The 133,435-nt window shown below is 46.4% G+C and overlaps 7 protein-coding genes, 1 long non-coding RNA gene and 1 pseudogene across 17 annotated transcripts; 7 read left to right on the top strand and 2 right to left on the bottom strand.

Annotated features, from left to right (window-relative positions):
* Positions 1 to 17,811: 17,811 nt before the first annotated feature.
* Positions 17,812 to 20,613, bottom strand: LOC120653621 (annotated as a pseudogene).
* Positions 20,614 to 21,966: 1,353 nt separating this feature from the next.
* Positions 21,967 to 35,054, top strand: LOC120656434 (F-box/LRR-repeat protein 14-like). Of its 5 annotated transcripts, none has more exons than XM_039934512.1 (16): positions 21,967 to 22,257; positions 22,870 to 23,229; positions 23,304 to 23,432; positions 23,678 to 23,885; positions 24,141 to 24,287; positions 24,374 to 24,448; positions 24,608 to 24,679; positions 24,920 to 24,991; positions 31,009 to 31,080; positions 31,541 to 31,612; positions 32,202 to 32,273; positions 32,498 to 32,569; positions 33,118 to 33,261; positions 33,628 to 33,699; positions 34,213 to 34,359; positions 34,470 to 35,054. In XM_039934512.1, the coding sequence occupies exons 2-16, from the start codon at positions 23,020 to 23,022 to the stop codon at positions 34,652 to 34,654; spliced, it is 1,749 nt and encodes a 582-aa protein (XP_039790446.1). In that variant the 5' UTR covers positions 21,967 to 22,257; positions 22,870 to 23,019; the 3' UTR covers positions 34,655 to 35,054. The 5 variants fall into 5 exon arrangements, 4 of the variants coding, with proteins under 4 accessions (XP_039790446.1, XP_039790447.1, XP_039790449.1 ...); XM_039934513.1 differs by having other exon boundaries at positions 21,997 to 22,261; positions 34,470 to 35,043; XM_039934515.1 differs by lacking the exon at positions 21,967 to 22,257 and adding an exon at positions 22,341 to 22,388 and having other exon boundaries at positions 34,470 to 35,043.
* Positions 35,055 to 36,558: 1,504 nt separating this feature from the next.
* On the top strand, positions 36,559 to 37,677 carry LOC120654149 (probable glycosyltransferase At5g20260). The gene is made up of 2 exons (XM_039931704.1): positions 36,559 to 36,913; positions 37,009 to 37,677. The coding sequence occupies exons 1-2, from the start codon at positions 36,572 to 36,574 to the stop codon at positions 37,675 to 37,677; spliced, it is 1,011 nt and encodes a 336-aa protein (XP_039787638.1). The 5' UTR covers positions 36,559 to 36,571.
* A 2,185-nt stretch (positions 37,678 to 39,862) lies between these two features.
* On the bottom strand, positions 39,863 to 44,609 carry LOC120656433 (calcium uptake protein, mitochondrial-like). Of its 2 annotated transcripts, none has more exons than XM_039934511.1 (9): positions 44,157 to 44,609; positions 43,799 to 43,866; positions 43,486 to 43,709; positions 43,067 to 43,150; positions 42,196 to 42,409; positions 41,197 to 41,373; positions 40,983 to 41,102; positions 40,478 to 40,754; positions 39,863 to 40,270 (listed from the first exon to the last, which is right to left on the bottom strand). In XM_039934511.1, the coding sequence occupies exons 1-8, from the start codon at positions 44,494 to 44,496 to the stop codon at positions 40,539 to 40,541; spliced, it is 1,443 nt and encodes a 480-aa protein (XP_039790445.1). In that variant the 5' UTR covers positions 44,497 to 44,609; the 3' UTR covers positions 39,863 to 40,270; positions 40,478 to 40,538. The 2 variants fall into 2 exon arrangements, with proteins under 2 accessions (XP_039790445.1, XP_039790444.1); XM_039934510.1 differs by having other exon boundaries at positions 39,863 to 40,252; positions 44,157 to 44,601.
* Positions 44,610 to 45,763: 1,154 nt separating this feature from the next.
* On the top strand, positions 45,764 to 48,159 carry LOC120656432 (40S ribosomal protein S11-like). Its single transcript, XM_039934509.1, has 6 exons — positions 45,764 to 45,914; positions 46,387 to 46,427; positions 46,513 to 46,613; positions 47,429 to 47,573; positions 47,648 to 47,737; positions 47,854 to 48,159. The coding sequence occupies exons 1-6, from the start codon at positions 45,903 to 45,905 to the stop codon at positions 47,945 to 47,947; spliced, it is 483 nt and encodes a 160-aa protein (XP_039790443.1). The 5' UTR covers positions 45,764 to 45,902; the 3' UTR covers positions 47,948 to 48,159.
* A 3,133-nt stretch (positions 48,160 to 51,292) lies between these two features.
* Positions 51,293 to 52,566, top strand: LOC120656431 (temperature-induced lipocalin-1-like). Its single transcript, XM_039934508.1, has 2 exons — positions 51,293 to 51,949; positions 52,078 to 52,566. Exons 1-2 carry the CDS (start codon positions 51,542 to 51,544, stop codon positions 52,261 to 52,263), a joined length of 594 nt encoding a protein of 197 aa, XP_039790442.1. The 5' UTR covers positions 51,293 to 51,541; the 3' UTR covers positions 52,264 to 52,566.
* Positions 52,567 to 78,004: 25,438 nt separating this feature from the next.
* Positions 78,005 to 85,306, top strand: LOC120656430 (protein IWS1 homolog). Of its 4 annotated transcripts, none has more exons than XM_039934506.1 (15): positions 78,005 to 78,462; positions 79,276 to 79,479; positions 79,552 to 79,733; positions 80,239 to 80,365; positions 80,461 to 80,652; positions 80,853 to 80,903; positions 80,974 to 81,082; positions 81,194 to 81,663; positions 82,117 to 82,221; positions 82,801 to 82,883; positions 83,242 to 83,293; positions 83,422 to 83,490; positions 83,566 to 83,594; positions 84,281 to 84,343; positions 84,424 to 85,306. In XM_039934506.1, the coding sequence occupies exons 1-15, from the start codon at positions 78,337 to 78,339 to the stop codon at positions 84,899 to 84,901; spliced, it is 2,340 nt and encodes a 779-aa protein (XP_039790440.1). In that variant the 5' UTR covers positions 78,005 to 78,336; the 3' UTR covers positions 84,902 to 85,306. The 4 variants fall into 4 exon arrangements, with proteins under 4 accessions (XP_039790440.1, XP_039790439.1, XP_039790438.1 ...); XM_039934505.1 differs by having other exon boundaries at positions 81,188 to 81,663; XM_039934507.1 differs by having other exon boundaries at positions 78,117 to 78,462; positions 79,100 to 79,479.
* A 3,538-nt stretch (positions 85,307 to 88,844) lies between these two features.
* Positions 88,845 to 90,710, top strand: LOC120656429 (BTB/POZ domain-containing protein At2g24240-like). The gene has a single exon (XM_039934503.1). The coding sequence runs from the start codon at positions 88,976 to 88,978 to the stop codon at positions 90,335 to 90,337; it is 1,362 nt and encodes a 453-aa protein (XP_039790437.1). The 5' UTR covers positions 88,845 to 88,975; the 3' UTR covers positions 90,338 to 90,710.
* A 33,734-nt stretch (positions 90,711 to 124,444) lies between these two features.
* LOC120656428 lies at positions 124,445 to 127,148 on the top strand. 2 transcript variants are annotated; one of them, XR_005667908.1, is made up of 5 exons: positions 124,445 to 125,039; positions 125,158 to 125,334; positions 125,489 to 125,676; positions 125,765 to 125,829; positions 126,732 to 127,148. It is a non-coding gene; the product is annotated as an uncharacterized LOC120656428 (long non-coding RNA). The 2 variants fall into 2 exon arrangements; XR_005667907.1 differs by having other exon boundaries at positions 124,445 to 125,334.
* Positions 127,149 to 133,435: the final 6,287 nt, after the last annotated feature.

Here is a 133,435-nt window from a genome sequence, read left to right as displayed (position 1 = left end):
GGAGCGTCAGAGCGAAAGAGGATTTGGGAGGATGCGTCTTCAGACTTGCTGTTGGTTTCAGTTCAGTTTATCAGGTTCAAGTGTTTAGAAATTCAGAAAGGGGAGTTTGAAATTCTGAATCATTTGCTCTTGGCAGTAATCTACACTTTCTGTCTGTGTTAAAATTCAATTGAAGGCGCGTATATGGCACAATAAGACAGTGCAAAAGCAGTGTTAGCCTAAACAGTAAACGGTAAACAGTAGGCAAAAGCTCGAGTAGTGTGTAGATCATGTACCCCGTGTGTACACGACATTACACGGACTGCACATTTTGGTACTATTTTAATATAGTAATAGCAAGTTGCACAGTTCATTTTCAAGAGAGAATGATAATAACATGACTACAAAGACCTATAATAAACTGAATTAGAATATTTTGCTCTCTCACTTCCAAACTTTGAATATGTACCTACCTACAAAAAATTTGCATCCCCTATACATATTGCTATTCCCTAAACGGTGAATAAGATTGCTATAAATAGTTTATAATCTGTGTAATACCCAATCGTGTGCACGGTAAAAACAGAGATTGCACGATTTAAACGGTGTACATGGTTTAAATCGTGTAATCTCCGTTTACCCCCTAAATTGCACTGTAGGTCGCGGAGTAGTGGGTTCACGGCTTGCACACGGCCGTTTAGGCGAACACTGCAAAAAGTAGGCGTAGGTTTTCTAAATTATTAAGATGGCAGCATTTTTTTTCCCCGTCGGCGCTGTATACTGATGTACTTGAAACAAACGTTTGTTCGTGTTAAAAATTAAAATACTAAAGTTGCACGGGCATATAGAAACGTGGGAGTATGTTTTGCTCTACTGACTTGGCTTTGGATTTCACTTTGCATTTTCACACTAAACAGTAAAGCATAGTTACATTGGCCTTTTAATACAGCAAGTGCGGCATTCAACGAGTATGTACAAGCTTGATTGAAATGTCAAGAAAAACTCAAGCTCCTAATAAACAGAATAGCAAGATCGAAAAAGTAACAAACCTCGAACAATAAAGCACTAAAGATACAAAATCAAGCTTTCCTATTCAGTGACCACTACGACATAAGGTAGTTCTACTGATCCCATATGGAGCTTGCCACCTTCCCTCTCCATCATCTCGGTAGTCGGTAGGCCTCACACTCTTGGGCCCTCTCATCACTTGATCACCTGTGCATCTGCACTGATCCTTACTGCGAGCACTCGCAGATGGCTATCCGGACCAAATGGCAGTTCCATCTTCTCCAGATGCAGCTAGCGCCACCCAGAACCCTTCTTTGCCGTCTGCCCTTACGTTGTCTGGATAGCTGGCAGATCAGCGAGCGGCTCCGACGTGCCTGCCTTTGGACCCTTGATCCAGTACCTGAGCAGCTTGCACGGTCTAGTTAGAGCAACAACGAGGTGTGTCCGATCGACGCTGATGGCGAGGCCGTTGGGTAGGTGATGCCGGACTGCCACACGGTTCGTTACAGGGTCGTACTTCATGACGCGGCCCGTCGAGTCCCCAGTGGCCGTGACCCTCTCGTGCTGCTATCGCGGGTAATTCATGCTGCTGTCCGTGGAGAAAACTTCTCCGGTTACCTGGTAGACATCGACTCCGTTGGTGAAGCGGAGCGGCACACACGCTGTCGGCCTTCGCGGCTAGCACCGTCGTCTCGCCGCCGCCGGGCCCGATCGACCCGCATGAGCCCCTTGTACGCGTCCGCAATGTCGAGGTTGCCGGAGCTGTGGTGGAACCGCAGGCCCAGCGGACGGCCGCACCTACTCTCGGTGCGTTTTGCCGGCCGGGCGAACCCTGGACGCGCGGTGCACACCCTGGCGCTGTACCCCGGGCCGTATGCGTAGGTCGACCAGCCGCGCGCCTGCCCGTTCCACTTGAGGACGCGCCGACACGGCCGTCGAAGGACCGGCGCCGGCGCTGCTAGCTCCAGCTGCCGTCGATGATGCTGGGCGTCTCGGGAACAGCTCCGGCTGCCGTCGATGATGCTGGGCGTCTCGGGAACTGGGGTGCGCGGCAGGTCTTCTAGGGCCTGCAGATCACCCTGAAAACAAGATAATGAATAGTCAAGAAACACTGCCACCCAGTGGCATCGGTTGTCCGACTCGGTGATGCAGTCTCCAGCCGTGTCGGAGCCGGCCGGTGGTGTCGTTTTCTCGTAATATAAAGGCAACCAACCCAAAGCTCGAGCTCGCATACCGCGTACGCCTCCTTCGATTCCCTACGCGGCTACGCTGTCCTCCAGATTCCGCCGGCCCGTCGCTGCCATGGCGCTGCGCTCTCTGTTCGTCAAGTTGAAGGACCTCCCGCGTCGGATCTCGATCTCGGGCTTTGGCGCCTTCGTCCACAAGGTTAGTTCCCCATCTCCATCTCGATCCCTTCCCCTCGGAAGTGATCACCCCGCCTGAATAGATTTATCGTTGCCTGCGTACGCGATCCATCGTACCTGATACATGTCCAATTGATTCGTGTTCATGATGATCAAGTTTGAGTCTTTTTTTCTGATCAATTTTTTCCTGGAACTATTGAGCTGCATGATAACCCAAAAATTCTAGATCCTTACAAATAGGTAACTCTATATCGCCGAAACCAAACCGTGGCCTCCGGAGGCCTAAGCGTTGTTTCTGCCAATTCCATGGCTCCATGTCTCTGTTGTCTGCCTTCAATTGTTTTGTGTCTTCTGTGTGCTTGACGTGTGTCGCCGGCTTCTGGCTGTGTTTGTGTCTCCTGCTTTTGCCTGGGCCACTTTTTGGTGTGCCGCCTCTTACATCGTCCGTGTCTGCCCATTATTTTGGGCTTCTTTCGTTCTCGTGGTTGGATCGTGGCCTGCTTTAGGACTACGTACTCCGGACGCCACATCGCCGCACCCTTCGTCGGTGGCGTCGCTTCCATCTCCCACCTTTGCGTCATTTTTTTTATTGCACCGCCGAGCGGAGGTCGTCCTCCGTGCCGCCGATTAGATGCATTCTCTTCTTTTCTTCTCCTCTTTGGTCACCTCTGAGATTTGCCAGCCTTTTCCCAGCTGCTCGCCTGGCATTTTCTTTACACTGCTCCACCAGATAGGCCTCATGGGTTCGGTCGCCGACTAGGCGTCCCTGCTCTTTTCCCTCTTCGTAAGTTCCTGTTCCTTTTTTCTTCAATTTATCTTTGCTGAGCACTAAAATTTCCTAGCCATTTCCTGCCTGCTCGCCTTGCTTTCTTCTTACACCTTTTCTATTGTTGTTTATTGTCGGTTTTCTTTTACTTATTTCCCCCTCTTCGGCTTCTTAGATTTGCCTTTTTTTACTATTATTTCCCGTGCTGCTATCAGTGTTGTCGCATTTCTTTTTTTTACTTGTGTTTTTCTCTATACGAATAATATGATGGAATATTTTTCTTTCTTTGTGCCAAGATCCATTCGCCACCTCTGTGCTCTGGCCATTGTGGTTCCGGGGCCTGTGCCACTTCTGTTGGTGTCTATCAATTTCAAAGTATAATGATCTTTCTTCTGTGTTTATATTATTTTGTTGTGCCTGTTCTCAGCTATAATATTTTCTTTTACTCCTCTGGCTGCTGCGACTATTTTCCCCTTCTGGCGATAGGCTCTGCAACGAATTTTATTGTTATTTTAATCGTGTTGTATGCATGCGAATCTTATTTGCATCATATCATTGCCAGTCGTGTGCCCATTCTATGTAGATTTTTTTCTTTCATTTTGTGATTGCTTTGGCTGATGCTCTTATCCTAATAGTACGAGGTGCTCTTTGTGAGTGTCTATATTTTGTTCCATTGCATGCGTTCAGTTGTAAGGCCTTCGTTTTGTCATTTTATTACTATAGTGCTTAGTTTCAGCCTGCAATAGCTGTCGTGTTGGTAAATTATTGGCATGTGCTTCGCTCTTGCTGTTACTAGGTTCACAATTTAGTTTAACAATTTAGCCCCATGGCCTTCCTGCCTAGTAGAGTGCACATAGGTGGCAACAACATTGCACTGCGCGCTCAGGCAGCCCATCAACCAAAGCACTATACAGTATACGACTGCACAAAATAGTATTGCCATACTACCATGGAGCAAGACCTGATTACCTTCTGTCACACTCACACAACAAACACATGGGCCCGTACTATTCCACACTTACCTTTCACAATTGATAAAATATGGACCCAATCTACCTCAGCTACACACAGCTCACCAAGGCCTCAAGCCCTCAACACATCGCCCTTAACTACACATAAATTTTCCCCAAACTTGCTCCAACACTGATGCTGAGGTAGAATCATCTTTGTCGTATTAGGCACCTCCTGCATGCACTACAGCAAACGAGCACATGCCACATGACCATATACACTCATCACCTGCAGGCGCGGCGTTAGCGTGCCAATTTTCCTAGTAGGGTACAGCCTGGGAGGGATCAGGCCAGATTGGAAGAAGACCCGTGAGTTTTAAAGTTTGGTTTGCATTTTTCTCTCCTTGCACTTGTCAATTAATTCTTCATCTACTATTTAGATTAGTTAGTTAGTGCTGCACCCTCTAATAGTGATTAATGTGATGCATGGCTAGTATGGTTCTATCGAAGAGATGATTCAAGCCCTGGAAAAGAAGTACAAGTCCTACTTTCATATGACACTCTGAATTTATTACTCGTTCAATCTCAAAACTGTGCTAATATGCATCCATGCCTTATCCGCTCTTTTTTTTTTATTCTGAAGGCTCGATCCGAAGGAGCATAAGAGGCGCATTTGGGTCTATCGCAGGAATATAGTACTGATCAGTGCCGTTGGCTATGGTTGCTTGGGGCACTACATCGCAACACATTTTTGATTTTCTTGCTAAGGACTAGAATCAAGGACGAGGAGTGTCTGACCAACATCTACATCAGTCCATTCTGTGATGCAAATCGCAATCGCAATTTTGTAAACGTACACCTGTCCTCTTGGTCGCCAAGAGGACAATTTAAATGAAATGATGCAACATATAGCTTTCTTTTGATCTTGGACCGCTGACTTTGGTTTCTCATATGTTTGGGGATTAGCTTAATGGATCAACAGAAAACTTGAGCAATAGATTTTGGTTGTGACTAAGTGCTTTATTTATATTGGGGGATTTGGCTAAGGCATAGTAACATGGTCTTTAACGAGATAAAGCTCCAACTGAAGCTCCTGTGGATGCCATTTTTAGGAGCACCAGTTGTATTCGTTTCTGGTCGTCGTTACAAAAAGAGGGAGAGGGAGACCACATGAATGTGATCGTCAGCATGTTAATGTTTTGAGGTCATATTGACGAATCGGATATCTTAAGGGTTTGGTAATAAAATATACATGTCTAGGGTTTGATCATATTTTGTGCCAACAAGATGATTTCTTTTTTTATGGAGAGTTTTTGTTTCCATTGAATTTTAATATGAAAACGCAACATCTGAAACAATGTGTTGACGCAGAATTAGCCAACACACAAACGCTAGAAAGCGCAGGATCGCAACCGACCGAAACACTCCGGCAACAGGTCAGACCGGTCGCGCCAACAGGTCAGACCGGTCGGGCGCAGAGAACTACGCAAAGACCTAGAACCTCAAGCTCGGGAGGGACCCCGTTGGAGCTCAAAGATCTAGGGTTGTCTTGAGGTCGGCAGGCCACTCAAGATGTCCTTGAACGCCGTCGAGACGAGCAAAGAACAGCACGAGATTGGAAAAGCTAGGGTTTGAAGAAAAATAGAAAAATTGTAAATCGATTGATTCGATTGGGTAGAAGGACCTCAATCGGCCGTGGCCTTTATATTTATTGGCCGGAGAGGACATACACCTTCCAAATCGGGTTACAAACGGACTCTACAACTCAGATCTAACCTGATTCGGATTACACAGAACCAGACCGGTCGGCCCGAACGGTCAGACCGGTCGGCCTTGGGCAATGCCAATTTTGGCTGCCAACATATGCCCCCCTGCTTTTTAGTGAGCTTTGCAAACTAAAAAGCAAGTACCAGAAGCTACCCTAGTTACTTAGATTTACATAGAATATACAAGGCTAAAAATAATGCTAAGGGCAATACACTATACCGGCCATCTTCGTTCTTCAAGCGTCTTGCCACATGCTGGGATTATATTTCTTCAAGTATCTTCCATTAAGAGCCCTTAGAAGACACTCTTCTTGCATCGTCTCCACCATATAAGAATTCCCGAAGATAACTTTGACAATCTTGAACAATCCTTCCCAACTTGGCGACTACTTGTCGAACTTGTTACTCTTTGTCCCAAGAGGCAATATAGTCTTCCAAATCAGCTCACCAACTTGAAAAGATTTTGCTTTTACCTTCTTATTGTAAGCTCTAGCCACCCGAAGCTTGTCCTTCTCAATTTCCTTCAAAGCTTGCATCCGCTTGTCGCTTACTTCATCAATATTGTCTATCATCAAGTCATAATAATCAACAGTGGAAAGGTCATTTTATTTAGCCAATCTATAAGCATCCAGATTCACCTCAACAGGCAAAACGGCCTCTTGACCATAAACAAGCTCAAAAGAAATAACCTTAGTAGCACCATGTCTAGATATACGATGAACCCACAATGCTTCAGATAATACCTCATGCCACATCCTGGGGTTTTCTTCTATCTCCTTCTTGATGAGTTTTATCAAAATCTTATTACTAGACTCAGCCTGACCATTGGCCTGAGCATAATATGGAGATGAATTGAGTATCTTAATCTTATAAGATTCGGCAAAATCATGTACCTCCTTTGAAATAAAAGATAATCCTTGATCCGTCGTCAAAGTTTGAGGAATACCGAATCTATGAATAATATGCTCTGTAATCAACTTAATTACCTCCCGGTGCGTCATATTCTTCAAAGGAACCGCTTCAGTCCACTTAGTAAAGTAATCCGTAGCAACCATTACGAAGCGATGTCCCTTTGAAGAAGGGGGATTAATCTAACCAATGAAATCCAACCCCCAACCCCTGAACGGCCATGTCTTGATAATAGGATGTAATAACGCAACAGGCACTAACTGAACATTACCAAATCGCTGGCATTCTTCACACCCTTTATAATATCTGAAACAATCTGCCATCATAGTTGGGCAATAAAAACTAGCTCTCTTAAGTAACCACTTCATTTTAGGAACCGATTGATGTGTACCACAGATGCCTTCATGAACTTCTCTCATAGCAACACGGGCTTGATCAGAATCTAAACACTTGTGAAGTACATCTTCGACGGTTCGACGACAAAGCTCATCGTCGATCAAAACATATTTAAATGCCAAACACCGAATATTCCTCTCCGCGCCATGACCAGGGTCATTTAAATATGTCACAATAAGCACCCTCCAGTCAGCAACCTCGGCCTTCCCTTTGGAATTGGAAGTGGCGGCCGACTCGCTGTTTTCAGCAGGGCGACCGGTCAGACCGGTCGGGCATCCGGTCAGACCGGTTCGTCCAGAACCAATAACTCGGATGTGGCTCGCATCGGCTTTCTCATGTTAAAATATTTTTTAGTAACATCATAGCCAGATGCTTGCTGAGTCAGAGCATTTGCCTTCTTATTACTATCTCTTGAAATATGTCGGATTACAAATTCATCAAAACAAGAGATAATATCAAGGCATCTATCAAGATATACATTTAAAGAACCATTATAGCATTGGCATACCTTAGACACTTGCTACACCACCAGAAACGAATCACCATAAGCTTTCACATGTTTAACGCCCATTGATTCCAAGAACTCCAAGCCAAATAGAAGTGCTTCATACTCAACTTGGTTATTCGTGCGCTCTTCTGCCAATCGATTTGAGAACTCAAAAATAGTACTATTCGGAGAAATTAGAACGGCACCAATCTCTTGTCCATCATCACAAACCTATCCATCAAAGAACAACTTCCATGGTGTGCAAGTAACATAACCGACTTCCAAATCATGCTCATCAATGTTCAACAATGAAATTCGCTACGATTTGGCCTCTAACAGCTCTCAAAAACTCATAGGCCAAATCATATTCAACAAGCGCATAAACCCATTTCCCGATTCTACCACTTAAAATCGGCTTTTGTAGCATATTCTTAATAACATCGACTTGACAAGTAACTATACAAGTACTTGATAAAAAATAATGCCTCAACTTGGTACAAGCATAATATAATGATAAGCACAATTTCTCAATAAATGTATACCTTGTTTCCGTATCAATAAGTCGTCGGCCAATATACATGATAACATACTCCTTTCCTTCAGTTTTTTGTGTCAAAATAGCACCAATAACCTTGTCTTCCGCAGCCACATAAAACCTAAAAAGAATACCTCTCTTAGCGCCTTGAGAACCGGTGGGGAAGACAAATACTTCTTGATCTTCTCAAAAGCCTCTTGCTGCTCTGCCCCCAAGTAAATTCAGTTTCATTTTTCAACCGAAGAATAGGAGTAAAAGCATCTATCTTTCCGGACAAATTAGATATAAATCTTCTCAAGTAATTCACTTTGCCCAGAAATTTTTGCAAGTCTTTCTTGCAAGCAGGAGCCTCTACTTTCTACATGGCTTCAATTCTTTTTGGATCGATCTCTATGCCCTTCTCATGAATAATGAAGCCCAAAAACTTCCCTGCCGATACCCCAAAAGCACACTTGAGCGGGTTCATCTTCAATCCATACTGACCAATGTTCAAAAAAGCGCTAGGCGGTATCTAAGCGGTGACCCACCGCCTAGAGCCTAAGCGGAATTAAGCGGGATTAGGCGTTTCAAGGCGATTTGCTAAGCGGTGCCATATGCACACGTATACCTTGTCATATACATCATATACCTCTAAAAGAAAAGAAAAATAGAGGCCCACTAAGCCTTGAGTTGAAAAATAGGCCCATCAAAGCGGCCCAACAGCCCAACAACCACCTTATCTCCTCCCTCCTCTCCTCTGTTCCCCTTCCCGACGCCCCTGCCGACTGCCTCTCCTCTCCTTCCCGACGCCGCCACCCCTGCCTCGCTTCCGCCCTTCCTCCTCCTCCTCCTCCTCCTCCGCGCCTACACCTGCCTCCGCCGCCGACGCTGCCGCCGCCCGTCCCCTGCTTTCTCCTCCACCGCCTGTGCTCGTCCCTGCCTCCTTGTCCGCCGCCACCGCCGGCGGCGCTCTCTGCTCTACCTCCTCCCTCGCCAGCGCCGCCTAGGGGTCCTCCTACCCCCATAGGCCAGGCGGGAACCCCTCGCCTAGAGCCTAGTCGCGCCTAGGCGCCCGCCTACTTCCGCCTTTTTGAACCGTGATACTGACGCATCCTCTCAAGAGCAAGTCTTAAATCAGCCAAATGATGACTCAAGCTGGCCGATTTAATCACAATTTCATCAATATAGACCTCCAATATAATACTAAGTAAATCATGAAAGACCAAATTCATAGCTATTTGATAAGTAGCACCAGTATTTTTCAAACCAAAAGTCATGACAACCCACTCAAACAAACTAATGAAACCAGAACATCTAAAAATAGTTTTAGACGTATATTCTTCGGCCATAAAGATTTGATTATAGCCCGCATTATCATCAAGAAAACTGATAACACGATGTCCATAAGTCTCATTAATCAACATATCGGCTATAGGCATAGGATATTCATATTTAGAAGTAGCTTTATTAAGATCTCTAAAATCAATGCATACTCTAATCTTACCCGAATCTTTCTTCTCAACGGGCACAATATTAGAGATCCACTACGCACAACGATAAGACCGAATAATCCAGCATCTAACAAATGATTAATTTATTCTTTTATTCGGTCATACATAACAGGATTAAAACGCTTAGAAGGTTGTTTATAAGGTCTAAAACCGGCCTTAATCGGCAGCCGATGTTCAAATCACGACTCAAACCAGGCATCTCAGAGTATTCCCATGCAAAACAATCGACATATTCTTTTAAGAACTTTATTAAATCGGCTTTACAATTATCCGATAAGTTTGAATTTACAAAAGTCGGCCTAGGAATAGAACCATCTCCAATATCTACCTTTTCTAAAGGATCAGCCGACATAAAACCTTGGCCGAACTTATCTAAGTCATCCAAGTCTTCAATAGCTTCGCACATATCGTTTGTCTTATCCCGATAGTGCTCGATACGCTGCTGCTGCCACTCTGCGCTGGACCGGTCTGATGCACCGGTCTGACCGGTCGGCCTTGGCCGGTCTGACCGGTCGGCCTTGGCCGGTCTGACCGGTCAGAGGAAGAGGTCTGACTAGCCGGCTCTGTCCTGACACCATGCTGCATCATAGAAGTAAGTGTAGCTGATTCTCCATCGGTTTAGGACTGTAGACACAAAACCCTCCTTGGTGCAACTGATCAAGTCGTAATCGGTCAAGTCCAGGCCCGATAAGCACTTGATGTTGTCATGTGCACCAACGAACTCGGAATCGGCGGTACCAATGAAAGAAGAGGCATCGCCGTGCACAACCTCAACATCATTGCTGATCCACTGAATAAGAAACTGGTGCAAGGAAGATGGTACATATTGATTGGCATGAATCCAATCACGTCCAAGTATGAGGTTAAAGTTACCTTGCACCTCGGAGACGAAGAATGCCATAGCAACTGCCTTGCTCCCAACGGTCAACTCCATCGAAGCAACCCCCTTGGCACCAATGGGATCACCTCCTCCAACGCCGCTGGCCGTCATGTTCGTTTTGATGAGCTCTTCGTCCGTCCCGCCAAGCTTCTTATAGAGTGAATAGGGCATCAAGTTCAAAATTGCCCCACTATCCACAAGCATACGAGAAACTGGCTTCCCGTTGATGTGCCCCCTCACATAGAGAGCTTTCAAGTGGTTGTCTGAATCCTTGGGCTTCTGAAATATAGTTTCACGGGGCCCAAAGTCCAGATGTGCCGTCTCTTCCTCCGGAATCGCCCAATAGTCATCAGAAAAGCGCACAACATTGATATCTATGTTTGTGGGTTCCGGAGAAGCCTCATATTCCACCAACTCCTCGTCCTCTGCTGCTGAAGGACCTGCTGGAACCTCTGATGCGCTAGGAGCTAAAGTGGAAATGATCTATTCGGCCTTCTACTCAGGCTCAGGGACGACCGGTCTGACCGGTTGCTCTGAACGGTCAGACCGATCCGGGACACCGGTCAGACCGGTCGGCTGGAGCGGTCCTGTGGGCTGGTCAACTATCTTGACCTGCCACACCTTGCCTTGAGGGATCCTTGGTCTGTACTTGTCGAACTGTCCATCCCTCAACTTCTCCGCCTCCTTTTCCTTTTGTTCTTGGTGGCGAAGACGCTGCAACCTCCTCTTCTGAGTATGTGTCAACTCAAGTGGGCACCACCTAGGCTGGAAGTACTTCTCTTTGTCCTGGTCCTTGAGGTTGCTGCTGCTGGCCTCATGATCATTGGCCAACACAAGCTTCTGAGAAATATTGACCGGTTTCTCAACGATCACCGGTCCCTTTTTTGCATCTTGAGCTTTGCCTTTTCCGTCTTCAACTTGCACAACCTTAGTAGTTGGAGCCTTCTCAGAGTCAACTTGCATTGGCACTGGTTCGTCCTTCTTTTCCTTGACGCGCTACTCTTGGCGCATAGGACGAAATTGGGCCGGCCTCTGCTGAGACCGGCCGGACTGGTCGGGGTAGACCGGTCTGAACGGTCCGGGTTTCTGCCCCTGACAAGAATGGTGCTGACCCAATCGGTCCTGAACCGGCTGCTTCAACCTGTCAAATACAGGTCCTCTGGAGCCTCCCTCCCCCTGGAAGTGTGGTGGATACGGCATCGGATAACATTGCATCCAAAATCCCCCGTTCTCCCATGCGGGAAACTGAGAATCCGACGCCGGTGGAGCCCATGGCATTGTAGCATACATCGGCTGCATCTGCTGAGGAGGGAACAAGGTAACCACATCACCCCTGCGCTTGCTTGATTTCCCCCAGGAGATGAAGGTGCGCCTTGACGCGAGGTGGCCTCGGTCTCTTTTTTAGACGCCGATCGCTTCGAACGGCCTTTGAGTACTTGTTCAATAGTTGGCCAAAGGTAGGCTTCTGGTTTGCAAGCTTGCCCTACATCTTTGGCTGTTTAGTCTTCCATATACCCACTTCCGGATGCTTCGACTTGAATATCCGGGACTGACCACCGGGGCGGTCTGACCGGCCACCAAGACCGGTCTGACCGGTCTCGGCTGAGCAGCAGACCGGTCACCTGAAGAAGAACCCTCTTGCCCCCCGAGCGTGCGAGGCTTAAGTATGATCTTCAGATTCTTCTACCCATCAGGAGTCTTCTCCTGAATCACTTCCCTGGCCAGAATCTTGTTATCAACAGTCAACGGCCTTTCTTCACCAATGATCGCATTCTTGCCTTTTGCCCCTTCGGCTTGATCCGGCCGAATCAGCACATTTGCATTATTGAGATCAATGGTATGAACTGGAAATGGAGGTTTATCTATTTTCATCTCCGGAAAGGCCAATCGTCCTTCATTTATGGTCGATTGTAGCTATCGATGAAACACATTGCAATTATTAGTTGCATGAGATGAAGAATTATGAAATTTACAATAAGCACGCCGCTTTAGCTCCTCAAGCGGCGGTATAACATGAGTAATCTTTAAATGTCCAAGTCGTAATAATTCATCAAAAATGCGATCGCACTTGGACAAATCGAAAGTAAACTTCATCTCCTCTTGCCGATTCTTTTGAGTCGGCTTAAGAGATGTACAAGTAGATGGTTTGCCCGAGGCGGGCCAAACAAACTTAGCAGCATATACCTCTTTGTCCTCATCGTCCGATGAATCGGAATCATATTCAACAACATGAGTGTTTGAACGATGGGACTTGTAGGTATCTTTCTCTTTTTTTAAATTTAGTTTCTTGACTCAAAGCTTTAGCCTGAAGCTGATTTATAGAATAAAAACTCGAACCATCAAGCTTCTCTCTATAGCTAGACCGTAAACCCGCAAGAGCCAAATCAACCAAATCCTTTTGAGAAAGTGACAAATTAAAGCATCGGTTCTTAATGTCTTTAAACTTTTTAAAGTACTCATGGATAGACTCGTCTCTACCCTGTCTAACCGATGTCAAATCCGTCAACTTAGTTTCGCTATCTCCACTATAAAAGTGATCATGAAACTTTTGCTCTAACTCATCCCAAGAACGAATCGAGTTGCGAGCTAACGACAAAAACCAAGAGAAAGTCGTTCCAGTCAAAGACAACAAAAATATGCGAACGCGCAAAGACTTGCTAGAACCGACTTCTCCAAGTTGAGTAATATATTGGCTAATATGCTCCCAAATGGGTCGGTTATCATCACCGCTAAACTTGACAAAATCGGGAACACGCCAACCAGTGGGGTAAAGAATCAAATCAAAAGCATCAACATACGACCTACGATATAGCCGACTCCTACTCGCAACAAAACTAAGTTTTTCTTTAAACATGTCTGCCAGATCTTCTCTCATCCTAGCAAGATCAACCTCATAGTTACCGGTAGATGTTTGACCAAAATGATGTGTCGTAGGATCAGTAGTGGACATCGTTTGTGCGGCATATTGCGGATTGGCCCTAAGCCAATCATCCCAAACATCTTTGGGCAACGGTGGAGGAAAAAGGGGTTCACCGTATGACTTCATTGTATACGGCAGCACAAAATCCGCCAATTCTCGCTCCATGTTATAATCAGATGAAGCAGGAGGAGACGCGACTTGTGGTTGTGACGCAGAACCGAGCACCATGGCACCGGTCTGACCGGTCCACCCGCCGGGGCACCGGTCTGACCGGTTGGGGCGACCGATCTGACTGGTTCGGCCCTGGACGGCCAAACTGAGTCCGGCGGGGGTGTCTGTCCCGCGAAGAAATTCGGCAGCATACCATACTGATAATTCTCTATTGGTGCGGCTGAAAGACTAGGGTTAAGGGAAAAATTAGAATAATCGTTGATAGCTCTCTTACCCTTATTTTGCATACTCAAGTCCATAAGTATATCTTGGGTAAACTTTTGGGACTGTTCGAATCTACTCAAAAAGGCGTCGGCAAACTGCTTAATAGAATCGAAGGTAAAACTTACCTCGCTTGGAGTGGAAGCAGATGAAGCAGTAGCTGTAGCCGTAGTAGATGGGTTCGGCGGTGGCGGTGCGAATATGGGTATGTTGAATTCCTCCTTCTTGAACACGCCTTGCCGAGTCTTCCCGAAGCATGCAAGCAATCTCTTCTTGGCATCCTCCTGTTCCTTCTGGAACGCAGCCTCGAATTGCTTACGCGTCTCCTCAGATATAACTTCGTACTTGATGTCGATGGGAGTTGCATCTACCTTGGGATCAATCTTCTCACCGGCCATTGCGCTCGATGAACTCAGATCTGTCCCCAGCGGAGTCGCCAAAAAGTATGTTGACGCAAAATTGGCCAACACACAAACGCTAGAATGCGCAGGAACGCAATGATCGCAACCGACCGAAACACTCCGGCGACCGGTCAGACCGGTCGCGCAACCGGTCAGACCGGTCGGGCGCAGAGAACTTCGCGAAGACCTAGAACCTCAAGCTCGGGAGGGACCCCGTCGGAGCTCGAAGATCTATGATTGTCTTGAGGTCGGCAGGCCACTCAAGACGTCCTTAAAGGCCGTCGAGACAAGCAAAGAACAGCACGAGATTGGAAAAGCTAGGGTTTGGAGAAAAATAGGAAAATTGTAAATTGATTGACTCGATTGGGTAGAAGGACCTCAATCGGTCGTGGCCTTTATATTTATAGGCTGGGGAGGACATACTCCTTCTAAATCAGGTTACAAACGGACTCTACAACTCAAATCTAATCTGATTCGGATTACACAGGACCAGACCGGTCGGCCCGACCGGTCAGACCGATCGGCATTCGGCAATGATAATTTTGGCTGCCAACACAATGTTATTTATTTATTTGTTTAAAAATGTGTATGATCAGGAAGCTTGTTATGAGAAAGAAGCAGGACTGGCACTAGCTTTTCTTTTTCTTTTTTGCGAAACTTTTGCGGCAGTTTCTGGTAGATCATGAACATGTCCCTCTATCAACTTTTTGAGAAGTGCTGCGCCAGCGTCCGAGAATGAGGAATTGCGATTTCTTGAAAAGATCTGTCGACTCAGGTAACAATGGAGAAGGTTTTCATCCCTGTGATTTCTTGAAAAGATCTGTCGGCCCAGGTAACAATGGAGAGGTTTTCGTCCCTGCGATTTCTTGAAATGCGGTGCCAAATTCGGTCCAGAGCATGCATGCGGCCCGCAAGCCACACTCTTCCAGCCCATTATTTCTCATTTTTTAAGCATGTATAAAAAAAACTTGATCAGATGGGTATTGCGGCTCCATCCGTTTTTCATTAAGACAAAGCAACCAACTTCTCTGTTGAGAAAACCTCTTGAAACCAGTTTGTGTCAGCGAAGAGAATTTTTTTACCCACAAGTGGAAATTCACCCCAGTGATGTTCGAACCCCAAACCTGTTGGGTGCCGTCGGAGTGCTTTGACCAACTGGTCCAATATCCTTTGGTATATTTTTTTAAGCATACATGCAGCACAAGATGGCTAGGGCAAGCCCAATGCTCATGTTCATTTTGATCATAAGGTGGGCCAGTGTGTCAGAGGGCCATAGTGCTTGTTGGTCGTCCTAGCCACCACCACATCTGCTCCTGCACCCATGCTAGTGTGTCAGTGAGAGACGACTGGAAGGAGAGAAGGGAGGGACGGAGGAAGTAAAAGAATCTTTGATTATTTTATTTGCTTATGGTCGACCGTAAGACTAAGGTTGATTTTTGTTGTGGTCGGCCTTACGGTTCTCTCCACAATGGCTATGGTCAACTTTTCAAAGCTTAAGGTTACTTTTCTACCACATTGTGGCTGCCTAATGGTTCTTCCGGTGATCAAGATTCAAACATGTACGTGGATGGTGTTCTATCAACTCATGATCCTGCTAGACATGCTTGTTGTACAGTTAGTACCCCTTCCGTCTCAAAATAATTGCAATTCTAGAGTGCAGAATTTGTTCCAAAAAACTTGTTTACTTTGACCTATCTATCAACAAAGACAAGGTAATTCCGAAAGATTTCTACAAAAGACAACTAACAACTCACGCCCCGTTCGGATGAGCTGCATCGGCTGGGCTGGCTGGGCTGATCAGCCAGCCGCACTCCAGCCGTTCGGCAGCATGATCGACTACCGCACTACAATTGTTGGCAATCTAGCCATTTTTTTCAGCCGAAACAACGGCTTCCAGCAGACCCAATCATCAACCCAGCCAATTACAAGCAATCGAACATGCTGTCATCCATTCATCACAAAAAATTAAAAAATATTTTTGTAATTTTACATTCAGCATTGATTTATATGTTTGATTTTAGAATTATATTTAATTTGGGACGGAGGGAATTCTCTCAAGGTTGAGTTAGGAGCAGACGCCATGCTTGGGTGCCAGCCCCAGGAGTCACTGATGTTGACTTGGCAACTGGCACGAATACATGTGCAGGAGGGGAGGGTTCTCTGGGCTCTAGGTAGGGGGGGCGGGCACGGAGGAAATATAAGATCCGGGACCGGGAGGCGGAGGCACCAGTGCACCACCAGCAGCAGGGCCAGAGATGGCGACTCAGCGACCCGTCCCCGAGACGTGTCGGGAAGCAGGCTACTCCAAACGTCCGAGTACGTGTCCCTGAGTTGATTTACGGAGTGGGTCAGCTCGGAGACGTGCCGGGGACAGCAACGAGCGATGGCTGCAGCCTTGGAGATGGACCAATTGGGGCATCTGACGAAAGGCGAGACTGGTGACGCCGTTTTGGAGCAAAAAGATCGACGGGCTTTTCTTTGGCTGGACGGCGAGCGCCATCCATCAGGATTCAGGGAGCTAACCCGCCGCCGGCACTCGATGGAGTGGAACGGAGCGGGAGCGGGGAAATCGGTTGCGTGTCTCACCGAGAATGCGATGCGATCGGTGCAGGATCCCGCCGTCCCTTTCGGGGCAAGCATGGGTGCGGGAGATGGCCCGCCGCCACTTGCTCCGCCGGCCAAAGCGCTCCCGTGCTGTCCTGCTGGGCGGGCCTCGACTTGGCCGGATCGAAGCTTCTGAAATGCTCCGACGACTCGCGGTCGCGGGGCACCTGGCCTGGCCGGCGATCTGGAGGCCTGAACGGCGATCTAGATGCTTCCTTCGACAAGCGTCCGTGACTTGTGTGACGTGTTTGATTGTTAGGATCTGTTTAGATGAAACGTAAAAACTTTTTGCATTGGAATCTTATTAATTTGAACTATTAAATGAAGTCTATTTACAAAACTTTTTATATATATGAGTTGTAAATCGCGAGACAAATCTAATGATGCTAATTAATCTATGATTAATCAATAATTAGTGGATGGTTACTGTAGTATTATTGTTGCAAAATATGGATTAAGTAGGCTCGTTAAATTCATCTCGCGATTTACAACCCATCTATACAAAAAGTTTTGTAAATAGACTTTATTTAGTACTCCATGTATGTGTCGAAATATTCGATGTGACAGCTTTTTTTTTTGTTTACGGGGTTTATGAGGTGGGAACTAGACAGGGCCTTAGTTGCCGTCCGTACAGGGCCGCGTACTGGCTCCGCCGGGAGATGGATCTTCTGCGACCGCCTGGGCGCGGCTCCACTAGTGTCATTGGACGCATTACCCTCACACTGTTCGTCCCGCGGCGCCAGTTGCAGGAGTGCATGCAGTGGCGGAGCTAGCCAAAAATTTTAGGTGGGGCGCACTAGCGCGAGAAACATGACACATACTATCCAAGATTGCACTTTATCTCACACTTTCATAGGAAAATCACACGTATACGATACAAAAGGTTAATAAACGGTACATTTTAAGATCAAAGATGGTACTTTTCAAATAAAATGTCGTAGAATATTGAACACCACAATATAATTCCTTAATTCAATATACACCAACATGGCAAGATCTAGGAACTAAGATAACCAACCTGCCAATTTGAAAAAGAGCAAATATGTGATATGACATATAAGCAATAATATATGTAAAAAGTAGTGAGAACACATACCACTAGCAGTCTAGCATCTTAAGAAACCACTAATCATGTCTAGGTCTTCTCGGTGGTCTAGGCAAGTCAATTCTCCTATTTTTTGTGGCTTGAAATGTATTCTTGATTTTTTTTGCATCAATGCTTCTAAAGATTTCCTTCTCAATGTAGCACAATAACAAATCATTAAGCCATTCATCAGCCATCTTATTGTGTAGATCTGTCTTGATTATATTCATAGCTGAGAAGGCTCTTTCAACAGATGTTGTTGCCACTGGTAGAAGCAATGCTAGCTCAATAAGGCAATAGACCAATGGAAAAGCAATATGTCTTTCATGTTCAACCATCTTCATAGCCAAACTTGAAAAATCTTGACAGTCCTTGAAAAGGTCTACTCTTCGCATATGCAATATGAATATCTCAAGTTGATCCCTTATATTAGAACGGTCAATAGTAGAAAAATCTTGATCATATATTTCTGTTAATCTAGCAATCTTCTCAACATCGAACTTAGAAAAAGAATCTTTTGGATCAAGACAAGAGAAGCAAACAAGTATCTCCGATGATATCTCATTGAAGCGATGATCCATCTCTGTAATAATAGCATCTAGAGCAGCCAAAAAAATATCAACACGGTAATGATGCTCTTGAGTGATTAAGTTTCCATCTAGCCTTGATCGACCCCATCTAGGTATTGACTCATCCATATTTGGCACAGGAATCTTCTTTGCAATGCAAAATGATTTGACTTCATCAAATAATGGTTGCCAACCTTCATTTCTCAAAGTGATCAAACAGGTCTTCACATCAACAAGTAATGACATGGCCTGCACAATATTTTGATCCTTTTTTTGCAATAGCTGGGATAACTCATTAGTAATGCGAAGCACTTTCAACATCAACTTCATATTCAAAACAAAGGAGAAGCTCTCCATCTTGCGGACCAAACCACCAGCTCGACTAGTGTTACGTTCATCCTCACGAATCATGGACAATACCTTGACCACAGAATTCCACATTGACTCGATACGAGCTAATGTGGTTAAATGAGAACCCCATCTTGTTCCTCCAGCTCTAACTAAATTTGTACTTTGATGCTTTCCCTTACCAGAAAAAATCTCACCACTATCTAACATTTCTAAAATATCTTCACGATGCTTTGCAAGTAGCTTATCCTTCCTTTTACATGATGAACTAGCACTAGTCACAATCAAACTGACATAGTTGAAGAAATCATCAAAGGACGAACAGTTAGATGTCACAGAAACGATGACTAATTGCAATTGATGTGCAAAACAGTGATCATAAAAAGCATGAGGGTTCTCATCACGAATCTGTTTTTTCAGCCCATTAAATTCACCTCTCATATTTGAAGCTCCATCATATCCTTGTCCTCGTAATTTACCAACAGATAACCCATACTTTGCAAGCATTTGTAGCAAAGATTTCTTTAGAGAATTTGATGTTGTGTCCTCCACATGCTTGAGACCCAAAAACCTTTCCACAACCATTACTTTTTTATTTACAAACCTACATAAGACATGATACAATTAGATGAGGAATACAATAAATGAGAAATAACAGCACATGAAAGAATCGAGATACGAGAACTAACCTCACAATGACAGCCATTTGTTCTGTAATTGATATATCTCGATATTCATCAATAAGAATAGAGAACAGATTACCTCCAATCTCCTCCTTTGTCACTTTGTTGATCTCTAGTGCACAACTTTGTGTAAGGTCCTTTTGAATTTCGGGAGAAGTCATGCGGGCATTTTTTGGACACAATTCATCAAATGCAACCCTCACCTCATTATTCTTTTTCTTGTACCAATCAAGCATCTCTAAGAAATTTCCTTTGTTTAAGGAAGAAGAAGATTCATCGTGTCCACAGAATGCATGACCTTGGGCAATGAGAAATCTAGCAATATTTAATGCAGCATTCACACGAATCTCATATTGCTGCTCAGAAGTTATAGAATTAACCTCAAACTTCCGTGAGATACTTTTCCTTTGATTACTGAAGTCAACATCACATTGCCTTGCTTTATTGTGGCAACCATTAACAGCACGGCAATGATCTGGGAATCCTATACTTACTGCTTGCTTCCAATTTGTATACCCTATCTTAGTAAAAATATCATGACCAATTTTTTCATGATCAACCTCTTTCCTAAAAAGAAAGCAATAGAAGCAATAGGCTGCTTTTTTGTCACACTATATTCTAACCAATCATAATCAGCAAACCATGCTGCTCGAAAGGCCCTATATTTTTCACGAACAAATGTATGATCTTTGAGTTGGGTCGGACCCTTCAACAAATAAGACCTCTTAACTTCATCAATAATATTTGGATGAAATTGCTCAAATGGTATTCGAAGTGCCGGATCACTAATAACATGAACATTTGGGTCAAATTCACGTATAATATTAATACCTCCATCTCCATCTCCATTATGCCCTTCACCAACCGGTTGCTGCTCAACTTCAGGTTGTTGTTCTACCGCTGCCCCACCATCAATTTCAGCAACCACAGACTGTATTTGAGCTGATTCTTCATCTTGAACCACTTCTTGAGATTCCACAGCAGCTGCATTTTGACTTTCGCGGGTACTAGGGTGGGAGGTGGAGCTCGAGCCGACACTCATACTTGAAAAAAAAGGTCTTCAAATCTACATAATCCATGATACAAGCAAAATCTTAATGTCAATTGAACAAATGTAGTAGAATCATTGCATATCTGCAGGTAGTTTCTTGTTTTTACCTCTTGTTACCATTTTTTTCTTGCCAACTATAAGTGTTTTAGTAGAATTTTGGGGATAACCAGCACCTCGCCCTCGTCCTCGCCCGATCCCAACCGATTGCTGCTCAACCTCAGCTACTGAACCCTGTCCCCATCCGCGTCCCCGTCCACGGCCGCGCCCAATACCGGTGCATCCCTGCTCCTGCTCTCCATTCCCCTCCTGGGCTTGGTCCTCTTCCTCTCCCACCATCTGAAATTCTCAATTGGATCGACTATGAGGTGCGCCCGCAGGCTGGTGCCTGGCGCCTGGCCGGTTGGGGCAGGCCGGCAGAGGGCCTCCGGCGGGGCGCGGCAGGCGGGTGCGGTGCGGCCTTGCCGCCTGCGGGCTGCGGGGTGCCGGCGGGCGGGGGCAGGAAGGCTGCGGCACTGCAGTGGCGCGGCGGTCTGTGCCGGCGGGCGGAGTCCGACAGGGAGCTGTGGTGCGCAGTGGTGGGTGCCGGCGGGCGGGGGCCGGCAGGGGGCGGCGGCACGCGGCGATGGCGACTGGGCGCCTCTGGCCTGGCGGCTGGGCGAGCGAGCGGCGCCCAGGCCTCTGCCCTGTGACCTAGCGCAGCCGTAATGGGCCGATCGGTACAATACAAGCCCAACTGCCCAAGCAAGCCCAATAACGGTTCGTTCTTCTTCCTTCCGTCTCGACGCCTTGCCACAAAAACAGAGCAGCAGCACCTCCGGTCCGCCGCCGGGGATTGGGGGCCGGGCCACGGACTCGCCGGAGGAGGAGGGGGTGGGGGTCGGAGTTCCCAGCGGCTAGCTGGGGCATATGCCCACCCTGCGTGATGGGTGCCTCCGCCTCTGAGTGTATGCGCGGGGTGGGCCTGCGGCCGAATAAGATCAAATTTAATATTATTTTTCAGTGTACGGTGTAAACTCAAACAGATAAGTTTAATTCCACGTTGAAAACTTATTTTTATATGTCCGTAGAAAACATTGACAACAAAAAGAATTACTGTGGAACATGTCCTCTGAGGCCCGGCCAATAGTAAAAGAGCCACGATTCGGCCGCACAATCAGCCGGCTAGCGTGCGGCTGCGGCTGCGGCTGCGGCCCATCGCTTGCGTGCCCCATTCGCCTTATCCCCTCCGCTCAGCGGGCCCACCCCTGCAGCCCCTTCCCCGACCCCTGCCCACAAGCCGCTCTGGGCCTCCCGCACTGGGCCCACTCATCAGCGGAACTGATCCGCCGGCCCGCGGGACACGTGGAGCTCACCCGCGGCGCCGGCTCTTGCTGTAGCAGTTCTCCCCCGCTGGCATTTCCTCCCTTCCTTCTTCCTTTCGCCTCCCCTTCCCCCCTCCGCTCCCCCGCGAGAACCGGTCAGATATTTATGAGCGCAGCCGCGAGTGAACCTTCCCTCCCCGCTCTCGTGTTCGTGCTTGCAGTCGCAGTCGCAAGCGCCAAGCGGTGGAGCTGAGCCGCGAGGGGGATAAGCGCAAGCCCGGGGGCGTGGCTGGGTTGGCGGCTTCGGCGGCGGCGGCGGCCCGCTGGTCTCCGGGTGGGTGAGAATTCCGCGACCGGTTTGTGTGACTGCGACTCTATGTTTATGTGGGACTTGCTGGGTGCGGGGGTGGTTGGGCGCTGTTCCTTTCCCCTCGATTTGGTTGAACCTTTTGCGCTTTTGGTGCGGTAACCTATCTATCCTCTGGATTGTTCGGGATTTTTTTTTTGCCACCGATGAAGGACTGGTCGTGATCGTTGAGGTTTCGGGGAGGTTCCTTTGATCCGCTCTCTGTCCCTGGGATTTGGGCTGGTATTCGATCGCTGCAGTGTTTTGTTTGTCTTGAAGTCTTTTTTGGTCGTGCTACTTGGCCGGGGGTTCTGTATATGGGGATGTGCAGGACTGTTGCTCGATCCGTAGATGAATAGATGATGGTTCCTGATACGATCTTACGGAAGAAATTGTGATGGTTCTGGTGGTAGTTTTTCCTCTGTTTCGAATTTGTCTTTGGTTGTGTATTGTGATGAATAGATAAGGTTTCATGCTTGATTGGCAAGTTTTTTGTCTACTTAAAAAGCTAAAAACAGCACGATACTGTATTGTATGTTAATGGTTCGTCTGGTGGGTTCTGAGCCACCGTTAATTCCTCTAAAAACGCTCATGTTGCAGAATGGCGTGGGAGGTGACGAAGGCTTTGGGCTTTAAATACACCTTAATTGGGTGATAAGATAGTCGCAGTGCAGCTACCAGTTTCTTACAAGCAAAATCCTTGATACCAAGGGAAGTGACTGGATTTTGTTCAACCTTGTACAAAAAATCATGGGTGGCGTCTGCTCCAGGAAGAGGAGCCAATTGGTGGATGAGGGAGACTCTCTCCAGGCATCCCCAAGGTTCTCAAAAACCAGCAGCTTGAAATGGTTGCTGCTATCACTGCCCCGCACCAATTCTAATGTCTCCCGCAGGGGACAAGGGGAGGGGCCAGGGCGGTGCCCGTCCCTTATGGAGCTTTGTGTGGCTAGAGTCTGCAAGGTAGTACTGTGGCAACATGTGTTTTGATTCTGATATGAAACGTGTTCCTTTTTTGAACCCAGCAATATTTGCAGGATATCGACAAATATTCTAGTTTCATGATGCTGCCGAGGGATCTCAGCCAGCAGATTTTCAATAAGCTAGTAGAATCAAACTGTCTTACAGAGGCATCGCTTCAAACATTTAGGGATTGTGCTCTGCAGGTAATGTTTCTGTTTTAATATGTAGAGCATTCAAGTAGGAACATGCTAGAACTGTTTACCACAAAAATGCATCGTGTTTAGCCAGCTAGCAAGTATATAGCACATAGCTTGGTCCCGTACCTGTAAGATACATGCCAAAATTTAAAGTTGGGGTTTCTGTTGACAGTGTATATTTCTAGAACGATCTTGTAGTACATGGAAATATGAGGCTCTGTGCTAACTGTTCTTTTATGTCTCACTGTTAGGACATTTGCTTAGGGGAGTACCCTGGAGTGAAGGATGCTTGGATGGAAGTAGTGGCATCTCAAAGAAAATCATTGTTATTGGTTGATATTTCTTGCTCTGAAGTAACTGATAGTGGGATAGATCTTCTTAGAGATTGCTCAAGCATACAAAGTTTGGCATGTAATTACTGTGATCAAATTTCCGAACATGGCCTGGGAATGTTGTCAGGTCAGTCACGTTTCTTACTGGGTTTTCATTTATTTAAATGACTCTAGGCCGCTTCGGATGATTCTAAGTATGAACTTAAAACTGTTGTTTATTCTGCAAGATTAGTGCATTACTGTCAAGTTTGTTCTTTGAATGGCCTGTTATCCCTGTCCCCCCTTGAATTAAGTTTGTGTCATAACGTATTAGTCAATTAACCTGCTATCTGTCAGAATTTGTATTTTGTTATGCTACATATTAATGCTTCTATGTCTGCAGGACTTTCAAACCTGAGTTCTTTAAGTTTCAAGAGAAGTAATGGTGTTACTGCTGAAGGAATGAGAGCCTTCGCAAATTTAATTAACTTAGTAAATCTCGACCTTGAAGGTTGCCTAAAGATTCATGGTGGCCTTATTCATTTAAAAGGTTTCCTCTTGACCTCATGAACTTTCACTACTTTCAGAATTGTTGACTTGAAATATCAGTTGCAATTGACTTTTTTTTTCTTTCAGATCTGACAAAGCTGGAATCACTGAATCTGAGATATTGCAATCATATTGCAGATTCAGATATCAAATATTTAACAGGTAGAAGCATATTCATTTGTTCGTGTGTTTTCTTCAGATATAGCATATAGTATCAGGGGATGTCAAAAAGGGAATCCTATTACTATCAACTAGTTTGTTGTAAGATGTCCGATCCAGTTCCCTATCTTTGCAAAGCTGACAATCATCTTTCTTTTGTAGATCTTACCAATTTGAAGGACCTTCAATTGTCATGTTGTAGGGTCACAGATCTGGGTATATCCTATCTTAGAGGTAAACATGATATCAGGTTTCTTTATTAGTTTGGAGCTAGATCATTTTAGCTGTTGAGTGAATGTACTGTTGTATGTTCCAAGCCTTATTTACCTTTCTACCGTGTAGTGATGACCTGTGTTTAACTGTTTCTGTAAGTGGATCTATTTAAGTGTTTATTTGTAAATCGGTCAATTTAACTGTTTATCTTTAACCGATCAAACTTCGCAAGTTTTATGTTCTACCATTTCTCTCCTGTAGGCTTGTCGAAGCTCACTCACTTGAACCTAGAGGGCTGCCCAGTGACTGCTGCTTGTTTGGAAGCTATTACAGGTATTGCAACTTTCCCGATTGTTATGTGTTGTTCCACCGAGTCTTCATTGTGTTTGACCTTAAAGTTCCATATTTTTTCTGTTATTTGCTTGGTTCATCTACGCTTAGAAGTATGCCTCATCTCATCTGCACTTTGTGGAATGATAATGTATAGATTTCCTATGAATACCTTTCTCCTTTTCCCATTATGTGCCATAAAGTGTCCTGAAGATTTAGTGTAAAAAAAGTGCTCGATCATTGGATAAATGTTGCTAAAAAATGACAAGTTCTCGGAACAATGGTAGATTAGGCATTTCTCGTGGAGGTAGCAGTTAGCTTGCCATTTAAGTTGTTAGATGTATATGTGTAACTTGTAGTTTCCCCATTGTATAAGGGGTTTTGTGCATATTTTCTAATGCCTGTACATGTATATATTCGGGCCTAAAGCCCTCATGATGAATACAAGTGTATTCATAACATGGTATACAGAGCTAAAATTTAGGGTTAGGGTTCGTTTTTCCCTCTCTCCGATCTTCCTCTGCACGTTGCACTTGCGTGCATCCCACCTCCACATCAATCGATTTGAGCTCTTCCTTTTTGAGCGCATAATCGATTTTTCCTCCTTCGGGCGCTCGTCGATCTCGCCGTCCAGGAGTCACGCCGCCGTCCTCGATTCGCGCAGCCGTCCAGGAGTTGCGCTGTCGTCCTCGGTTCTCGCCGCCGCTTCTCCAGGGCTGCGCCGCCGGTTGCGCCGCCGCCCCTTCTTCCGCCGCCGCCGGGACGGGCAGATCCGCCGCCCGCCGCCGCCGCGACGGGCAGTTCCGCCGCCCGTCGCCGCCGGGACGGGCCGCCGCCGCCGGGACGGGAGCTCTGACCGCCGGAACGGGCGGCCGCCGAGGTCCTCTGTTTTCTCGTGTTCGGCCCGCCGGCTCCTCTGTTTTCCAGTGCTCGATTGATTCCAATCGAGCCCTCTATACTCAGGGTTACATCCCCTGTGTAAAAAAAAAGAAAGAAAAAAAAGAGGACTACTGTTTTTTTTTCGTGGCTTCTTGTGACTATTCGTCGCTTTATTTCGCCCCGGATTTAACAGTAGGGTACTAAAAAAAACTGCTGCTGCCGCCGCTTTCATTTGCGCTCTCGCCGTCGACCGCCGCTTTTCCTTTGCGCTCTCGCCGTCGCCCGTTGCTGTTTGGGATGTCGTCCTCTTCCGTTCCGTCGTCTGGTGGTGTGCAGATTATGCGATGTCCGGTGCTGTTCAATGGCACCAACTATCGCGACTAGGTTCCTCGTCTGCGCTGGCACATGCGTGGTCTTCGTCTTTGGGAGTTTATTACTGGTGATATACCCTGCCCGTCTCCTCCTGTTGCTCCTGTCAAGCCTACTATTCCTGATAAGGCTACTGATGATGTGAAGACAAAGATGCTTGATGATTATGATGCTAGTATGGATTCCTATGCGTCTCAGTTTGCTGCATACAGGACATGGTTGGATGAGGATGCTCGTGCTGGTGCTGTTCTTGCTGCTAGTATGGAGGAGCAGATTTCTGCAGATATTGTTGGTTTTGAGCATGCACATCAGATGTGGGCTTTTCTTCGTGAGCGTTATGAGCCTACTGGTCAGTCTACCTATATTGCTGCTCTACGTCAGGAGCAGCTCTTGCGCCAGGGTGATTCTACAGTTGATGATTTCTATGCTCTGATGTCTGCAGTGTGGCGTCAGCTTGATTCTATTGGTCCTTCACTGTCACCCAGCACTTGTGACTCGTGTAAGGCTCAGAAGGTTGCTCTGGAGACTAGGCGCACTTATGACTTTTTGAGTCGTCTTCGTGATGAGTTTGAGCAGCTTCGGGCTCGGTCTCTCGTGTGCCTTGTGTTTCTCTGATGGAGGCTCTTGCTGCTGTTCGTAATGAGGAGCTTCGTCTTCGTAGTGCTGGTCTATTGCAGTCTTCGTCTTCTTCAGTATTGGCTGCTCGGTCTTCTTCGTCTACAGCTGACACCCCTCCACCTAAGGTGCCTCTTTCAGCAGCGTCTTCTTCTGAGGGAGGAGGGGGTGGTCGTCTTCACTGTGGCTATTGTGGTAAGAAAACTCATATGGAGGCATTTTGCTTCAAGAAGAAGAAAGATCAGTCTCGCCGAGGTGGTAGTGGTCGTACTTCACAGGGTACAGGTAGTGCTGGTGGTTCTGATACTGGAGGCACTCAGCGGAGTTCTGCTGGTTCTGAGACACAGGAGATGCTCATGTTGCTTCGTCGCCTTGCTGCCTTTGCGCCATCGGGAGCTGCTGGTTTTGTTACTCAGTCCTCTGCACAATCAGATGCTGCTACTGCTTCTTAGTCTTCTTCAGGTAATTTTCCTTGGATTCTAGATTCTGGTGCTTCTTTTCATATGACTCCTGATCGCACCAGTCTTCCATTAGTACACCATCTATTCCTATCACTGTTCATACTGCAGATGGATCGTCTCTCTCTGTTGCAGGACAGGGATCTCTTTTGTCTCCCTCTTTTCATGTTCCTGTTGTCTCTTATGTTCCCAAACTAACCATGCAACTTATCTCAGCTGGCCAGCTCACTGATCATGGTTGTCGTGTGATCCTTGATTCTGACACTTGTTGTATCCAGGATCGCATCATGGGTCTCCTGGTTGGTACTGGCCCTCGTCGATGTGACTCTCAGCGTCTTTGGGAGCTTGACTGGCTTCGTCTTCCTTCCGCTGCTTCTGCAAGTCTCGTGGGTTCTGCTGCGTCTATGTCGTCTGCATCTTTTGCTCAGTGACATCATCGTTTGGGACATCTCTGTGGCTCTCGTCTGTCTACGCTCGTTCGTCATGGTCTTTTAGGGTCAGTTTCTGGTCATGTATCCCTAGAACAGTGTCAGGGTTGTCTAGGAAAACAGCTCCAGCTTCCTTACTATTCTAGTGAGTCGATGTCGAAATATCCTTTTGATCTTGTTCATTCTGATGTATGGGGTCCGGCTCCCTTCATTTCGAAAGGAGGCCATAGATATTATATCATTTTTATAGATGATTTTTCTCGCCACACATGGATTTACTTTATGAAAAATCGTAGTGAGGTTTTGTCTATCTATAAAAACTTTGCCACCATGATCCGTACTCAGTTTGATACTTCTATTAGGGTCTTTCGTGCTGATTCTGCTGGGGAGTATTTATCTGGAGCTCTTCGTCAGTTTCTTTCTGAGCAAGGCACTCTTGCTCAATTTTCTTGTCCTGGTGCTCATGCTCAGAATGGTGTTGCTGAGCGTAAACATCGTCATTTGCTTGAGACTGCTCGTGCTCTTATGATCGCTTCTTCTATTCCACCACATTTTTGGGCTGAAGCTGTTTCTACTGCCACTTATCTTATTAATATTCAGCCCTCATCCTCTCTTCGTGGTGGGATCCTGTATGAGCGTCTTTGTGGTAAGCTGCCTGACTATTCTTGTCTTCGCCTTTTTGGGTGTGTGCTATGTGCTTCTTGCACCTCGTGAGCGCACTAAGCTGACTGCTCAATCTGTTGAGTGTGTTTTCCTAGGATATAGTGCTGAGCATAAGGGGTATCGTTGTTGGGATCCTGTTGGCCGTCGGATAAGGGGTATCGTTGTTGAGTCTCGTCCTTTTTATCCTCGTCCTTCTCCTGATGCTTCTCATGCATCTGTCATTGAGCCACTCTCTTTCCTACTGTTTCCTGATACTCCTATTGCCCCTCCACACCTAGTGCCTTCCTCTGAGGTTTCCGTTGAGTCTCCTATAGTTCCTTCACTTGTGGAGCCTTCTTCTATGGCTCCTTCATCTGTGGTCCCTTCTTTTTCGGAGGATATTCCACCGGTTCCTGTGGGCACTGCTTATGACAGTAAACCGCCTGTCACACGTGTTTACACACGTACTCGGCGGGTTGCGAAACCATCATCTGATGAGCCATCTACCTCTGTTGCACCTTCTCCTCTTGATGACTCATCTTCTTCTGATGTCTCGTCTCTTCCTGATGAGACAGCTTCTGCTGTGGGTTCTACACGATATGCTCTTCGTGATCGGCAGTTGATTCGGCCTCCAGATAGGCTTGCCTTTGCTGGTACTGTTCTTTCTGAGCCTACTTCTTATCATGATGACATTCATCATCAGGAATGGCAGCATGCTATGGCAGAGGAGATTGCTGCTCTTGAGCGCACTGGCACATGGGATCTTGTTCCTATTCCCGCACATGTTCGTCCTATCACTTGTAAGTGGGTTTACAAGGTTAAGACCCGCTCTGATGGTTCACTTGAGCGCTACAAAGCTAGTCTTGTAGCGCGTGGTTTTCAGCAAGAGCATGGTCGGGACTATGATGAGATTTTTGCACCTGTGGCTTATGTGACCACGGTTCGCACTCTTCTTGCTGTGGCTTCTGTTCGTGAGTGGTCTATATCTCAGCTTGATATGAAGAATGCTTTTCTTAACGGTGAACTCCGTGAGGAAGTGTATATGCAGCCACCACCTGGGTATTCGGTCCCTGAGGGTATGGTTTGTCGTCTTCGCCGCTCGCTTTATGGCCTCAAGCAAGCCCCTCGTGCTTGGTTTCAGCGTTTTGCCTCTGTGGTCACTGCTGCTGGCTTTTCTGCCAGTACTCATGATCCTGCGCTCTTCGTTCACACTTCCTCTCGTGGTCGGACTCTTCTCCTTCTTTATGTTGATGACATGATCATCACAGGAGATGACCCTCAGTTTATTGCCTTTGTGAAGGCACGTCTCAGTGAGCAGTTTCTTATGTCTGATCTAGGTCCTCTCCGTTACTTTCTTGGGATCGAGGTTTCTTCCACACCTCAGGGTTTTTATCTGTCTCAAGAAAAGTACATTCAGGATCTTCTTGATCGTGCTTCTCTCACTGACCATCGTACTGTAGAGACTCCCCATGGAACTTAATGTTCATCTTTGTGCCACTGATGGAGTGCTTCTTGCAGATTCCACTCGTTATCGTCATATTGTTGGGAGTCTTGTCTATCTTGGTGTTACTCGTCCTGACATCTCATATGCTGTACATATCCTGAGTCAGTTTGTGTCTGCTCCCACTCAGCTTCACTATAGTCACCACCTTCGTGTTCTACGTTATCTTCGTGGGACCATATCTCGTCGCTTGTTCTTTCCGCGCTCCAGCTCTTTACAGCTTCAAGCATATTCTGATGCTACTTGGGCTAGTGATTCCTCTGATCGTCGATCTCTTTCTGCTTACTGTGTTTTTCTTGGTGGTTCTCTCATTGCTTGGAAGACTAAGAAGCAAGTAGCAGTTTCTCGTTCGAGTGCAGAGGCTGAGTTGCGAGCTTTGGCTCTTGTGACAGCAGAGGTTACTTGGCTGCGGTGGTTGCTTGAGGATTTTGGTGTTTCTGTTTCTGGGCCGACTCCTCTTTTGTCTGACAGTACAGGTGCCATCAGCATTGCTCGTGATCCGGTGAAGCATGAGCTTACTAAACACATTGGTGTTGATGCTTCATATACACGAGTACAGGATGATGTTATTACTCTTCAGTATGTGCCTTCAGAGCTTCAGTTGGCAAATTTCTTTACGAAGGCACAGACCAGAGTTCAGCATAGGTTCTCTCTCTCCAAATTCAGTGTCGTTGATCCACCTTGAGTTTGAGGGGGGGTGTTAGATGTATATGTGTAACTTGTAGTTTCCCCATTGTATAAGGGGTTTGTGCATATTTCCTAATGCCTGTACATGTATATATTCGGGCCTAGAGCCCTCATGATGAATACAAGTGCTATTCATAACATAAGTATGTTTGCTTTCTTATGTTTATTTTAAATGAGCTCTCATGATAATGCAGAGTTAAATAGGTTTCCTTTGAGAGTTAGGACTCTGCTCTTTCAAATGAGGCCTGACTTCTTGATAATATACTATTTTGCACTGATTGCTGATTTACACGCATCATGTGTTCGGTGTTCTTGTACATTTTTCAATCTTGGGTTTTATTTCTTGGACGGTAGTTGTATGTGTTAAATGCATCTTCTAAGCAATGGCTGATTTCTTTGTTCTGGAGGATTTCTTAACTTAATGGTCATTCTCTTTTGTAGGATTGGCTTCATTGATATTGTTGAATTTGAATCGTTGTGGTATATACGATGATGGCTGTGAACACTTTGAAGGTAAATGTAATTCTTCTTGCTGACCATTTCTCGATTCGGTACTAATGCAGTTTTCTTTGTCTGCAAACATTAATATTTAGACAGCATTAGATGGAGCAAAGCTTCATCGAAGCTGGAAGAATGTTTACGATCCTGCTCCCCACTTATCCTTGTTCTCCTACTATGTGATGCCAGTGTAGTAAATAATATGGAGTTGGCATGAACTCAGTTTCAAAACGCTTTTGTTTCCGGCTCAAAAAATATTTTAGAAGTTTTTACCTGCTTTTATGCACAGTAGAAGATATATGCCTTGCTGTGTTGAATCAGGCTTGCTTAGCTATCCACTAAGCATGTGTTGCCATGATAGCTGGTCTAAACAATTCTTCTGCATGTTTATGTCCTGCTTAGAAATCTAATTCATTCTTCTGCATGTTTATGTCCTGCTTAGAAATATAATTCATTGCCTATTACTTCTTTCCAGGTCTTAAAAAACTGAAGGTTCTAAACTTGGGGTTTAACTATATTACAGATGCTTGTTTGGTGCATCTCAAAGGTAGGACTACCTTATTGCATTTGGTGGAAAACTCATGTCTTAATTTTGTACATTTTGAGTTATAAATGATATTCACAAACAATGCATGTATCAAATTCATGTTTTCTTGATTATTTCAATAGTGGTTATTTGTTTCAAGATCTTGATTTTGCATATGGTATCACCTCATTAGATTATCCAACAGTATTTTTTCCAAGAATTAAAATGAACAGGTTCTTTCAAGGGATTGGCTGGATACTGTTCACTGATAAAATGGCGTGGTGATTTTTAAATTTCCTTTCCTCGGTGATCTGATGGATAAGCAAGAATCATGAATCGTGGCACTAAATATAGTTGATTGTAAAATAGTGCAGATAACAAAATACATACATCACAGACATAAAACAATATGCAAAACCAAAATTTTGAAACTAAGGGATGTGATTTCCTCTGGGTGATATTTTTATATGCCATGCACATGCTTATTTCTGCCAGATGATCCCCCTCTTATGCTTTATTGCTTTTGAAGATATTTGAAAACAAAAAATAAATGTAGAGTAGACCTTCAATATAGTAAAGTTAAATTCTTGTGCTCCTTTGTTGCTTCTAGAATTAATCAATTTGGAGTCCTTGAACATGGATTCATGCAAGGTTGGAGATGATGGCCTACAGCATCTTAAAGGTGAGTTGTATATTTACCAGTCTTATGTATCATCTCTGTAATTTGTTTATCTATTCCATTCCATGCCTATATTCTTGCAGGTTTAGCACCAATGATGTGTTCTTAGTAAAAACACTAGTTATTTGACTAGGATTTTGTAGTTTGTATGTGTGAATAACTGTTCCTTCTTTACAAAGCTTAAAGAATATTTGTATCTGTGACAGTATGAGTCTATGTTAATGCAGGCCTTGTGCTACTACAAAGCTTGGAGCTTTCTGATACTGAAGTTGGAAACAACGGAATACAGCATCTATCTGGTTTGTCTTGACTTCTGTTAAAACCTTTTTAGTTCTCATCTTTTTTTTAGCAGCTGAATTGAACGTACCCTACACATAAAACTCTTGATAAAAGTTGTACTCCCTCTACTCCAAATTATAGGTCGTTTTGGCTTTTCTAGATACATCGGTTTTACAATGTATCTAGACATAGCGCATATCTAGGTGCATAGCAAAATCTATGTATCTAGAAAAGCCACAATGACATATAATTTGGGACGGATGGAGTATCTAATATCTGATTGTATAGGACTGGGAGTTCCTGCTTTGACACGAATATACCAATGTATGTGCTTTTGCCAAAAAATAAAACAGAGAAGGTTCTAGTGTGTGATGCAAAATTGATATACAGGAACTAAGCATGATTTATGTAAATATTGGAGTTATAAGTGCATCTTCCTTTCTTCTTTATTCGTGTTATCTCAATTGGCATGTTTATGAAGACAATGGTATTTGCAGTGAAATCTTTTAATTAAGTTAAAACCTGAGAAACATGTTCATTAAGGGTTTCCGTTTTTCTGTTTCTACAGGCCTTCGTAATCTGCAAAGTATCAATCTCTCATTTACTTTGGTCACGGACATTGGTATGAAGAAGATCTCCATGCTGAATGCGCTGAAGTCGGTTAATCTTGACAACCGCCAAATTACTGATGTTGGCTTGGCAGCACTTACAAGTATGTACCATGCTGGGACGGATTGTGCCTGATCTTTATTTATTCAATTTGTGGTATACTGCTATTTGCTAGCTTCTGAAACTACAGCGTGGGTATAAGCGTACCACTTTCTGAGTTTCGGATTGCATTTTCTTATTATTTATCAATTTTGTGAAATATTGCTGTATGTTCTCTTTGGGGCTCAAATTTGGATCATTGGTTTGTTGCCTTGGCTAGGACTTACGATACGGCACTGTTTTGTAATATGAGGAATATTTGGCTTGATCAATTTGCATGGTTCGAATAGCAGTCACAAATCTAGATTTCATACTTTCAATACCATGTGATATTTAACCGAAATTTGATCCATGTGGTTGGATAATGTAGGTCTCACCGGGCTGACTCATCTTGACCTTTTTGGAGCTCACATAACTGACTATGGTGCAAACTGCTTCAGATGTAAGAGCATACTTGAAAATAAGTTTCAGTTGTGAAATTGGGATGTTAAGCTATAAATTTTTCATGTGTTCTATCTGGAGACTGCCAATCATAGCTAATCTTAACTATTCATCTTGTTCGGAATCTTGCACATGTACGGTAATTTTAACTACCAGCCGTATTTGTTAAGACAGTTCCATGAAATGATACACTATCGTTCATCACACTCTGAAACAAATCGGATAATTTTGTCAGTTAATGCAACACAGGCTCTTTTAACAATCTTGGCACATTTGTCTTCTATAACTTGGTTGAGGTCATATATATGGAACGACTGAACTATTGCACCATACAGAAAATAGTTTTTTTCTGGGCCCTGTTGTGTAGGCCAACTTGTTGGGCGGTGTTATTTAAGTATCCCTGTTTCCAATTTAAAGATCATATTAGGGTGGGGGGAGCATTGTTTGATACTAGTTGCCTCTTCTGTGGTGAGACAGGCCACATCATCACTTGACATGATTTATGCTACTGCAGGTTTTAAGAATCTTAAGTCTCTTGAGGTCTGTGGTGGGTTCATCACCGATGCTGGAGTGAAGAGCATCAAGGATCTGAAAGCTCTGACGCTTCTGAACCTATCTCAAAATGTTAACCTTACGGACAAAACCTTGGAGCTGATTTCTGGTACTGTTCTAGCACATGGAAATAAATTCTTTACTTATTTCTATATGCACACTCACCTGCACATATGCTCCTTTAATACGACTAAAATCTCACGGTCACCCGTGTTACAGGCTTGACCGCTTTGGTCAACTTGAACGTCTCAAACTCCCGGGTGTCCAACGCCGGTCTCAAACACCTGAAGGACCTGCAGAACCTGCGCTCGCTGTCCCTGGACTCCACCAGGGTCACGGCATATGAGATGAAGAAGCTCCAGGCGACGACTCTGCCTAATCTGATCAGCATGCGGCCTGAGTAGCTTGCCAGTCGCCATCCGGCGCCTGCTGTAAATAATCGTCAGGCTGTTCTGGATAGGTCTAGCCCTGGCCCCTGGAAGAGCCTGAGGTGAAGGCGGACATATAAGTTAATGATACCGTTAGTGTGTGGCGGGTCTAGTGCTGGGTGTCAACGTGCCCGTCGTTCGGGTCGTTTCGGGATGCCGTAGAACTGGGCTGTTGCTTTGCGCCGTGCGTGCACCCTCCAAGGCGCGACGGGAAGAAACAGAATTGTAAATAGCGCGCTTCCTCGCCATCTGGGATGCTTTATGCTGTATGTTGTCGTGTGTCAAACATGCTATTTCCGTGTTAAATTGGAGCTGGGTGTCTTGCGTTCTGGTTCGACGTTTTCTGAATGCTCAATTTTTCCCAAGTCTTGTTTTCCATGGTTGTCCTCCCTGCCTGTTGCTTCTCCTCCAGTATAAAATATATATGACGTTCTGTTGTTTTCAAAAATGATGTTTAGAACTAGAATATACACAAGACTGGAGCTAGTATCGGCGAGCAGATTTCAATGTGGACACACAACAGTTTAGTCCTCACTCCTGATTTGCCAATGTTAACAAGATCAACCACGTGATCTGGCACGATGCTACACCAAACTTCTCTCATGCCAGCGGTGTCCTACGTGGAGCTTTCCGTTGGCCGTTTAGTGGCTCTCGGTCTGCCAGTGTTAACGTGATCAATCCACCTGACCTGGCATGACCGCATGACACGATGCTGAGCACGCCGGCCAACCGGAGCTCTGCACGTATGCCTCGACCCAACATCAACCAAACTTGCCAAACGAAACCTCACCTGCCGTGTACTCCGGTGTCGCGCGTGCACGTACACGCCACACATGCATGCCCTTGTCGTGGGGGGCGCTGCCGGCCCGAGTGCGAGAGATACCAGGCCGGCTGGGCCGCCGGGGAAGCGCCGCCTCTCTCGCTCCAAGGCGGCACGGTGCGGCGCACGCTAGCTGGAGATCTCGAGCTGCCGGCCCCGATCGCCCCGCGCCCAACGAACTGGCCGCCGCCGATGCAACGGACTCGCCGACCTTCCCTTTCGGATCGCAACAGAAGCCGCGGGCGTCAGATTTGGACTGACACAGTCAGTTCGTTGGTTGGGAGTCAAACTGTCAAAGAGAGGGCGCAGCATGCGCGGGCGGTCGTTGGAGTAGCGCGACTCCATCGGCGAGCGTCCGTCCCGGGATCGCCGACCGGGGGAGCAGCTCATCACAGGGGGCGCGCACAGCTAGCTGCGTCGATCTCAGGCCATGGAGAACGGCGGCGGCCGCGTGGCCGCGACCGCCGTGCCGCTCGTCGCCTTCGCGCTCCTCGCCGCCGCCTTCTTCGTGCTGCCGGGGCCTGCCGCCTTCCTGGGCGGCGAGTCGCCCGCCAGCCGCGAGCGCCGCAGCGAGCACTTCCTGCGGCACGTCCCGCATGAGCCCCAGCCCCAGAAGGCGGCGGCGCGGGTGCCGGCGAGCACGCCACCCGCGGCCGGGGAGGTACGTACGCGACGCGCGCGCCGCGCATGTACCAGCCCACCGCGTTTGATCGTCTGCGTACGCGCGCGCGTGTGTGTAGGTGAGCGTCAGGCCGATCGAGGAAGGCCTGGCCCGGTCTCGCGCGGCCATACGCCGCGCGGCGCGCGAGGCCCCGGCGGCGGCGGCCGAGAGCGCCCGGCGGAGCTTCAAGGACGTCGGCGACGCCTTCGTGCCGCGCGGCGCCATCTACCGGAACCCCCGGGCTTTCCACAGGTACTGATGGAAACGTAGTGCGTCGACGACGATGCATCGATCGAAGCGCAGGCATCGAGGAAACTTTTTTTTTATGCAAAGCATCATGTCATCGTGCACAAGAAATAGAGTAACTCGATCGATCTTGAAATGTGGATGATCGATCAGGAGCTACCTGGAAATGGAGAGGAAGTTCAAGATCTGGGCGTACAGGGAGGGCGAGCCGCCGCTGGTGCACCTCGGCCCGGGCGCCGACATCTACTCCATCGAGGGGCAGTTCCTGGAGGAGATGGAGGACCCCCGGAACCCCTTCGCCGCCCGCGACCCCGGCGAGGCCCACGCCTTCCTCCTCCCCATCAGCGTCTGCAACCTCGTGCACTACGTCTACAGGCTCAACACCACGGCCCGGGTCGAGCCCATGCGCCGCATGCTCTCCGACTACATCGACGTCGTCGCCGGCAAGTACCCCTACTGGAACAGGTCCCGCGGCGCCGACCACGTCATCGTGTCGTGCCACGACTGGGTACTCTCGCCGTCGACCGGCCGGCCGGCTCTATCCTTCGTCGCCGTCGTTGAGCTAGCTGATATTTTCTGACGATGGCCGGCATGCGCGTGCAGGGACCGCTGGTCTCCGAAGGCAACCGGGAGCTGTACGCCAACGCGATCCGGGTGCTGTGCAACGCCAACACCTCGGAGGGCTTCCGCCCGCGCAAGGACGCGACGCTGCCGGAGGTGAACCTCGCCGACGGCATCCTCCGCCGCCCCACGTTCGGGCTGCCGCCCGAGAACCGCACGACGCTGGCCTTCTTCGCCGGCGGCATGCACGGGCACATCCGCAAGGCGCTGCTGGGGTACTGGCTCGGCAGGCAGGACCCGGCGGGCATGGACGTCCACGAGTACCTCCCCGCGGGGCAGGACTACCACGCGCTCATGGCCAGGGCACGCTTCTGCCTCTGCCCCAGCGGCTTCGAGGTGGCCAGCCCGAGGGTGGTGGAGTCCGTGTTCGCCGGCTGCGTGCCCGTGATCATCTCCGACGGGTACCCGCCGCCGTTCAGCGACGTGCTGGACTGGGGCAAGATGTCGGTGGCCGTGCCGCCGGCGAGGATACCGGAGCTCAAGGCCATTCTCGAGGGGGTCCCCGAGCGGAGGTACCGGGTGCTGCGCGCCAGGGTGCTGCAGGCGCAGCGGCACTTCGTCATGCACCGCCCGGCGCAAAGGTTCGACGTGATCAACATGGTGCTGCACTCCATCTGGCTCAGAAGGCTCAACGTTAGGCTCCCGTACTGATCGATGAAGGTTTCAAAGGTCAGGTCCATCTGTTCCGATCCTCTTAAACTGTACATGTATGTGTTCAGCTTAATTTAGGACAGGTACTTCGGTATTTGATAGTAGAGCAGCAAGTAGATTTTTTTTCGTAATGCTATCAACAGGGGAATGTGTTTACATGCATAGAGCTGGGACTTGGGCCGTGCCGTGCCGACCCGGCCCGGCCCTCTCGTGCCTCGTGCCGTGTCGGGTTTAGATTTTTAGACACGATCGACACATCTTGCCGTGCCGTGCTGGCACGATAAATCTATTATCAAGTCCAACCACGGCCCATGGCACGCCGGCACGCATTCATGCCGTGCCGGCCCAAGCACGGCCCTCCGGATACTTGCAATTGAATTTATATGCATCGATATAGAAATATTATTATTGCAATTAGAAAGCACATAAACTATCAATGGTATGAAAATTACATGATTTTCTTGAGTGAATAATATTTTCTTTCATGATTATTGTTAATTAGAAAGGAAGATTAACTGTCATAATAGAACAATGGGCTACGTAATGGCCGATGGGCTGTTTTCGTGCCGTGCTGACCCAAGCACGGCCCAAAATACGGGTCGTGCCATATAGCCCGTCGTGCTGAAATTATGGCACGGCACGGCCCTCGTGTTCGTATCGTGCCGGCATGGCCCAAAATATTTCGTGTCGTGCCGTGTTTTGGGTCGTGCCAAATGATCGTGCCGTGGCCCGCCCAAAAATGGCACGGCCCAAGTCCCAGCTCTATACATGCACATTGCGACTGTTTTTTGGGGCATTCCATTTTTACAATCTTAAATTTACTATACGCTGATCACTAGCATCGATCTGTGTTGATGTCGACACGACAAGTCTCTAGTGTTTTTTCCTTTTCCGATCTTCCAGCGTTTTCTTGTCTATAATCATATTGGTTTTCTTGTCTATAATCATATTGGACCAGCGAAAAGTTGCTGCTCCCATGCCCAAACAACAAACTTAGGCTGTGTTTAGTTCGTGAAAGTTTTTGTGTTAGGTACTGTAGCACTTTCGTTGTTATTTGGTAATTAATGTCTAATTATAAACTAATTAGATTTAAAAAATTCATCTCATCATTTACAGTTGAACTGTATAATCTTTCAACTGCATTTAATGCTCCATGTATGTGTCCGAAGATTCGATGTGACGGGTACTGTAAGAAATTTTTGGCAACTAAACAGGGCCTTACAGATAATCAAAAAGTACATTCATGAAACGAGTGTAGTTTTTTTTTAAAAAAAATATGAGCCATCTATTGAAAGTAAATCGGTACTCCAGAACTGAAAGAGCAAGCACAAGCACCGGTTTTTCTCTGGTTCCTTGCTGAGTGCCGTAGCGCTGTCCCAGCAAACGGCGGACAAGGCACCGGCCGGGTTCGAGGGCGCTGCAGCGCGGAGCAAACCGTAGACCGGTAGACGCCACGCCGCCGGCCCCCGCCGGAAATCGGCAACCCCAACCGGCCAGCCCCATCCGCCGTAACCAACTTGCAGCCGCCTACGGAGCTCCCCCGTGCCGTGCGCGACATTTCCTCGTGCTCCCCTGCGCGGCTGCACGCCGAGTCGGGTCGCGCGCAGTCGGCGTCGGGGCGGGACGCGCGCGGCGCCGGCCTGGATCGGGTTTGCCTGCCCTGGCCCTGGGCGCCGAGGCGCGCCGTCCGAGTCGGGCGGTGTTTGGTTTCAAATTTTTACGCGCACGTTTTCCGAGAAAAAAATCTTATGAAGTTTATTTATAAAATCTTTTCAGGAATGAATGTAACTTTTCGAGACGAATTTAATGACGGTAATTAATTAATTATTTGCTACAATAATACTACAGTAACCATTCTCTGATCACGCAACCAAAAGCCTTATTAGATTTGTCTCGCGATTTACACGAGGTTGTGAAGATGGTTTTGTAATTAGACTTTATTTAATACTCTAAATTAGTAGTCAAAAGAACCAAAAAGTTTTCGCGAAAACTTTTACACCCCAAACCAAACAGACCTCGGGGTTTCTGGCCGCCTCGTGCGGTCGGAATCACTGGCGCTTAGACGGCTGCTAATCAGTGGCGCTCAGGCAAAGTCGCCAACCCTCAGCATGGCCGTGGGCACTGGTTGCAGGGCTGTTTGTGCTTGGGTACTTCAGGCATTGTACATTTGTACATAGAGCTGTAATATTACTACAAACTACAACTACTTCCTTCCAACGGATCATCATTATCATTCACTTATTCAAGAAAAACATCGACTAGTTATGGGATTACGACAAGTGTGGTTGTCCAGCCACAGAATATTAGCATTTGAGGGTAGAAGTGTAGAACTAACAAGAAGACAGGTAGCAAAGGTTCCGGTGAAGTCGACGGTCGTTTTTGACGTCAGTGGAGAAGAGAGCTGTCATGTGAGCCTTGGGCGAGAACGTAAGGTATATATTCCTTACATCTGTTACGTAGTATGTGCATGACCAGCTCTGATCAGCATCGAGCAGGATAATATGTACACCAAAATCGTGTCCTCGCAGGCTCACACTTCAGAACCCTACCGGTTGTGGATCAGCTTCTCCAGTTCCTGCACAACCAAAAACATCTACAAGGTGATAATATATTGAGATGATCCGAGTAGTTCAGGTGAAATTTTATGATAGCTGGATGATGCAACTAAAGTGACCCTAACGGGTAGTTTAGGTGAAATTTTATGATAGCTGGTCGATGCAACTAAAGTGACAGTAACGAGTAACAATAGCTGGATGATGCAACTAAAGCGATTAACTTCACACAATGTGAGTTTGGGTACCTAGATTAAGCAGAGAGCAGCCAAGGGCAACGGAAGACTGTATCGCAAGCATCAAAATATTCTACTGGGGCAGCATCTGTTGAAGAGAGCACTTTGTACAGTTCAGCCAGCAGGCGACCACCCCTAGGAAGCCTGAAGTTGTTGGCTGGCGAATGTCACTTTCTCGTCTTTGTAATGACCTCAGGAACTCCTGTGAGCTTAGGTTACCATCACGGTCAGCATCAAATACATGGAAAATTATCTCCACTACTTTGTCAGTCAAGTCCACTCCACAAACCTATAAAGCAAAGATTAGAAAATCAATCAGAAAACAGATCTAATATTTGTAGATAACTTTAGCTTGATCGCTATAAACAAACTGTGTAGCTAGCGCCCTAGGGCAGAGCACTGCATAACAAGAGAAATGTGAGGCCGGGCGCTTCTTATGAGGCAACCTGGAAGAATATCCCTCCATTGGTAACAGATGAATCAAACAACTACACAGGGCATGTGTAGAAGACCTTACATGTGATGCAGCACGTTTCAGATCTTGCTTCGTCAACAAACCGTTTACTTTACCATAGCTGAAAATAGCCATTGCAAATGGTTCCAACCTTCGCCGAAGATCAGCAAATGCTTTAAATTCCTGAAATTCCAGATAATAATTTGAAAAGGATTAAATGGTGAACCCTAGAATTTTGATGACTTGATGAAGGTTTCTGGATAGCTAACAGTCCAACCTCAAAGGTAATGCACAGATCCTTGAGATCAGGATTGTCGTCCAAATCATCAACTCTGTCCAGTAGCTTGTTTATGTGACTCATGTCAGCAGAAGCAACCATGGATAATGCAAAGTCCTTCACAGGAATTGTTTTGGATGATTTCACATCATAGTGACTGAACTCCAAGCGAACAATCTGGAGATGATTCAGCAAAATTAAATGAATTAAAAAGTTCTTTCAGAATGGATTGGAGATAGTAAGAGGGGAAAAGGTATTGGTTTAGGCTTGTGGAACTAAGAATTTTTCAATCCTTTCAATGAATCCATTAATGTTGATTCTATGATGGAGAAGCATATTTTAGTACCTAAAGATGCCAGATGCTGCATAAGATCTAGTATATAATTGAAATAATCACTAGACTAATACAAATGAGACTGGTGCACTTTTACAGCAAAAAAATTGGAACTTGGCCTTATCAGAGTTTAATGTTTCGAAGAAAAACACACAATACAGTCTGAAAACAAGGAAATTCAGGATAAATTGTGTGTGCTCATAATCTGGAAGGATTTGGAATTTATTAATGACAGGCTGACAGCTTCTCCTTTTTCTTCGTTCCGGAACTCACAGCCTTTCCCATGTACAAAATAATTTGTTCCTAGTCTCCACAATTTGCTTGATTATAGAACTTCATAAACCAATAAACTCTACATGAATTAATCAGCAAACCTATATATATACATATACATACATAGCATAGTCATGTTCATCAATAGTTTCTTGAAAATCAAACTTGTTCTTGTGACATGCATAATATTCATTTCATGAAACAATGAATTGTTTGGAGCTCTACAGAAACTCCACAAGCAAACACTCAGAAAACAGAGTTGATTGATACACAACACAGACTTATTTGGCTTTTCGTTAAGTCACTCAAGTATTACATCAAGTTATCAACAGAAACATTACCTATAATCATACTTAAATTAATGAACGAAAGAATGAAAACAAATAAATCACCTCATCATGCAACTGCTTCAAAAAGCTAGAGAATTTGTCATAGTGTAGGCGTTCGTTCCCATCCTTGCCGAAGAAGTACTCAACCAGTCCACCATCTTCCACCAGCTGACCAACCTTACGTCCAAAGCGCAAACCATCCCTGTGGGAAGCTCCTTGCCTATTATAGGACCGCATCAGTGTCATCACTTTCTTAAACTCATCTTTATCAATTTCCCTGTGGAGACATAGTAGCAAATGATAATGAGGAAAAAATAGATAAAGAGCTTGCCGAATCTATTCATACCCTTACTAACAACTGAGGAGATTGGACATGTTCATAAAGTAAGTCTTTTCTGGATGACAAATTTAACAGTACATGAATTGCAGGATATAAACAACAATGTAGCACAAATAGTAGTGTTGGAAGGCATCATTCTGTAAAACCCATACGAAATTGTACAACACATAACTTTAATAGGTTCAGAAAAGAGTCAAGTTTAAACGGGGTACAATAATGCAGAAGTCAGACAAATTGAGATCTAGTCCCTTGCTTTAAGTCCCACCTTAAAACATAAAACATGGATGCAGCAATTTAACAGTGTAGCATATTGGAAAATCGATAGAACAAATGTGATCAAGTGCCATAAAAAGAAGAAAACATGGTGTTTACATTCTCTCCAGGTATCAATAGCTATCAATTATCATCAGACACCAGTGTTTCCAAACAAGATATAATTAATCAATTATATTTCAAAATAAAATCTGTAAGTAAGCATGTTTGCAATAACTGAAACAATTAAGAGCTCATTGATATAACAGAGAGACCAGATACATGATGAAGTCTAAGAGAATAGAGTATGAATTAATCAGGCCCAGTAGCTGGAATACATACCCATTGTGATCAAGGTCAAACATCTTGAAAGCCACATTGAAGCTTGATTCAGGGATGCTGAGTAATGTTACAAAGAAGATATACCTGCATGAGGCAACACCGCAACATTAGAAATTATATATGGCATACGGCCTACAGAAATACATAAGTACAGAAAGGCATGCAACACTAATACCATAGTGAGACCTACTTAGCTAAATGCCTCAATGTGTCATCTCTAAGCATGCATAGTTGATTGGATGTTATAACTGCGCATATATGTGATAATGTACCCTACAGTAACTTCTCTTAACTATCTCATTGAATAAAAATAAAAATAAAAATAACTAGAAAAACACAAACAATTGCCAATATTATCGTGAATACTATACCAGAGCAAACCGCAAACAAATATTTTGCCTGAAATCAGAACCACTTACTCGGAAAAGGAGATGACTCCATCACCATTTGTATCGAATAGCATGAAAAACTCAGACGGGGCACAATGTAGCTCGCCAGGGTGGCGTTCCCCCTTCAATCTCCCTTCCCTGACAATATTTGACTGGGATGGAGGGAAAACAGGAACGACCGCCCTCATCAAGTCGGTCGGTAACATGTACATTTCACCCTCTGGGTTGTGGACAGACGCAAAGTACTCAAAGATCTAGCAGTAGAAATGAGAGAATTAGAACGACAATAAATAATCGGCCCATATGCAGAGTGGTTATTCTGAATGTGGCATGTCACGGTTACCTTCTCTGGAGGGCTGCGCGTCCTAATCCTCTTCTCGTAGTTGAAGAACACCCTTCTGCGATACGAGTCTACACGAGGGCCATAACCAGATCATCATGTCGTTTCTACCAACCATGACCAAATCAACTTGAATAGAATAGACGACTACAAACGTCGGTGAAATCATAAGAACGCTAATGGCGAAAATACAATTAAAATCGGCCGTGCAATGATAATCACGAGTCTCAAATCAAACAGAAAAGTCTCAAATCGGTCGTGAAATCATTACATTTCATCAATGCCCGTGCCCCTAGCCAAAATAACGCATAGTGTATGAGCTAATGAGCATAGCGCCACGTGTCGAACCAGGGGTGCTCACCTCCGAACAGGAACCTGCGCTCCTGCTCCTGCTCCCGCTCCCGCTCCTCGGCGGCTCCGCCGACACCGCCGACAAAGGCGGAGAAGGCCCCCTTGCCTCCGCCGGCTACGGCGGAGGCAGCGTCCGCCACCTGTACGGAGTCCGCGAGCGGCTGCGGGTTCGAGGGCAGCAGCCAGATCCCCAGCCCCGACCCGGCGGCCACCGCGGCCGCGGCGAAAGCCCTGGAGTCGCGGCGCGGGCCCGCGGCCTCGGCCTCCGCGGCTGCTTCGGAGAAGGCGCGCGCGCCGGAGGGCCCGAGGCGCCCGACGGCGGATCGCAGGCGGGTCAGCGCGGCGGCCATGGCTGGCGGGTCGGGGGCTAGCGGCTTCGATTCGCCGAGGACGGAAGGGAGGAAGCGGCGACGCGGGGGCGGGCGTTGGGCGCTGGCGGAATGCGAGGGAAGGAATAGGCGATTAGCTGGCCGGCTTTGGTTGGGCTGCCTTTTTTTTTGTGGCCGCGAGACATGGCAACCGCACAAGGCCATGCCCGGCTTCGTAGGCTACGCCATGCGATATACTCTAAATGGTGTGCTTCAATTTTTCTTTCTTAACAAAGGGAACCGTGTGCAAAACATGCTTGATTTATGGTTCATATAAGGCAGATGCTTGATTTATGGTTCATATAAGTCAGTGGTATAGATAGTTCACTGGGTCACGTGATCTTGTTAACCTTTGGGTGGAAGCCTTTGTAACTCTTCCTTGTTTACCATGGAGTGATGGAGATGATTACCATGGCTCCATTTTTTTATTCACATCCGATAATAAGCGAAAGGTATGTCTTAAGAGAAAGTCTAACTTAGTTCTTTGAAATGGGTAGCTAAGGTTCCCGTGCTCCATGTAACCGTAGAATTTTCCTTAACAAAATGATAATGGATAGATTATCGTTTATGGTATATAATTTTGCTATGCACACTGTTTGATGTGATAAGTATAATTGACAATAAGAAAAAAATATTTATTCCTGTAGACAATAAGATTAGAGCATGGTTGGATGGGCTAGAGCATGGTTGGATGGGCTAAAGCTGAGTGCTAAATTGTAGCACCTAATAGTACTTAAATTCTTGCTAAAGTTTATAAATTTAATTTTGGCTAACATTTAACTTACCGTATTAGCACTGTCCACTGCTAAAGTTTAGCATTTTCTTGCATTAGCACTTGGATCCAAATATCTCTAGTATTTTATAGCAGAGTAATAAGATAACTGCAAGCGTCATGGCCACCTCATGCATTGAAATAGTGTGGTGACAGAGGAAACGAGATAAAGATCTTCATGAAGCAACATATATTATTTGCCGTTGACGTGAGACCTAGCCCTATTTTAGTCTGTGCACAACATATGGGCTCGTGTAGTTACTAAATCATCTCAAGACTAGTCTACAAGGGACTCTCCCGCTAATGGGCGCCATTGTTCTTGGCACATCCCCGTTTATCGACCATTTTTATGGGAGGACGACGGGCTTGATTAATATGCAACAACTTTTTTTCGTTCCAAGCCAACGGGCCTAACCTAGCCCATCAAGCATCCAGGCCATGAAAAGGAAAAGCCCATCTGACCTGAAAAGGAGAAAAGCCCACCTGTCTCTCATACATATAGCCTGCGGGAGCGGGACGGGTAGGGTTTTGGCTTCGGGCACACCTTCTATCCTTGCGCCGCCACCGCCATCTACGCCGAGCGCCTCTTCCCCGTCAGTCTCTTCGAGCATCAACCATGGCCGAGCAGGTGAGTTGCGTCCGGTTGTCCACTGATTGGGCTGTCCAGTTATTGTCTTTCGATAAAATTCGAGTGGGAGATACAATTAGTCCTCTCGCAGCGTTCTTGGGGGCCAATTTGCTAAGGTGTCTTGTTCGTTTGTCTGGTTGGAACCTTCAGATCTAGTCCTGTATTCTGCTTCTAGCAGAGATCATTGGCCTCTTATGTAGACGTGTAATATCTAGAGCAATGCATGTTTTCGGTACTATAGTTATTTTGCTTAAATGGTATGGTTTAATTCGGTTGCCTCATAAGCACCTAGTTATTCAATTCTTATGCTCTGAACTAGATGTAGGTCAATATTCGAGCGCTCTCGTCTGTGGATCAGTCTAATTCTGATTTTGCACAAGAGGATCGGTGTAGTTTTGTATTACATTGTCACCATTTTATCAGAAGATGGCCTCTGAAGCAGTTAGATTTAGCATTTTTCTGACTTGTGCAGACTGAGAAGGCTTTCCTCAAGCAGCCTAAGGTGTTCCTCTGGTAAGAGAAAGTGGTTTATTCTTTGTGACTTGGTCCGTGGTATTAATTGTGTAACAAACTGCTAACCATGGTTTCATTTGTGTAGCCCGAAGAAGGCCGCCAAGGGGAACAAGCCTGGCAAGGGGGGCAACAGGTTCTGGAAGAACATTGGCCTTGGTTTCAAGACTCCCCGAGAAGCCATTGAAGGTCTGTCATATTGGTTGTCCAACAGATACTAGCTTATAAATCTTGCCATTTTGGAACTTATCAGCTTGACATAACTAATTTACTCATGAGTGCTTACTGTTAAGCTAATTTACTCTTTATTTTTCTGGGTTTTTTTGAATAATAATTTAATAGGAAACTAGCATAGACTCCACTACTAAATTGAACTCTCTAAAAATTTATCTGTTACAAATGTGCCCTTTATCGAGCATCACAATGATCTGGGATGCGATAGAGCAAATATCAATGATTAAGCTATCAACCTGTCATCATTTAACTGTTCAGTCTTTTCTACATAAAACGATAGCAAACATTTTGCAAGGTTTCTTTTTTTTTGCATGAAATTTTGCTGCCTGGTTCTCTTAGTGCCCATTGACATCAACATTATGCTGGTATGCTCTGCAAGCAACCTGGATGTGCATAGGATAATTGATGCAAATGGCTTGAAAATTTGTCTTCTAATTCTTCCTTGGTTCTCTCCATGCACTTGTTTCTATATATTACTGATTCATTATGAATTGTCTGTTCCCTTGCATTAGATTGTTTGATGTGGAGATGACTCTTTATTTCATCATCCACTTATCGGTTGGTTAGCATCTTCATTATTCCTATTGGAAATCCATTAACACACCAATATGTGAAACCTGATGTCGGTTTGTCTGTTTTGCAGTTGTCATCTTAACTCAGTATTGCTTGTCCGTTTCTGGCTTTCTGCTATACCCTGTTCAGTGAAAATCTGTAATCTGTTAAATACTACAATCTGTGACATATGTTTGTCATTTTCCTTGTATCTGCAGGAACCTACATTGATAAGAAATGCCCGTTCACTGGCACTGTGTCAATTAGAGGTCGCATCATTGCAGGAACATGCCATAGTGCTAAAATGAACAGGACTATCATTGTTCGTAGGAACTACCTTCACTTCGTCAAGAAATACCAGAGGCAAGTGAATTTCTTTTTTGGTTTACAAAGTTTCAACATATTATTTCACTGTGCTGACTATTATACTTGTACAGGTATGAGAAGAGGCACTCCAACATCCCTGCCCACATTTCCCCCTGCTTCCGTGTGAAGGAAGGAGACCACGTGATCATTGGCCAGTGCAGGTAGAAGCAGTTGTGATCGATTCTAGATTGAGCATCGATTCGAGATCGAGCTCTGCCTTTCCATCTGAAACTTTATCTTTGCACCCATATTTTCTCAATACCATTGTGCCATGCAGACCACTGTCCAAGACGGTGAGATTCAATGTGCTGAAGGTGATCCCTGCCGGGTCCAAGAGTGGTGCCGTGAAGAAGGCATTCACTGCCGCATGAGATTTTGAAAGCCACAGATCATCAGATTTTGATGTCATTGTGTATTGCTATTTGATCTGCACTAGGATTTTTGATTGAAAATACCGTGAGAAATTAAAGTCAAAGAGCAGCTGAATTCAGCAATATTGTCAAGACAAAAAAAGGTTCTGTAATACTATGTTGTGAATGCTTTGTTTCAGTTAGAAGATCATTTTTGTTGCTGGTTGTGATTATGCGGGTTGTCAGTTCTGTCCAGTACCGGAGCGTCTCAGACTAGCGGTCTAGGCATGAATCACTAAGGCCCTGTTTAGATCTTATCTTTACAGGTTTTTGCAAAAAAACCGTAAATGCATTAAAGTGAAACGGAATTTTACTAATTTGAAGTACTAAATTAAGTCTATTTACAAAACTTTTTTGCATGGATGGGCTGTAAATCGCGAGACGATTCTAATGAGCCTACTTAATCCTATGATTTGCAACAGTGATGCTACAGTAACCATCCGTTAATTATTGATTAAACATGGATTAATTAGCATCATTAGATTCGTCTCGCGATTTACAACCCATCTATGCAAAAAGTTTTACAAATAGACTTCATTTAGTACTTCAAATGTCCCTCTTTACATCTTTACACAATTTTGCAAAATGAACTAAACACCCCTTAAGATCCACGCTGGATTTGCTGTCAGGTGGAGCTATGAGTGTCATTTGAAGTAGAGTAATGCCCATGTATCTGTACCATTATCGACTGTCTTGCTGCATGTATCTGTATAGAATGCATCAACAGCGTAGGAACGTGTTGCTTTACATTCTCGGAAAAAAAAACATGTTGCTTTTTTGCTGACACCAGGTGCTGCCAAGTCATCTTGGGATCATCATCAAGTGTCCTGGTACGCTACTCGTGCGGTCGTGCCGTGACGTTGCTCTGCGTGCTGCGGCATTCCCGACGGCCTGAACAAACGTATAAAGATGTGTGGAGGCACAAGAAACCCTTTATCTCTTCGGCCGGGGCGAATTTACAGGGGGCTCTAGTCCCCCCTACTGCCCAAAACTTCCAAAATCTCCACTGAAATCAAAGGAGAAAAATAAGAAAAAAAGAGAAAAAAAGATGAAGAAAAAGAGAGAAAAAGAATGGAGATGAGAATGAGGAAGAACCAAGCCCCCCTAAGAACATCTCCAAGAGTTTGCCATATTTTACTTGGCATATCTTGTGTTTTGACAACTTCTAAAAAAATATGCCAAGTAAAAAAAGAAATCCAAATCCAAATCTAACTTACATCAGGAAACCTGAGAGAGAAACAAAATTATATTTATGTCCTTCCACCTCTTGAAAACTTAAATCAGAAACTCTTCTTTGTTATTTATTTCTTTTTTCACCCTCCCACCTGATTAGAAACCACGATGCCCAACCGCGCGTCGCGCGCGTATATTTACGGGCTGGAGGCTGGTTTTTTCCAAGTTGTCAAACATTGCCAAGTCTTTTGCCAAACTGTTGGAGGAGTATTTTTAATATTTTTGTCAAAAATCAAATATGACAACTCGATTTGCCAAACTCTTGGAGATGCTCTAATTTATAATCTGCGTCCGCCACTGCTCTTCGGCCAAGAAGAATCAAGATGACAATCGGCCAGGCCCAAAAAAGATCAACGGCGACGCGCTTCTGGCCTGTGTCTTCCCGTGTACACCTGACTGAATTCTGAAGCCAACAGACCCGTTCCCTCCGTGGACAAGGACATGGCCGGAAACCGCCAACGCTAGAGTACAGTGGTGTCGCGTCGCGGTCTCGCCCTGGGCCGTGTTTGGATGAACTTATGAAATTTTTTTCACAAAAAGACAAATGTATGTATGGAATATTAAACGAAGTTTACTTGCGAAACTTTTTCACGGGTGGGTGTAACTTTTCGAGACGAATCTAATGAGCCAAGTTCCACCACGATTGGCTACAGTGATGCAACAGTAATCACGCCCAATCATCCCCTAATTATACGGTCAAATGCCTCATTAAATACAGTAACCGCTACAGTACTATAGTTGTGGAGGTGGTTTTATAATTAGACTTCATTTAATACTCCTAATTAGTGGTCAAAAGCCCAAAAAATTTTCATGAAATTTTTTTCAGGGCCAACCAAACACGGCCCAGTTTCTTCATTTTCTCATTGCGGTCTAGAGTCTCAGCCTTGGAGTACAAGCAAGAAGCGAGAATCACGCAGGCCCGTCGAGCAACGACACGGATACTCTGAATACTCGGGGGTGCTCTGACCAACCATGTGAAAGCAGTTTCTGCGTTGATCGCTCGCGCAGTGATTTTTTTGTCTGTTTAGATCAAATCTATCCAGACTAAGCCTGTTTCAGCGCTGCTCTGTCACAGGAGCTCCACAACAGCTTCATCACCAAACCGAGAACACGTCCTTTTGTGACCAGAAGAAGATGGCTTCGTCTTCGTAACCTTACTTAGGCCCTCCACGGTGTGGAGTGATGCCGTAAAATTGTTGGACCTCACAGTGAAAATGGGCATCGAATTACTAGAGAACTGCGTGTGCAAAATTACGTGCATCGGAGCCATCTTGAACACCTGGATATGTAATATGAATACAATAGTGCTCTAGCCTTCACTTGCTACTGGAGGCAGTTAGGCTTGGACTAGCAAGGATCAATGATATGCATTTTTACTAACTGGGCATCAGTGCACGTTCTTGCTCGGCTCCTATTTTTAGCATCACTTCTTGCTAGAATAGAAGTGATGACTAAACTCTCTCTCCTATTCTAGCATCACTGCATCACTCGAGACTCACACTGTTGAGGGCCTTAAACCCTTCACAACGTGGAGTGACGCTAGAAAAGTAATGGGTCCCACGAGAAGAAAACAAGCATCGTGCTGTAGCATGTGGCATTACTTGTGGAGCTTACCAAATAACAAAATAATTGTTCAAAAATGGTAAAAAACATGACAGATTGGTACTTGCAAGGAAGGAGCAGTTGTTTTTTCAGTTTGTTTACTTTATGGGCATCGATGCTTGTAGATGCACCGCTCCCATTCTTTTTGGTACTGGCATCACTGAAAATTGGTAGCTGCAGTGTGTGAAGTGATGCTTGAATTTTCTCTCTATTTGGCGCATCACTCAAAGCTCACAGTGCGGAAGGCCTTCCAGAAAATGGCTGCCCGCGTTACCGCGCGGGCGCCGCTGATTCCTCGGCGAAATCGACCACATCAACGTGGCCGGCGAACGGAAGCTCATCAGCTGTCTGGACATGGATGCGACACGGTGGATGGAGAGAGAGATGTACAGTGAAACAGTTACCTTCGCGTCCAAGTCTCCACGTACCCTGAACAAGGGGACAAGCACTTGGCAAGCGTTCCAGAGCCCTCCACGTCGTTCTCCTAGCACCTGCACCTTATCCTCTTCTTGCTCCCCTCCTCTCTCTCTCTCTCTCTAGCCGAGCGAGCAACCAGCCCCAAAAACCCCTCCCCGAGATCATCACATTCTATATATCCATCAGCAGCTCACCGCATTCGCATCATCACCTGCAACGAGCAATCAATCCCCAGATTTTCACCGACGGAACACAGGCAAGGCCGTGACTAGCAGCCCATCGACCGGCGACCAGCAGCTAGCAATGGCGGCGGCAGCGGCGGAGGGGACGGCGAAGAAGAGCGGCGGCGAGATGACGGTGGTGCGCGGGCTGGACGTGGCGCGGTACATGGGGCGCTGGTACGAGATCGCGTCGGTCCCGTCCTTCTTCCAGCCCCGGGACGGCCGGAACACGCGCGCCACGTACGCGCTGCAGGAGGACGGCGCGACGGTGGACGTGCTCAACGAGACGTGGAGCAAGGGTAAGCGCGACTACATCGAGGGGACGGCGTACAAGGCCGACCCCGCCAGCGACGAGGCCAAGCTCAAGGTCAAGTTCTACCTCCCGCCCTTCCTCCCAATCATCCCCGTCGTCGGCGACTACTGGGTGCTCTACGTCGACGACGACTACCAGTACGCGATCGTCGGCGAGCCGCGCCGCAAGAACCTCTGGGTAAGCAGATCGACTGGGCATCACGCACGCGCCTATTTTGTTTTTCTGTCTTTTAATTTCCAAGTTCGTTTACTTGATGGTTGGCCAAGTCTCGGTTCCAGATTATTAACGCCGGGATTCTTGTGCAGATCCTGTGCAGGAAGACGAGCATCGACGAGGAGGTGTACAACCAGCTGGTGGAGCGGGCCAGGGAGGAAGGCTACGACGTGAGCAAGCTGCACAGGACGCCGCAGGACGACCCGCCGCCGGAGAGCGACGCCGCGCCCACCGACACCAAGGGGGTCTGGTGGTTCAAGTCGCTCTTCGGCAAATGATCGTCCATCACATTGCTGCGCTTGCTTGCTGCTTGTTGCTTGCTAGCTAGCTAGTACACTAGTGAATCTATCTGCTATAATCCGTGCCGCGCGCGGCGAATAAAATTGGATTGCTGCTGAATTCTTCTCCGTCTGCTGTTAGTATACCTATGTATGTTCTTGTTGCGTTATACATGTGCTTGGAATTTGGAGGAATCGATGGAGTAAATTAGACTGTACGTCTTATTAGTTGTTTTATTATTTCTATGTATATAAATTTACTATGTAAACTAGACATAATATATATCTAGATGGGTGCTGAAATTGTTCCCAATTCGCATGCTAGATTGGACCATCTCCTACGAAATTCTCTGGAGATTTAGACGTTTCGAACTAGCTACCATTTCATTTCTCAAACACTAAATCGAAACAAAACCCACTGGGCCCCATATTTTGGGCCACTAACAGTAGCCTGGTAATGGACCAGCCCAGCCTTCGATAAGGCCTTTTATTTTCTGAAAGCTTATTCTATTTTCTTTCTATTTATGAATTTCATAGGCCAATTTTATACATCACCATACTCGACTCACTCACTCACTAGCGACCTTCGTCGCTTTACGCTATTATATAATCTTTTTTTGCGGGTACAGTACTATTATATACTGTCACCACTAGCGGCATATATCACTCCTAACTCCTACCAAGTGTTGGAGTAATGGGCTTGGCCCATCCATTCTAAAACATTAAAAGAATTTAAACCCCACTATTAATGCTAGGGAATCAATGCTTAATTCCGTACCGAGAATTGAGGAGGATCTCAACCGACTTAAAAGGTAGACTTCGTGTACACCACTTGTGAAGCCGGTAAGAGGAGGACGGTAAACCACACGCGCGCGCTCGCTCGCCTCGCCGGGCCCGAGCCGGGCCGTGGCCGAGCCGAGGCGCGGCGCGTGCGCGGCCGGACGTGCAGGTGCGGTGCGGTGTTAAACGTGCAATTAAATCTGTAATTAATGGCCATAACCGCATCACCTAAATGACTCTGATGGTGTCCAGGTTCAACTATCCTGAGCACCTGAGTCACTATATAAGGAGTGCCATTCCCCTCATCCATTCTGCACCAGAGCACTGAGGCAACTCGGCTCCTCTCTTCTCCCTCTCCAGTTGCAACAACTGAGTTCCCCAACGCTAATTTCTGCGCGCACAGAATTAGCGTGAGCAGGCCTCCGAAACCTTGCTCGCCTTGAGATCCTGCACGGGATAGGCGGGCAATCAGGTTTTTGGGTAACGCTTTAGCGTGACTGCTCAAAAATACTAAGGCTTTGCCCGATTGTACGACTACTTCCTGGTGGACGAGCCGAACGACTACGTCGACTACATTCTGGTGGCCGAACGACTACGTCGACTACATCTTGGTGACCGTTCGCGGGACTGCACTGTGAACTTCTTCCTGCACCGATTTAGTTCGACTACTTCGACTGAGGCCAACCGAGTAGATGTCTACTCCAGTTGGTAACAGCGCAGCCAATGCCTCCGGCAACGGCCCCGCTTCAGGGTACTCCCTGAAACTTTGGTTATTTATATTGTTTATGCTTATATGTGTGATAAGTATAAACATGTTCACATGTTTTATTTTACTCCTTAAAGTCATAGAAATATTGTTAGTTTATACATTTAATTTTGGAATTAAAATATACCGAAAATTGCCTAGATATCTAACAATCCAAAAACCTGATTGTGTTAATAGGCTTTCGGTATCTAGCTTTGCTGCATCAATCAAACCATCACCTTTTGATGGTTCAAATTACAAACGTTGGCAAGAGCGGCTTATACTGTGGTTAACACTATCGAGAGTGATCCATGTGAAAGAGGGTAAGCCTGAACAATTCTCTCCAGAGGAAGGGAGTGCGTTCGATGAGGCTGATATCCTCTTTCGAGGCTTGATCATTAGTGTTCTCAGTGATAACCTGGTGGATTCTTATATCCGGCTGCCAACTGGCAAAGCATTGTGGGATGCTCTTGAGGCTCAATATGGAGTATCTGACGCCGGGAGTGAGTTGTATATCATGGAGCAGTTCCTTGAGTACAGGATGGTCGAAGACCGTTCTGTAGTGGAACAGGCTCATGAAATACATACTCTGGCAAAAAATCTCAAAAATTACAGCAAAGAGTCCCCATGTGTGTTACCCAATAAGTTTGTGGCTGGAGGTATAATCTCTAAGCTGCCACCTTCTTGGAGGGACTTTGCTACTTCTCTAAAATACAAGAGACAGGAGTTCACAATAGATGGACTCATAGGGACTCTTGATGTTGAGGAGAAGGCGAGAGCAAAGGACATACGTGGGAAAGGAGTTGTTGGTGCTTCAAGTGCCAATCTTGTTCAGAAGAACAACTCCCACAAGAACAAGAAAAAGCCACCGCAGAACCAACCAAAGACTAAGAAGACAACCACTTTTAAGAAGAAGAAGAAGACGGGAGCTTGCTATGTGTGCGCTAGTACGGATCACTTTGCTGCAAAGTGTCCGAACCGCAAAGGCAATGACTCCGCCAACATGGTTATTAGCGAGCCTGGAGGAACATCGGGGTATGGTAATTTATTACCTACTGTTCTTTCAGTCTTTGGTTCACCCGAGTGGTGGGTTGACACTGGTGCTAATATTCATGTTTGTGCTGATGCTTCTTTGTTCTCTTCTTACCAGACCGGCGGGACTTCCTCCTTGCTGATGGGGAACGGATCACATGCGCGTGTTCTTGGTGTTGGTACGGTAAATCTGAAGTTTACTTCGGGGAAGACCGTGCAGCTGAAGAACGTACAGCATGTCCCCACCATCAAGAAGAATTTAGTCAGCGGCTCTCTACTGTGTAGAGATGGTTTCAAATTAGTCTTTGAGTCCAATAAATGTATCTTGTCTAAGTTTGGTACTTTTGTTGGAAAAGGTTATGAAAGCGGAAGCTTGTTCCGTCTTTCTTTGTCAGATGTTTGTAATAAAATTGCATACAATGTTATTAACGTTGATGAAACAAATGTTTGGCATTCGAGGCTTTGTCACGTTAATTTTGGTTGTATGATGCGCTTAGCTAATTTGAGCTTAATTCCAAAGTTCACTTTTGTCAAAAATTCTAAGTGTCATGTATGTGTTGAATCAAAACAAACTCGTAAGCCTCATAAGACCGCGGAGGCAAGGAGCTTGGCACCCTTAGAATTAATTCATTCCGATTTGTGCGAAATGAATGGAGTGTTGACAAAAGGTGGTAAAAAATATTTCATGACTTTGATTGATGATAGTACTAGATTTTGTTACATCTATTTGTTGAAGTCAAAAGATGAAGCTTTATACTACTTTAAAATCTATAAAGCTGAAGTAGAAAACCAACTTGAGAGAAAGATCAAAAGAGTTAGGTCAGATCGTGGTGGCGAGTATTTCTCAAATTTATTTACTTTATTCTGCGAGGAACATGGTATTATTCATGAGAGGACGCCTCCCTATTCACCTCAGTCAAATGAGGTTGCCGAAAGAAAGAACCGCACTCTAACGGATTTGGTTAACGCCATGTTAGATACAGCGGGGCTTTCCAAGGAATGGTGGGGTGAGGCTATATTGACTGCATGTCATGTCCTAAATCGTGTTCCTACAAAGAATAAAGAGATAACTCCATTCGAGGAATGGGAGAAGAAAAGGCCAACACTGTCATACTTACGTACATGGGGTTGTTTGGCAAAAGTGAGTGTGCCAATAACCAAGAAACGTAAGCTTGGACCTAAATCTGTGGATTGTATCTTTCTAGGTTATGCTATTCACAGCGTTGGATATAGATTTTTAATAGTGAAATCTGGAGTAACTGACATGCATGTTGGTACTATAATGGAGTCCAGAGATGCTACATTTTTTGAAAACATTTTTCCCATGAGAGATGAAACAAGTTCATCTAGACAAGAGTTCATCGAGGATGATGGCTCTGCTGAGCCGATAGAACACAATGAACATACACTTGTAGAAAATCCTGAGGAGAATAACAATGATGCTCCGAGAAAGAGCAAGAGACAAAGGATTGTAAAGTCTTTTGGTGATGATTTCATTGTATACCTCATAGATGATACACCCAGAACCATTGAAGAGGCATATTCATCTCCTGATGCTGACTATGGGAAGGAAGCAGTAAGGAGTGAGATGGATTCTATTATGTCTAATGGAACCTGGGAGGTCGTTGAACGTCCTTATGGATGTAAACCGGTTGGATGCAAGTGGGTGTTCAAGAAAAAGCTTAGGCCAGATGGTACTATTGAAAAGTACAAGGCTAGGCTTGTGGCCAAGGGTTATACCCAAAAAGAAGGAGAAGATTTCTTTGACACTTATTCACCAGTTGCCCAATTGACCACAATTCGGGTGTTACTTTCCCTGGCAGCCTCTTATGGTCTTCTCGTTCATCAGATGGACGTTAAGACTGCTTTCCTCAATGGAGAGTTAGAAGAGGAGATCTATATGGATCAGCCGGATGGGTTTGTATCAAAGGGTCAAGAAGGAATGATTTGTAAGTTGTTAAAATCTTTATATGGCCTCAAGCAAGCGCCTAAGCAGTGGCATGAAAAGTTTGATAGAACTTTGACCTCTGCCGGCTTTGTTGTGAACGAAGCTGACAGATGTGTGTACTATCGCTATGGTGGGGCTGAAGGAGTGATTTTGTGCTTGTATGTGGATGACATACTGATCTTTGGCACTAGCCTTAATGTGATTAAGGAAGTCAAAGAGTTTTTATCTCAAAATTTTGAGATGAAGGATCTGGGAGAAGCTGATGTTATCCTTAATATAAAACTGGTAAAAGAGATCAATGGTGGGGTGATTTTTACACAGTCTCACTATGTGGAGAAGGTGTTAAGTCGCTTTGGTTATAGCGACTATAAACCTGTCTCAACACCATATGATGCCAGTTTAATTCTTAGAAAGAACAAAAGGATAATGCGAGATCAGCTGAGATATTCTCAGATCATTGATTCATTAATGTATTTAGCGAGCGCTACAAGACCTGACATCTCGTTTGCTGTAAGCAAACTGAGCCGGTTTGTTTCAAACCCGGGAGATGATCATTGGAAGACTCTTGAAAGAGTAATGCGCTATCTGAAGGGGACAATGAACTATGGAATTCACTACACTGGGTACCCAAGGGTACTAGAAGGGTATAGTGATTCAAATTGGATTTCTGATGCTGATGAGATAAAGGCCACAAGTGGATATGTGTTTACACTTGGTGGTGGAGCTGTTTCCTGGAAGTCTTGCAAGCAGACCATCTTAACGAGGTCAACTATGGAAGCAGAACTCACAGCATTAGATACCGCCACTGTTGAGGCTGAGTGGCTTCGTGAGCTCCTTATGGACTTGCCGATAGTTGAAAAACCGTTACCGGCAATCCTAATGAACTGTGACAATCAAACGGTAATTGTAAAGGTGAATAGTTCTAAGGATAACATGAAGTCATCTAGACATGTGAAAAGGCGGTTGAAATCTGTCAGAAAATTGAGAAACTCCGGAGTTATAGCCCTAGACTATGTTCAGACGGCTAAAAATCTGGCAGATCAGTTTACAAAGGGTCTTTCACGAAATGTGATAGACAATGCATCTATGGAATTGGGCTTGAGACCCACGTGAGTCATTCTATAGTGGAAACCTGTCCTATGTGATCGGAGATCCCGTGAATTAGGATGGTGAAACAAACTAAAGTCTGACTGTGAGAAGAGAACATTTGTGAAAAGGGCTCATTCCGTGTATAAGGTGCATTTCTCTTCTAATCTGTATGGCAGGTTGGTCTATACCTTAATGTGTGCCAGGTGGTTTCTTTTAAACAAATGAGTTGTTTTCTTGAAACAAAGATGTTGTCCTACAGAACATCTGAAAGGAACACACCTATATGAGTTTGACCACTGGTCATGGTCTATGAGAATTGGGTATTCTCTAGAAACTCATGAAGGGCCTGGAGTATGACTTATAAGCTCCAAACCGCGGGGATGCTTCTGCAGCCTAGTACCAGTGTAGGGCTCTGGTCAAACTTGTTTGCACAAAACTGGCAATTCAAGGCATAGTCCATTGCACAGTTGTGAATAAGTGTAGCCTTTGTCCTAGATGGAAGTTCAACTTAACAGTCTCTGTCGAATACTGGTATATCAATGAGGGAATGAGGGTATTTCTAGTGTGGCTTGAATTTCTTGGTGGGGATTGTTGGAGTAATGGGCTTGGCCCATTCATTCTAAAACATTAAAAGAATTTAAAGCCCACTATTAATGCTAGGGAATCAATGCTTAATTCCGTACCGGGAATTGAGGAGGATCTCAACCGACTTAAAAGGTGGACTTCGTGTACACCACTTGTGAAGCCGGTAAGAGGAGGACGGTGAACCACACGCGCGCGCGCGCTCGCTCGCCTCGCCGAGCCGGGCCGGGCCGTGGCCGTGGCCGAGGCCGAGGCCGAGACGAGGCGCGGCGCGGCGCGGCCGGCCGGCCGGGCGGGCGGTGCGGTGCGCGTGCGTGTGCGCGTGCGCGGCCGGACGTGACGTGCAGGTGCAGTGCGGTGCGGTGCGGTTGTAAGGATCGATGGACCAAGAGGGGGGGTGAATTGGGCCTTTTTCAAATTTCTAAGATAGATAAAACAACCTTAACCTATGCAATGCTAGTAAGGCTCAATTCACCAACCGGCTAAACAAAGCAAACTACACAAACTAACAAAGATATGAAACTAAGCAAGGTAGAGCTAAGCTATGATCTCTAAGGTCAAGCACATGAAAGAATGCATGAAAGTAAGTGCCATTGGTGTTACCTTTTGCCATTAGGCACATAGGAGGCGGAGGTAGTGGTGGTTCTTCATTGGTGAGGGCGATGGTGACGATGTCTTCTTCATCACTTGAATCTTCGCTTGATGAGACATCGGTCACCCATTCTTGTTTCTCCACCAAGAAGCTTCTCTTGGTGTGCCCTTTCTTCTTTGGGAAGAGCTTGGTCTTCTTGTCATGACTCTTCTTCTTTCCAAGCTTCTTGTTCTTGTTCTTCTTCTCATCTTCTTCATCATCGCTTGAATCATGGCGATGTTTGCCTTTGTTGTCCTTCTTTCTTTTGTCCGGCTTGGGGCAATCGGGAGAGATGTGGCCTTTTTCTCCACAATTATAGCAAGTTTTGTTCTTGACATCTCCCCATGGCCGGAACATTCTTCTTTTGGGGTCAAAGTTGAAACCCTTCTTGTTGATCTTGTCATTCAAGCGTGTGAACTTCCTCATCATGAGAGCAAGTTCTCCATCATCTTCTTCATCGGATGAGCTCTCATGATGATCCTCTTCTTCATTGCTTGAGCTTGATTCTTGCTTGACCATCTTGAGCTTGCGGGATTTGTTAGCCTTGGTTTTGAGAGCAATTGACTTACTTGTTGTTGGCTCTTCGGTCATACCAAGGATACTCATTTCATGAGCGCGAATTTCGCCCACAAGCTCTCCCACTTCCATTGTATCAAGATTCTCCTTTTGAAGCATAGCATTGATAATGTTGTACTTGGGCTTCGGAAGGAGCATGAGAATCTTGCGGTTGATGGAGCCACTGTCAATTTTGGAAACTTCAAGAGCATTAATGTCCTTGACAATGACATTCAAGCGGGAATACATATCATTGCAATTTTCATGAGCAAGCATTTTAAAAGAATCATATTTTGCTCTAAACAAGTGATATTTTTGTTCACGGACTTTTGTGGAGCCTTCATGAATTTCAATTAGCTCTTTCCATATATCACTTGCTAAGTCCATGCCATTTACTCTAGCAAAGACTTCCTCACTAATGGCTTCGAAAATTGCATTTCTAGCCTTTGCATTCCATTTTAATTGCTCCGTGGTGGGAGTTCCGGTGAACCCGGTCTTTGTTGCCAACCACACTTCCGGGGCAATCGCATCAAGGTATGCGGCCATATGAACTTTCCAATAGGCAAAGTTCTTGCCCTCGAAGTGAGGCGGCGAACCTCCCATCTTGGCCATAGCTCTAGGCGGTGAAGCCTAATGATCCAAATGAGCAACGAGGCTCTGATACCAATTGTAAGGATCGATGGACCAAGAGGGGGGGTGAATTGGGTCTTTTTCAAATTTCTAAGATAGATAAAACAACCTTAACCTATGCAATGCTAGTAAGGCTCAATTCACCAACCGGCTAAACAAAGCAAACTACACAAGCTAACAAAGATATGAAACTAAGCAAGGTAGAGCTAAGCTATGATCTCTAAGGTCAAGCACATGAAAGAATGCATGAAAGTAAGTGCTTGAAAAGAAAGAGAGTGCAAGAGACAACCGGATTTTTCCCGTGGTGTCGATGTGTTGGCACACACCCCTAATCCACGTTGTGACACTCACTAAGAGTCTTGTCACCTCCCATGTCACCGAGACTTGGGCGCTCACTAAGAGTCTCCGTTCACCATCCCGGCGTGGTGGAGCTCAAGCCACGTACAATCTTCTTCTCCGGGCTCCCACAATCCTTGGCAAGCTCCGCGAGAAACACTTCGATCACCAAGATCATCTAGGTGCTGCCAAACACCAAGAGCAACAAGTTCCTAAGCCTTCACTTGACCTACACTCAGTTGGCCCTAGCTCAAGCACACTTGCTACACTTGCAAAGGATGAGTTCTTCAAGGTTGAAGCACAAACTAAGCACTAGATCTTCTCTCTTTTGCTCAAAGTTCTTTCTCTTCTTCTCAAGGGTGGCCTCAGGTTTTCAAGGTGTCAAAAGGCTACTGAAATGAACCAGGGGGTACCCTTATATAGAGTGGAGGAGGTCACATAGCCGTTGGAGGTTTTCTGCAGAAAAACCGTGACCACCGGAAGAACCGACGGTATAGAAAATATAGGCATCGGTTCAACCGGTCTCTCTGTGTCAAAGAAGTAGCCGTTGAAGTTCTGACACAGTATCTACGCTTGCGTCATTACACCGGTGCATGCTCCGTAGGGGCATCGGTTCAACCGGTGCTGAAGAGGTTTGCTAATCAACTCAAACAAGCGTTCTGGAACAAAGTACATCCAATGCACCGGTGCTTTGATTCTGAACCGTCGGTTCAACCGGTGCTGAAGAGAAATTGGAGTCAACCAAACATGCTCTCTGGAACAAAAGACTTTCATTGCACCGGTGCTTTGATTCTGAACCGTCGGTTCAACCGGTGCTGAAGAGATGTTGAAGTCCACCAAAACATGCTCTCTGGAACAAAGGACTTTCATTGCACCGGTGCTTTGATTCTGAACCGTCGGTTCAACCGGTGCTTAACTTGATTTCTGCCTTCATCCAGAGAAGATAGACCGACAGGGCATCGGTCCTTCCGCCATGCATCGGATGCTCCGATGATAAAGCATCGGTTCAACCGGTGCTGTTGATTTTCTTTGTTTTCAGCTGTTTTGACTTGGATTCGAATGTGACTTTGATTGTTTCTTCTTCCAAGAGTTGTGTTGACTTCTATTGACCATCTTTTGCTGTTTTTGAGTGAGTGTGTAATATTTCTAGGGCCAACTCAAGTTTGATCAAGCTACTAACTCATGAACCCCTCTTAATAGTGCGATCACTACAAAACTATAAAACCTATACTAACCTAAGTCTCCTTCTCAACCTTGTGACACTTAGGACTAGAAAGATCCTTAGCCTTGACAAATATAAGTTAAAAGCCGAGATCGCCTTTTTGAATGACCGAAATTGAGGGGCCTCTTTTGACATATGACCAAATGAGCGATAATGATCTATTAAGCTGCACAAACTCATTAGTCACAATAATGGTTGTCATTAATCACCGAAACATACCTTGAGTGCCTAGATGCTTACAATCTCCCCCTTTTTGGTGATTGATGACAACACAAACATAAATAACGAGAGAGCGAGAAAGATAAAGCAGGAAAAACACGAGCAAATCGAAAGCAGGACCAAAGAGCTCAACGGCTCAAACGAAATCCATAGATATGTCTCAAAGAGCGGCATACTCAAGCGACAAATGTACATATCCATGAATTAACACCAAATGTGATACAAAGAATCAAAGTCCTGATAACTAAGAGCTCTCTCTCTAGCTCTACCCTCCCCCTAACTCTCTACCCTCCCCCTAACACCTCTCCCCCTTTGGCAACAAAGCACCAAAAAGGAAGGCGAACTAATCCTGAGCTGGAGAAGGCGGGGTCTTCCGGCTGGGTCCGGTGGAGAAACGAGCGGCGGAGTCGTCGACGTCGTCGTCCGTCCAGTCGTCGTCGACCGAAGAAGACTTCTGCTCGACCGGAGTCGTCGGAGCAGCAGAAGTAGCTGGAGTAGCGGTAGAAGCTGGCGCGGCGACGATCGTGGAGTCCGTCGGAGGAGCAGACGTGACGGGAGTCAGGTCTGGCTGAGTGATGCGCACGACGGATGGACGGATCACCTCAGGCTGAGAAGGAGAATCAAATGTGAGTGACTGAGCCGAGGGGTGCTGGAGCTGGTGTAGGATCTGCTGCTGTCTATGAAACTCTGCACGCTGCTCGGCTGTCCAGACACTAGGCTGTGGAGCAGGAACCGGGGCAGCAGTAGGAACAGGACTGGCAAACAACCCGGTCTGTAGAAGTGGTGACACCGGGAAAGATGACAAGGGTGTCTGCATGAATCCGCCAGCAGGTGGAGGAGGAGCAGTGGGGTCGAACTGGAGCTGCTGGGGTGTAGGGAGCTGAGGCTCAGGCAGTCCAGTGTGACGATACAGCTGACCGAAGCATCCCGAAAAGAATGTGAACATCTGCTGCTGAATCTGGGACTGCTGCTGTAGCTGTAGCCTCATGGCCTCCTGCTGCTGCCGAATCCCCTCAAGCAGTAGAGTCTGGGCCTCCTGCTGGCGAGCCTGCTCGGCTTGCATACTCAGCTGAGCTGCAGCAAACCGATCCTGCTGATCTGATAGCCGAGTAAGAATGGCAGCAAGAGCATCGGGCTGAGTGACCTGAGCAGTGGAGACTGGAGGAGCGGGGGCTCGTGCTGCACCAGAAGATCCTGCCTCATCATCATGAGCTCCTCGAGGGACGGTAACAGTGGGAATGAAGTCCTCGTCATCCTCCGAGTCCTCTGAGTCAGTGATCAGGTAGTGTGGGAGCTGGGCCTCTGCAGCTGCTAGTGAAGCGTCCTCGGCTGCTGTCGGATCATCTGCAACTCTGCCCTCAGCCAAGAACCGCTCATCCAGAACCCGCTGTGCTCGGCGCTGGCCTCTCGAGCCACGACGACCGTCTCGAGGAGTAGCTGGTGAGTAAAAACTGAACTGTGTCCTCGAGTGCTCCAGCTCATCCATATGCTCATTCTGACTTAGCTGAGCCAGAATCCAACAGATCCAATGAGCAAACGGATGCCGACGGTGAACTGTCATGCCATCCAGAATCACATCCTCTAGCTCGCAGATAAAGAAGTCGACTAGGTCAAAGTCACGACCTGTCATGATATAAAGTAGAAGCCACTGCTGCAGAGCTGTGATCCCCTCGTTGTATCCAATCCGGAACAACAGACTCTTCCTAAGAGCTAAGTGGATAGAGTGCGCCATGGGAGTCAGCCTGTCCAGAGTCCTCGGTGTGCCAGGCAGGAAGGGCTGCTGAAAAAGAACACTGATCTCCTCGTCAGATGGGACGTGAGACTCATGAGGACGTCGAGGAGGTACCGTGCTGCCATAAGCCTGATAGTGTATGAAGTGTGGCTCCTCGGCAATCTGAACTCCAAGATAGGTAGCCAGTCGTGCTCGGGTCAGACGATAGTGCCTCGCCTGGAACATGAAGTCAATAAACTGCCGGTCCTCCTCAATAAACAGAGTGGCGTAGAAGACTCGAACCCACTCTCGAATATACCTGGACCTCTCACTGAGTAGAGCAGGCAATCCAACATATCTCTCAAAGAGAGGAAGCACTGGAGTCCCACCTGCTGCTACACGCATAGCTACCCAGTGGAGCATCTTGTGCTCACTAATCTTGATGTCCAACTGGCAGTAGGTGTGGTAAAAAGATTCCTGAAGCAGAGTGTAAAAGCGACGATCAACTCCAACATCCCTCTGCTCGGGAAACCACTGCTCCGGGGTCACATAACGCAGTCTCTTGACCCTAGGTCCTGGAATACCCCTGAGATCGAACAACTCAACCTCGGGCAGCTCCTCACCACTGTCCTGACCCCCTGACTTGGTCTGACTGACGGTGTGCTGCTGCGGTGCATGACCTGCTCCCCTCTGTGTGCCACCACCTCGAGTCCGTGGACGTGAGCGGGACTCTGGTGTGGCCCGAGCCGTCTGAGTACGACCTGAGCGTCGTAACTGCTGCTGTGGCTCCCCCTGAGCCTGAGGATCCCTGATCCTGAGCGAGCCCTGCCTGTCAGCTGCGTCGGCCACTGCCTCAGCCTGCTCTCGCTCGCGGTCCTCACGGGTGCGCTTCTTCTTTTTCTGCACAACCATCTTGCTCTTGCCCTTCTTGTCACCAGCCATCTGACATAGAGAGTCAAAACAAAGTTTTGATTTGAGCCTATGACGTGAAATCTAGTGGATAGCAGCCTTGATATCGATGACATGCTAAAGGATTTAAAAGATATCTATGTGAGCATGTGTAAAGATAAGTGACAAGATTCTTGTGTGTGTGATCAAGGCAATGATATATGTAAACATGTGTGCAAAGGATGATGCAACAAAGGAAATTCACTTTGCAACAAGGTGTAAAGGTCATACCCTTGCAAATCAGGGAAGAAATCGAAGAAAAAACCGAAGAGGCAATTTCTCGAGCACCTTGAGTGCGCCTGATCAAGGGGTGTAGGGAGTGAGACAGAGCCCTTGTTGCGGCTCGAGTAGGGCAAAGGAGCAGGGGAACGCGTGTGCGGAGGTGCTGCGAAGCGGCGGCGCTGCTCGTGGAAGGCGACGGCGCGCGGTGCTGGCGGCGCAGGGGAGCGCAGGGCGGCGCAGCGTGGCGCGGGCGCAGGCGCGGCGCGTGCGCGAGCGCTGGCGCGTGGCGCGGCGGCGAAGTTGGGCAGGAGCGGCGCGCGTGCGGCAGTGGAGGGGCGTCGCGGGAGTGGCGGCGGCGGAGCGGCGTACGGGCGTGTGTGAGGGCGGCGGTTTCGTGAGAAGGAAGAAGAACAGTGAGTGAGACTGACGCGTGGGCCCGCGGAAAGATTAAGTGAACACATAACGGGCGGGCCCGCCAACCCTAAGCACCGGAAGGTCCGATGGTTTGGAGAAAAGACCGTCGGTGTAATCACCGGTGTAACTTTGACCAGATCTGATTTGGGAGGAAAACGTGGTCAAAAGGGCACCGGAAGAACCGTTACTGGGGCATCGGAACATCCGATGGGCGTCGGTGCAACGGCAGGAGTAAGGTCCAGAGACAAGGCACGGGCCAAAACTCCACATAGTAGCACCGGTTGAACCGATGCTTATGCGTCGGTTCATCCGCCAACCATCGGAAGCACCGGTGAGCACCGGTGTAACGGCCGGAGGTTGTTCCAGAGGGGATGCAGAAACCGTGCCACGAAGACTTTAAGCACCGGTTGAACCGATGAAGCGAAAACACAGGGCGTCGGTTTAACCGGTGGTTAAGGAAAATTTCTGCTGAACTACAAACTCTACTTCTGATCCAAATTCTCAAAACCAAAGCCATAAACACTCAATTTGGATCATTTTCGAGAGACAACCTCACCCCTCAAACACTCAAACTAAGTGCTCGCAAGCTTTTATATTAACTTAGGCAAATTAAGAACCGAGCGAGGTTTAAACACAAAAACCAAATGTATGAGCCACTTTGCCTATGAACTTAGAGATAGAAACTTTAAGTTCGATAGGACGTGACTCAATAGGCATGAAAGCACAACATTGATCTTATCACCCTTGTAGAGATGATATATCATATTTAGCATGAATATCTTTCTCGAAGTGTGATTTGCTCCCTTGTGATGCTATTAACGTGATGCAATGCCAATGCAAAGCGTGAAATTAAACATGGATGCATTCTATATGACAAGCACATGCATTGCAAAATTTAAATCTATCTTGTCAAGTTTGAACCCTCGTCAAGCTTCTTCATGATGAACCATTCTTCATGCCATGAGCGAAACCAAGACCACCGGCTCATGCAAGACCCATGTTCATCACTATCTTAACAAGGTTAGACAAGCCCCTAGCACATGTACATATGAAATGCATCTATATGACAAGGCAATTATATGACGTTAGAAGCATCTAGAACGTTAAGCTCACTCCTTAGCCTAACAAAAGTACTCTCGTCTAGAGGTTTTGTGAAAATATCCGCCAATTGCTCCTCGGATCTCACACCTTGAAGAGATATATCTCCTTTGGCTTCGTGATCACGCAAGAAGTGATGGCGAATATCAATGTGCTTTGTGCGAGAGTGTTGAACCGGGTTTTTAGCAATTTTTACGGCACTTTCATTGTCACAAAGGAGCGGGATCCTATCTAGTTTCACACCAAAGTCCAAAAGGGTTTGCTTCATATATAGGATTTGGGCACAACATGCACCGGCCGCTATATATTCCGCTTCCGCGGTGGACAAAGCCACGGAATTTTGCTTCTTACTCGACCAAGAAACTAGAGAACGCCCAAGCAAGTGGCAACCCCCGGAGGTACTCTTGCGATCCACACGGCTTCCGGCAAAATCCGAATCCGAGTATCCCAAGAGATCTAAGCTAGCGCCTTTGGGGTACCACAAGCCTATGCTAGGGGTGTGCTTGAGATACCGAAGGATCCTATTCACAGCCGAAAGATGTGACTCCTTTGGGTTAGCTTGAAAGCGGGCACACAAGCACACACTAAACATTATATCGGGCCTAGATGCGGTAAGGTAAAGCAAAGACCCTATCATGGAACGATAGAGGGATTGATCAACCGGTTTACCGTCCACATCCAAGTCGAGATGCCCATTGGTTGCCATGGGTGTCTTGATTGGCTTGCACTCATCCATCTTGAACTTCTTCAAGATATCTTTAGTATATTTTTCTTGATGGATGAATGTCCCTTCCTTCATTTGTTTGACTTGAAAACCAAGGAAGAAGGTCAATTCGCCAATCATGGACATCTCGAATTCCCTAGACATCATGGTAGCAAACTCATGGCTTAGTAAATCATTAGTTGAGCCAAAGATAATATCATCAACATAAATTTGACAAATGAAAAGATCCCCGTTGACGTCTTTTGTGAACAACGTGGTGTCCACCCTCCCGATCTTGAAGCCTTGCATGATTAGGAAGTCACGAAGCCTCTCATACCAAGCCCTTGGAGCTTGTTTGAGCCCATAGAGTGCCTTGTGCAACCTATAAACATGGTTAGGATTCCTCGGATCTTCAAACCCGGGAGGTTGCTCAACATAAACAAGTTCGTTAATAACGCCATTTAAGAATGCATTTTTCACATCCATTTGATACAACTTAATGTTATGATGTGAAGAGTAAGCAAGAAGGATACGGATAGCTTCAAGTCTTGCGACCGGAGCAAAGGTTTCACCAAAATCCAAACCTTCGACTTGAGAAAACCCTTTTGCCACAAGTCTTGCTTTGTTGCGTATCACCACCCCATGTTCATCTTGCTTGTTTCGAAAGACCCACTTGGTGCCGATGATGTTTTTGTCTTTCGGAGGAGCTTCGAGGACCCAAACTTCATTGCGGGTGAAGTTGTTCAATTCTTCTTGCATGGCCATCACCCAATCCGAGTCCTCAAGCGCTTCCTCTATGCTAGTGGGTTCAATACAAGAAACAAACAAGTGATGTTCACAAAATGAAGCATGCTTAGAGCGAGTTCTTACTCCCTTTGAAGGACTACCAATGATTTGACCAATTGGATGATCCTTGGAGATGCGACCATGCTTCACTAGCGGTATTTGCGTGGATGCTTGTTGGGGTGGATCTTGTGTGACTTGTGCTTGTTGTGGAACACTTTGCTCTTCTTGTTCTTGGACTTGGGGTGTTGGTGTTGGCACATCTTCTTGAGGTAGTGGATCATCTTTTTCTTGATCTTCATCCATTTGGGGCGCCGTGGAGGTGCTTGGTGTAGATGAGGAAGGTCCTCCCCCTTGATCATTGCCTTCATGCACCTCTTCCGGCTTGATATCCCCAATGGACATCTTCTTCAAAGCTTCGTCAATCTCATCATCACCTACATTGTCATAGCCAACAACCTCCTCTTGGGAGCCATTAGATTCATCAAACTCCACATCACATGTTTCTTCAACTAACCCGGAGGTTTGATTGAATACTCTATATGCTTTGGAGTTTGATGCATAACCAAAAAAGAAACCTTCATCACATCTACTCTCAAACTTACCGAGCCTTTTCTTCTTGTAGATGAAGCATTTGCAACCAAAGACTCGAAAGTATGATATATTTGGTTTCCTCCCGGTGATGAGCTCATATGGAGTTTTCTTGAGGAGTCGGTGGGGATACACTCGGTTGGATGCATGACACGCCGTGTTGATTGCTTCCGCCCAAAACTTCTCGGACGTGCCATAATCATCCAACATTGTTCTAGCTAGGGTGATGAGTGTCTTGTTCTTTCTTTCCACCACTCCATTTTGTTGAGGCGTGTAGGTGGCGGAAAACTCATGCTTGATGCCCTCTTCATCGCACCATTCTTCAATCTTCATATTTTTAAACTCGGTGCCGTTGTCACTCCGGATCTTCACAATTGGGGAGTTGTACTCCCTTTGAGCTCTTCTTGCAAATGTCTTGAAGAGTTCCGGAGTTTCACCCTTATCGCCTAGAAACATAACCCAAGTGTAACGTGAAAAATCATCAACGATTACTAGGCAATAGAGGTTACCACCAATACTCTTGTATGTAGTTGGACCAAAGAGATCCATGTGTAGTAGCTCGAGCGGCTTGGAGGTAGACAACATCGTCTTGATGGGATGATGTGTTGCGACTTGCTTCCCGGCTTGACATGCTTTACATAGCTTGTTCTTGTCAAACGTGACATCCTTCAAGCCGGTGATCATCCCTCTCTTGTGGGCTTTCTTGAGGTTGCTCATGCCAATATGAGCAATTCTTCTATGCCAAAGCCACCCAAGAGAAGACTTGGTGAAGAGGCATGTCATGGTACTTGTTTGCTTTGAAGAGAAGTCAACTAAATAGATGTTGCCATGCCTAAACCCCGTGAATACCATTGACTTGTCTTCTTCAAGAGTTACTACAACACCATTCTTGTCAAAGGTACACGTTAGTCCAAGATCACACAATTGAGCAATAGAAATGAGATTAAAACTAAGTGCTTCTACAAACAAGACATTAGAGATGGATAAATCTTTAGAGATTGCTATTCTACCCAAACCTAAGACTTTCCCCCTTGAGTTATCACCATAGGTGACATGTTCATGATCGCCGGGGTCTTCAAGAGAGGTGAACATGCTATCATTGCCGGTCATATGTTGAGAGCAACCGCTATCTAGTATCCAATGTTTTCCACCGGCTTTGTAGTTCACCTACACACATGAGAATTCACTTTTGAGTTTTAGGAACCCAAACAAGCTTTGGGCCTTGCACATGTGTGACAAGAGATTTTGGGACCCAAAGTTGCTTGGGGAGCTTTTTCTTTGACTCCTTAGTGAGTTTGCCAATGAACTTGGCCTTCACCTTGCCCTTCACTTTACTCAAGAGAAAATGGTTATTTTGAAACATTGAAGAGTAATTCTTGGGTAAATTAGGAAGAGGACGTGATGGTAAAGTGCACTCCCTAGTGTGGTGCCCGGTGACTTGGCAATGTTGGCAATATGATCCAACTTCCTTGATGAAGCTAATCTTGATCTCCGGAGAAGGAGTAGTGCCTTGATTTGGCTCCGGAAATGAACCAAGACCTCTCTTGCCATAGTCACATGCATTGTTGAAGAGAATTTCCTTGTGGATATATTCTCCTCTTGAGAGCTTCTCCACACTACTCTTGAGGCTTGCCACTTGATCCATCAATTCCTTTTCCCTAGAAGGTACAAGCTTGGGCAAAGCATTAGTGGCATTTGCATTAATGAGTAGGTCATCACATGAAGTAGAAGCATTGACATTCTCAATAGTTTCATGAGCAAAGTTCTCAAGACTTGGGTCAATTGCTTCATAGGCAAATTCAAGTTCTCGATACTTGTGAGCCAACTCCCTATGTTCTTGTTTAAGCTTCTTGTGGCTCTCTTCAACTTGCTTAGCAAGTACAAGTGACTCATTATGCTTTTTGAGCAAGTCATTGTACTTGCCAAGCAAATCGGAGTGGGCAAGCTCTAACTTGGCATGAGTGCTCTCAAGAACTTTGACTTTGCCCTTTTCCCTCTTGATGACGGATGTATACTCATTAATGAGGTTAGTGAATTCATAAGGATCAAGCTCTTCATCACTATCATCTTCACTATCTACCTCACATACATTGGTGTTACCTTTTGCCATTAGGCACATAGGAGGCGGAGGTAGTGGTGGTTCTTCATTGGTGAGGGCGATGGTGACGATGTCTTCTTCATCACTTGAATCTTCGCTTGATGAGACATCGGTCACCCATTCTTGTTTCTCCACCAAGAAGCTTCTCTTGGTGTGCCCTTTCTTCTTTGGGAAGAGCTTGGTCTTCTTGTCATGACTCTTCTTCTTTCCAAGCTTCTTGTTCTTGTTCTTCTTCTCATCTTCTTCATCATCGCTTGAATCATGGCGATGTTTGCCTTTGTTGTCCTTCTTTCTTTTGTCCGGCTTGGGGCAATCGGGAGAGATGTGGCCTTTTTCTCCACAATTATAGCAAGTTTTGTTCTTGACATCTCCCCATGGCCGGAACATTCTTCTTTTGGGGTCAAAGTTGAAACCCTTCTTGTTGATCTTGTCATTCAAGCGTGTGAACTTCCTCATCATGAGAGCAAGTTCTCCATCATCTTCTTCATCGGATGAGCTCTCATGATGATCCTCTTCTTCATTGCTTGAGCTTGATTCTTGCTTGACCATCTTGAGCTTGCGGGATTTGTTAGCCTTGGTTTTGAGAGCAATTGACTTACTTGTTGTTGGCTCTTCGGTCATACCAAGGATACTCATTTCATGAGCGCGAATTTCGCCCACAAGCTCTCCCACTTCCATTGTATCAAGATTCTCCTTTTGAAGCATAGCATTGATAATGTTGTACTTGGGCTTCGGAAGGAGCATGAGAATCTTGCGGTTGATGGAGCCACTGTCAATTTTGGAAACTTCAAGAGCATTAATGTCCTTGACAATGACATTCAAGCGGGAATACATATCATTGCAATTTTCATGAGCAAGCATTTTAAAAGAATCATATTTTGCTCTAAACAAGTGATATTTTTGTTCACGGACTTTTGTGGAGCCTTCATGAATTTCAATTAGCTCTTTCCATATATCACTTGCTAAGTCTATGCCATTTACTCTAGCAAAGACTTCCTCACTAATGGCTTCGAAAATTGCATTTCTAGCCTTTGCATTCCATTTTAATTGCTCCGTGGTGGGAGTTCCGGTGAACCCGGTCTTTGTTGCCAACCACACTTCCGGGGCAATCGCATCAAGGTATGCGGCCATATGAACTTTCCAATAGGCAAAGTTCTTGCCCTCGAAGTGAGGCGGCGAACCTCCCATCTTGGCCATAGCTCTAGGCGGTGAAGCCTAATGATCCAAATGAGCAACGAGGCTCTGATACCAATTGTAAGGATCGATGGACCAAGAGGGGGGGTGAATTGGGCCTTTTTCAAATTTCTAAGATAGATAAAACAACCTTAACCTATGCAATGCTAGTAAGGCTTAATTCACCAACCGGCTAAACAAAGCAAACTACACAAGCTAACAAAGATATGAAACTAAGCAAGGTAGAGCTAAGCTATGATCTCTAAGGTCAAGCACATGAAAGAATGCATGAAAGTAAGTGCTTGAAAAGAAAGAGAGTGCAAGAGACAACCGGATTTTTCCCGTGGTGTCGATGTGTTGGCACACACCCCTAATCCACGTTGTGACACTCACTAAGAGTCTTGTCACCTCCCATGTCACCGAGACTTGGGCGCTCACTAAGAGTCTCCGTTCACCATCCCGGCGTGGTGGAGCTCAAGCCACGTACAATCTTCTTCTCCGGGCTCCCACAATCCTTGGCAAGCTCCGCGAGAAACACTTCGATCACCAAGATCATCTAGGTGCTGCCAAACACCAAGAGCAACAAGTTCCTAAGCCTTCACTTGACCTACACTCAGTTGGCCCTAGCTCAAGCACACTTGCTACACTTGCAAAGGATGAGTTCTTCAAGGTTGAAGCACAAACTAAGCACTAGATCTTCTCTCTTTTGCTCAAAGTTCTTTCTCTTCTTCTCAAGGGTGGCCTCAGGTTTTCAAGGTGTCAAAAGGCTACTGAAATGAACCAGGGGGTACCCTTATATAGAGTGGAGGAGGTCACATAGCCGTTGGAGGTTTTCTGCAGAAAAACCGTGACCACCGGAAGAACCGACGGTATAGAAAATATAGGCATCGGTTCAACCGGTCTCTCTGTGTCAAAGAAGTAGCCGTTGAAGTTCTGACACAGTATCTACGCTTGCGTCATTACACCGGTGCATGCTCCGTAGGGGCATCGGTTCAACCGGTGCTGAAGAGGTTTGCTAATCAACTCAAACAAGCGTTCTGGAACAAAGTACATCCAATGCACCGGTGCTTTGATTCTGAACCGTCGGTTCAACCGGTGCTGAAGAGAAATTGGAGTCAACCAAACATGCTCTCTGGAACAAAAGACTTTCATTGCACCGGTGCTTTGATTCTGAACCGTCGGTTCAACCGGTGCTGAAGAGATGTTGAAGTCCACCAAAACATGCTCTCTGGAACAAAGGACTTTCATTGCACCGGTGCTTTGATTCTGAACCGTCGGTTCAACCGGTGCTTAACTTGATTTCTGCCTTCATCCAGAGAAGATAGACCGACAGGGCATCGGTCCTTCCGCCATGCATCGGATGCTCCGATGATAAAGCATCGGTTCAACCGGTGCTGTTGATTTTCTTTGTTTTCAGCTGTTTTGACTTGGATTCGAATGTGACTTTGATTGTTTCTTCTTCCAAGAGTTGTGTTGACTTCTATTGACCATCTTTTGCTGTTTTTGAGTGAGTGTGTAATATTTCTAGGGCCAACTCAAGTTTGATCAAGCTACTAACTCATGAACCCCTCTTAATAGTGCGATCACTACAAAACTATAAAACCTATACTAACCTAAGTCTCCTTCTCAACCTTGTGACACTTAGGACTAGAAAGATCCTTAGCCTTGACAAATATAAGTTAAAAGCCGAGATCGCCTTTTTGAATGACCGAAATTGAGGGGCCTCTTTTGACATATGACCAAATGAGCGATAATGATCTATTAAGCTGCACAAACTCATTAGTCACAATAATGGTTGTCATTAATCACCGAAACATACCTTGAGTGCCTAGATGCTTACAATCTCCCCCTTTTTGGTGATTGATGACAACACAAACATAAATAACGAGAGAGCGAGAAAGATAAAGCAGGAAAAACACGAGCAAATCGAAAGCAGGACCAAAGAGCTCAACGGCTCAAACGAAATCCATAGATATGTCTCAAAGAGCGGCATACTCAAGCGACAAATGTACATATCCATGAATTAACACCAAATGTGATACAAAGAATCAAAGTCCTGATAACTACGAGCTCTCTCTCTAGCTCTACCCTCCCCCTAACTCTCTACCCTCCCCCTAACACCTCTCCCCCTTTGGCAACAAAGCACCAAAAAGGAAGGCGAACTAATCCTGAGCTGGAGAAGGCGGGGTCTTCAGGCTGGGTCCGGTGGAGAAACGAGCGGCGGAGTCGTCGACGTCGTCGTCCGTCCAGTCGTCGTCGACCGAAGAAGACTTCTGCTCGACCGGAGTCGTCGGAGCAGCAGAAGTAGCTGGAGTAGCGGTAGAAGCTGGCGCGGCGACGATCGTGGAGTCCGTCGGAGGAGCAGACGTGACGGGAGTCAGGTCTGGCTGAGTGATGCGCACGACGGATGGACGGATCACCTCAGGCTGAGAAGGAGAATCAAATGTGAGTGACTGAGCCGAGGGGTGCTGGAGCTGGTGTAGGATCTGCTGCTGTCTATGAAACTCTGCACGCTGCTCGGCTGTCCAGACACTAGGCTGTGGAGCAGGAACCGGGGCAGCAGTAGGAACAGGACTGGCAAACAACCCGGTCTGTAGAAGTGGTGACACCGGGAAAGATGACAAGGGTGTCTGCATGAATCCGCCAGCAGGTGGAGGAGGAGCAGTGGGGTCGAACTGGAGCTGCTGGGGTGTAGGGAGCTGAGGCTCAGGCAGTCCAGTGTGACGATACAGCTGACCGAAGCATCCCGAAAAGAATGTGAACATCTGCTGCTGAATCTGGGACTGCTGCTGTAGCTGTAGCCTCATGGCCTCCTGCTGCTGCCGAATCCCCTCAAGCAGTAGAGTCTGGGCCTCCTGCTGGCGAGCCTGCTCGGCTTGCATACTCAGCTGAGCTGCAGCAAACCGATCCTGCTGATCTGATAGCCGAGTAAGAATGGCAGCAAGAGCATCGGGCTGAGTGACCTGAGCAGTGGAGACTGGAGGAGCGGGGGCTCGTGCTGCACCAGAAGATCCTGCCTCATCATCATGAGCTCCTCGAGGGACGGTAACAGTGGGAATGAAGCATCGGATGCTCCGATGATAAAGCATCGGTTCAACCGGTGCTGTTGATTTTTTTTGTTTTCAGCTGTTTTGACTTGGATTCGAATGTGACTTTGATTGTTTCTTCTTCCAAGAGTTGTGTTGACTTCTATTGACCATCTTTTGCTGTTTTTGAGTGAGTGTGTAATATTTCTAGGGCCAACTCAAGTTTGATCAAGCTACTAACTCATGAACCCCTTTTAATAGTGCGATCACTACAAAACTATAAAACCTATACTAACCTAAGTGTCCTTCTCAACCTTGTGACACTTAGGACTAGAAAGATCCTTAGCCTTGACAAATATAAGTTAAAAGCCGAGATCGCCTTTTTGAATGACCGAAATTGAGGTGCCTCTTTTGACATATGACCAAATGAGCGATAATGATCTATTAAGCTGCACAAACTCATTAGTCACAATAATGGTTGTCATTAATCACCGAAACATACCTTGAGTGCCTAGATGCTTACAGCGGTGCGGCGTGGCGCGGTGCGATGTGATGGCTATTTTGCCGTTGACAGCAATTAATCGTGCGATTAAACGTGCAATTAAATCTGTAATTAATGGCCATAACCGCATCACCTAAATGACTCTGATGGTGTCCAGGTTCAACGATCCTGAGCACCTAAGTCACTATATGAGGAGTGCCATTCCCCTCATCCATTCTGCACCAGAGCACTGAGGCAACTCGGCTCCTCTCTTCTCCCTCTCCAGTTGCAACAACTGAGTTCCCCAACGCTAATTTCTGCGCGCACAGAATTAGCGTGAGCAGGCCTCCGAAACCTTGCTCGCCTTGAGATCCTGCACGGGATAGGCGGGCAATCAGGTTTTTGGGTAACGCTTTAGCGTGACTGCTCAAAAATACTAAGGCTTTGCCCGATTGTACGACTACTTCCTGGTGGACGAGCCGAACGACTACGTCGACTACATTCTGGTGTCCGAACGACTACGTCGACTACATCTTGGTGACCGTTCGCGGGACTGCACTGCGAACTTCTTCCTGCACCGATTTAGTTCGACTACTTCGACTGAGACCAACCGAGTAGATGTCTACTCCAGTTGGTAACAGCGCAGCCAATGCCTCCGGCAACGGCCCCGCTTCAGGGTACTCCCTGAAACTTTGGTTATTTATATTGTTTATACTTATATGTGTGATAAGTATAAACATGTTCACATGTTTTATTTTACTCCTTAAAGTCATAGAAATATTGTTAGTTTATACATTTAATTTTGGAATTAAAATATACCGAAAATTGCCTAGATATCTAACACCAAGTAGTGATCCATCTGGTGGCGTTTGGATGCATGGTGGAAAAGGATAGGGATATGATATTGGATTATGATTACGTGGGTTATGGATTGGAAATAAAGAATTTATTCTATCCCCATGTTTGGATGTTAGGGATTGGGTATGAAAAATGATGAAATAAATGACTGAAGTGCCCTTTTCTTATATGCATGTGTTCTTTGGGTATGAGGGCAGTTTTGTAAATTTTAGACATTATATCCCAAGCCCCTCACCATAACCCACCTCACCCCTCTACCTGGGATTTTTTTTTTGAAAAATACCTAGGATATGAATGGTGGGATATGAGTCCATCATATCCCTATCCTAGAGCTACTTTATTTCCCAAACCCAAAATCCAAACATTGCAAAAGATTTATCCAAGCCATCGTATCCCTATCCCACCCTTCATTTCCCTATATCCAAACACCACCTCTGAGTTTGAGATCGACTTTTTTTGTGGGAAATTCTTAGCAGTAGTCACCATTAATGAAAGAGAAGCCAATGATGATCCAAAAGATGGAGCAATCCATCTTCATGTTTGAGAAATCCATCTTTAAGCTTGGAATGATATCCATATATTTAGGATTTTTTCTTCCTTGTCTGGAATAAGTTTTAAGTTTTCTAGGGATAGAATAATTTATTTTATTCGGAACATTTTTTTATCAGTACATCCTCCTCGTCATTGTCTTTTACTCTGATGTGGGAGGTGATGGCAATGGCAGGGAGTCGGAGATGAGTCCCAGCTTCCAACAAAAACGATAGATTAAATAATTTTGAGGGTGAATTTTGCAGTACCGAGTGGCACAACTATATCATACTGTCTTTTGCATTCAAGGACCATAGTAGCAACAATATATAAAACCCCGATGTTAGACGTATTAAATAATCACCGGATGATATTAGGTTATACAGTAAACATGAGCTCATTATATGATATCAGTAATATTTCAATATCTCTTTGTGCAAATATTTGAAAAACTTTCATCGTCGTACAACGTATGGAGGCATGCAGATAGTGTAATCGGAATGTGACGATAAAAGAAAGTATATTCGGTGGATGCATATCTTTCCGTTGAAAAAGGTATCTTTCTCGTTTACACGTCCACGCGATACGACACCATCTGTATTGCCACGTTTTACGCGAGGCGAGGTAACACGTATTCGGTGGACTCCACTAATGCGATGGTCCGTTACTACCTCGCCCTCTATATATACCCCTTTTGCCGAACGGCTTCCTCTTGCCTCTCGATACACCGCGTCGAACCGGTACACAGTTCATATCTCTCTTCTTCTCCAACGCCGGCGAAATGTTATCTCTCTTCTTCTCTGATGCCGGTGAAACGTCTACTCGCCGCCTCCGGTTCAAAGACCACCGTCGCTACCCCTACTCCATCCCAGTGGCGCTCGCCGTACAACGGCCATGTTTAACCAGGCAAGCAAAATTCCTTTTTTTTCTTACAACCGCTCTCCTAGTTGAAGATGGGTATTTGGCCAAACGGAATACTACGGTAGGTAGGGAGGAGGGTAGCCGAAATCCGGGCGCCGAACTACGTTTCGGCCGCAGCACGCGGCGTGGCGCCCATCGGCGGCCCGCCCCCACGGGAGCGACGGCCGAGATCGCGCGGCGTGAGGTGGCCCCCGCCTGGCGGTGGCCAGCCGAGCCCCCGCGGACGCGAGGCCGCCCAGGTGAAGAGGATTCCATGGCCGCCCGACGCGTCCGTCCAGGTCCGTTGGGGCTGCGGCGTGTGCAATTTTGGCAGGCCGCGCCGAAGTGCGCAGTCCAAACCGCAAGCCCCCGCCAGCCCGCCCGCAATAAATCGCCCGCCGTGTCTTCCAAACCTCGCCTCGCCTCGCCCCCGCCCCCGCCCCCGCCCCCCCGAGCCAGGAGCCAGCTAGCCATAAGACACCACCAGACTGCCCCCGTGCCCCGCACCGAAAAACCTCGTCGCGTCGCGCGGAAGGGAGGGGAGGGGAGGTGCGGGCGGGTAGGGTTGGGGGAAGGGAATACAACCGCGGAATCCCTCGCCTCGTCATCCTCTACCGCTAAACCCCCTTCTCGCTCTCTCTCCTCCGCGGCCGCCGCGCCGACGCTCGCCTGCTTCCCGGCCCGCGCCGGGAGGGGGAAACCCTAGCGGCGGCAGATCTCGCGCGGGCGCGCTGGATCCGGGCGCGCAGGCGCCCGATTCGGGCGGGGGAATGGCGGACGACGGGTCCGCGGACCCGGAGAAGGAGCTGCGGCAGCTGGAGGACCGGCTGAGGGAGGTCGGGGAACGCCTGCAGGCACCGCCCGACGAAGCGGAGGACCTGCTCAAGCTCCTCAAAGTGAGCCCCGCTCCACGCCCAGCGCTTGTACTTATCTGGTTTCGTTATTATACGCATCTGCTAGGGGTTGCTGTCTATGATGTGTCGTGTTCGCCCGCGTGGTTTCGGCTCCGGTTTGTCGTAGTATCAGTGGAAAACACTGGTGGATTTTGCGCTCTTACCTGTTTTGCGGTGATTGATTGAACCGCGGGTGGGATGCTACAAGTTGGGTTGCTTATAGTCTTCGATGCTCTGGAATTCGTGGAACTTTTCGTTCTGGCCGAAACAGGAAGAGTTTTCAGTTCTCTATACTGTGTTTCAGGGATAGATTCTTGGTAACAGAGTTACCCTGTCATAGATTCCTGACAATGATTTTACCTTTTTAGCAATTGAACTTCAGCAGATATCATACAATACGCCTTTCTAGGCTTGAATCGCTCCTTCGATTGTACCTGTTAGGGTTCCATTTATTGAACATGACAATGTGATTTTGTATTTTCTATTTGGCTGTTTGGTATGACTGAAAAGCTGGAGGTGTTGGCCTCTTAGAACTTCTTGGCGAGTATTGATTGGTTTGAGGTTGAGATGTTTACCGTCAGAGTTTACTGCCTAGTTTATTCTCTACTGCTTTGAAGTTTGTCCTTTTTTTCTCTTGCAGAAAGAGGAAGTGCTTTCGGTGGTCTGGATTTTTTTTCTATTCTGAATATTGATGTAGGGATTTACCATAGTCTCCAATGACTGTAAATGTTAAGGGTCTGATTATGCCAGCTGCCTATTTAGGCTTGCTCCTCTAATTGTATGAAGACAACAAGTTGATTTTTTTTGTTTATTCAGAAAGTTGAGGACTGTTTACTTAAAGTTGAGCAATCACCTCCTGAAAGCACATCAAACGCTATTCGACCAGCAACTGAAGCTCTGGTCAGGAAAGAGCTGATGTTCCATACTGACTCAAATGTCAGGCTTGCTGTGGCATCATGTATCTCTGAGATCACAAGAATCACTGCACCCGACACTCCTTATGATGATGATGCAATGAGGGTATAGTTTCTCCTGAACAAAATGATTCCTGTTGTATTATGTGTACTCACATGTGTTTTTACTTGGTTTCAGGATGTATTCTCTTTAATTGTGGGTGCCTTCCAGCATCTGGATGACATAGAGAACCCCTTCTTTGGAAGGAGAGCTTCGATTCTTGATACTGTTGCAAAAGTCCGGTCCTGTGTGGTGATGCTAGATCTTGAATGTGATGATTTGATAAATGATATGTTCCATCACTTCTTGAGGACTGTTTCGTAAGAAACCTCTTTTTCTTTCTTGGTTTCATCTATTTCTTATCTTTGCTGATCTCTTGATGTGCGAAAACATGTTTTTCTAAGCTATATTGTATATCCTGGATGCATGCTCAAGTTTCCATAAATTTTGTCTAACATATCTTGTAACTTATGATTTGTTAAGGAACAAGAGTTAGCTGCTCCTTTTTGTTTGGATCTGTTCTATACAAGAAATGAAACAACAGAGTTAATCTAATTTTGATATTCTCCTTATATACCTCAACATCATATCTGTAGTTTTGTCAGCATCGCTAATCTACTAATATCGATTCTAAGCTTATTGCTCCGTTTCTCTGGTTGGAAGGTACACATGCACATACTTATTTTATAATGATGTAAATATCTTCTTTAGTTTGATCTTAGCTTAACTATATCCTGCCACTATGTTTATTCAGTTTGCCAGGCATCATGGCAGATATGTTGTATTCTGCATACAAGTTCTGAACTTTTCTGTCTCTTATTTCAGGTCTGGACATTCAGATACTGTCATATCCTGCATGGAAACAATAATGAAATTGGTAATTGAGGAAAGTGAGGATGTGCAACCCCAGATTGCATCATGCTTACTCCAAAATGTTAGAAACGAGGAGAAGGTATATCTGTATGAACTTTCCTCACATCAGCAACACAGTTTTACATTCATAGCATAAGGGTTGGCATGGTCTAATTGTTTTGATTTTATTTCCAGGAATCTTCTTCGCCTTCTTTTGAACTTGCTGAGAGGGTGATAGACTCGTGCCGTGAAAAACTAAAGCCAGTCTTTCTGCAATCACTAAAAGGCACTTCCTTGAGCGAATACAGCCAAATCGTTGCATTAGTTTGTGAAGAGGGTTCAGATGACAGGGAAGATAACAATGCTGATCCTTCTGGGAAGGACACGGTTAGTTAAATTTCAAGCTTGCAACAACTAATATTGGAAGATGTTGGCATTGTTGTTTCCTTAAAAAATAATGTTTTGTTTTAGATGGTGTTTTATGCATAAATTTTCACTTTGCTAAATTAAAATGGATGGTTTGGGAGATGAAATTGTGATTGGTTTTAGCCTTTAGAATGAAATTAACTGCTTTGATGTCCTAATAGGTGGATGATGGCAAACTCTCTGAAAGGACTATTTCCGACGAACTACCGCAGGTATGCTCTGCATCTTCTGAATATATAGAAATTACTGATATAACACCAGCTTGCTTTTTTATTTGGGCAGGAATCTTCAAAGGCTGAGCAAGATGTTAGCCATCCGGAACAAGATGGTACTTCTATGAATGGCAATGCAGGTATTGCCATTAGCAGTGATGCAACTCCAGCTGATACTGGTGAGTCTAATCAAGTACTACCTTCCACAAAAGAGAAGCATGCACAACCTTGCTATGCTGAAAACATAGTGGATGCTGATCAGTTGAATATTGGTCACCATGAAGGTGCAGATTCCATTGCTGCAGAGCCCAAAAAGAAGTCAGCCCTTGATTCAGACAAAAGTATTAAGCTCAATCCTCCGGATAAATCTGGAGCAACTGCACATTCTGGTGGTGATACTAAACAAGAAGATCTTGTAGCATCTGGAGAGGAGACCAATGGAGCAGCTGATGATACATCAAGGCCTGCTGATATTACACCCGTTAAACCAAGACGGGGCCGACCTCCTGGTCCAAAGTCATCAGAGAAGAAGGCTGCTGGAAAGAATAAACCTTCGAATTTGAATTTGAAGAAGGCCGGGGAGGCTATTGATTCAGCAGGGAAGTCAACAAAACGATCAGCAAAGGATGAGGTCAAGCCTTCTGCAAAAAAGGCTGGTGAAGCAGAATCATCTAAGAAGCTTCAAAAGAGTACTAGTTCGAAACAGCAGAAGGATGAAGCTCTTTCTGAGGAAGATCCTGCTGAGGATCTGAGCTTAAAGGTTTTTCCCTAAACACTAGCAGGTTTTGTTTTCTGAGGAAGATACTGCCAATGATCTGAGTAATATTATCTGCTTTTGACATATTCTACCTCTACTGTTTAGCACATTGCCTGCCATGTCTTCTAAGTTGTATTAGATCCATATTATAGTTTTCTTTGAAGTTCTATGTTTGTATATTGGATATTGTGTGTAACTTTACTCTTTATTGTTGCTAGGTATCAAGTCTTTGCTACTTTTAGTTAATACAATTATCTGTAGTTAGAATATCATATTATTTGTACCTTTGTTATTCCAAGCTTGTGATTCAGTTGCTCATTTGATTATAGCTTTAGAGATTTAATTGCATGAACATTCAGCACTTCATGTGCACTGCAACTTTATTAGTAATGCACCATCGTTCAGTTTGTTTTTTTAATGCTTATTTAGTGTACTGACTGTTCGACCACAATGCAGGAAATGATCTCGCCGAAGTCTTCAACCAAGGGGCCAGGTAGAACCAAAGTACAAAGCACCGAGAATAGCACATCTAAGAGGAAGCAAGAACAAGAGACAGAAGAGGTAAATGACATGCTTGATTGACATTATTGCAATAATTTCTTTTAGATGCCTAGTTGAGGTGGAAAATGGAAGTGGTTGATCAATCAGTCTATTGTACGGTGAGGAATTTTCTTCATGCCGATACCTAACCAGTTTATATATATATACTCTTATTATTTGAATAACCTGGTCTATACATATATCTAATAAGGAGTACAGATGTGTGCCAAAGGGCCTCTAGCTGAGTTGGTTAGGGGAACCCAGCGGCACTCCTCAGGTTTGGGTTCGACTCCCCGTGGGAGCGAATTTCAGGTTGTGGTTAAAAAAATCCCCTCGTCTGTCCCATAGTGCCAAAGCATAGGTCTAAGGCCCGGCCCCGGTCGTGGTCGTCTCACATGGGCTACGGTGCCGCTGTGTAAGGGTGGGGCAGAGGTTCGGGGATTTTCTTGGCCGGTGTGAGACGGTCTTCTCTATCACACAATACTGCGGGGGCGGTCATTCCCCCACCGGCCGAGTTTTTTTTAGGAGTACAGATGTGCCTATAGTTTTATTTTGTTTTTTCACGGCAACTTAATCTGATTCTTGAGTTCCTTCTGACAGCTTCCTCGTTCAAGGAAAAACAAAGGCCTTGATGAAAGCCTAATTAATGCAAGAATCAAAGTTTGGTGGCCAGATGATAAGATGTAAGTAGAATGAAGATTTTGATATTCTGAATTCTCTCCTCTTGTTGAAGTGGTTAATTTCTTCTCTATTTAACATTGAAAGATGAAAGATGTGTCCATTATTTCATTTTTTTTCATTGATGTACCAAAATGGCTTCATAGGGTTGTCAACCCATTTCTTTGTACTTATTTATTATGTCTTGATATTTTTGAATAGTTCTAGTTCTGACGTGTAGTTGCATCAATTTTCTTTCTGATGGTTGCTCGGAAATGAATATTCTGTTTGAATTTACCAAAGCATCTTCCTCTGAACATTTTGGCGGCTTTCAATTTGTATTATTTTCCAGATTTTAAAACTTTCTTTTTTATTATTTTGCAGGTTCTACAAGGGTGTTGTTGAATCATTTGATTCTGGTTCTAAAAGGCACAAGGTGTGTATTTGTGCACCATTGCAGCCTGCACTAGCTATTTAGCTTACATGAAAAACTAATGTTGAAAGGATCTTTATTTACCTTTTGTGTTTCTTTTCATCATGGTTCTTTCATTTTTTGGAGCATAGGTCGCATATGATGATGGAGATGTAGAAGTACTACTTCTCAGGGATGAAAAGTGGGAATTTATCACTGAGGTATGCACGTTTCACCTCATGAGAATATTATGATCATGTTGTTTCCTTGTTTCTGATTAACTTTTACTCTGGCAGGAGAAAGGAGCTTCTGTGGCATCTGAAACGTAAGCTAATTGTCTTTGCAGCCATTTTTGTATCTGCAATGTCAAAATTATAGCTATATTTTTTTTTTCATTTAGTTACAGTTCCAAATTTGGATATTGATTCATGTATATGTAGGCAGTAGGACAAGTTTCCCATATTGTATTAAGAATTTATATACTTTGCGTCCTTGAATTGACTAACTCTTTGAACAGAGGATGGTTTTCCAGAATGGGATCACAGGTCTTGTTATGCCAATTTTTTTTTTGCCTACTTGCATGGGTGCACACTTGTAACTAGATCTCCTGAGTAGCTAAAGCTTTGTGTTATAGTGAAGTATTGTGATTTTGTGCTTTTGGTGTGACACATCACGTGTCAGTCAGTAGTGTGCATTTGCCATGGTCTCTTGGTTTGGTATGATCACTCCACTGCAATTGGAGTTGGCAGGTAGACTACCATGGTCTTAGTCAAGTTCCATATCTCCTAGTCTTGTAATTGCTTGCTTTCTGATAGAATTTCAAGGGAAATGTTCGGTGTAAACTAGGTTGTGGATGCCAGCAAACTGTGTACAACCCTGCTGGCAACTGATATTTTCCTATTTATCCAAATTCAAAGCATGTTAATAATCTCTCGTACTTGTCTCCTCACCCCTACCAGCCCTAGGCATTATTGTCTGTTAAAAGTTCGTGTTATTGGTTGTTTTGAACAGGCCACGAGGCAGAAAAAGAAAAGTGGATGCAGTGAAGGAAAAAAATACAGAAACACCTAAAAGGTAAGTTAATTGATACAAAGAAGTCATGATGATTCATGCCTGGAGATTTCCTGAGTTTCGTGTTTTCTGCATCGTGGCAGTGATTCTGTGGATCCTCCAAAGAGAAGGGGACGTCCCAAAGGTGTCCGTTCGAGCAATGGGACACCGAGTAACATCTCTGCTACTCCAAGTGCGAAGGGGAAAACTGCAAGCAAGGATGTGAAAGAAACGGCTAAAACTGGCTCCAACGTTAAAAGCGAAGTTGAGAAGAGCTCCAAGGATAAAGTCAGTGGATCAACTGAGAAGACAAAGGATGAATTGCCGGAAGAAGGTGACGACAAGAGTGCAAGCAAACCCAAGGAGGCAAGCATCAAAGGCAAGGATTCCAAAGATGAAGGAAAGTCCACTGAAGGAAAAGCCAGGCCAGGTCGGAAACCAAAAAAACCCAGTACTCCTGCTCCTGCAGTGAGTGATGCTGACAAAGAGAAGCAGAAGGAGAGAGAAGGCAAGACTGTTGGAATAGAGCAGGAGGCATCAGCAAATGCTTCTACAGGGAAGAAGCGCAGAAGGAAGGCTTGAAGTTGGCGCCTATGAGCTTATCTTGTAAACGGATCCGTGCTCTAGATTTGATCCATTGGTCCAGAGAGAGGTGTCGGCATGACACCACTATTATGGATTTGTAACTCTTGGTTCGGCTGCCTTTTGAACTGTCATCTGATTGGTTCTCTAGTGTTTAGGAGTGTTAGCAACATTTGCTATAGTTGTAATGTTAGGAGTAACTTGTTTGTTATGGTCAGATGCATGGTGCCGAGCCTTGAGCTAAATGAATCCCATTTCCCATGCTCGCCATGAGGCCGAGAGCACCGTGTTGTCATGATGGTGTTGTAGCTTACTGATGGGCTGTTTGTTTACAGGCAATTTAGGCAGTGGTTTCCTTAGCAGACGTGCCGTCGTAAAATATGTTGTGCAAAATGGTCTTGTTTCTTTGTTGCATGCTTACCAATTGCTCTGATGCTATCTGGACTTAACTTCTTCTGTAATGTTACTTGCATTTACGTAGGTTAAGACAGGACAAGCTGCCAATGCAATGGCGGCATCTACATACTGCGACTCAAAATGGAAGTTTATCCCAGTATCTGAGATATATACTACTCGCTTTCGAATTGTAGGCTGTTTTGACTTTTCAAATTATAGGATCTTTTGACTTTTTTAGGATAATCAATTTTGCTATGCACCTAAATGTATTTTATATCTAGATACATAATAAAATTGGTAAAGAGTTAATGATGTTTGAGCATGTACTCTTTTTGAATGTCTATTTATTTTCAATTGGTATCTATGGATTGATCTCAAGCCAAAATATGGTTAGAGCTCTAATTTGTCTTGAACTTATACTGAATTCAATTAATCTAAATATCGTAACATTTTCTGATTTATTTGATAGTCGCCAATTAAAAGGAGATATTTTTGCAATTTTTGTTATAGCCCTTTGCGGCTGCTGTAGCAGCTGTTGGACTATCCCTTCTTTCTTTCATCCATCGTAATAGGAAATATCGATTAATCGAATTTTCTAAATAATTAGTAATAGAATCCTCTAAATAAAGGCGCATATATAAATAACATAGAACATTGAGATGAACTTCATAGTGGGTAGTTGTAGCGATAATTGCCTTTTGCTCCCCCCTGCCGTGGAATGAGAAAATTCAGTACCTGTAGCTACACGGCTCATCTAACTTTTTTTTTTTTGAAATAAAACGGCTCCTCTTAACTTTAGAATGCAAAGCTGCAAACACAGAAAATCATAACAGTGCAAGCATGGCAAAGAGCATTTCAATTTTAACCCGGTCAGTCAGCAACGATCGACTGACATTAGACCAGGTCCGCCTCAAATACGAGTAGTTTTTTTAAGGCAACTTGGTCACCGGCTCACCGCACGGCACAATACACCAGAGCATCAGGTACAGAGACCTGTTCAACTAGTCGAAACTCCATACACATCCAAGTCAGGTGGCGTCACGTCCGGATGGTCAACTAAAGCACAGCCATCATCGATCCCTGTAGTGCTCCGACTCCTTCCTTGGGACTCTGCTAAAAATTCGGTCAGCAAAACACACGTGGGCACGTGGCATAGGCTTATGAATTATGATACAGCCTCTCGCAGTGGTCGTCTCGATCAACGTCTGCAAAGCGGAGTCAACTCTGTGGGATTACTGGAGGATTAGGCAGTGGCCACGGGGATTATGCCGGTGCCCTCTTTTATTTCGCACCATGCACGGCCGACGATTTCTCTACTGGGTCCGGCGGCGCGCTTGCGCTCGTCAAAGACGATGAGAATGAGAACGCGTGCGTTCCTTTCTTCAAAGAAAGAAGTTTTTTTTTATTCCCGCCATTACAATTTTGCGACTTTAAAAGAATGCCATTACTATTTACGTTATTGGAAACTTGCCATTATAATTCTTCATTTCTTTGAATCGTGCCATTTTATACGTCTTTGATGTCCTTGAACCCACTCGCAGACATGCGTATTTTCGTATGACCCAAAATACCCCTACTGCTTCTCTCCCTTCTACTCACTGACGTGTGGGATCCACACACCAGCTTCTCCTTCAACCTCCTTCCTCCTCTCCACCACGCACTGCCTCACGGAGCTCCATCCTCGCCTCCAACCGCGGCACGCCTCATGGAGCTCGACGTCGGGCCCCTCGTCACGGCCGGGACGGCGATGTAGCTCGCCGCCGCCTCCAGCCTGCTCCGCGTCGACCAGAGGGCGCGGACCGCGAGCTCGCGGCCGCCGTGCGCAAGGTGCTCGCCATGGCCATCGCGCTCAGAGAGGCCGCCGCGCACGTCCTGCTGGATCGTACGGGCCCATCGGCGCGCTCATCGTCCTCCAGCTCCTCTTCGCCGCCGTCGTCCTCCGCCTGGATCTGGCGAGGGAGCGGGGGGCCGGCGGTGCTGGGATCCGGCCGCCAGGATCCGTCGGCGTTGCAGAGAGGCCGACCGCCGCCACAGCTCCTAGTCCCGACCGCCGCCGCCGCAGCTTGCCCCGCCCGCCGCCACCCGCAACGCAGGGGAGACGGTGGGGCTGCGGGAGGAGGGGAGGGCGCGGCGGGGGAGGGGGCCCTCCCGGCGGGGAGCAGGCCGACGGCGGCAGGTGGAGCGGAGGTGGGCAGCGCGTGGTGGAGAGGAGGTTGAAGAAGAAGCTGACGTGTGGGCCCCACACGTCAGTGAGTGGAAGGGAGAGAAGCAGTAGGGGTATTTTGGGCCATAAGAAAATACGTAGGTCTACGAGTGGGTCTAAGGACATAAAAAACATATAAAATATTACGGTTCAAAGAAGTGAAGAATTGTAATGAGAAGTTTCCAATAACATGAATAGTAATGACATTCTTCAAAAGTCGCAACATTGTAATAGAGGAATAAAAAAACCCAAGAAAGAAATGACGTCGAGCACATCCGAGCCCCCGGCACCGGAGGCCGGAGCCGACCAGGATAAGGGACCTTCTTGCGCTGCTAGGTCAGCTCGATCGCCATCCTCCTGCAGCTGCAGCTTCGCCCGACCCATCGCTTTCCCTGCAGAGAATTTCTCGCCTTCAATCTTGTCACTTGTTTGAATGCCTCACTTGGATCTACGGACAAGAACGCAAGCGGCGACGGGTACATTTGGAGTGTTTTTTTTTTAATCTTCGCTGCCTTTTTTCTGTCTGAAGATAACGGTGATGACGGTTAAGCGGACGTAGTATGATCAGGGTCGTAAGCTCGAATTCCTGAACCCAGAGAGCACGACACTAGCATATAATTGCGCTACATGCCTACACGATCCTGTCCGATCTCGTTGCTTTGTGCATTTTCCACTCTTTAAGCTCAATCCTGCGTCCTGAAAAGGCGCTCTTAAGCCTTACCTGCCGCGGTTAAGTGGCCTCGGCTACGAGCATTCAGTATACTGAACGAGGCTGCAGGTGCCGCTTTTGGAGCTAGTGAGCTAGCCCCAGCGTCGTGCTGCTCGAGAGAGCTGAATCCAGCAACCCAAGTACTACGAGCGGCCGCTTTTGGGGCGTGCGACGCGACGCCTCCCTGGCGTCCGACCCAACCCATCCAGAGGAACTTTCTGATCCACTGCCAGGGACACTTGCTTTCAGTTCCAGCCCCAAAAAACTCGCGAGCACAAACGACCCCGCTAGATTTGCGTCGCCACGCGCCGCACTCGAGGAGAAAAAACGCCCTCGCGCACCGCACCCGACCGAAACCCACTCCCGCGTTCGCCGCCCCACCAAATCCGTCGCCCCGCACAGGTCACAGCCCCACTCGCTTGCTACCCGCCCGTCGTCTCGCGTCAACGAAACAACCGCCGGGGTGTGGGGTGGCGTCTCGCGCGAGACGACCAAATCCTCGGCTCGGGACCTGACCGACCTGCCACGCCGCGCCTCCTTTTCTCCGTCCCAGCCGGCACGGCACGAGGCTGCACCCGGCCCCGCGCCGTTATATACGCCAGCTGAGCGACCCGGGTCCTCCCGCCCGCCTCGGCCTCACCCCCGATAGGCGGCCACTACTAGTACCAAACAAAACGGCCGTGCCTCCCGCGCTCCGCATGATCCAGCTGCCCGCCGCGCGCGAGCTGTGAACTGCGATTGCGACGCCTCCTGCCCGCGATCGGCCATGTGCACCCCCGCCACGGGCCGCGGCCGCGTGCGGCTCAACGTCGGCGGGCGGGTGTTCGAGACGACGGCGGCCACGATCGCCGCCGCCGGGCGGGACACCATGCTCGGGGCCATGCTGGACGCCTCCTGGAACGCCGGCCGCGACGGCGGGGGCGGGCCGGCCGAGTACTTCATCGACCGCGACCCGGCCTGCTTCGCGGTGCTGCTGGACCTGCTCCGCACGGGCGGGCTGCACGTGCCCCCGGGCGTCCCGGAGGCGGCGCTCTACCGCGAGGCGCTCTACTACGGCCTCCTCGACCGCGTCCGCGCCGCGCGCCTCGGGGAGCTGGACGGCGACCGCCTGCGCCTGGCCGCGTCCGTCCCGGGCCGCGCGCCGGGGGACGGCACCGCCGTCCGGGCGGCCCCCGACGGCGGGTGCTGCGTCGCTCACGGCGGCGCCGTGCGCGTGTACAACTGGGCGCTGGAGGAGCGCCGCCCCGTGCACTACCCGGGCCACGTGCCGGTCAACGACGCGGCGTACCTGGACGCGGCCACGCTCCTCGTCGCCGCGCGGGAGCGGCCCGGCCGGCGCGACGACGGCGGCGTGGCGGCCTTCTCCGCGCTCACGGGCGAGCCGCGCCACCGCTTCCGCGTGGCCCACGACCGCCAGCCCAGGTCCTTCACCGCCGGCGCGCTGGCCCTCGGCGCGGGGTGCGACGTCTTCGCCAGCTGCAAGGGCCGGTTCAACGAGTACGGGGTCGGCGTCCGGGACTGGAACACCGGCGAGCAGGCCGACTTCTTCTACGAGCCGCCCGGCTGCGCGCTGGGCGACGCCGACAGGCTCCAGTGGCTCGACGCCACCAGAACGCTCATGGTGGCGACCATGTTCCCGCGGGCCGACTCCTCCTCCATCAGCCTGCTGGACATCCGGGACAAGAGCGTCGTCTGGTCGTGGTCCGACGCCGGCACGCCGGCGTCGCTCGAGGACAAGCACGCCGTCCACGCCGTCGCGATGGAGGACGGGAGGTCGGTGTGCGTGATCAACCAGTACGACGACCTCGGGTTCCTCGACCTCCGGAAAAACGCCGCCGGCGTGCGCTGGAGATCGCGGAGCAAGCTGGCGACGAGCGGGAAGACCAAGGCGTGCGTCGAGGAAACCTGCTACCCGAAGCTCGCCGCGCACAGCGGCCAGCTGTTCGCGTCGACGGGCGACACCATCTCGGTGTTCAACGGCGCCGACCACGTGCTGACGTCGACGCTGCGGTGCAGCAACGGCGGCGCCATCTGCGACTTCTCCATCGGCGGCGACCGCCTCTTCGCCCTGCACAGCGAGGAGAACGTGTTCGACGTCTGGGAGACGCCGCCGCCGGCGATCATCTGACTGCCCAACGATTAGTCTTTTTACCCTTGCATCACTAGAAAGGTAATTACTGACACAGGTTCCGACAGAAAACACACGCTCTCTGTAACTTGCTCGTCATTAGGAGTTGCGATAACGCTCGTGTTTTGTTTGTACTAGAATCAAATATGAATGGATATCATATCAGTGGGGCACTGTCATTCTCGACAAGACAAGCACCTTTCTTTTGCTCTCTGTTCCTTCTGATGTTCATGATCACCCAGCAAAGATCGCTGCTGCTGATCCCGAACACATCAGCAGGAAATCATGGGCTGCGTTCTGTCGAGATCATTGTCTACCAGATGTTTCCGGGGTTTCAGTTTGTGAAGATACTAGCGCGAAAGACCTCTTCTACACTGATTAGGAGGCCCCATGAGGCCATAATCACACACTACTTTATTAAACATGATGAACCTAACACTCAACATGTTTTGCTCAAAAGGAAAAAAAGAACATAGGAATTGGCTCCCCCAAATGCCTTTGTCCACCTCTGCAAGGAAAGAAACAAAAAGGAGAGAAGCAGTTGATCATGTTCAGACATCTCCCCTTTGCTCTGCATTGTCAGTGTAGTATTTATCTACTCGTCGGCCTGACGGTGTCACCCTCTTTTGTACTTTGTCAAGAACTAAAGCCTTTCCCTAAACAAGCTGGACTATGACTATCCCAACGTGAGCAACAAATCAGCCAGGCATACACAACTGCACCTCTCGTGTTTATGCTTTTGATGCGACCTTAACCGTCTTTCGAAAAGCAGAGGCACAGACACACACCCTTGTTCCCTTAACCGTTAAGCAGCGACCCCAGGACCTGGAGTCCAGGAGTCGAGCTCGAGCTCGAGCTCGCCACTACTGAACTCCACCAGTGTTCAGCTGCAACTGCGATCCTGCAGCAGCTGGCCACTCTCTGGCCTCTGCAGCAGCCGGCGGGTGAGTACTTGGCTTCAGGTTTGGTACGTCACCGCCCCTCCGAGGCAACTCCTGGGAGCATGCTTTCGCTTGAAACGTAAGGCACCGGCCGCCACCGCGCGGGCGCTTGGGGGAAGGGAAAACCTCCCTTTCGTCGCACCAACTGAGGTGAAGGAATCACCCCGTCCTGACACACCGGCCTCGCAGGATCGGGTATGTGACGGAAACACCAAATTAAAACTCTAAATTAAACATAATGGTCGTCATTTGAACACATCAGACACATTCGCTTAATTGTTTAATTTGACAGTTCTTTCTCAACCCACGACCCGATCGAAACAACAGCGGTAGTCCCACACGAAGGTGGATGCAGATGGAACAAGCATGTCATAATACTTAAAAATACATACACCATACGATCATGAAACATTAAGTTTTACAAACCGAGTTCAAATATACATAGGAGAGTATAATTTACAAAACTTTACAACATATGTAACCGAAGTTCGATTTAAAGAGAAACCTATAGCTACACTAGTCTTTACCAGTTCTAATTTTTCAGGACCGGTCGGACCGGTTCACCCAACCGGTCAAACCGGTCGCCACTACCCTGGTGCCTCCACCGGTCAGACTGGTCCCACGGACCGGTCAGACCGGTCTGCGCAAAACAGAGGGGTTGCACACTCTGCCATCAAGTGTGCAACCCGACTACTTCCTAGCCTAGGGGTCTCGCTCCACCACCTCTCACCCCTCTGCATCCCGGCGGATGAACTTGACACAGCAGGGGCAGAAGTCAACATATGGATGTCCTGAAATAATTGTGGCAACAAACCCTGAGTATACTAATACTCAGTAAGGATTACCCGACTATGAGTATACATAGCTCATTATCTAGACTTGCACGGCTTTCTGGCTAGTGGTTTGTTTTGCAGAAAAACATCTATAGGTGGATCCTTACTTTCAATATTTTAGCCATATATTTTATATAGATAGACTATCAACTAATGTTTGCATATCTAAAGCAATCATGGTGGAGCATTCAATAATAATTCAAGTAATATCCATCATATATTACCAATATCCTAATTCATTCCTACGAGGCGACAAAGAGATCAAGGTCTTCATATCCGCGAGACACGGCGAATCGATCCGATTTAACCTTGCAAGGTGGACCTAACCAACACGGCACACATAAGCCCCGTCGGACCACACGCACTAACCATTCCCCTCCTCGCTGTTGGTATTTCTTAACTCTCACAGAGGAATCCGCAAGCGCACAGGAAATACCGTTGTAGCACTTTACCCGGGAGTATTCCGGGTATCGTATTTTCCACGAGGAACGGGCGTGTAACTGTCTTCTAACTAGTTTACCCCGAAGAAGATAAGAGATAGAGAGACCTTAGGATAGTGTGGTTCTGATCTAAGGATGGGTTCAAGGGAAGATACACTAATGTTTCCACTCGCTCACTTCAGGCACCGGTTTGACCTTGGTCTGCCAAGGAATCCGGTATCGCTCTATGTCGTACCCAGGCCGGGGGGGGGGGGAGTGCACTAACCACACAGACTGTCTCCGTAGCGGGCGGACATGGCTGTCACCACCTGCCGTCTACCCCACAATACCAGCTGAGTACAAGACAAACAAATGTAATCTAAGGCCCAGACACCACGCCTATGCCTTCGACTACTACTCTAGAGTTGTACAGGGTTATCCCGTCTTTATCAGGGACCCTCTTCTAGAGTATCCGCTACTAGAACGGACGATGAACCCGCGAACGAATGAGAACAAAAGAATAACTTAACTAGAACTCACCGAATAGAAGAACCCAGATATGTACTCCAAATGTACCGTATCCATAGAGGTACAAAGCCGAAGAGACGCCGACAAGTCCGGCTCTTCTCCGAACTCGTTCCTCACACACTCCCTAGGCTAAGGATACAAAGGTGGAGCCTCTATACTCTACTCCTTCACATGAGAAATGGTGTGTGATGAATGAATGAATGATTAATGAGAGGGGGGAGGAGAGAGGCCCTTTATATAGTGGTGGAGGTGTCTTGGGGGAGTGGAGATCCTAGGAATATTCCCCCTTGATCCTTTTCTAGTATGGAAACCTTATCTCCCCGGGATAAGGATGAGTAGGGCCTACTCCACGTTGGGCTGCACCTGGACAAACGCTTGTCCAGGTTCGGCCGAACCTGGGGGTCGGCTGACCCCCAGGTGAAGGTTCCTCGGCTCTACCTCCTCTGGTAAGCTGACATGTGGGCCCTGAGCCTTATCCTCAGGTGCATCTTGCGTGGTGTGCCCGTTTCCTCTGATTTGTGGGCCCTCCTTGTAAGTGGCATTTCTAGGTAGCAGTATTTTGTGCATTTCATCATGTGTTCGCCTGTGTTTTCCCTGTTTTGCAGATGTGGGTGCCTGCAGATGACAATTCACCAAAACTCGTGGAATTGATTAGTTACAAGCCCTATATCTAAGTTTGGTGATTATTTATCCTGAAAAGCTGCATGAGTTGACGGTTAATTTTAGCACTTAAGGACCGTCAACAACACCCCCACACTTAACACCCCACACTTAGCCCTTTGCTTGTCCTCGAGTAAAGTTTGAAGGACTAAGGTGGATGCCACTCCTTGAATATAACCTGCATACAAGTTATTCCAAGCTTCTTCCAATCCTTGTGAAACTTTTTGTGTGGCTACCATGCTTTCTTGGGTAATTGAAAAACGGAATGAAGCAGACTTCAGGTTCCTGGCTCTTTCTGCTTAGAAACTTGGGTTTTTATTTTTATTTTGAAAACAAAAACATAGTCTTGTTCCTCAAATTATTCTCTCGAATCACTCTTTCTTTTTTTTTGGTCCTCACCAAGGCAAAGTTACTGCCTTCTTTCCTCCTATCATCTAATCAGGCTTATGTGGAGCTCAGGGTAGGGGTAAGAGGCATGCTTGCTTTTCTTGTATTGTTAAGTCAAAGGCAAGATCCAAGTAGAAACGAGTCATACAACCTGATCAAGAGGTGCAAGTGTGTGGAATATTTTTGGTGGATAGAGGATGAACTCCTTTGGATGATCTATCTCTCTCCTTGTATTATTTTTTTCTTGGACACATGCTATTTTTTTCTTCTCTTCTCTTTTTTTCGACATGTCTTGTGGACATGTGGCATATCTTCTTTGGGTATGCATCTTTTCTCCCCTTTTTTTGTCATGCCTTTTGGGCATGTGGCATACCTTCTTTGGGCATGCATCTTTTATTTCTTTTTGTATAGCCCATATCCTTGATGGTATCCTTGGAGAGAGAGACATGGTAGAACTTGGAGTTTTCTTTTGTGAGTGAATGTAAATGATTGCTATCTTCCAGTGGTAGAAGTATAGCATGTGAGTGGACGTGTACGTGATCTTGATCATGAGAGTATGACAAGTCTCTAACAAGGGTCGAAGAATTTGACAAAACTCAAAGCAAAGTCAAACTGCATATGAGGGTTTGATCATGAAAATCTAACTTTGGCCTTGGTAGGAATTTGTAAATTGAGGAGACAAGCCATTGTGCTTTTTTTTATTTTTAAAAAGAAATCCCAAGTAGTTTGCAAGGAAGAGCATGGTTCCATTCATCCAATTATATCACATTCGTCAATTACTTAGATAGCATGGGTTCCCTATGATAATGATTGTTCACAAGAACCAGAGAGAATGCAAGGAATAAAGAGTATGCATGTTTATTCATGAAAGCGCATGGAGTGCAAGGCCCTTCTTTGCATTGTGATTTGGAGTTTGAAATTTTAGATCAGAATTTATTTGAATAGGGAGGTGTGAGAGCAAACCAGCGTGATGGATGAAGAAGGGCTGTACAGGCCTCCTTAGGAGTTCGGCGGGCCTCGGGGGCCTGGCCGACCCTTTAGTTGGCCTGCTAGGTCTTGTCTTGGGCATGTTGCTTGGAGCTGGTCTGACGGTGTCGTGCATCACGTTGGGGGAGAGATCTCAAGTGAATTTGCTCATTGTGCTTTTGAGAGATCTCCCCCACACTTATTCTTGTATCTGCTTTTATTCAACACAACAAAGGTGGAAACAAGCAAGGACTCTGCCGGTTGTAAACACCGGGGAGTCTAAACTTTTATTGAAAAAGCCTAAATTTCTTTTATTTTGCTTTTTAGTTATATTCTATTTTTTTTATTTTATTGCTTCTATGGGTTTTTTTTCATGGCAAGCTAGGTGTGACGGGTAACTTGGCAGGGTGGAAGCATGACAGGGGGACACACGAGTTGTGGAATTACTTACATGATAGAACTCGCTAAGCATGAACAATAATGCAACAGCTAAGCTTGGTGAAGCAAAGTTTTGCATTTTATTCTGCTTAGTTCCTTGTGCATATGTCCTCCATGGAACCAAGGAGCATTGCATGAGTGTTGGTTTGTTGCACGTTGTTCGAAGGTTGTTTTCTTTTATTCCCTGTAAAAGATTAGTGGACAACAAATACTCGAGGCATGTTTAAAGAATTTTGAAGGGATTTTATTTTTGCCATGAGATTAGTTGTTCACATCCATGCTTAAGGAAGATCAAATTTTAAAGATTCAAATGCCATGGATCCCGAATTGGTTGCCATTATTTTATTTCATCATTTTTTTTTCAAGAGAGAGAGAGAGATACTTTTTTCAAAGGGTATTTATTGCTGTTCACCAATTTTTTTATTTTTTAGAAAAACTTAAACAAGGCTGGGATAAAACTGCATGAACGTAAAGGAGCATTTTGGCAGAATACTCAAAGTGCACCTTGAGAGGTGATTTGTACCTCCTTTGTACGTTGTGCATTTTTTTTCTTTTGATGTACATCTCGAGCCTTGATTTACCTCTAGTATGAATTTAGCTTCAGGACTTCCCTATCTGTTTGAAGTCTTCCCTGCAGGGGTTAGTCCGCAAAATATATACATCCAATGCCTATGAAAGTATTAACTCTGATGGATCATTAATCAAATTTGACATGAAGTCGCATTTGATCAAAGATCCCAAGCACTAGGCTAAAACCAGAGCACACCAAAAAAACAGGCAAAGGTTGGACGTATTTGTAAAGTCAAGCTATGTTCAAAAGGAGATAAATATGAGTGAAGGGTTGATGAACATTGACTAACCTTGGCACATACCTGAGTATACTTACCGGCAGCATATATGGATGGATGTCTTGGAGTTGCTGCAGCAGCGTCATGGTCGCATATGGTTGTCGACGACTCCTCCTTCTGATGCAAGCTAAAATGGAGGAGGGCTCCATGCTGACACAGGTGAACAAGAAGACCAAGTTGCACACTCGGCTGGTGTGTAGAAACCATGGACCAAGGTGGCATGATCCGTTGGCACAATGCTTTGGGATTGGAGGTGTAAAGTACATCTCCTTACATGCATATAAGCATGTGCCAAAAGGGGTGGAGTAGCAAAGCCCCGGATCGTAAGAGGAGCATTCCTCTTCTTTGCGTGCGTTGGGGCTGCTAGCGACTTTATGCAAAGTTGGCAGTGGATGGGAGTTATGGCAAGACTTTGCAAGCATGCGAGAGCAAGGTTGGGTGGAGTAGGCGGTGAAATGTTTTTCTGCTGAAGTGTAATGCCACAGCTTGAAGGTGTGCACACAAGACAACCTTTGATGTGTGTAGAGCTAGCTAGCTCACTCTCACTCCCTTCCTTTCTCACTCTCCTTTTTTTATATACCCTTTTTATCTCTCTTTCTTTTTCTCTTATTTTTTCTTCACTCACTCTTTTTTGTTTTGTTTTCCTTCATCTTTGTCATCTCTCTTTTTTTTCATTTTCTTTAGAAGAGTAGGCTAATACCAACCTTGGTAGGGATGGATCTTATTTCAGGGTGATTACCAATCTCCCCCACACTTGCATTTTTGTGTCATACGACACTAAATCAAGTGTGCAGTGTTTGTGCCTCCTTCATAGTGTGCTCCATCGCAGGTGTACCAAAGTGTTGATGTAGCCCCCATGTTTCCGGTCATCGTATGTCCCCTGTTCTTCTCAATCTTAACCTGCATTGGTTAGGGCCAAGAATACCCGAAGGTGCATACTAAACTGAAAACATGTTCATGCTTATTATAAAGGAGGATTTTTTTTTTGGTAATCCGGGCTGTCTCCCGGCAGCTCTTCGTTTAAAGTCACGAGCTTGACCAAGGGGGCTTCTTCCTGCAGCTATCAACTGGTGATGTAACCCCTACCTTCACCACCATCCGTCGATTTTGCTTAAGCTGCAAGGTTAGTGCGATAGTGCAACCACGAAATTTACAATGTTTATGATAAACAAAGGCATCTACAACCATCCTTCTAAAAGTTTTGCTAGAGAGAGCTATAAGGAGGTTGCAGCTCGCGAAGGCATTCGTGGCGCAACAAGTGGCTGACTCTGGAGGGATGCTAAAAGAGCATGGTGGTGGTGATTCCAAGGTGAAGCTGTCATGCTTGTCTATAGAACCACTTTCTTCACACTCCAGAGACAGTGCCTCACTAAATTCCCTAGCCCAAGGGTTCTCTGTCTCAAGAGGTTCATCGTGGAAGATCATGGTTGTATCCCGATTATGATCAGGATCAACAAAGTGCGGGCTAGTGGGATGAGGCTTTGGCTCTATCAGAGGACGTGTTGGTTGTTCATGGATGGGGGGTTTAAGATTTTCCTCTAATTCGTCCTCCTCCTGAATGAAAAGTTCGGCATCTTGCTCTAAGGAGGGTTTAGAGGTGTCGTCAAGCATGTCTGCCAACACTTCCTCGGATGGTTCTTCTTGGGCAATTGGTTCGGCCAAGGAGTTTCGGCCGATAGGCAAGGAGTAAGATTTTGCCCCAAGAAACACATCTAGCCTTCCTAGAGTAGAAACATCTAGGAAAAGTTTTTCTATGGGATGCCCTATCAAGATGTCAAAGTCTTGGACTTCAAAGACATGAAAGTCTAGAGCAATCTCCGTTTTCATGTGCCAAACTGGCACATCGTGCATAATCCCCATCCCTTCTATAATGGAACATGGTCCAGTTCTGAGGGATTTGATGGTTGGAGTAATACGTTTTTCGCCCAAATGATCGGAAGCGAATGAGGCGGAAATTGTGTTTACCCCAACTGTGGGATTGTAGAGAGATGAGACTACAGTCCCTTCTATGAGACATGGAATGGCTAAGGACGGGGCATGAAACTGGATTATTTTAGACGAAGTCTCCCCTTCCTGTACCCATTCGCTATTCAAGACAGCGGCTACCCTCTTCACGGTCTCTCTAAGGGAAGCCTTATCGAGATCGTCAGGAGGGTCCGAAGGGACTGGAGGCCTTTTCTGGAGGGGATATAGCGTGGTGTTGCCATAATCAAAGAATATATCCTCCTCGATGTTGAATGGGAAATCCGGAGGTATGATTTCTTCTTCCTCCGGGTCTACTGCTTCAGCGGAAGGTTCGGCTGGTGAGTCTGTGTGGGTTACCAAGGAATGTGTGGACTCAGCTAGCGGAGCATCTCCCTGGCTTGAAGTTCCTACTACTGGGAGGGGTTCCGTGAAGGAAGCATTCTCCAGAATATGATCCAGGAGTGTCATCCCTTCGGAAGTGGTTTTGTAAGCAAAGGATCCTCCAGCAGTGATATCAAGCTGTAGTGCTGAAGTGCTGAAGCATTGTTCAGCCCCAACCAGAAGTGCTGAAGCAGCACATGGTCGGGAATGGACAGGTCTGGGCCGGCATGTGTAAGCTGTGTGAATCTAGCCTAGGCTATACCGAGGGTTTCCTTTTCATCGTGTCGAAAGTCGAGGATTTCTTTTCGCAGGGAAGCGATGCGATAAATAGAAAAGAATGCAAGACAAAACCTATTTCGCAATTCTTCCCATTCTCCATTTACCTTTCCTACGTTATGGGTGTACCATTGTTTCGCTTTCTCAGCAAGAGAGAAAGGAAACAACTTCCACCGAATTGTTTCTTGTGCCATGCCTGCAATTGACAAGCAAGAGCACATCTGCTCGAACTCTCGTAGGTGGTGGTAAGGATTTTCAAGCTCATAACCCGAGAAGGGTTGTTCCCGAACCATGGCTATGAAGCCAGGGCAGAGTTCAAAGCCAGAAGCTGTGATTGGCTTGGATGACTGTGGTGGCTCTAAGAACTTGCCCGAGGGAGCAGAGAGTTGGTGGATAGAAAGGGTGTCCATGGAATAAGGATAAAAAGAAAAGAAAGGTAAAAGAAAAGACACACGTGCAACTAGGTTCGAAGACAACTATGGCAACCGTTTCCCGGCAACGGCGCCAGAAATGCTTGTTGGTATTTCTTAACTCTCACAGAGGAATCCGCAAGCGCACGGAAATACCGTTGTAGCACTTCACCCGAGAGTATTCAGGGTATCGTATTTTCCACGAGGAATGGGTGTGTAACTGTCTTCTAACTAGTTTACCCCGAAGAAGATAAGAGATAGAGAGACCTTAGGATAGTGTGGTTTTGGTCTAAGGATGGGTTCAAGGGAAGATACACTAATGTTTCCACTCGCTCACTTCAGGCACCGGTTTGACCCTGGTCTGCCAAGGAATATCCGGTATCGCTCTATGTCGTACCCAGGGGGGAGTGCACTAACCACGCAGACTGTCTCCATAGCGGACGGACATGGCTGTCACCACCTGCCGTCTACCCCACAATACCAGCTGAGTACGAGACAAACAATGGTAATCTAAGGCCCAGACACCGCACCTATGCCTTCGATTACTACTCTAGAGCTGTACAGGGTTATCCCGTCTTTATCAGGGGCCCTCTTCTAGAGTATCCGCTACTAGAACATACGATGAACCCGCGAACGAATGAGAACAAAAGAATAACTTAACTAGAACTCACCGAATAGAAGAAACCAAATATGTACTCAAAATGTACCGTATCCGTAGAGGTACAAAGCCGAAGAGACGCCGACAAGTCCGGCTCTTCTCCGAACTCGTTCCTTACACACTCCCTAGGCTAAAGATACAAAGGTGGAGCCTCTCTACTCTACTCCTTCACATGAGAAATGGTGTGTGATGAATGAATGAATGATTAATGAGAGGGGGGAGGAGAGAGGCCCTTTATATAGTGGTGGAGGTGCATTGGGGGAGTGGAGATCCTAGGAATATTCCCCCTTGATCCTTTTCTAGTATGGAAACCTTATCTCCCCGGGATAAGGATGAGTAGGGCCTACTCCACGTTGAGCTGCACCTGGACAAACGCTTGTCCAGGTTCGGCCGAACCTGGGGGTCGGCCGACCCCCAGGTGAAGGTTCCTCGGCTCTACCTCCTCTGGTAGGCTGACATGTGGGCCCTGAGCCTTATCCTCAGGTGCATCTTGCGTGGTGCGCCTGTCTCCTCTGATTTGTGGGCCCTCCTTGTAAGTGGCATTTCTAGGTAGCAGTATTTTGTGCATTTCATCGTGTGTTCTCCTGTGTTTTCCCTGTTTTGCAGATGTGGGTGCCTGCAGATGACAATTCACCAAAACTTATGGAATTGATTAGTTACAAGCCCTATATCTAAGTTTGGTTATTATTTATCCTGAAAAGCTGCAGGAGTTGATAGTTAATTTTAGCACTTAACGACCGTGAACACCCGCCTCGAACTACAGGACCGCCCCACCATCATATGGTCAGCCAAGCTCAACGTGAGACCGCCAAAAGTAAATACATGCAACCCATTTCTCCGCGACTACTCGACTACCCCAGGAGGTGAGATGGGGTCCTGTACTTTCGAAGTGAGGCAGTACTAGGCTTATCGGTTTTGACTACCTCCTACTCCCGGCATGCGGTTAGTACAGTTCAATCCCCGATCAGCACAGCCAACAACGACCGGTCCTTAATCGACACAGACGGGACTAAGACAACCAGAAACCCTGTTATGCTGCCATACCCACACCTCATCATCATTCCCCGCCCGGTCTCAAGTTTCCATTATTCTCACATTTCATTTCATATCTAAAATACAGAAGTATGATGATAATTATATATATATCTCGCGAGTAACCGGCAATTACTCGACTTCTAAATATCCTGTATCTCACGACTGACAAGAAATCACCTGTCTTCTACCGAGACCTATTAAGCAGGGCATCGCTATCGACCTATACATACTAGTATAAACTCAAGAAATTCTAAGGATCATGCAATTAGGGTTCCAAATAACTCCTAAGATGTAATGCACAAGTAATAAATAAGCGTATATATCTAATTACACTAACTATCCTAACTGAACCTTCTCAGCTACAGCCACACCGGTCAGACCGGTCCACCCGACCGGTCAGACCGGTCCTACTCGACCACTCACGGGAATGCGAAGAAAGTTCCCAGTGTCGGATGATCCGGCCAAATAGTAATTTTAGCCTCTGGACAGTTCCGGATGATCCGAACCATAGGCCGGATAATCCGGATCCCTACCACCGGTCAGACCGGTCCATCCGACCGGTCGGACCAGTCCTAACCAGATCAAAAACTAGAATTCTTGGCGCGGCGAAAATCGCCCACCACTTTCAATACCCATCTAGTGTCTCGTTCAGGGATGCGAGTAGATGTGTTTGACCAGAGGGAATCATCTAAAACCGTCTAGAACTAGAGATTGAGCAATCACAAGCTAAAACACCTTGAATGAGTCTTTCCCCCGCAAGAACTTGAATCCATAGCACAAAACCTATCTAGGCTCTAGCTTAGGGATGTAAATAAAGATGATTGTCCGGAGGGAATCGATTTAAACCTCCAGGAACAAGGGATTTGCCAAACCCTAGTTTATTTACCTTGGGGTGAGCTCTTCCTTGCACCAAGACTAGAATCCAAGCCTCCCAGGGAAGAACACAGGGAGTTGATGATCCACCACGCCGATTGCAACTTCCCTCGGCCTTGGATCAAGTGGGAATGGAGGGTTTGGGGATTTTGGGTTTGGGGGTGAAAGGGAGAGCTTGAGAGCTCGGGACGGCGTGGGAGAGCCGGGGAGAATGAGTGAACTGATGAGATAAGAGAGAGAGAGTGTGTGATTTAAATGATGTGGGGCCCAAAACGGTTGAAATAGGTTCAACCGGTTGTCACGACCGGTCAGACCGGTCCGAGTTGAGCTGTCCCAGAATTTGTTGAAAGGTTTTCCTCTAGTGGTTTGTGGCGCTAATGACCGTAATTAGCCTTAATGATAAGTAATTAACACCTGAGGTGTTACAACCCTTCCCCCTAAAAGAAATCTCGTCCCGAGATTTAATGGAGGGGCTAAATTGAAAAGGAAAATGGAAGATGGCGTACCTTGGTGAGTTTGTAACAACTCTGGATATTTGAATTGAAGAAACTCTTCGGTTTCCCAGGTGGCTTCCGGCTCGGAATGATTACTCCACTGAACCTTATAAAAATTGCTGGATTGATTTCGAGTAACCCGAGTCTTGAAATCAACAATTTTTATTGGATGCTCTGGATAGACAAGATCGGGCTCCATTCTCTATGTCAATCACCTTTTCCGGAACCCGGAGGCATTTCCTGAGCTGAGAGACATGGAAAATATTATGAACTGCGGATAATTGGGCAGGCAGTTCCAGACGATATGCTACCGGTCCACATTGCTCAATGACAAGAAAAGGCCCCACATAGCGGGGTGCGAGCTTTCCTTTCACGCCGAATTGCTGAACCCCTTTCATTGGGGATACCCGCAAATAGACATGATCTCCCACTTGAAACAGGACAGATCGATGTTTTTTTATCCGCGTAACTCTTTTGTCAGGATTTTGCAATCTTTAAATTTTCCTGAATAACCCGAACTTGTTCCTCAGCCTCACAAACAACATCGGGTCCGAAAAAGTTTCTTTCTCTGTCTTCTGACCAGTTCAATGGAGTTCTACACCTTCGCCCATATAACACCTCAAAAGGAGTCATTCTGATGCTCTCTTGATAGCTATTGTTATAAGCAAACTCGGCTAAGGGTAGACATTCATCCTATTTTTGGCTGTAGGTGAGTGCACACGCTCTGAGCATATCCTCCAAAATCTGATTGATTCTTTCTGTTTGGCCATCTGTCTGAGGATGATAGGCTGAATTGCAGATCAGTTGCGTACCAAGGGCGGCGTGTAAGTGTTCCCAGAACCGGGCAATGAATTGAGCACCCCGGTCCGAAATGATTGTTTTTGGAATTTCGTGGAGACTAACAATATGGTCCATATACAATTGGGCATATTGTTTTGTCTTATGTGTTGTCTTTACCAGTAGAAAATGAGCCGATTTGGTAAGTCTATCCACAATAACCCATACCGAATCGTACCCCTTGGAAGTCTTGGGTAAGCCGACAATGAAATCCATACCGATATCTTCCCACTTCCAGGATGGAATACTCAAGGGCTGTAAAGGGCCGGCTGATCTCAAATGGCTCACTTTAACTCTTTTGCAAATATCACACTCAGACACATATTTGGCGACTTCTCGCTTCATTCTTGTCCACCAAAACCGTTGTCTGAGATCCTGATACAATTTGTTACTGCCCGGATAAATGGAATACCTAGAGAGGTAAGCCTCATCAAGAATTTGTTTTCGAAGTTCCAAGTCCTTAGGTACCACCAACCGGTTCTTAAACCACAAAACCCCTTCGTCATCTAGACTGAAGCATGCCACACGAGAGTCGTTTTGTCTAAGTCTTTGTCTAATCTTTTCCATGCCCACATCATTTTTCTGGGCAGCTACAATTTGATCCCGAATCGTTGGAGTGAGGGAAATGTTGGTAAGTGTACCCTCAGCTACAATGGCAAGGTTCAACTTCTCCATTTCTTGGCATAGGGTTGCATGCACATGTGTTGCTGCAGTGCAGTTGCAACTTGCCTTGCGGCTCAGTGCGTCAGCAACAACATTTGCCTTTCCTGGGTGATAATGGATCTCTAGATCATAATCCTTAATTAACTCTAATCACTTTCTCTGGCGTAAATTCAACTCACTCTGGGTAAAAATGTACTTGAGACTCTTGTGGTCCGAATATATATGAACCGGATTACCCAAGAGATAGTGACGCCAGATCTTCAGAGGATGAACCACTGCTGCTAGCTCCAAATCATGGGTGGCATAATTTTCCTCATGTCGCCGGAGTGCTCTGGAAGCATAAGCAATTACTCGACGATCTTGCATGAGGACACAACCTAAACCCGTACCCGATGCATCACAATATACATCAAAGGGTCGACCAATGTCAGGTTGGGCTAAGACAGGGGCAGATGTCAAAAATCTCTTCAAGGTCAGAAAGGCCTGCTCACATTTATCATCCCAACTAAATTTCGCCCCTTTCTTCAGCAACTCAGTCATGGGCTTCGCAATCTTCGAGAATTCCGGAACAAAACGCCGGTAATATCCCGCCAGCCCGAGAAAACTCCGAATTTCAGAAACAGAGGTGGGAGCTTTCCAATTCAGGACATCCTGAATCTTGCTAGGATCCACAGAAATTCCATCCTTCGAAATGATGTGGCCCAAGAATTGGACCTCCGTGAGCCAGAAATCACATTTACTGAACTTGACATACAACTTGTGCTCCCTGAGACGCTGGAGAACAATGCGAAGATGCTCCGCATGTTCTTCTTCATTTTTGGAATATATAAGGATGTCGTCAATGAAAGCCACGACAAACTTATCCAGCTCGGGCATGAACACTGAGTTCATGAGATACATAAAATGTGCCGGAGCGTTTGTCAATCCAAAAGACAATACCAGATATTCATAAAGTGCATATATGGTAGAAAAGGCCGTCTTAGGAATATCTTCAACTCGGATTTTGATCTGATGATAACTCGAGCGAAGATCAATCTTAGAAAATACTTTGGACCCAAATAGCTGATCAAACAGGATGTCAATCCGGGGAAGTGGATATTTATTCTTGATTGTAACGGCATTCATAAGTCTATAGTCCACACACAACCTGAGGCTTTGATCCTTCTTTTTAACAAAGAGCACTGGACAGCCCCAGTGCGAAGTGCTAGGACGGATATAGCCTTTGTCGAGCAGCTCTTGCAATTGTTTCTTTAATTCCGCCAGCTCATTGGGTGGCATCCGATAAGGTCTTCGGGAAATTGGTGCCGTTCCCGGTTGCAACTCAATGGCAAACTCCACATCACGATCAGGTGGCATACCAGGCAGGTCATCCGGAAAAACATCCGAGTACTCGCATACTACTGGTATGTCATCCAGGCTCTTGGCCTCAACCTGACTCACCGTACACGTGGAAGGCATACGGTCACCCAAAGTCAAGGTCATAGAGCCATGAATAGATGGTTTTATGTGCACCGAATGTGCATTAGTGTCTAAAAGAATTCCTTGTTCCTTCATCCAGTTCATGCCAAGTATAATATCCACTTTTTGAGTTGGTAGCACTATAAGATGTGCGATAAACCCTTTTCCTTGTAACTGGAGAGGCACTCGCCTGACAATTTGGTTGGTAATTAATTGTCCCCCTGGCGAATGAGTATTGTATGGACTTGGAAGGTTTTCTATTTTCAATCCCAGCCTAATGGCACACTCCTTGCTAATAAATGTGTGTGACGCACCAGAGTCAAATAATATAGTAACGGGTTGATTGTTTACCGAAAACGTACCTGCCATCACTGGAGCTCCCTCAGGGATACCCTCAAGGGTAGTTTAGTATACCTGCCCCGGCTTGAAGTGAGCAACTTTGCCCTTCTGGTTTTGTTGACTTGATTGCTAGCCTTGCTTGGGTGGCATCTAGCAGTCACGTGCAAAGTGGCCAACTTGTCCACAGTTGTAGCACGGATATAAATTTGGGCGCACCCCCTGCTGTTGCACCCAAGTCTTCTGCTCGTGCTGCTGAGGAACAGGAGGCTTAGCTACCCCCTGTGGCTGTGATTGCTGATGTGGCCTATAACCCCATGGTTGCTGCGGAGGCCGGTACCCCCATTGTGGCTGATATGGGGCACGCTGTGGGCTCGACTTCACAAGGCAAAACCTCTGTGGGTTACTGCTAGAAGATCCTGCTGCCGGCGCCTTTCTCTTCTTTTATGCCTTATGAGCTAGGTGGGCGTCCTCCTGAATGATAGCCCCATTGACTAGTTCACTAAAAGTATTGAACTTAAACATTGCTAGGCGGTCTTGGAGCTTGCTGCTGAGCCCTTGCCTAAAGCAAGCCTGCTTCTTCTCATCTGTGTCCATGTGGTACCCAGCATATTGGGAGAGAGTGTTGAAATCTTGGGCATATTGTGTCACACTGTTGTTGCCCTGCTTCAGAGCCAAGATCTCAGTGAGCTTCTTTCTGATCACCCCTGCTGGGACTTGGTGTGCCCTGAAAGCTTCCTTGAACTCGGCCCAGGTGAACCGAGTGCCAGCAGGGAACATGGCCACGTGATTGTCCCACCATGTGCATGCGGGACCTCTGAGCTACTGTGCTGCAAACCCTGCCTTGTCCTTATCGTTGTATGGATACAGGGTGAACTTTGACTCAATGGTCTTGAGCCAGCTGTCCGCTTCCAGTGGCTCGTCCGCCTTGTGAAACAGCGGCGGCTGGGTCCCCAGAAACTCCTGGTACCCAGGAACAGGTGGCGGGTGGTGGTGTCCTTGCCGCGGTGTTGCCCCCTGCTCCACAAGCTGACAGAGGAGTGCCATCTTCTCGTCGCGCCCAGTGAGCATAGCCGCAATGGCCTGAACCAAGTCAGGAGGCGGCGGTGGCGCTCCACCACCCTCGTCTGCCATTCTGCATTTGTCGGGTACCATGATTAGGGGCACCTGCCCCTAATCAGGGGACCCAATCGCCCTTAAAACGCAAAACACCTGTTAGGCAAATGGGCCCATGAAGGCCAACAGTCTCCTTCCAATTTGAAGGAAAGGAAAGGACTCAATGAAGCCCAATCCACGGCCCAAGTACACAGTGCGGCCCATCCGCACCCCCCTCGAACCCGCAGGACAATCACCGCCTCGCTCGAGGGCTCCCCGCCGAGACCCTTGACGGCATCCCGCATCTCCGCCTCGCTCGAGGGTAGCAAGCCTACCCTCGAGCAAGCGGATCGACTCTGCCTCGCTCGAGGCCACCCCTCGACAGAAAGGACAAAACAGCATCAACCAGCCAGGGTGAGGGATCACGCAGCACGTTACTAGTTGGTGCCGGGCCCCCCGGGTCAGGACACCGACATCATTCAACCATGATTGGTTTAGTCACATTATCTTGATAACACAAAAATAATAATCACGACAGCAACTAATATCCGAATCATGGAAGAACTTGCAGAAGATGCAACATTTAAACTCATTGTCAGGTGTTCTGTCTGCCCAAAACCGGTCGGGCCGGTGCCGCCAATTGTTCAAACCGGTCTGCATGGCATTGTACCGGCTCAACGTATAGGAACCGGTCAGACCGGTAGCAAGGACTGGTCAGATCGGTCTGCCCCCAGGAAATGAATTAAAATTCTAAGCCTTAAGTGATAAACCCCCAAATAAATTCCCAGATGCACTTTTCAATTAATGAATGGCATGATGCATGAGTACCAAAGTCATCTTCCACATGCAAGCGAAAGAACATCCTTAACATAATGCTTGGACGTCCTACGTTAATCTCTCAACCAAAACCAATCCTCTAATTACGACTCTAACATAAACTATACAGGGCTATATAGGGCTATTACGAGTAATCCCCACCAACACTACTAAACTACTTTCACCCTAAGTCAGAAATTTGTTTTTAATTTGTAATGTCTGAAAATTAGTCATGCTTGTACCACCCCCAGTGCGTTTCGGCTCTGATACCAGCTGTGACGGAAACGCCAAATTAAAACTCTAAATTAAGCGTAATGGCCGTCATTTGAACACATCAGGTACATTCGCTTAATGGTTTAATTTGACGGTTCTTTCTCAACCCACGGCCCGATCGAAACAACACTGGTAGTCCCACACAAAGGTGAGCGCAGATGGAACAAGCATGACATAATACTTAAAAATACATACACCATACGATCATGAAACATTAAGTTTTACAAACCAAGTTCAAATATACATAGGAGAGTATAATTTACAAAACTTTACAACATATGTAACCGAAGTTTGATTTAAAGAGAAACCTACAGCTACACTAGTCTTTACCAATTCTGATTTTTCAGGACCAGTCAGACCGGTTCACCCAACCGGTCAGACCGGTCACCACTACCATGGTGCCTCCACCGATCAGACCGGTCCCACGGACCGGTCAGACCGGTATGCACAAAACAGAGGGGTTGCACACTCTGCCCTCAAGTGTGCAACCCGACTACTCCCTAGCCTAGGGGTCTTGCTACACCACCTCCCATCCCTCTGCATCCCGGCGGATGAACTTGACACAGCAGGGGCAGAAGTCAACGTCTGGATGTCCTGAAATAATTGTGGCAACAAACTAATACTTAGCAAGAATTATCCGACTATGGGTATACATAGCCCATTATCTAGACTTGCACGACTTTCTAGCTAGTGGTTTGTTTTGCAGAAAAATATCTATAGGTGGATCCTTACTTTCAATATTTTAGCCATATATTTTATATAGATAGACTATCAACAAATGTTTGCATATCTAAAGCAATCATGGTGTAGCATTCAATAATAATTCAAGTAATATCCATCATATATTACCAATATCCTAATTCATTCCTACGAGGCGAATTGATCCGATTTAACCTTGCAAGGTGGACCTAACCAACACAGCACGCATAAGCCCCGTCGGACCACACGCGCCAACCATTCCCCTCACCGCCTCGAACTACAGGACCGCCCCACCATCATATGGTCAGCCGAGCTCAACGTGAGACCACCAAAAGTAAATACATGCAGCCCATTTCTCCGTGACTATTCGACTACCCCAGAAGGTGAGATGGGGTCCTGTACTTTCGAAGTGAGGCAGTACTAGGCTTACCGGTTTCGACTACCTCCTACTCCCGGCATGCGGTTAGTACAGTTCAATCCTCGATCAGCACTGCCGACAACGACCGGTCCTTAATCGACACAGACGGGGCTAAGACAACCAGAAATCCTGTTCTGCTGCCATACCTACACCTCATCATTATTCCCCGCCCGGTCTCAAGTTTCTATTATTTCCACATTTCATTCCATATCTCAAATACAGAAGTATAATGATAATTATATATATCTCTCGCGAGTAACCGGCAATTACTCGACTTCTAAATATCCTGTATCTCGCGAGTGACAAGAAATCACCCGTCTTCTACTGAGACATATTAAGCATGGCATCGCTATCGACCTATACATACTAGTATAAACTCAAGAAATCCTAAGGATCATGCAACTAGGGTTCCAAATAACTCCTAAGACGTAATGCACAAGTAATAAATAAGCATATATATAGTAAAGCATAAGTTAAAAATAATAGGACATGCACCAGGGCTTGCCTTCGGGCTGCTGCTCTGTACTGGGGTGTACTGGGCCTTGGGCCTGGGCCTCACGCCTCTCCTCCTGCTGGGCCTGCTCTAGCGGATCCGGTGGCTCCGCAACCACCTCGTACACAACCTCCTCCGCCACAGCTGCTACACGAGTGCATATGCATATGACATGAGAAATGCATGCATGATTTACGAAATTAGCAGTTAACCAATACCCATAACAATTTTCTAACTAATTACACTAACTATCCTAACTGAACCTTCTTAGCTACAGCCACACCGGTCAGACCGGTCCTACTCGACCACTCACGGGAATGCGCAGAAAGTTCCCAGTGTCGGATGATCCGCCCTTAGGCCGGATGATCCGGCTAAACAGTAATTTTAGCCTCTGGACGGTTCCGGATGATCCGAACCATAGGCCGGATAATTCGGATCCCTACCACCGGTCAGACCGGTCCATCTGACCGGTCGGACCGGTCCTAACCAGATCAAAAACTAAAATTCTTGGCGCGGCGAAAATCGCCCACCACTTCCAACACCCATCTAGGGTCTCGTTCAGGGATGCGAGTAGATGTGTTTGACCAGAGGGAATCACCTAAAACCGTCTAGAACCAGAGATCGAGCAATCACAAGCTAAAACACCTTGAATGAGTCTTGCCCCCGCAATAACTTGAATCCATAGCACAAACCTATCTAGGCTCTAGCTTAGGGATGTAAATAAAGATGATTGTCCGGAGGGAATCGATTTAAACCTCCAGGAACAAGGGATTTGCCAAACCCTAGTTTTTTTACCTTGGGGTGAGCTCTTTCTTGCACCAAGACTTGAATCCAAGCCTCCCAAGGAAGAACACAGGGAGTTGATGATCCACCACGCCGATTGCAACTTCCCTCGGCCTTGGATCAAGTGGGAATGGAGGGTTTGGGGATTTAGGGTTTGGGGGTGAAAGGGAGAGCTTGAGAGCTCGGGACGGCGTGAGAGAGCGGGGAGAATGAGTGAACTGATGAGATAAAAGAGAGTGAGTGATTTAAATGATGTGGGATCCAAAACGGTTGAAACAGATTCAACCGGTCAGACTGATTGTGACGACCGGTCAGACCGATCCGAGTTGAGCTGTCCCAGAATTTGTTGAAAAGTTTTTCTCTAGTGGTTTGTGGTGCTAATGACTGTAATTAGCCTTAATGATAAGTAATTAACACCTGAAGTGTTACAGGGTAACGAACCCAGCAACGAAACGGGAGACAGGGACTGACGCATGCGTGCGACCAACGGGTGTCTTGGTGTCCTGGATGTTCAGGGCGTGCGCCTTGGGTTGGGGCGGGGAGGAGCCTTGCAAGCAATCGTTTCGTTCTGCTCGTGAGTGTGCAGCTGCAGGAGTGGTTCGGAATCCAGGACCGGAAGCAACTTCCGTGGGGTGAAGTGTCTGCTGCTCGCTGTCAGCTCAGACCGGCGGGAGAGCATGTCTGTTTCTGATACTGTAAACATTCTTTGGAGAGAGGCTGGTAACCTGGCTGCTAGAAAAAGTATCCTTGCACTCCACAATTATGCTAGTTTTGGTTTTTTAAGTTTCAGTCACATCGCATGTTTAAATACTAACTAGGAGTACTAAATATAAATTTGTTATATATCTGATTTCATAAGTCGTGATTTAATCACAAGATGAATCTATTAAGCCTAATTATTTCATAATTTGATCACAATTGCTACAGTAACTATCCGCTAATCGTGCATTACTTATACTTGATAGATTTATCTAGAGCTCTAGTTGTAACTTATGCAATTATTTTTATATTAGGTTGACATCCAAACGAAGGCCTCTTGAGGCGCCGGTGCGTAATGGGGTTCTTGAACGGGTCGATAATGTAAAAAGGGGTAGAGGTAGACCTAAACTGACGTGGGATGAGTCGGTTAAGAGAGACCTTAAGGATTGGAATCTCTAAAGAGATAGCTTTGGATAGGAGCGCTTGGAGACTAGCTATCAATGTGCCTGAACCTTGAACTTATTTCTTTCGGGTTTCATCTCTAGCCTACCCCAATTTGTTTGGGAAAAAAGACTATGTTGTTGTTGTTGTTGACATCCAAACATTCAAATTGATATTCAAATATTCGATATGACAACTATTTAAAAAACCAAACAAAATCTTAGAACTCTGGCTCTGACAGAGTCGAAGCATCATCGGATTTTCAAATATGGGCACAGTAGATGAAGCCATGGAGCATACATGACCTTTCCCTCGGCGAATAAAACAAAACTAGGCGAACACGCTGGTAGCGCGATGGTAAGCGCTCCCATCGTGGAGCCGCCCGCCCGGGTTCGATTCTAGTCTGGGACGTACCCGGGTGTCGCACCAGGTGCTGAGGCATACGTGCGTGGTGGGTGTGAGTGTGTGTGGTGGTGTAAGTGCCTCAGTATGGCGCGTCCCGAGACTACTCGGGCAGTCTCGTCTGCATTAAGTCCGGTTAATACGGGCGCCTAAAAATTTTACATAACTCCCCGGTGCTCTGGTGTTTTAAAAAAAATAATAAAACAAAACTAGAAAGAAGGGAGCGCATCCAGAAATTCCGCACACGCGCTTGCATCGCACCGATGGCTCTCGTGGAATCAATCGTGCGTGCACAGTGCCGCGACGAATCGGTGCTGGATGGCACTGGCGCCCTGCTGCAGGACAGCAGGAGAGCTCAGCAGCTCGCCTCGCCATACGAGTACCCGTATCGCACGATGCCCAGATCCACCAGACCACCACCACACCTGCACACCACCACCCTATGTTATTGTGACGACGTGCTCTCGGTGCCGTGCACCTCTCATCAGCCCACCGCGTCCCGCACGCGCACGCCTCGCCATCCTTGGATTGCGAGGCAACAGCGCGTCCACGCAACACGTTGGAGTGGAGGCCTTTGGATTGAAAGTGTGCACGGAATCGTTGCTTTCGTGGGCCGGCGGCCCGTCCGGTGTCAGAACAGAGATAGGCGGCCGCTTCTGTCGATGCGATCGTGGGCCACGGCGAAGCTGCTATACCCCCGTCTGGGCTGTATCTGTATGGGCGCGGTCGCCGATGAGATACACAGCGTGGCGGCATCAAACTGACTCTGGGTTGGGTTGGGTTGGGTTGGGCTTTCAAGCTTTTTTTCCTTTTATTATCCAGCGCACAGGTCGGTGCCCACACACAAACCACCATCCAGACGCCTGCACTTCTGAATTGACTTCAGAAAAGGGGGGATGCCATTTTGCTCGCCAGTGAACCACAAAGTGGGCTACTGTTCTCGAATCTTAGATGACAAACCTCCTTTTTTTTCAAGGACGAGGAAACATTTGGGTGGGTGGCGATAATGAGAGCACCAAACGCACACCAGGCTCCCTCCACTGAGGCAGGAATTGATGCCCGGCCAAGTCGGCCCTACCCGCAACTGGCGCGGACAAGGACACCCGCCAAAAGACACCGGCTACAAGACGGTGCCTTTCATCTGAGGGCCGGCTTGGTTCCTAATTCAATTCGGGAGCAGAGATTTAACAAAATTCATGTGAAAACAACGAGCAGTGCTGGTGCCGGACGGTGATGAAAGTATGAAAGATGCAACACGGCGACAGTAGGTAGCATGCAGCAGTAGATCGCAGTGTGACACAATAGTAGAACGAGCAGTGGTCGCATGTACTTCTACATCATCTAGCTAACTAGTATAGCTAACTAGCTAGCATGCATGTTTGCGGTTTGACCTCTGAGCTACTAGCTAGTTCTTCGGGCTGAACAGATGCCGGCCAGTACACTCTGTCCATTAGGATATGGTCGATATGGACGCTCGTCAGGCAGGCAAAGCCTTTGCCTTTCTTTCTTCCCAACTGTTCTGTGTTTAGATGTGTAAAGGCAAAACGCAAAATTTTTGTAAATCGTTTGCATGGTGTACTAAATGTAATCGAAAAATAAATCGCATTGCACAAATAGACTGTAAATCGCGAGACGAATCTAATGAGCCTAAGTATGACGTGACTAGACACTAAATTGCTACAGTAATGTTACAGTAAACATACTCTAATGATGGATTAATTAGGCTCATTAGATTCGTCTCGTAGTTTATAGATGAAATCTGTAATTAGTTTTGTGATTAGTCTACATTTAGTATTTCAAATGTTAAAGATTCCCTTGTAAAAACGCAAAAACGTAAAACGCAAAATGAACTAAACAAACCTTTAGTAGATTGCAACCAAACAAGGCGGGCCGGCAGGCAGCGCAGTGCAGTGGCTGTGCGTGGCCCTGTCCGGCGCGCGGCCCGGCCGGCCGGGGCGCGCAGGGTTAAATCACACATGCATGCGGATGCGGATGATTGATGCAGTGGGAGAAGGCATGCATTGGTGCGGTGCCCGGCTGCCTGTTGGCTAGCAGCCAGCTGCTGAATCTTTCAGATGCACTGGCCCCTGATCCCATCCATCCTTGGGGGCCAGGGGGCCGGCCACCGCACTCGCAACTTGCGCGGAGTAGATGGGTGGATAGGTAGCACGCATGATCGGCGCTGTACTGTGCTGTCCTCCCAGCTAGCTCCGGGCCGGGAAATTCAGGGCGCCGATCGACCGACCGCCCGCCCGGCCGCCAGAACCGCCACCGGGCGGCATGGGTACGGCGGTGGCCTGCAGGCTGCAGCCTGGTGGAGTGGAGTGATGGGGGGCTGCGGCTGTGTGCGGCGCGCGCCGTGCCGTGCATGGGATCGGAGACTGACCTGGTGATCAAGATCAGCCCTCGATCGGGCGGCAGGTGACTACAGCTCGAGCCGGCCAGGCCGTGCGCTGCGCTAGCTAGCGTGGCGCCACACTACTGTACGTACGGCCCCGACCGACCAATCACGCGCGGGGTTATAAAGTAGTAAAAAGCCTACCGACGGTACGGTACACCTGTCGAGTACTCGGCCCGCGAGCGTATGCGTATGTATATATACGTTTATATTATTATATATACACAAATATATTATACAAGGAGATTTTTTGAGGAACTTATACAAGGAGATTGTATATATATAGGAGTAGACATACAACAACCGTGTTGGCTAATCATCAGTCTGCCTTTGAAATGGAATCAGTCAGTCAATCAGACGGGGAGCGAGCGAGAGCTGAGCCGCGCCTTTGTTGAGATGTGAGAACAAGCCGGGCGCCGCTCGAAAGACGGGAAAGCTCCCGGTGGACCACGCTAGCTAGTTCGCTAATCCATTTCATTTCGTTTTGCTGTAGTAAATTTCGAAGAGGAGCTAGCTAGGGAGAGGACCACCAACGAGATATTTGCCTTTTGGAGAGGAGTTGTGGTGTGGATACCTCAATCTAACCGGGCTAAGTTGTTGAGTTCGGCGCGTGTTGATGCCGAGTTGTGGTGTCGATAGCTCAATCCAACCGGGCTGAGTTGTTACGTAAAGTTGAGTTCGGCGAGTGTTGATGTCTCAATCCAACCTGCTCGAGTTGTTTTGGTGGTTTTTTTCCTAGTTATAGCCTTTCAGAGATATAACATTGTATTTTTCTGCTATATTGCTGCAACGCGCATCCCCGCATGATGCATGTTAGCTAATCCGCAGCAGGTTACATGTCAGGCATTTTTTTACCAGGGAAAGTGTGTGTAAAATGATTTGTATATATTTTGGTCACAGCAACTACTTTGTGTACCCACGCATTCTGTGACGACACCTGTATATATGTACTCCCTCCGTCCCAGAATATAAATATTTTAGGTTTAGTCAAAGTCAAATTTGTTCAACTTTGACTATAAATTGTAAATAATTAATAAGGATCTATAGGATAAACATAATATTACTAGATTTGTTATGAAAGAAATTATCATAATATATAAATGTTTATATTTAAAATAACTTATTCATAAGAATATTGATGGTCAAAGTTGAACAAGTTTGACTTTGACCAAACCTAAAAATGCTTATATTTTGGGACGGAGGTAGTATATGAGATTATCTGGGGGGGATCAAGCATGTTCCGTGTCAGAAAACGATGGAGGGAAATAGAGAACACTATTCACTACTACAGAATAGGCCTTTGTTCCAGGCCATTTGTCCCGGCAGCCTTTGGGCCCGGGACAATAGGTGGCTTTTGTCCCGGGTCCAACGGCTAGCCGGGCCAGCGGGGGGGGGGGGGGGGGTAGGGGCCTTTTGTCCCGGTTGGTGGATCCAATCGGGACAAAAGGCCCGCGTACCCTTTTGTCCCGGTTGGAACCACCAACCGGGACAAAAGGCCCCCCTTTTGTCCCGGTTGGTGTCTCCAACCGGGACAAAAGGCCTTGGCCCCCTTATCCCCTTCCCTCTCCCCCGCCTGAGCCATTCAGCTCACTTGTTTCTTGCTGTTCTCGGCTCGGGAGAGAGGAGTTCTTGCTCATTTCTTCACCACATTTGTGAAGATCTTTGATTCCCCGTCCATCCATCGGCGCTAAAGGTTTGGGGCTTGTTTTTCTCTTCTTCCTTGGCTTGTATAGCTCACTTCATGCTTTAGAAATAGAGAAAATGTGTAGCTAGCTCATTTCTTGGACATTTAGCTAGATTGCATATGTAGGTGTGATTTTCTTTTAGATTTAGATGAGTATGTGGATAGTAGAAATTTTTAGAATGAGTGTAGACACTTCATGTGATGTACTTGTATACATGACCATATTGTGGATAGTTGATTTTTGTATTCATGAATGAATTAATGAAATGAGTATATTAGAATTTTTTGTATTATGAATGGATTATTTTGACACTCTAGTGATGTATTTATTCAGGCTCACATTGAAACCATCTAGAAGCTAAAAAAATCTTTATTTCGAAACAAGTATACGTCATTAATCTCCATCCAACGGTGATGGCACTACCTTTCGGGAATACACGATGCGCTATAAGCACGTCGCGAATCGGTTGGTCGCATCACCAGCACTTCCGATTGATAAGAAGACAGCATTTGACGCAGTCAGCATGGCCGTTGTTGTACTGAGAGCATATCAACGAGCATGCTGCCTGTGCCAAGTGCTGTGCCTATTAATCGTAAATGATGGTGCTGCGACTGGCCGATTGGTGACATCCTTGTACCGCACCGTGTCCCCCCGAAAGGCAGTGTCATCACCGCAGGGTTGAGGTTACTGACATATACATTTTCAGAAATAAAGGTTTATTTTTCTTCTAGAGGGTTTCTGGATATTGAAAAGAGTGTACTCCTGGAACTGAAGGGTGTCAAAGTAATTAGAAGTTATAGAGAATTCTTTCGATTAATTAGAGATTTCTTGAGGATTAATGATACATTTCGTCTTTTTTATATGATTTCATTGTTATTTGCAAGAGTTATTAATCTGATCATTGTAATTGTAATAGTAAATAATTTTTGCATTGTAATGGTAAGAATTTATAATTTTGTGGAAAATAAAGGTATTTTCAGTAAAATATGGCTTCAGCAGCTGGAGAGAGTGGCGCCGGTGGGGGTGATCGTTGTCCTTCTGGAGAGAAGGGATACTCTCACCTCGGCTTCATCGACCCAATTACTTGTAATTGGAGGCTTCTACGTTACAATTCCGATGAGATATTCCAAAACTTGTTCAAGTACATAAGCGTTCATCACAACAAACAAATGATATTGTTTCCTTACAACTTTGCGTGAGTGATTCCTTCCGTCTAACTCTTTCTATTCTGTAATCGAATTGTTTAAACCTTAACTACCAAAAACTGTCTCCGTATAATCTTGCAGTGAACACTGGGTCCTAATTGTCATAATTCCCGAGAAGAGCCTACTCGTGGTTATGGACTCATTGAGGAGACCTCCAGAACAATACGAAAATCTTCTTAACATGATGAAAAAGTAATTCTACCACTACTCCATCGATGACCGATAATTTGAATCACTTTGTTACTTGACTATAATTGTTCTAATCATGCACAGGATTTGGAAAGAATTCGCTAAAAATCATCCAGACAAATTTGACAAGGAATTGAAGATCAAGACAGATTTTGCGGTACGCACTTGGATGATTCGTTGCATGATTCATTATTTTTATTATATATTCATGTAAATACCTGATAATTTCTTCTCTCTTAAAGTGTATGAGGCAGAAACAAGGCACTGTATTGTGCGCATACTATGTATGCGAGAACATCTATAGTCTGGTAGGTCATCCAAAGGGCTGGACAGATTGGGAGGAGGAAGTAAAAAACTTGTTAATATTTGAACTCGTATTTTAATTAGTCGAAATTAATTATCCCCTTTTTCCATAGGTCGAGGAGATGCGCGATAAACTCATACCGGAGGAAAAGATTATGGCGATTCAAGAACAATTCTCCGGATTTATTGTTGAGCAAGTCCTCGATCCAAAAGGCGAATTCTACTATGATGGAATATCTAATATTGACAATCGCAGCAAATATGACAATATACGCGTATATATGTAATTAAGAACGAATATACCTATGTAAATATATGTGTGTGTATGTATTAAATTTCTATTTATGAGTATGTATGTATGTATTAAATTTCCAAAAGTCGAATTCTACTATGTAATTATGAACGAATATACCTATGTAATTAAGAACGAATATACCTATGCAAATATGATGGAGTATGTATGTATTATATATATAAGCACTGCAATAATATATATGTGTATATATATATTTATATAATATTGGTCCTAGACATTTTCATATGTAAAGGAATTCACATGTATAGATATGTGTATACATATATATATAAGTGAATTAATTTATATATGAAAACTATCTAGGACAAATATTATATAAGTAACTATATATATATGTATATATTAGTGGAGATCATACACACTGAATTCCAATACATAAGTTTAATTGAAATGCAAAAGTATAATTGAAATAGAAAAAGAATTGAGAAAACAAAAACATGAAAAAAAGGACCTTTTGTCCCGGTTGCCAGACCCGGAACAAAAGGGCACCCCCTTTTGTCCCGGACTGGTGTTCCCGGTTGGGAAACCGGGACAACAGGGGTTTCCCAACCGGGACAAATCAATGTTTTTTAGTAGTGATTGCTGTCGGCAACCAATAACGCGATTTACATTTAGCCCTGCTGCTAGCCATTGCTGATCCTTCAATGGTGGTTTAGAGTGTGGGGACAGTTAGTTAGTACTAACATCAGTTGTATTTTTACCTGTCGTTTGGGATACCATATCAACACAATCTCCGATAGATGCTTTGACTACATCAGTATCCATGTTAGATCTACCACATCATCAGCGCTGTAGTCACTAAGCATTTGTTTGAATATGGAAAATAATACACTCTCTCTCTCCAAAAATCTGTCACTAAGGAGCACTGCGTTTGAAATCCGGTCGAGCTCTTAATGTTTGATAAACAATTAAGCATCTGTGTACGTAGTACACTACACAGATACAAGAGAGGAAATGCGATATATAGCACCATATACGTATTCTAGTTTAGATTCAAAAGATTATGATTGTTTAACCAGCAGTTGTACGTTATAAGAGAAATTTATTGTCGAGGTTCAACTTAGAGGGCTGAGTCACATCAAACTACACCTTGAATTTATTATGGATGAAGTAGTACTGTTTCCATGTGACATGTATTTGAAGGTCAAAGCTTATTAAAAAGTTTGATTGTCACTACAAAAAATTACTTGAGAACTTACTACGGTAGAAATTGTGCAGTACAGATGATGGAGACATCCACTTTGTCATTATTAGTTGATAGGAGTTAGGAGATCCCCATATATAGAGGGCAAAGAAACGATTCGGTATTACTAGCTCCGATCCAACGCTAGCATATCCAAATCGCTCGGCTAGCTGTACCAGCGCAGCATTTTGATCCACAGATGAAGCCCTGGCTAGCTCATCTGTGCATGCACGTTACCTCACCAATACTTTTTCTATTCAGGAGTGGTCGTGTTCCTCCTACCTTAAAGAACACGATCTTCGTAAGATCGATCATCGGCAGCGTGATGTTACAAAAAGCTTCGAAACAGAAAAAAGTAAGAAACTTTATTTAGTACAATATATACCACTATACCAGGTCATCAGTACGTAGCACTTTTTATCTATCCTGAATGACGGAATTTTTAATCCGCAATGGCAAGTTCTCCTCCAACGACGGCTTAAACAAGCGACCAAACCATAAATTATGACATTGCCGCTGGATTAAACTAGTGGTTTAGCGAGGCTCGGCCAATCCCTGGTCGACAGCTAGCTAGCTCCACTGGCTCTGGCCGTGTTCTTTCCTCGAAGCAGCGGGCTTATCTTCTAGGGCAGTACGACATGTGTGGGTCGTACACAGTATGGCAGTGTCCTTTTTTGCGCTCCGTATATGCAGGCATGTGATGCTCGATCGCCATTAGCAACAAACCAAAAAAGGAAAGCCTAGAGGAACGGGACGGGTGGGCTTGCCTATTAAGAGGCTAGCTACTCGAAAGCTGTGCTCTTGGAAAATTCTGGAGCCACTCGGCACGTTGTACCAAACAGCGCGTGAATCAAACGTTTGACAGAGCTCCGGCGGGTGGTAGAGCTTCTCCTGTGGAGCAGTTTTTTTTCTCGGATTGTCTACTTGGCAAAATATTTAGTAAAACGGCTTCTCCGGTTATTTAAAAAGAATGATCTATCCATATTATCTTTATATTTTTCCCCTTTTCTTCTCATTCTCTGTCCCCTTATCTATTCAGCCGGTCCATTTGTCCAATCCATCCCCATCTATGGTTCATGGTGCTGCTGCTGCCGCCGCTACCTCCTCAAGCTCCCGTTGCCCCCTCACCGCACCTCGGGCTCCCACCACCGCCCCAGCCTCGCCTCCCGCTACCCAACCTCCCATCCCGCTCCGCAGCACCTCGAGCTCCTGCAGCTGCCCGCCCGCCTCGGGTTCCTTATGAACATGTACAAATATAGCAAAGTTACAATATTTTGAAACATAATTCATTTTAATATTTTGACACCTTACATTTGAAGGAAAATCTAGTCAAGCCATTTTTCAAATATTCAATGAGATATTTGCATTTAAATTTTAAATTATTAATTGTATGTGACATAACACAACAATTATTCGTGGTTGGAGAGAGAGAGAGAGTGAGTAAAAAAGAAATTATATCTTAACAAAATTCAAGGGATAAACTCATGATATATGGACTATTGCATGAAGTTTGAGATGCTTCATCAATCCAAACTGCTCATTAATTTAAATAGATTATCTAGGACATGTTCCTCCCTCAATTTATTTTTCTAAGGCATGCATTTAAAATTCGAACATCATAATTTTCAAGCAACAATTGGGTTTACAAATAAACTATTATTCTAAGACTTTTATGACACATCTTATGTGTTATATGCATGTTCAATAAAAATCTTATAGTATGTTTTTGCATCACACAGATAGATGATTAATAGAGTACAATTGTTAGTCAAAGTTTTGTCATAAACTCATAATAAAATGAAGCATGACTAGTAACAAATTTTGATATTGGAAATGCATGGCTAAAATGAATGGAACTCTTGCCTATCATTTATTGCTGTAACTTGTAAGTATGCTGGTTGGCATCCCCCAATTTGCAACCTACCGTAGGATTTGACGAGTATCGCGCTGATTATTAGAGAATAGAGTATTTTGGTCAATTTCATTTTCAGTACTTTTAATCAATGCAACTATAATCAATTTATACGACCGTAGGACGAATTTTCACCACATGCTTCGGCAGGGTCTCATCCCAATGGTCAACTTCATTTTCACTACTTTTAAAAATTGCCACATCATCAACAGTGGACTGAAACAACTTGTACAATGCAACTGTTTTATTTTGGGGTTCATGGGTGTATTAAAATAGCATTTGATGTTGTAGATGCTGGTTGTACCTTTTTCTATAAATTAGGTCAAAATTAGGGAGAAGTGCTAAAGGGACAACTAATTTAAAATGGAGGGACTACCATTTCACAACTCCTGTGGAAAATGGTAATAATAAATAACCTCACATTATTGGCAGCCAAGTATAGTACAATCCCACTCCCACATGTACTAGTACGGAGTACCACCGCACCACATTCATGCATCAAGGCATGCATTTCAGTATAGTGGTAGTATTGTACAAACTTCCTAGCTAGCTACTTCATCTCCAACGGCCGTACCACACTACGGACCCTGCTCGCTGCCTACATGTGGTGCTCAGCACAGCGTCTCATTTCCACGGCTGTACTAGTCTCCTCCACTTGGCGCGGACCCGAAGATGAGGGCGGACATTTGTACGTGCCGTGTCAGGCCAGCCCGGGTCACAGCTTTAAGCCCCCCAGTCCGACCTCGTCACGCGGCCAGAAAAGGGAAAAGCTCCGCCGCGTGCGCCGGTCCTTTAAAAGGCCACCGCGCCAGACACGGCGGCCGTGCTCGCTCCTCGGAGTGGAGAGCATGCGCGCGCGGCGGCAGGATGGAGCGAACAAGTGTGGAGCGGACCCTGGCGCGACGCCTCCACGTTGCCAGGATATCACCTGACACGCCACCACCAGCTGCTGCGGCTCGGACGACGACGGCGACGGTGACCACCATTTACCGGCCCACCCCAATTGCCAGGGCTGCTGCTGGTTCGCTCCCATGGCCGCAAGAAACCAAGGGGAAAACACAAGGGGGGGCACGCAGCACTACTAGAAAAAGGGTCATTCATCCCTGGCGTTAGTACCGGCTGCATTTTCAACCGGTACTAATATATTATTTTAGTACCGGTCATATAAAATAGTGTCTCAGGGAGTATTTGGTATCGGCTAAGAGTACGAAACACAGATCCTCCTACAACATCTAGATTTTTTAGAGGCAATTTAGTACCGGTTGGTGGCTCCAACCGGTACTAAATTGCATAAATTGAATTTAGTACCGGCTGGAGCCACCAGCCGGTACATAAATTCTCAAATTAGTACCGGTTGGAGAGGCAACCCAGTACTAATATCAACCACGCCGACACTTCACACATTTATCTCCTCCTCTCCCACCAGCCTTATCCATCACTGCCATTATTTCCCCACCACACCGGCCGGCTCCTTCCTCCCACCCTCCTCTCTCACTACCGAAGGGTGCAGCGCGAGGGGGCCTTCCCCAGCGGCCGCCGGCGCGCAGGGGGAGCAGAGGCCTTCCCCGGCCGCTGTCGGTGCGTGGGTGGCCTGGATGCTGCGGCACCGCCGGCCACCGCCGGTGTGCGGGCAGCGCGGAGCGCGCTGACCACCAAGGGAGCTCGCCATCCCTAGCCCCCCAGGGAATAGGAGGCGCGGAAGGCTTCTCCGGCAGCCATCGGAGTGCGGGTAGCGCGGCGGCCGCTGGTGGGGCGCGGCACCGCTGGCCACCGGCGCCCAAGGGATTCGGGCCACCGACGCGCAGGGGCCTTCCCCAACCTCCAGGAGCAGGGGGTGGCGCGAGGCTGCGCGGAGGCCACTGGCGCCCAAGGGAGCCGGGCCGCCGACGCGCAGGGGCCTTCCCGGCCTCCAGGGAGCAGGGGGCGGCGCGAGGGGGGCTTCCCGGCGGTCGCCGGTGCGCGCGGTGCGCGGAGGCCGACCTCGGCCGCCGCCGGCCATCGGGGGGAGCGGAGGCTGCCGGCCACCAAGCGCGCACAGGGAGCTCCATGTGATTATGCGATTGTGAATGTTTTGATTGTTGTGAAACTCTGACTATGTGAAATCTATGATTGTGGTTCATGTATTCTTGTGAAATCCATAACTAGTTCATATGAAATCTGTAACTATTTCATGTGATTATGATTTTTTTGTGATTCTTGTGATTCATGTGATTGTGAATGCGATCTGATTGTGAATGAAGTGGTAGCCGGCGCTGTGTGGAAAAGAAAAGAAAAGAAAGTGAGAAAAAAGGTAAAGAAAAAAAACTACGCGTGACGTGACAAGCAATTTAGTACCGGTCGGTAACACCGACCGGTACTAAACACTCCATTTAGTACCGGTCGCTCCGACCGGTACTTAAATGTTAGCCTATTTAGTACCGACAGGCCGGTACCGGGTGAAGAATCGGTACTAATTATTATGGTTTACCGCCCGGTACTAGTGTGGAGTTTTCTAGCAGTGCAGGGGCCGGGGCCGGGGCGAGGCCAGATTTCTGGCTGGGAGTCGCGCGTGATGAGAGGGACGGGGCGCCCGGGCTCGCCTCGTGTCGCGCCGGGCGCGAGGGGGCCACTGCCACTTGCTCCGTACCGGCGCGGCGCCGCGCGGCTTTAGTGCGGCCGGCCTATCTCGCTTGCGGGAGAGGACGGGGAGGAGGCCGACCGACGCATGCCCGATTTTAGAAAGAGCCGAAAATTCTAGCTAGCTATGGGCCGGGCCGGGGCCACGCGCGCGCCTGCGCCCGTCCGGTGGATGGGATGGCCGGCGGGCCGGCGATCGAGCGCCTCCCCCTCGATCTGGCACAGCGCAGCGGCGCCGTACCGCATCATTGCACACCGTAGCCCTAGCCAAGTTGCCAGCCCGGCACGGAATGTTCCGGCTCAGCCGCCCGCCCCGCTGCCGCCTATATAGCCGCCCCGGCCGGCGCCCCGATCCCTTGCTCCCCGCGACGCCCGCCCATCTCGCCATGGCGCCCCGGCCCGCGCGCGCCTCCTCCTGAGCTGATGATGGCCTGCGCGCGCGAGCTGCTGCTAGCTCGCGAGACGCGTGCGGTGATTGCGGCGGCGGCGGCGGGGTGCTGCAGGCGCGGCCGGCTACCGATCGGCGGGCGGCGCGCGCGGGCGGTGACAGAAGAGAGTGAGCACACGGCCGGGCGGAACGGCACCGGCGGATGTGCCGTCGCGGCCGCGTGCTCACTGCTCTATCTGTCATCCTCCCCTCTCCCCCGGCCGGCCGCCCTGCCGATCGGTGCTAGCCGTGGCGCCTCTCCGCAGAAACGCTCGCGCGGCCGTCGCGATCACCGCACCGGCGCGGCTGCAAGCTAGCACACGCCGGCGCACGCCCCCCCCGGTGATCTCTCCATCTCCTTGCCCGTGTGTCATTGTATGCCGCAGAATTGCCACCGCTGCGTCGTGAATTGTCATTGTATGCCGCACACCAATCACGATTCTTAGCTTTGCGTGTAGTATATCGATCCCTTGCTTAAGTTCCCAATAATAGTCTGATTTGGTTTTCATGGGGTTCTGGAGTTTCTTCGATTCTGGGATCTTCCTTCGGCGTGGGAAGGTAGAGAGGAGGTCAGATCCCTTCTCAATCTCTCTCTCTCTTTTTGTATTTCAGGCATCTGGACTACTATACCACACAGTTGCTGACTTTGATTTACAGTTTTACACAGGGATTGCATGTCCCGTGCTGTGCTGTGCTAGGGGTGGTAAAAGGTCTTAATTAAAATTTTGCCAAAATATTCTAAGGGCCGAGTCTGAAAAGGGTCGGACTCTAGTAGTACAATTTTGAGATAAAAATTAATAAGCTAAGGGACCTGTTGGATTGCGAAGAGACTTCGAGCCATGATTGGTTACCCCTTCTCCGCATTTATTTCTTTAATTGAGCCAATTTATATGATGATTTAGGAACAATTCTGTTGGGGGTCGCACTGCCACAGCTGAAACAGGTACTTAATTATGCACTGTTATAATTTGGTATTTTCGTTTTAATTTGTTGTGGTGCGTACAGTTCATATCATTCTGTAGGTTTGTTATTCTTGATGTCATGCACAACATGTACATCAGGCTCTCAGCATTAATTTGCCAAAATTATCATTGTCTGCAATTTCGGGAAGAGGCATATACATATATACTCGGTGAGGATCCGAGGGTGGCTCTCTTTATCTGATCATCATGCGAAGCCAAGCAGGAAGAAAGGCCGCCACTCTTCTTGGGCTGTATGTATGAGCAACGCCAGTACAGGTGAGAGTCTGAGATAGGGGATGCTTGATGTGTCATGGTTTTATTTACAGCTTGGACTGTATGTACCCTCGTGATTATAGATGTAGTTGCTAATCATCACACTTTTATCGCTAATTTTGTTTGGCTTATTAACTATTCCAAATCTACCGTGCAGTAATGGATGGATTTGCAACCTCTGCTGGGAGCTTGTGAGTTTGCTTATCTTACTATCTATCATCAGTTAGATCATGAGCTGTAGTATACATGAGGTAAGTCAAGTCTGTCTCTGCGGACCCGGACTATGTGATATAGTGCCAGTGGCCAGTTATGCTGTCATCGTGATGCGCTTGCAGCACGCTGGAGGTATGGGCAAGTTCCTTTGACCTGAGGTTGCAATGATCCTGGCATTGGACTGATGGTTGCATTTATTTTTTATGAGTGCTTTGCGCAGGTGCTTGGTGCGGTTGAGTGCAGTGCATACAGCTGAAATATCAAGCAGCTGCCACCTTGACCTTGGTATGTGTATGCCATTTTTCATCATTTGGTGTGTTTAATTTGGACGATGTTCCCCCCTATGAGACCTGTCCATGGGGCCATGCTGTGCCGTATATGAATGTGATCTGGACTATTTTCATGGTACAACCGTGGAAGTAGTGGAAGATTTGCACCATTTGGCACTTATTGTTTTTTCTTTACCTGGGGTTTTATCTTTCCAGGGGCTCACCACTAGGTAGTTTCTTTTCTATCACTAGCAGAGAGGTTAATGTACTAACATCGCTAGAAGTGCAGTGTAGTTTTATCTTTCCAGCATCCCAACTCACAGTCAGATGGACGCTCTAGTAATCACCCACTCTGTTTTTGGTGAAATTTAACCTATACGTTAGGAAAATGCTAAATTGGAGCATTGCACTTTCAAACATTTCTATTGCATTTATTTTACTCTCTCACATAAGCATCTTCGGTTGGCAGTTTGGTATTGCCAACCTTTATCATTAACCCAATGTCCCAATCTAGTTGTACCACTTATTGTGTGCGTTCATAGAGAAAATAATGCTCCATGAGTTAACTTTTGATTACTAGCTATCTGCTGCCAACCAACTGTATCTAGGTTACTAGTAAGTATCCAGTTTGACACGATGCTCGTTAATTTGCCGGTCCTCTAATGTGACAATAGTTCAGAAGAGTTTGATTCCGATCCAACAGGTAGAGTATATGGTGCTGGAAACTGGATCATGTTTATTGTATACAACAAACAACAACAACATAGTCTTTTTTCCCCAAGCAAGTTGGGGTAGGCTGATCATGTTTATTGTATATGAAGAAGAAATTGAACTGGTGCAATTTTCGGCCATGTTTTTGACTTTGAAAAGTAAGCAACACATCGTACATTCTATTCACCTTATGGGGTTTCCTCACAGGCTCCACACTGATGTTACTTAATCGACATGGTACCAGTATGCTGATGAGGATGCCCCTCGATTTGATGATTCGCCAGATGATGTGGACTCAGCAGATTGTAACCTATTCATCAAGTTTGAAGTCATATAGGCTCATATATAGCTGATACACTCCAGACCTTTTGCTCTTCACTTTTACACGTGCATTCACATTTGTAGCTCCAGCCTTCCAGAGAACGGTAGGGGGCTAGGGGCTAGGTTGCTGGACAAGTGTGTAGAGACACACTGTTGCATTCATGACGTCTCGTACTTATCTCTTCAATGAGATCTGCCCTACTCATCTTCGGAGTTCTTCATCTGTAAACGCTCTTGACAGTTAACAGCTGTGTCTGTGCACAAAGTATGTGTTTCATCTCTTAGGCATGTTTTTTGCTCGTATCGGTCTGATATTGTCTATTAGGTTACTGGAAAAAGCTGCATACAAATCATGATGCAAATTACTCCATCCGTCACAAAATACAAGTCATTCTAGAAATTTTAGGACAGATTAACAAGAAGGTAAAATGACCTTCTTTACCCCTATTTGTTACCCATATTTAGTAGTAATTGATTCTTACATGCACATGCACTTTCTAAATAGGGTAAAGTGACTTGTTTTTTGAGACAAATTTTGAATCACAGAATGACTTGTTTTTTTTACGGAGGGAGTATGTACTTAGGATTATTACCAAATGGCAGCTACTATGGTCTTATAAATAGGAAAATATGGATACATACAAAACACAATATACGCACTAGCTAGTATTTTGAACCTTCCATGCCATACTGCCATACTGCCATTTCCAGGTTCCGTATGGTTTCCTTTTCCTTTTCCGAATGGATTCCATTGGTATAGCACATTACGAATAGGTATCTAATTCTCCATTGTGGATCAGAGTATTTGATTGTTTGGACATGAAAATATTAACACTAATCCAGTTGCACTGCATTACCATCATCATAAGTGATTATTTGATCGTTCAAGAGTGGTGTTGTATTTTTTTAGTAGTTAGAATAAGACAGCTGTTGATGAGTTAAGACGTCATACATACAAGTCAACGCTTATGAAAATTGATGTGACATCTCCTTTGTTATCTGTCTTCCTTTACAAAAAATCTATGAACTGCAATTCTACCATACATCCATGGAACAAGTTAGAGGATGTTCGCATGGAAGGTGGAGAGTCCTCTAGGGATCTTATACATTTAATTCGATTTGGACTAATTATGGTTTTCAAGATTAAATCTATCTCCATACAAACATGCATTAAACTAAATTTGCACCATGATCAAGTGTTTATTCATTTATTACCGGTTTTTTGTTTTTATTGAACATGTACACTATCTTGTGGTGTGTGTGTGTGCGCGCGCGTGTGTGGTGGGGGGCATCTTACTTTGATGAGAACACCTTATATATGATATTGTATGACTTGTTACTCTAACTCACTTCTAATAAGGTTCTTAATATCTAATTATTTATGAATGGCTTTAGCTAACAACATCAATTTATTTTACATAAAAATCATAATCTGCCATACAAAAGTGTGATATCTTTGCATATAATGTATTATAGTACTGTGTATAGCAATTTTCAAAAGTTACATCCATGAATGATTGTCATACTTACATTTTTGCAGCAGCTTTAACATTATAATTTAAACATATATTGCTTAATCATAATCTAAAATATTTTTTGCTTAGTCTTTATTGCCTAATAATTTAAACATATAAATATTGTAATTTGGTGCAATTATTTTTCCCTTCACGTGAATAATGCATTATTGTAAAATTTCACACACACATATGCTCTTAGTTGTTAGTATACTAGTGCAATAGCACTTCTTGGCCTTTTGTTCATACTAGAGAAAGTGCGAAACTTGACATTAACTTTCGTTTAGATTACTATAAGCCCCCCACTCAGTAACACCATTATCTTCCAATTCACAAACACAAAATGAGTAGTTGGTGTATTTGATGCATGTAACACACTTTGTAGTTGTATATGCATTTGGAATAATTTGAGATGAACATATATACTGTTCTAGTGTCTAATACAGATTAGAGTGGTATACCCTAAATTCCCCCTTCACTACATTCATGGTTCCTCTAATAATACAGTAATAATTTTGGTGTTATATACATAGCTGATACTTAATTTCAATATTAATATATTATGTTGCTTGCATATGTATTTCTTGCCGACAACACTTGAGTTAGAGATCAACTTTTTTGATATTCTCTTTGATCTTTGTTTGCGTTCATATGATGGATATTTGTTGGAGCCTTTGGATATGTTTCTTCATTTTGACTCTTTGACTCTGAATTGATACGTTTCTTCATAGTCAGCGCTACACATCTCCGGCATATTAGTCGTCTCTTTTCATCATGTAATTTTTTTTGAAGATTCTTTAGCACATTAATTATCAATTCAATCTTCATTATTAAAAATTATTAATGGTCATCAAAATACACATCCTCTCATCTAAGCGAAGGGGATCCATCCCCACTACCCTATCTCTATCCATTGGGTAATTAGATTTTGGCAATATGAAGAGAGTTTTTTCTAAATACGAGGTATGAGTAGTCCGCTGGAGATGCTAAAAGAAAATATAACCGTACTTTAACACAAATAATTGTGTCGCTGCAGGAAATGGGCGACTACAAAACTACTCGATTGCTCGTTTGTTGTGCGCTTGATCGGATATGGTCTACCACACAAAGACTCGAGGATTTAGACTGGTTCAGGCCTGAAATGCCCTACGTCCAGTATGGGGGTGGTGTTCTCGCTCTATTGTTCTCGAGCCCGGGTGCTCAAAGTTCAGAGTGGAGCTTACAAACTGGTCAAGCAGTGTCGAACCCGTGGGAGTTCAACCCCTTTCCTACGTGGGGGGCTTCCCCTTTTATAGTCCAAGGTTGGGCCTCCATTTACAGATATCTAGCACTGTGTCTTGACACCGCCGGGGTGCAATTCATCCTTGTCAGTCGTCGGGGCCCACTCGGTCGGTCGGGAGTGGGCAGGTTTGATCCTGGCGATCTTCTGGGGCAAGGGATGATCCTGGCGATCTTCTAGGGCGGTGCGCCCCCCGGTGCTGTCCCATCCTGGCTCAGTCGGGGCGGCGCGACCATTCGGACGGTCGTTCGGGGGTCTCCTCCGGTCTTGTCCGCCGAAGCCCATGTTCCTTACCCGCGGGGCTATCTTACGTAGCTCTATCACCGGACGGCGCGCCTGGTGAGGGGTGTCTTACCGAGGCCTGCCCGGTGGCGTCCGGTCACACTCGCTGGCGTAATGAGGTGGTGCACAGAGGCAACCATCATTACGGCGAGGGGAGGCAGCGTCTGCGGACGCCCCCTCCTGTTGTGTCACAGGGCCCGCGCGAGTGGCGCTGTCCCCTTGTCAGGGAGTCCTGCTGGCTTAGCCCTTGCCGCAAGATAAGGATGGCTGGTGTCTCGGGGCTTGCACGGAGCCTGTCTTGGCCGGCACGCCTGTTAGGAGGCGCGGCACCCTTGGAGCGCACGTCCCGGGTCACCGGCATGGCTCTGACCCGGGGTGCTAGGTCGGAGGGCCGCCACATGTCCCGGGAGGTCGGGCTCCCGAACCCGTTGGCTTAGCAGCGAAGGCAGCTCCCCGCGCGGGTTAGCGGGCCATCCCATTCTTGGCCCAATCGGTTTGCTGGGCCTTCTTTTACATGAGTCGGGCTCGTTAGGGGTCCTGGGTTTGTATTCCCGTTAGAGGCCCCTGAGCAGCTCTGCGATTTTAAATAATCGTGGATCCACTGGACTTGGTTTTGATGACCCCTGACCGGGGCGTCCCATCCAACTGCCCGCGTCCTCAGCTATCGGCGTGCGCCAGTGGTGGCGTGACGGGATCTGGCCCGTCTTGATGGCCGACTGACTGGTCGTGGAATCTCGAGGCCGGTCGTCGTGTCTTATCGCTGGGCTGTGGACGCCTCATTTTCTCTCGCTCGGGGTCGCCTCTGTAGATGCACCGATCAAATTAAACCGGCTTAAATGCACCAACCATCATCTTAATACTTAATCAAGTTACTGTGCACTTAAAACGGTGTAACCTGACAGGCTGTCGGGTAAAATCCCGATTAAACTACTGTACTCCAGGATCACAATTGCACTTAGACCCGTACGAAGACGAGCACAGGTGTTACCAGCATACAGAAATCTTCAAATTAATTTACAACACAGGTTTTACATAAAAGGTCTTAATACAAGCGACAGAGTTTAAAACACAGCGGAAGTTTAAAACTAAGTTCGAAATACAATACGATAACTGCGACGACGATAAAAGGTGAGCTCCACATCCTGCCCACCGATGTGACGCCAACCTGCCCAACCTTCACGGGGAAGACGGGGCCCACTCGACGGTCCAACCCAGAGGAAGCGGCTGTCCAACCAGGACGCACAGATCTCCTGGAAATCAGCAGGGACACAACCTGCTTAAAAAGGGGTACAACAACAACCCTGAGTATACTAATACTCAGCAAGGCTTACCCGACTCTGGGTATACTTAGCCCATTACCTAAACATGCAAGGCTTTTTGGTTCTGGAGTTCTTTTGCTGAAATGCTACTAGGAGTGAATCCTTACTTTCAATATTTTAGCGCCGTTTAGTATATCAAGTATTAACTAAGTTTGCCTAATCATCTAGAGCACACATGGTAGATTAGATTAATCTTCAGAACAACAGGTAAAGCATTCCATCGCTACCTTTCAATACTTATTCCACTTCTTACTACGATGTGACGCAGTGACCAAGGTTCTCTTAACCGAGAGAGACGGCGAATCGATCCGATTTAACCTTGCAAGGTGGACCTAACTCACACGACACATGTAAGCCCCGTCGGGCCATGCACGTCAACTGTTTCCACATTACCACGGCATCTGAACTACGCCTGCTAAAACCCAGGTGATGGGCCCCTCGCAGTGAACTCCCGGAGAACCCGGAGGCGGCATCCTATCCAACACCCGCCAACTCCCACGCCCAGCGTAGCATGACGGAATTCAAATCACCGCTGTAACGTGGTACACAGCTTACCGGTTTCGAATACCTCCTACTTCCGGTATGTGGTTAGTACTGTTCAAACTCGGTCATCAGGGCCAACAACGGTACGGTCCTCAATCGACACAGGCGGGAGTTCATTTTCTCATCTATTCCAACTCATTCCCGCCCGGTCTCCAATTCTTTTTACTCATCAACGCAAATCCAAGCCAAAGCTAAGGGATCAAGATCCTAAACTCGCGAGTGACAGCAATCACTCGACTTCTACCGAAATCCTATTTAGCAAAGCATTTCTATCGACACCTGCTTACTAGTATAGGCCCACGGTACCTAGGGAAAACATGCATACTATGGATCCATTCAACTCCTATAACATAAATGCACAATACTTAATTAAACATGGAATAAATTAAATTAAGGTTATGCTCCGGGGCTTGCCTTGCAGGTCAGCGGGGTTAACAAAGTCTGCTGGAGCGTGCTCAACGGCGACCTACTGCTGCTCCTCTGCTCGTGGCTCCTGGACCGGCTCAACGATCAGCTCGTGGACAGCTTCGTTCGTGGCGTCTACATGAATAAAAATATGCCATGCAACAATTAGAACACAGTGCAATGCATGAGTGCTGCTGATGCGATTCAAAAAGTTAAAACATTTTAGCCTGAAGTGTTTCCTTCAAAACAACCACTACTAAAACGACTTAGGGTAGCGTGGATTGAACAGGAGTTTGTTTTGCATGCAAGAAACAAACATCTAACAACAAAGCATAAAGAAAAGAGCAAAGCTAGGGCCAACTATAAGTAAAAACCTAACTTGCATACATGATCTAGCAACTAAAATTTAACCAGATCAACGCGGAAGCAGTAAGCATGCCACCCAAAATTTTCCAACAATTGTTGATGATAGAAAGTATTTATTCTTGCCCTAGCAAGCTAAACCCAACACAAAAAGATCTACACAAAAGTACCCAGCAACCGGTCATGAAACTTTTACAGTGGACTATACATGAAATGAGTAAGCCACTGCGAATTTTCCATAATTTTTAGAGAAACACAACAAGCGGTAATAAATAAACTAGGTTTAACACAAACTGAATTTTCAGCAGAGCAAAAGTGGTATTTCACATGCACAAGTATTTTTCCTCAGAAGTTTGTGATTTTAAAAACCTAACAAAATTTACTTTGCATTTTTAGGATTTTTCTTCATTTTTCTACAAACTCTAGAAGTTTTCAGCCAAAATAACTAAAATTGAGAACATTAAAAAGATAAAAAGGGGGGAGGCTGACAGCCGGGCCCCACAAGTCAGGGAGCCAGGCCCGCCCACCTCCCCTGCTTTTGCCCGCTAGCGAGCGCCAGGGCGCCGGTCGGCGCGGCCGCGGCGGCGGCACAGCCGCCAGCCCGCGGCTCGCCGGCGGCGGGGTCCAGCCCGGCCGCGGCCAGGGCATCCCGACGGCGGGGCCGGCGGTTGCGGGGCAAGGGCGGTGCAGGGGGCTAGAGCGGCGGCTCGCGGCGGCGCAAGCGGGCGGGAGCGGCGGTGCGACGTCGGCGGCGGCGGTGCCCGGCCGTTTCGGCCCGGCCGGCGGCGGAGGCGGCGTCAAGCGGCGGGGGCACGATCTGCGAGGGCCGGCGGTTGCGGGGCGCACGGCCGCGGCCCGCGGGGCTCGCGCAGGGCGGTCGGCGGC

Source organism: Panicum virgatum, chromosome 1N (assembly GCF_016808335.1).
Source record: "Panicum virgatum strain AP13 chromosome 1N, P.virgatum_v5, whole genome shotgun sequence".
In the NCBI taxonomy this organism is placed as follows: Eukaryota; Viridiplantae; Streptophyta; class Magnoliopsida; order Poales; family Poaceae; genus Panicum; species Panicum virgatum.
The sequence above is the reverse complement of the archived record's forward strand: the minus strand, read 5'-3'. Positions and strand labels throughout refer to the sequence as shown.

Excerpts from the sequence above, each read along its gene's own strand:
- LOC120656434 (XM_039934512.1), top strand. The coding sequence starts at position 23,020 with ATGGGTGGCGTCTGCTCCAGGAAGAGGAGCCAATTGGTGGATGAGGGA. Across the intron at positions 24,680-24,919 it reads GGGTATATCCTATCTTAGAG|GCTTGTCGAAGCTCACTCAC; the intron begins GTAAACATGATA and ends TCTCTCCTGTAG. Across the intron at positions 32,570-33,117 it reads CGGAATACAGCATCTATCTG|GCCTTCGTAATCTGCAAAGT; the intron begins GTTTGTCTTGAC and ends CTGTTTCTACAG.
- LOC120654149 (XM_039931704.1), top strand. The coding sequence starts at position 36,572 with ATGGAGAGGAAGTTCAAGATCTGGGCGTACAGGGAGGGCGAGCCGCCG. Across the intron at positions 36,914-37,008 it reads TCGTGTCGTGCCACGACTGG|GGACCGCTGGTCTCCGAAGG; the intron begins GTACTCTCGCCG and ends ATGCGCGTGCAG.
- LOC120656433 (XM_039934511.1), bottom strand. The coding sequence starts at position 44,496 with ATGGCCGCCGCGCTGACCCGCCTGCGATCCGCCGTCGGGCGCCTCGGG. Across the intron at positions 43,867-44,156 it reads GCGCAGGTTCCTGTTCGGAG|ACTCGTATCGCAGAAGGGTG; the intron begins GTGAGCACCCCT and ends GCCCTCGTGTAG. Across the intron at positions 41,374-42,195 it reads TGAAGCAGTTGCATGATGAG|ATTGTTCGCTTGGAGTTCAG; the intron begins GTGATTTATTTG and ends AATCATCTCCAG.
- LOC120656432 (XM_039934509.1), top strand. Across the intron at positions 46,428-46,512 it reads CAGCCTAAGGTGTTCCTCTG|CCCGAAGAAGGCCGCCAAGG; the intron begins GTAAGAGAAAGT and ends TCATTTGTGTAG. Across the intron at positions 46,614-47,428 it reads TCCCCGAGAAGCCATTGAAG|GAACCTACATTGATAAGAAA; the intron begins GTCTGTCATATT and ends TTGTATCTGCAG.
- LOC120656431 (XM_039934508.1), top strand. The coding sequence starts at position 51,542 with ATGGCGGCGGCAGCGGCGGAGGGGACGGCGAAGAAGAGCGGCGGCGAG. Across the intron at positions 51,950-52,077 it reads CGCGCCGCAAGAACCTCTGG|ATCCTGTGCAGGAAGACGAG; the intron begins GTAAGCAGATCG and ends ATTCTTGTGCAG.
- LOC120656430 (XM_039934504.1), top strand. The coding sequence starts at position 78,337 with ATGGCGGACGACGGGTCCGCGGACCCGGAGAAGGAGCTGCGGCAGCTG. Across the intron at positions 83,294-83,421 it reads CTGGTTCTAAAAGGCACAAG|GTCGCATATGATGATGGAGA; the intron begins GTGTGTATTTGT and ends TTTGGAGCATAG. Across the intron at positions 83,491-83,565 it reads AGTGGGAATTTATCACTGAG|GAGAAAGGAGCTTCTGTGGC; the intron begins GTATGCACGTTT and ends TTACTCTGGCAG.
- LOC120656429 (XM_039934503.1), top strand. The coding sequence starts at position 88,976 with ATGTGCACCCCCGCCACGGGCCGCGGCCGCGTGCGGCTCAACGTCGGC.